At 36.5% G+C, this 140966-nt stretch overlaps 14 protein-coding genes and 4 non-coding genes across 22 annotated transcripts in view; 4 read left to right on the top strand and 14 right to left on the bottom strand.

Moving 5' to 3' along the window:
- LOC117619533 (vestitone reductase-like) overlaps positions 1 to 1964 on the bottom strand; it is a 2094-nt gene extending 130 nt beyond the window's left edge. Inside the window, exons 1-5 of the mRNA XM_034349513.1 lie at positions 1926 to 1964; positions 1601 to 1724; positions 866 to 1387; positions 336 to 531; positions 1 to 227 (exon numbers count right to left, since the gene is read on the bottom strand). The exon at positions 1 to 227 is cut by the window's left edge and continues 130 nt beyond it. Of these exons, the coding sequence (XP_034205404.1) occupies positions 86 to 227; positions 336 to 531; positions 866 to 1387; positions 1601 to 1715 (975 nt within the window). The 5' untranslated portion in view covers positions 1716 to 1724; positions 1926 to 1964 and the 3' untranslated portion in view covers positions 1 to 85. The remainder of the gene's footprint in view (positions 228 to 335; positions 532 to 865; positions 1388 to 1600; positions 1725 to 1925) is intronic.
- Positions 1965 to 4390: 2426 nt separating this feature from the next.
- LOC117619381 (probable protein S-acyltransferase 14) lies at positions 4391 to 10085 on the top strand. Its single transcript, XM_034349320.1, has 7 exons — positions 4391 to 4981; positions 5505 to 5724; positions 5853 to 5944; positions 7570 to 7693; positions 7779 to 7864; positions 8305 to 8370; positions 9487 to 10085. Exons 1-7 carry the CDS (start codon positions 4772 to 4774, stop codon positions 9610 to 9612), a joined length of 924 nt encoding a protein of 307 aa, XP_034205211.1. The 5' UTR covers positions 4391 to 4771; the 3' UTR covers positions 9613 to 10085.
- An 810-nt stretch (positions 10086 to 10895) lies between these two features.
- On the top strand, positions 10896 to 14325 carry LOC117620320 (myeloid leukemia factor 1). Of its 3 annotated transcripts, none has more exons than XM_034350484.1 (7): positions 10896 to 10955; positions 11551 to 11933; positions 12030 to 12196; positions 12274 to 12354; positions 12941 to 13016; positions 13107 to 13190; positions 13882 to 14325. In XM_034350484.1, exons 2-7 carry the CDS (start codon positions 11570 to 11572, stop codon positions 14040 to 14042), a joined length of 933 nt encoding a protein of 310 aa, XP_034206375.1. In that variant the 5' UTR covers positions 10896 to 10955; positions 11551 to 11569; the 3' UTR covers positions 14043 to 14325. The 3 variants fall into 3 exon arrangements, with proteins under 3 accessions (XP_034206375.1, XP_034206373.1, XP_034206374.1); XM_034350482.1 differs by having other exon boundaries at positions 13107 to 13199; XM_034350483.1 differs by having other exon boundaries at positions 12033 to 12196; positions 13107 to 13199; positions 13882 to 14318.
- Positions 14326 to 24565: 10240 nt separating this feature from the next.
- LOC117619604 (60S ribosomal protein L22-3) lies at positions 24566 to 26611 on the bottom strand. The gene is made up of 3 exons (XM_034349595.1): positions 26482 to 26611; positions 25670 to 25912; positions 24566 to 24917 (listed from the first exon to the last, which is right to left on the bottom strand). The coding sequence occupies exons 2-3, from the start codon at positions 25897 to 25899 to the stop codon at positions 24773 to 24775; spliced, it is 375 nt and encodes a 124-aa protein (XP_034205486.1). The 5' UTR covers positions 25900 to 25912; positions 26482 to 26611; the 3' UTR covers positions 24566 to 24772.
- Positions 26612 to 27401: 790 nt separating this feature from the next.
- Positions 27402 to 29961, bottom strand: LOC117620010 (40S ribosomal protein S13). Its single transcript, XM_034350099.1, has 5 exons — positions 29820 to 29961; positions 29622 to 29694; positions 28585 to 28723; positions 28300 to 28486; positions 27402 to 27749 (listed from the first exon to the last, which is right to left on the bottom strand). The coding sequence occupies exons 1-5, from the start codon at positions 29840 to 29842 to the stop codon at positions 27716 to 27718; spliced, it is 456 nt and encodes a 151-aa protein (XP_034205990.1). The 5' UTR covers positions 29843 to 29961; the 3' UTR covers positions 27402 to 27715.
- Positions 29962 to 38890: 8929 nt separating this feature from the next.
- Positions 38891 to 39773, bottom strand: LOC117620039. The gene is made up of 2 exons (XM_034350129.1): positions 39611 to 39773; positions 38891 to 39524 (listed from the first exon to the last, which is right to left on the bottom strand). Exons 1-2 carry the CDS (start codon positions 39668 to 39670, stop codon positions 38928 to 38930), a joined length of 657 nt encoding a protein of 218 aa, XP_034206020.1. The 5' UTR covers positions 39671 to 39773; the 3' UTR covers positions 38891 to 38927.
- Positions 39774 to 46877: 7104 nt separating this feature from the next.
- On the bottom strand, positions 46878 to 50867 carry LOC117620190 (protein NSP-INTERACTING KINASE 2). Its single transcript, XM_034350328.1, has 4 exons — positions 50016 to 50867; positions 49017 to 49277; positions 48030 to 48917; positions 46878 to 47810 (listed from the first exon to the last, which is right to left on the bottom strand). The coding sequence occupies exons 1-4, from the start codon at positions 50431 to 50433 to the stop codon at positions 47332 to 47334; spliced, it is 2046 nt and encodes a 681-aa protein (XP_034206219.1). The 5' UTR covers positions 50434 to 50867; the 3' UTR covers positions 46878 to 47331.
- A 6501-nt stretch (positions 50868 to 57368) lies between these two features.
- On the top strand, positions 57369 to 60901 carry LOC117618739 (tRNA 2'-phosphotransferase 1). Its single transcript, XM_034348448.1, has 8 exons — positions 57369 to 57607; positions 57911 to 58021; positions 58219 to 58366; positions 58450 to 58539; positions 59170 to 59224; positions 59363 to 59485; positions 60289 to 60345; positions 60480 to 60901. Exons 1-8 carry the CDS (start codon positions 57429 to 57431, stop codon positions 60602 to 60604), a joined length of 888 nt encoding a protein of 295 aa, XP_034204339.1. The 5' UTR covers positions 57369 to 57428; the 3' UTR covers positions 60605 to 60901.
- Positions 60902 to 61110: 209 nt separating this feature from the next.
- On the bottom strand, positions 61111 to 61227 carry LOC117620407. The gene has a single exon (XR_004584747.1). It is a non-coding gene; the product is annotated as a U5 spliceosomal RNA (small nuclear RNA).
- A 3867-nt stretch (positions 61228 to 65094) lies between these two features.
- On the bottom strand, positions 65095 to 65213 carry LOC117620413. The gene has a single exon (XR_004584752.1). It is a non-coding gene; the product is annotated as a U5 spliceosomal RNA (small nuclear RNA).
- Positions 65214 to 66499: 1286 nt separating this feature from the next.
- LOC117620412 lies at positions 66500 to 66618 on the bottom strand. The gene has a single exon (XR_004584751.1). It is a non-coding gene; the product is annotated as a U5 spliceosomal RNA (small nuclear RNA).
- An 819-nt stretch (positions 66619 to 67437) lies between these two features.
- On the bottom strand, positions 67438 to 67557 carry LOC117620405. Its single transcript, XR_004584746.1, has one exon. It is a non-coding gene; the product is annotated as a U5 spliceosomal RNA (small nuclear RNA).
- A 2884-nt stretch (positions 67558 to 70441) lies between these two features.
- LOC117617219 (UDP-glucuronate 4-epimerase 3) lies at positions 70442 to 72815 on the bottom strand. Its single transcript, XM_034346510.1, has one exon. The coding sequence runs from the start codon at positions 72134 to 72136 to the stop codon at positions 70829 to 70831; it is 1308 nt and encodes a 435-aa protein (XP_034202401.1). The 5' UTR covers positions 72137 to 72815; the 3' UTR covers positions 70442 to 70828.
- Positions 72816 to 76191: 3376 nt separating this feature from the next.
- Positions 76192 to 80744, bottom strand: LOC117617218 (3-phosphoshikimate 1-carboxyvinyltransferase 2). Its single transcript, XM_034346508.1, has 8 exons — positions 80228 to 80744; positions 79471 to 79715; positions 79105 to 79258; positions 78262 to 78476; positions 78063 to 78180; positions 77642 to 77849; positions 76774 to 76835; positions 76192 to 76668 (listed from the first exon to the last, which is right to left on the bottom strand). The coding sequence occupies exons 1-8, from the start codon at positions 80579 to 80581 to the stop codon at positions 76450 to 76452; spliced, it is 1575 nt and encodes a 524-aa protein (XP_034202399.1). The 5' UTR covers positions 80582 to 80744; the 3' UTR covers positions 76192 to 76449.
- A 2543-nt stretch (positions 80745 to 83287) lies between these two features.
- Positions 83288 to 87505, bottom strand: LOC117617441 (transketolase, chloroplastic). Its single transcript, XM_034346817.1, has 7 exons — positions 86836 to 87505; positions 86224 to 86314; positions 85978 to 86083; positions 85606 to 85888; positions 85124 to 85272; positions 84886 to 85039; positions 83288 to 84599 (listed from the first exon to the last, which is right to left on the bottom strand). Exons 1-7 carry the CDS (start codon positions 87349 to 87351, stop codon positions 83640 to 83642), a joined length of 2259 nt encoding a protein of 752 aa, XP_034202708.1. The 5' UTR covers positions 87352 to 87505; the 3' UTR covers positions 83288 to 83639.
- Positions 87506 to 88901: 1396 nt separating this feature from the next.
- Positions 88902 to 92857, bottom strand: LOC117619443 (DNA repair protein RAD51 homolog 3). 2 transcript variants are annotated; one of them, XM_034349403.1, is made up of 9 exons: positions 92714 to 92857; positions 92041 to 92139; positions 91002 to 91124; positions 90846 to 90879; positions 90692 to 90762; positions 90366 to 90592; positions 89939 to 90070; positions 89355 to 89421; positions 88902 to 89226 (listed from the first exon to the last, which is right to left on the bottom strand). In XM_034349403.1, exons 1-9 carry the CDS (start codon positions 92823 to 92825, stop codon positions 89051 to 89053), a joined length of 1041 nt encoding a protein of 346 aa, XP_034205294.1. In that variant the 5' UTR covers positions 92826 to 92857; the 3' UTR covers positions 88902 to 89050. The 2 variants fall into 2 exon arrangements, with proteins under 2 accessions (XP_034205294.1, XP_034205295.1); XM_034349404.1 differs by having other exon boundaries at positions 92041 to 92124.
- Positions 92858 to 93707: 850 nt separating this feature from the next.
- On the bottom strand, positions 93708 to 100231 carry LOC117620090 (probable tRNA N6-adenosine threonylcarbamoyltransferase, mitochondrial). 2 transcript variants are annotated; one of them, XM_034350192.1, is made up of 13 exons: positions 99877 to 100231; positions 99721 to 99765; positions 98455 to 98529; positions 98103 to 98199; positions 97695 to 97785; positions 97446 to 97495; positions 96704 to 96894; positions 96465 to 96550; positions 95927 to 96002; positions 95726 to 95809; positions 95500 to 95614; positions 95097 to 95185; positions 93708 to 94278 (listed from the first exon to the last, which is right to left on the bottom strand). In XM_034350192.1, the coding sequence occupies exons 1-13, from the start codon at positions 100153 to 100155 to the stop codon at positions 94144 to 94146; spliced, it is 1413 nt and encodes a 470-aa protein (XP_034206083.1). In that variant the 5' UTR covers positions 100156 to 100231; the 3' UTR covers positions 93708 to 94143. The 2 variants fall into 2 exon arrangements, with proteins under 2 accessions (XP_034206083.1, XP_034206084.1); XM_034350193.1 differs by lacking the exon at positions 95097 to 95185 and having other exon boundaries at positions 94167 to 94278.
- Positions 100232 to 101385: 1154 nt separating this feature from the next.
- On the top strand, positions 101386 to 104611 carry LOC117620145 (protein NRT1/ PTR FAMILY 7.3-like). Its single transcript, XM_034350270.1, has 5 exons — positions 101386 to 101492; positions 102285 to 102423; positions 102590 to 102807; positions 102922 to 103484; positions 103672 to 104611. Exons 1-5 carry the CDS (start codon positions 101436 to 101438, stop codon positions 104522 to 104524), a joined length of 1830 nt encoding a protein of 609 aa, XP_034206161.1. The 5' UTR covers positions 101386 to 101435; the 3' UTR covers positions 104525 to 104611.
- The last annotated feature ends 36355 nt before the right edge of the window (positions 104612 to 140966 follow it).

Raw genomic sequence — 140966 nt, 5'->3', positions numbered from 1 at the left:
ATTGATATTTAAAACTTTTATTAGATTTTCAAAGGGAGATTATCTTAACCCTAATCAAAGGGTCATGCTAATTAGCGAATTCGATTTAAAGAAAACCCTTTCCTCTGCAAGATTGAATTGCATCACCAAACATGTCATCGAGTCCATGCTTAAACTTGAATCCAGAACTCATGAGCTTTTGTGATGAGAAGCCACACGATTTGTAACCTTCAATGCCCTTCAAGAAACTGTGTAGGTCAAGGGGTAAGAGGTCAAAAACAGATAGTTTAATTTTTATAATCTGAGATTAAAATGACAGAAGAATTAAGGAGTTGTATTAGAATGGAATTACTCACTCAGTTGTGGGTATGGGAAAATCGGGGTATTTTGCAGACAAAAATTGGGACATTTCATCTATGGGTACCTGATCTGATGAACAAATGTACCTCCCTTTTGCATCAGAATTTTCAAAAAGAAAGATATGGGCACTAACCAAATCATCTACATGTACCAAACTTGGCCTGATAAGATATCTATAGTGATCTTGATTTCCTGCATACAAGAAATATGTAGATTTGGTTTAGGTCACAAATTTTTTTGAAATTGGGAAATGCAATGATCCTGTTTTTTTTTCTAGGCCAAATCAACAGCACATTTTGATTTTTTGGAATAAATAAATAAATAAAACTTACTACTTTTCCTTTTTTATAGAAAAAAAAAAGGGGCGTGGCATTTTGCATAAATTTTCAAGCTTGGTTAGATGGCCTAATGACTGTTTGGAAATTGATTTCAGAAAACTAGCTTGAAATTCATTATTTAAAAATAATAATTATTTTTAAAAAAAAAGAAAAAAAGAAAAGAAAAAGGAAGTGCACTCAATACATACCTAAAATCATGGCCAGGGCCAAGTAAACTGAGCTAGGGAAGTTTTTGCAGATAAATCCACCAACAACTAATGGAGGGATCAAAGTGACAACTTCCAATCCACTTTTTTCTGCAAATTCCAGGATAGCTTGCTCTGTTTTGGTCTTGGCAGCAACATATGAAGTCCCAAATATTTTAAGAGACCTATGAAATTCAATATCACTCCATGAGCTCTCATCCACCAAGTCCTGGCTGCCGCCACTGTAAGCCACAGTTGATGCACTGGAAGTGTACACAACCCTCTTCACAGTCTTGGAGTTTAGGCAGGCTTTCAATATGCCTAGGGCTCCTTGGACAGCTTTTTTGGTCACTACTTCTTCATCAAGTTCTTTGGTAGGCATGGGGTGAGCAACATGGAAGACCCCTATGCATCCTTCAATTGCTTCATTGAAGCTGTCTGGTTTGTTGAGATCTGCATTGAAGATTTGGAGATTCTCTGATGCTCTTGGCAGGCTTGTGAGGAAGCTGAGGTCTCTCTTGCATTCTATGCCCAATACCAAACATCAAATGCATGTTAATGTACATTGGATGAATTTAAACCATGACCTATCGTAATCCTAATTAACTCATTTTATCACTCTAACAACTCATACCTATGGTTTTATTTAGAACCTCGGTTATTTCTAACAAGTAAGAAACTCGTATATTGTGGGTCGCATGTTTCAGTAACTAAAATTTAGAAAGGGTAATATTTTACCTGGGTCAGGTCTAACCGTAGTTCGAACAGTGTAACCATGTTGCAGAAGCCTCATAACAAGCCACGAGGCAACAAATCCAGTTCCACCTGTTACACAAACCGGACCCTTCTCCATTTTTCTCTCCTGCAAACACAATGACACAAAGTGTGCCTTACTTGAGGGTGAGGCGGCTTTTAAATATGCATCTGGGGCCAAGATAAAAACAATGCGGTGTAACATATCATATTGGCTTATGAAAATGATACAAAATTTTTATATGAATTATTCTTTGCGCAAAGTTGTCTAGAATAGAAGACAAAGGCACAGTAGTGGACAGAAGATTACTCAGCATCTGTGACCTCACCAAAGCCGGTTCAAAACTTGGGGGATCTAACTCACTGTTGGGGCGGCCAATGGGCTCCGTTCTTTGCTTTTAATGGGCCATGGGCTTTGATGCATATCTGTGAGACATAAAAAATAATTACTATGATTTATTCACTATTTATGAATAAATAGACCACACCCACCATTGTGGAAAAAAAAAACATGGGAAGTGATAGCTGCCTTTGTTTTTTGCCTTTTCTATCTCTCTATTCTACAATGTGGTTTGATGATCACAATTGTATATCTTTTAGGCAATCCTTCAAAGATCATCTCTGTAAAATTTAACCAAATTAGAAGTCCTTTAGTCAACTAACTGTTATCAAATAAATATGAATTCAATTGAACATGGATTGTTAAAGAAATGGCTAAATAATTTTTTTATTTGGATGATTTTTTAATACATTACAAATCCTTATAGGATGACCTCGAAAATGAACGGTTTTGATCAATTAAACAATATTGAAGAGGAAATGAGGAGAGGGAAGGTAGAAAGGAAAGGTAAACTGAAGGTGTTAGGGAAAGGGAAAAAAAAAGAAAAAGGAATACTAATACACCAAGAATGTATAGTATTTTTTTGGACAATAAAGATTTTAGCCTTCCATGCATTCCAATTTCCCAATGTGACCAAGGGCATTAATTCAAGAATAGAGGATATATAATTGCCACATTCAAGGTTGCTTCAATGTTTTTTTAATTAATAAATAAAAATAAAAATTCAAGAGAAGGAGACGTCAAGACTAAATCCTTGCCGTCGGTGTGGGGATAAAATATTTTATCATTAGAGGAGTTCAAGCAAGTTGTTTGTTTCTATTGGATTTAAAAAGTGAAAATGTATAATATTAATATGAGAGATGCATAACATTCTTACCCGTTCAACTTGGTCCAACCAAGTCTCCAAGCTACAGAGAAGCTGATCTGATCTAGTCTTTCCTTGTAAGAGGGCCGAATGCTGAATCAGATCATCCCAGCTTGATTGATTGGATTGATTGGATTGATTGATTGATTGATTGGGTCATCCATGTATTGACCTGACCTTCTCAACTGAACTCTACTGGTTTATCTTTATTTGAAGACAACCTATAAAAACACTAAAATAAGAGAATGACAATTACATCCCAGTTTGATATTAAAAATAGATATAAGTTATATAACGCTCCTGCCGGCCTGCAACGACACTATATAGGTAGTTAAGAGTATTTATCTCTATATAAAAGATTGTACATCGAGTCTCAATTATCTTAATACAAAATATATATATTTCCTCTCCGGAAAATCAAGAACTAAACTGTAATACCTCATTGATCTCAAAGGGATAGTACTTTTTTTTCTTCTTCTTGGTGGTAAGGGATGGTACTTGAAATAACTTAATTCCTCATATGCTATGACCATAAAAGAAAATTAGCTAAAAAGTTTATGGAATGAGAAGCAAATCACTTCATTCGTAGTTTATGCACCCTTTCCGGTTAGAGCGAGGTTTTGGAATGAAGTTCTTCTTTCAACTTAAAAAAAAGAAGAAAAAAAGAGAGAGAAGCAAATCAATGTGTAGTGTAGGCTGGTTATGGACAAATACAGTCAGGCTTTCAAAGCTGTTAAATTCCAAAGAAATATGGTGGGCAAGATTGATATTATTGTAGAAGGTATCAAAGAGCGTGTTGAGCTTTGCAAATATTCATGAAGTGACTTTCAGACCCGTGAGTGCAATCAAGTGACTCATTTGCTTGTTCAATACATTTTGTGCTTCTTTTTCGTGTGAGATTTGATTGGCTTATGAATTGTACTGCGGGTGCGGCCATGCTTTCAGACCCGTCATAGGCATTGAGATGCTTTATTGAGTCTCCACTGTAGGAACTACTTCCATTTCTTCTAAACTGGTTTTTTCGTGATTACTTGGGCAAACATATTCTATGAAAGCAATATCGTTACGAAATATCCAAGAAAATCATGTATGCTAGTGCTACAACAAAAGTTTGGAAATAAATCCTGGTCAACTCCCAAAGTAAATCCTCTTAGTCTAGAATGATGACCACCACCTTCTAGATTTATGAACCTTGCTCAAAATACAAAACTAGTTTTTATTTTTATTTTTATGCTGAACTAGTTTTTTTTCTTTAATAACTACAAAGTTGTTGCTAGAATAACTTGCAACTTAGTTTAAACTATTTTTTTTTTTAGAAACATAAGTGGTAGTCTAAATGATAAAGAATGAGAATTTCTCACACACACACAACTATCATGTTATGGGGATTCGAACTTTGAATTTTTGGTATGCAAATCAAATATCTTTTTCACTAAATTAGACCTGTTAGCCAACTTAGCCGAACTTTTTAAATAATAAGTAAAACTATGCCCAAAAAAAAAAAATCATAAAATCCAACCCATCCCATAATTAAAGAATAAGAGAAAATTATGACAAAAGGTCTTATTTTCTTGTTGGTTTCGTCAAAACTCATCTCGTCTCACCCAAATGAAAATAAAAAATAAAACAAACAAAAGAGAGGAAAAAAAAACTCATCTTCTCTCTAACAACATGGATTCCAATTTCACAGCTCACCTGGAATCCCTTTTAAACCCTTCCTTTCCATAAATTTCGCTTCCAAAAATATAAAACAGCGCAAACAAAAATTGAGAAAATATTTTCTCTGTTTTTCAAATTACTGTTTCCCACTCTGCTTTACATTATCTGTGGGCTTGAACCTCCAAACTACCCAGCTGAATCATTAACCCTAGATCACACTCAGCTCTGAGAAATCAAACAGAGAAAAAGAAAGAATTTTCTTTATGGTTTTTTTGTGTATTTGAGAAATATTATGCATAGATCTGGTGTGACCATGGCTTGGAACGTGTTCAAGTTCTGCACAGCTTTGCGAGGTTTGGGGTCCGTCATGATCCTCCTGGTGCTTGGGGTCGTAGGTGTCACCTATTACACTGTCGTTTTGACTAATTATGGCCCGGCTTTGTACAACGGTGGCCTTGACTCTCTCATTGCTCTTGTCGTATTGATCTTGTTCCATTGCTTGGTAAACCATCGAAAACTATTAAATTTTGAGTTTTTTCTTAACATTTTTCTTGGGGTGTTGATGGGTTTTCTGTGTAGAGTTTTTGGGTTTTAGAATCTGTGTCTTTCGGTTGTATAAATTGGCATTTTTCCTCTTGAAGTATATTACAAAAATCTGCCAACTTTGTTTTTTCAATAATTTCTTCAGTCAGGTCCTTTTTTATTTTATTTTTTATTTTTATGTTGGTGGAGGTTGAACTTATTCAATGAAGTTTGAAATTACTTGGAGTCTCTTTGGCAGTGGTTTCTAGAAATCTTATTATTAGAATTTTATTTTTGTTGTTTTTGATCATTTTCTTAAAGCTAACTGCTTGTTTCTATCCCCCCCTTTTGATCCTGTTAGTTCAGACAGAAATAGCGTTTGGTGTGGTAAATAGGGTAATTTGTTAGTTTATTGTTAGCTTAAAGGAATCAAAATTTGGTGTCTGATTAAGGGTATTAGAGAAAATAAAGCTAAAAGTGGAAGACTTGTTATAATTGTGCAGTTGGTGATGCTCTTATGGAGCTACTTTTCTGTTGTTTTGACGGATCCCGGTTGCGTGCCACCTAACTGGAGGCCTGCTGTTGATGAAGAGAGAGGGGAGGCTGACCCCTTGACTGGGTCGGATTTTAGTGGTTTGCAGACTGACCCATCTAATCAAAGAATCCGGTATTGCCGGAAGTGCAACCAGCTGAAACCACCTCGTTGCCATCATTGCTCAGTTTGTGAGTCACAATATGTGAAGTTTTTTCATAATCTCTTTTAGCAATATTTTGTTTTGTTTTGCGTTGTTATGTTCTTATGTCTTTAAATCAGAGCTTGATGTTGGATGATTCTTTGTTTCAACTTTCAGGTGGGCGGTGTGTACTGAAAATGGATCACCATTGTGTATGGGTTGTAAATTGTGTTGGGGCCTTAAATTACAAGTATTTTCTACTTTTCTTGGTAAGTTTGTTTCACTGTGTAAGGTGAAATACTTTTCACAGGAGATTATGTATGAATGAGTTGGCACGGTTCTATCTACTGAGGATTCCATTTTCATTTTCTTCTACTATGCTTAACTTGTTTTCTCCATACCTGGCCTGTGAATACTGATCTGATGATTTGAAGACATTCTTCCAAGGACTTGAGTTAATTTTAACTTTAGTTTCTCAGATTTTATGATACCGTACATGATTACGAGTAGTGATAATCATGCAGGTACTGTAAAGATACCTGCATATAGGTCGTGAGCATTTGAAAGAAAGGTATCTTGATTAGAAGTTAGGTATTGGGGCAAGTTTTCATTGTTCCCAAAGAAAAAGCTTAAATATGTTACATTTCCATCCTTTTTAAACAATTTTTAAGCTCAACTCTGGTGTACATTCCCTGGAATGCCAATAGGCCGCAGACACAGGCCACAGACAATGATCTAGATTGACTTTGCCTTTATATCTTTGTCACGTAGCGTGACCACTTAGGGTCTCTTGAATGTACCACTCAGCGTATTTTTCCATGGTGGTGGTATCACTTTAACAGAATTGTTCCATAGTTCTCATAGGGTAAATTGATGTTTTTCCTTCTGGTAGATAACTGAACAATAGGTCATCTCACCTTCTAGATCATATTCTTCAAACGGAACTCCATAATTTAACTTTGGAATAATTGCTGGATTTCAAGGAGTATAACCTTGCAGAGATTGTTTCATCAATTAGGCTCATGGACTGTATATAATGTGATTAGTGGATTATATATAAAGCAAAAACAAAGCTTTTGTAATGAGTTTTTCCTAGCATTTAGTAAAATGGTCCTGGACTGCATGTTCTAAGCTGATAGTTGCAAATTTGAAGAGGTGGAGAGCATAATTTTTTGTTGGTATTGGCTGGGACTTGCAACTCAATTCACATTTAATTATGAACTTGGTTACCTCTCACACAAACACTATAATTCTTCTACTTTACTATCTTATGCTATGTCAGTATGGCAATTATATTATTTAAAAATCTCAAAATCTCAGCTTACGATTTGATGCATGGCAATGATAAATACTCAATATACTGTAAATATGTAATTTAGTAAAGCAGGAACATTACAGTATGTGTCGAGCATTATAGTATGCTTAGTGCTGGATATTCAGGGGAGTTGATTGCTGTTAAATATCTGTAAGTACACTTGGTGAAAAGCTTTAGGTTGGTAGAAATCATGAGTTTTAAGGTAATTCAAGGGACTCTTATGGTGCTGTTAAAGAATGCAGTCACTCTTTGTTTCAATGAGTTATTTTTCCTCAGTCTGGTTTGTACTGGCAGTGGTTGCTTGTTATATACTGATACTAAAGTGGAGTTCCATGTATAATTTGGAAAATCTGCTTTTAATAGTGTTTGTGGCTGCATAGTTAATCAATTGGAGATGAATTGTATTGTACTGTCCTGTCAGACTATGATGGAGAAGTTCTTGTGTATGCTCTACTTGATTTGTATTATCTTGTAAAAGTTTCTATTCTTGGATATTATGATCTTTTAAGTCATGAATACATATAAAATGAACTTTATATATTTATACTGATTTCATTCTTTTGTTAAATCTCAATGCAGTTTTACACATTTCTGGAGACAAGTGTTGTAACTTTATCCTTGCTGCCACATTTTATTTCATTCTTTAGTGAAGGAGAAATACCTGGAACACCTAGCACCCTTGCAACTACCTTTCTTGCTTTTGGTATTATCTAATTTTACCTATATTCCTACTTACTGAGGTGGTTGGATATCTGTCTAACTAATTAACATTGCTGCTTTATTTACAGTGTTAAATCTTGCATTTGCATTAAGCGTTTTGGGGTTTCTGATCATGCATATATCGTTAGTGGCTGCAAATACCACAACCATTGAGGTAAAGTCTTTTGCTTCAATCCATTAACAATATCTCCGGTTTTTGCATTCTTCCTTTTAACTGGGCATTGCCTTATGCTTACATCTTAAAGGTGTCAAAAGCGCGAGGCTCATATAGCAAAGATTAGATATTTGGTATGGTAGTTCAGTCCCCTTGGGAGACCTCTGTTATATGGCTTTCCTTGGATTGCACTATGACATTTTACTGGAGGTCCCTAGATTGACAGGCATTGACTTCTAAATATTTAACTTTGGTTTTCAATGTTTGGGCAACTAGCGATGTGGAAAATCTTAGTTGCACTATATTAGTAATCACGGATTAGGGTTTGTCATACCAACATATAAGTAATTCCAATAGTTTTGCAGTATCTTGCCCTTCCTTATGGGCAAAGGAGTCTCAGTGTGGAATTAGATGCTGATGGGGTTATTCTTTGTGATCAGGCATATGAGAAGAAAACCTCTCCTAAATGGCGCTATGACCTTGGTCGAAAGAAGAATTTTGAACAGGTTGGTTCAATTTCCAATGTATCAATGTATTTCATTTACTTTATTCAGTGCATCTTTTAATTTTATTCAAAATTCTGCATTTCAAGAGTAAGTTCTAATTGGGTTTCACAATTCCAAAATTAGCGTCTACATCAGGAGGAATAAAAGTTTTGATGTTTGATAATAATATAGGGATCAGTAAGTCCTGAATGTAATTTGGCATTTGCTGGAAGCCTTGAAGCACAAGGATCTTTTCTGCAGCAGACAGCTAAATGCATAAATTCATTAGGTTGCCCTTAGTTTTCAGATTATCTATACTCTTAGAAGAACATTATAATGATGGTTTTCTTGGTATGTGATATATCATGAGTGTGGCACTGATAGTCACATGGCATACGCACTACAAAGTTAAATTGTTCTTTGATTAATTTACTCTCTTTCTTCCAATTAAAACAAAGGTCATCAAGGTCTTTTGCAAACAATTGTTATGTAGTACATTATGGTAGGTTGAGGTCCAATAATGGGCAAGCAAGACTAATTTCTATTTTCCTAGATTTGAATGCCTGCAGGAACATTTTTCCTAGACAATACTGTTTGACCTGAAATTCTTGTTAATCTGTGTAATGATAGTTGTAATAGTTGTAACTTTCATATGTGGCGTATAGAAATTGGACCCCTTGCATTGATATTTCTGATTCAGAGGCTTGACCTGATCTTCATGTTCAGACAAGAACCTTGTCTATACAATATTTGAAACAAAATGCACATGATCATCAGAATCTGGTATTAAGTTTATTCAATACCTTGCACTTGTTCAATACCAGACCGTGTATACCATGAACAATGCATAACTGTAAGTGATCAGTTTCTTAGGTTTCTGGAAGCATGGATCTGGACTCTGTAATGCAGTTTGTTTGACACTGTACACTGGAACAAGTTAAATTTGAAAGTGTTTAAGCTTTGAATATACATTACCTTGTTTTTCATAAGTTTATTGGATGTCTTGTCTTTTAATCTTAAAATGATGTGGGTAGTATACTTATGATGGGCCTGGATGTGCGTCTGTTCACCCGTGTTTAAGGTGTTAGATCTTTTACCATTACTCTTACAGCTGGAATTCTGCTATTTGCACATCAGGTTTTTGGTATGGACAAACGATACTGGTTCATCCCTGCTTATTCCGAAGAAGATTTGCGACGCATACCAGCGCTGCAGGGTCTTGAGTATCCGTCGAGGCCTGAGTTTAACTCCCAAGAGTTCTGATACCATTTGTTTTGACATGTCAGTGATACAGAAATTTTCGTTGTAACAATAGATGTGGAACATCCACAAAAAGTTGCCTTTGCAGTCGTAACTCTCATCAAATCACAAGCGACTAATTCAGGCTCACAATTTTTCATTCCTATGGGCATCTTCTTGTAAACACGATGATTGAGATGCAGATGAAGAAGAGCAATTTATGGGTCGCAGTGTTTTACGGTAGTGGGACTGGCATGACTGATTGGTGTTTATTTTTGTTAAATATGTGTTGGGAAATTTGGGAACTGTAACAGTAACATATGGAAAATGAAACTTTCATGTGGTGGCATGAAATGATGATGTTGTTCCTTTAGGTTTGTTGTACCATTCATTGAAATTACCGGATCAATCTCATGGCCTTGCCAATCAAGTGTAATGTATGCTATGTATCCAAGAAATAATCTAATTTCACACTGAATTTTATGCTTCTTCTGTCACGTGGAACTGTTTTGTTATTGTCATTCTACTTAACCAATACATTTTTTTAATAGGGTAAGGCCTTCAAATTGACAACTACGTTATTTGTTTTAACATTTCATTTCAACTGAAAAAAAATGCTCAGCTAATTTTCTGTGTCTCTACTGGAATGACTTTTATCCCTTGCTAATTTTCTTCTCTCCTACATGAATTGTTGTACATTCTAAATTAAGCGCGATCGGCCAACTCAAGGTGTCGATCACTTTGCCAACTAACGTTTTGTCTAATGATTTTTCTCTTTTCTATGTTACAAGATGTCTCAAGTTCTAATTTCACCTTCCAGTTGATTCTAATGAAAAATTTGCCACCTCAGCACCAACAAAAAATTTCAGCAAAAGAGGGGAAGAGAAGAATGGTGGTTTTTTTTTCCTTCCTAGTTTTGTGTATTTTGATCTTGTGACAGTAAAACAAGAATTAAAAACTTAAAAAAGAAAAAACGTAAACTATGGGTTCTTTTTCTCTGTCAGAAAGGAAAAATGCGACCCAAGAGTTTTCTTTTTATCTTTTTTGGCGGACACTTTTCTCCTCCTTACAAAACAAAGCATTGTGGAGGATGAGGGTAATTTGGTAATTCTAGACATTTGAATATTCAAACCTTTTCTTTGCTAGAATGTGATACCTGTCCAAGCCATGTAGTCATGGACTCGTGGTTGCATCCAGAATGTCGTAGACCAATGGAGGTGGACACGTGTCACGCCGTGGCGCGCGCTCTTTCTGAAACGTACAAGTATATAAAGCCAGCCAACCAAACCAAAAGAAGCACTTGGGACATTCCGGATTTTTCTCTTTCACTCTCTCTCTCAAACGTTCGTCTCATTTCCTTCTATAAGGTACGACGAACTAAGATCACCTAGATTTGATCTTTTGTTTTTCTCGCATTTTCTTGGCTTCCAAACAGGCCTTAACGAATTTCTAATTCCTCTGTTTGATTAATTCTCTCTGTAGAATCTGCTATCCATAACCTGTTGAGCTCGTTTGCTGCGAAATTTATTAATTTCTATTTGAATTTCACGATCATTCAACTTAAATTGCAATAAATCATAAAGCAATAGTCCTCGGAAATAATTTGCTACATTCAATTTTCATTAATGACTCATTAGATGTTAATGTATCATAGTAAATGCAGAGTTTGATAATAATTAATTAGTATTTATGTGATCAAGTGAGATACTATATCTGCCAGATTGAAGTGTATTTTTTTGAATTATCTGAAACACTTGAGGAGATTTTTTGAGGAGCTCTTGGTTTCTAGGATTGGACAATTCATCTTTTATGAATTTTATGAATTTTATTTTCTTCATTCTAAAGAATTTATCTTTTAGTGGAACATATTTTCTTAATTCATTCGTTTTTCATTTTTTTAATTTTTAATTTGGTTGATAATAGATATAGAGAATAAATTATGCTGGGATTTTCTGTTTCCAGAAGGATAAACACAACCAATATGCAGAGTGAAAGAGACATTAGAGATGGGGTTTCTCGGTCACGTGACTTGTTAGATAGTTTTCAGGGCTTTGGGTCCCGTAGAAGTATGTTTCCTAGCCTCTTTGGTGGAAGGGATCCATTTGACGATCCCTTCTTCAGTCGCCCGCTTGGTAGCATGTTCGAATCTAGCATTTTCGGTCCAAGTGCCGCTTCTAGTGGTACACCACAGAGTGGTAGAGCCAATGAATTACTAGTAGAAGAACTGAATTCTGATGATGAGGGAGGGGAACATAAAGTTACTGAGGATGGGAGAGATAACTGTGGAAAGCAATATGTTTCAAGCAAAGAACCAACTATTGAGCATCCGGATGATGTTGTGGATGGTAATTAATCTTCTATGTCCGCCTTAATTAGAAAGTTGAAGGTTAATATAATTGAAGTTTCCGAAATGAAAATAATGGTTGCCATGTTGAATCTAGCAGATAGGAAAAGCAATGATGTGACTTGTAGAAATGACCGCAACAAGGTGGAAGGTGAACGGTCCCAGGGTCGTAGTTTCTCTGCCCAGACTTGCAGAGTCACATATGGTGGTGTAGATGGAGCATATTACACTTCTACAAGAACCAGAAGGGCAGGCGGTGATGGTGTAAGTAATGTGTTTCTTGGATTTGATATGTCATTTGCATTCTTTTTTGTTTAACTTTGATTGTGATTGAACAACAGGTAGTGCTTGAGGAGAGCAAAGAAGCAGATAGAACAACTGGTCAAGCAACACACAGAATCTCGAGAGGACTTCATGATAAGGTATAGTATTTTCTTGTTGTTATGCAGCCTGTATAAAAAACAATGGCTGTAACACCTGCAACAATGAATTGTAGTTTTAGGCATTAGTCATGTTTTGGAAAAGAGATTAAATATTGATGCACGGGGTGACCATCTGTGGCAAAAACTCAGAGTCACTCTTTGTTGTATTCTTACGGTCAAGTCTGGAGTGAGTGTATGCAGCGAGTTGCCCTTTAGTCTCCCTTCCATTTCATGGGTGTGCTCAATATATTTCTTGAGAGATTAAATCCATGTAGATTTTCATCTTAAATATTTGTTAACCATTTTACTATCCTTGTTCAAGTTTTATGGGACTGGACTGTAAGTTATTGTTTCCTCATATAGTCATTCAGTTGAGAGCCCATGTTGTTTTGTTACCATTCCAGATTTTTGGCGTTTTTATCAATCCGTTTCCACATGTGATTTTGACAGTATTGAATAGATCAGTTTGTGGCTTTTTTTAATTCAATCCCTTTTCTGAGTAAGCGTAGGGAAGGATGGTAGAAAGAAAATCTAATTATGTATATGCTACCTTTTATTGGAATTGATATATGTATTGCTTATGTAGGGTCATTCTGTTACAAGGAAGCTTAAGCCAGATGGAAAGGTGGATATGTTGCAAACTTTACACAATTTGAATGAAGGTTGGTTCCTGCAGCCGTACGTGGTTCGTTAATACGTATTATTTTTCACATTTGTGAACATCAAAACTGATACTGCGAGTCTTTTTGCAGATGAGCTTCCTGGCTTTGAAGAAGCATGGACCGGTAATGTTAAAGGACGCTTACCTGGTTGGAGAGGTGAATTTAATATGCATGGTAATGCTGGTAAGCACTACTTGGTTCTTTCCTGTTGGACTTTCTTTCATTTTCCTTTATGTTTGTTTCTTCATTTTATTCTATTTATTTTACGATTAGATGGTTAAGGGCGTATGCATTCACCAAGCCTTCCTTAGGGTCCTAGTTAGCTTTTCAGAGTGAAATCTTGAGTAAATGTGTCTGTATATCCTGATCTTTAATATCTTGACACACCTTGATATTAAGCGAGTTCCCTAATGGCCAAAATTATTACAGAGGAGTGTAAAACAGGAAAATAAAATTATGTGTGTTGCAATAACTAGTGAAAGTTGGGGATTCGATCTTTAGTGGACTGGGATAAGGAGTTCCTATGGCTTGCCATTTAAATGGTTATGTTTGATAGAACAGTGGTAATGCTTATGTTGTGCTTAGTGACAAATGTGGAATGTTGCACATTGCCAGATGTATGACTTAGGAAAGACAAGTATCCATCAAACCTGTGAGTCTGTACTAGTAATTTAAGTGTTTTTGTTCTTCGGTTCCTTTCCCCTTGCCTCCTCTCTCTTTGCTGGCACTGGACGAAACTTCTTTTATGTCACCTGTTAGTTTGTATATGAGATATCGTAGGCAATGTCATGGTTCAGAATCCAGTCACTCCCTTTTGATTCACACTTCGTGTCGTAACTTAGTTATGAATGGCATGACAATGTAGGTTCAGGTAGCAGACAACAGAAGGGAAATGCAATTTGGGGAGCTGGGCTGCTTCCATCTGTAGAGCCAGCACAAAGCGTCAGAGGAAATGGATCAGACAATGCAACCAGAGCTACCTCTGATGGGAGAACCAAAAGGGTTGTTAGAATCAACATAGACTAAGGCCGGATGCTAGTCCATACATAAATTGGAGACAAAAAGATGGAAAACATTAATTAACATGCTCTGCCCATGTGTTTCATCTGGAATTCGAGCCGTTTCGAGTAATTTTTGGGCTGTTCATTCTTCATCGGGGAGCCAATAGTGTTTGCAAGTCGATGTGTAACAAGAAAATTAGGGGATGTAGGTTGGTTTTGGTTGTTTGAGTGGCTTATTGCTGTCCAATAATTATTAATTTCAACATCTTTACTTAAATGGTCATTTTTGTTCATTATGTTTTGTTAAACCTTTCAACCTCCATTGAATCATGCTAATCCGAACCCATTGTGTGGATACTCCATGCATCACTAACCAAATAGACACATATGTAGATACACTAACAAACAAGTACCAATTGAAGTGTGCTCAGGGAAGAGATTTATCGAAAATCAGCTTTATCAACACATTGCGAATTGTCTAATTCTCAAGAATCAACACATTACAATCACTGATTTCCAATTAAATCAAAAACGCTAACATTTAATAACACCATGATAAGCAACAGTTTTCCCATTACTTTTAAACGACTCGATAGAATTTCAAAACAACTCACTTGACAGAATTTCAAAGGGGAATGATAGATGGATGATTAGCCAGTGAGGATGACTGATAAGACACTAATCTCAATAGATAAAATCTCCCGCTAGACAATCCTTTTTTTCGCTTGAATGAACACTCATACGCAAATCCCGACAAGTCGAATTTTAGCTCCATCCAGCTTGAGGTAGCCATTGCAACTATTTACTGGGTTGCAAGCTTAAGGATGTCATCTAGAATGAGAATTAAGATTAAAAATAATTTTTTTTGAGTTTACTCCAACATCTCAAATGCATTATAAGAGAAAATATCAAATGAATAACAAAATCTTGATTAGATGCTGAAAGGTAGATAAACATGGATATGGTTCAATGAAGTTCTACTCATCGCAAATTTTAAATTGGGACAAACTGAGTGACAGACTTATTAGCATTCGAGATGGATGAGACAAAATTAGAAAAATCATGCTTTAGTTAGGCCACCAATTAACCCGCTTAGAATTTGCACAAGTTATGTGATCCTAAAATGCATGCGTCTGGGGCTGTGGTAGTTACAAATACCATGTCAAATTAAAATGACTTGGAATTTTTTGTTTTTTCTCAAAATTTACATTATTGACTTTGTTGAGGTCTAAAAAGTCACGACAAACCCAAAAGCATTTAAAGTTCAATATGATGTACGAAATAGGGGATAAATTGGTCACGTATTAATTCAAATTATATTTTTGGGAATTAATTCGACAAAATAAATATGTACGCAAGCTTTTATACAAATTCCAGTAGCATTCATATCATGCCAAAAATCTATTCCTTTAATTCTGATATGTCACTAAGCTCGATCACAAAAGCCCAAGTCATTGTAACAAATGCCCAAACATTTCAAGCACATGCCAAATAACTTCATGCCACGCTAATACATTTTTTTCTATATCAATCACCTACCAAACTCACATGAACCCAAGTCATGTGGTTTACGAGACTTGCACGAGAGATTGTGGTGTGGAACTTGGATAATGGAGACTTTGGGCTAGCTACTTGGGAGCACCAAAGTACAAGCTCATTACTTGGAGTTCTCCAATGTGGGTGAGCAAATGAGATATTCTTCAAGCACTCCCTATTACCCGCTGGAAACAAGCCAATTCCGACACTTACTTTTACCCATAGGAAAGTCATTTTCTAATGCCTAGCTTTACCTGCTGGAAATAAGAATGACATGACCCGCCCCGAATTCCTCGGAATCTGTGACTGATCCTGTGGTTTTGGATGTCGGCCCATTTGCTAACATCATAACATCTCTTCCAAATCAAAGGAGGAGAGGGTCGATACTTTCTGCCGAAATTTCTGCAGAGTCTCCCCTAAAAAACAAACTTAACCAAAATTCCAACCTGTTAAAACGCAGTTTAAAATTCCCAAACCTCAGCATGCATAGTCATAAGTAGTTATAAAGACTCAACCCACAATCATTCATCAATCTAAACAGGTTTCCGCTCCGTCACAACCACAAACCAAATTAAAGTCCAAAAATATGGTTTATCTTGCGACTGCACCTAGGTGAGACCCCAGGCTATCAACGTACCCTTACTGAGGGATCAAGTCACACGTAGTTCTTCGATCAATAGTCACGAATCAGATAACATACAATTATTTTTAGTAATATCAACAAGTTAATTTTAGGATAATCTTTTCCTTCTTAATAAAATCACAATATGCTAAGCCTAATTCTTTAAACATTACTCTTTTTTCCCGATATAATATAATAATCCCTTTTCCTCTCCCCGTTACTTTACTACACGTCGGAGAGTCCAACGCCACGTGTTGTAAAGTAACAGTAATCAATATATCCGAATCCTTTACCACACGCCAGAATAATTCAATGCCATGTGTAGGTATAGTGGCCAGGGCAAGTACATACGAGGGTGAGGTTTATAACCCTTATATAAATATTATAAAAATAATATTCCCTTCCTTAATTCAATTTTCCCAAACATTTATTCATAATATAGAAAATAAACTCTCAAGCATATATTCCATAAAGACCTAAAAATAATTCAAATAATAATCAAAACTTGTTTACAAATAATTTCTATAAAATACTATATTCCACAATTATAATAATAGACTTTCGTAAATACCATGATATCACCCAATCCATATACTTTAATAATAATCATAATAATATTAAAATAATGATAAATATTAACCCTTAGAGATCCCATATCCTCACTAACCCAAGTTAAATCAATTTTCAATCAAAACTCATTATGCAAGAAATTCCATATTAGAAGAACAAAATACACTTTAAAAAAACAAAACAAAAACGCCCACTCATTTTCTAATAATCATAGCCAAGACCCAAGACTTGCTTTCACAACCCATCAATCAAGTATCCCATGCTCATCCATTCCATAACTTCAATTATCAAAATAATATCCAGGAATTCCATAAGATACTATAAAACAATCTCATAATCCCAACATAATCAACATAACTCATATAACAATCAAGACTCGTTAATAAGGTCATTCTAGTACTTCTCGAAGGGTGAAACTACCTCGGAAGACTCACAGTCAACCCAAGGATCAAACTGCCCAAACTTGGTCCACTGGGCCCATGGGGCCCACGACCTCCGATTTTCGATTCGAAAGTTACCACGGGTTCAACAAACTTTACTAAACATGTCCTATAACTTTGGTCCAGATCGAGTGGTCGGATCGCTCACGATCGCACAATCGGACAATCACCGTTTTACACAAATTTTGAGTCCCTAAATCGGAGCATCCGAGACTCCAATTCTCGATCCGCGAATTCCTGCACGGTACTAGTGGTACTTAGATCAACATATTTAGAAATGGAGTTTATCCAACGGTCCGAAAATATCAAACCCGGATAACGCCTAATATGCCTAAATCTGATCAACCGTCAAACGATAACCAATATCAAATCCGAGCATACCGTGGTGCTCGGGACAACATAGGGAACATTTTAGGAACAAATGGGGCACCCAACCATGGCCCACGCGTCGCCACAAGCGCTGGCAGTGCGTGAGTGTCTTGAGAAAATTCCAGCGACCGAAACATTCTCGAAACACCCGACAATACCTATACCTACGTGATCGGGACAACTAGGGAAGCAACTTTTGTTTTTGGATCACGACCAAAAATGGGTTTAAGAATCGATTTGTAAAACCTCAAAATTAACCTAAACCAATCACATAAACAGGTAAAGCACGAAGAGTAGATGAAGTTTCATTGGTTCGACAATTTCGGCCGTCGAAATGCCGGAAATTGCACGAACAGCTCCAGCGACGAACTAGGTTTTTGGCTTGGTTTCAGTCAAATCGTGACCAATCTTGGAGTTTCGAAGGTGGAAATGGGTAGGGACGTGTAGAGGAGGAAGAGACGAAGATTTTGCAAGTTGTTTCGTTGGAAACGATAGCTGGAATCGGCGTCGGAAAATGTGGCTGTACGATAGAGAGAGTGTGTGTGACAGGACCCACCCCGAATTCCTCTGAACCCAGAACGAAGCCTGTGGAATTTCTGACATCTTACCGATGCCGGGCTCGCTTACTAATAATTGAGACTTTCTGCCAAAATTTCGACAAAGCCCCCCTGTAAATTTGACTTTTCCCAAAATTTCAAGCTGTTAAAATCACAGTTTATATCCCAACTGGCAGCATGCATTCAAAAACAATTCAATAGTTTACAATAAAGGCCCCTGGCCGTCAATAATTTCAAACAGAAACACATTTTAACAACATTCACTTAGTCCAAAGGGAAAATGAATATTCATTCAAACAAGCCTCATTTACAATCGAGCTTTAAAACAACTGACAACGGCACTAAACTTAACCAAAAACCAACAGCAGTGAGACTAGATCCAACCGACTAAATTAAAGTTCCAAAAATATCTTAGTTTGCGGCTGCACCTGGGTGTGACCCAGGCTACCTACGTACCCTTAACAAGGGATTAAGCCACACGTAGTTCAAACAACAACAAAAATCACAGTTCCTTAAATATAATAAAATGTTAAAATAATCTTACGTTTGTAACCCGACTCTTAAATTCTTTAATTTAATATTACAGCACAAGCTACATCTAAAATTCATAACTATCGAATCAAACCTTCTACATAAAACCGTACATGTAACCACTCGCATAGTAAATATCCTGCTATCACCTACCAAGGGTATATGGAACACATAGTTTCATCCAAAGGTAACCTTTATATTTTCCGAAGGCAACAACATAATCTTTTCCGAAGGCAACCGGGGAATGGGAAAACTAGCCAACCACCTGTGTAGACAAATCGGGCAGGTGGCTTGGGAAAATCCTGGTCGGACACCTGCAAAGTGATCTCAATGCAGGTACAGGCAAATCACTGGCAAAACACCTACAGAGTAATCTCGATGTAGGTACAAGCAATACAATGAGGGCAACCGAGGAATGGGAAAAACTGATCAACCACCTGTGTAGACAATCGGGCAGGTGGAGGGGGAAAATCCTGGCCGGACACCCACATAAGCGAGTACAGGCAATATCCATTGGCCGGACATAGTAACATCCATGGATCAGCTCCGCCGTAGCACAATATTGTGCCCTTTGAGCCCCCTCTCTGCCCTCATGGTTTTGTTTCTGGGAACTCACGAGTAACTTCCCAGTGGGTCACCCATCCTTGGATTGCTTTAGCCCCAACTCACTTAACTCTGAAGTTCCCATGACTCCGAAACCAGTGAACTCCCAAAAGGTCTCGTTGCTAGATGAAGGCGGGCATGTACATATAAGGCACATCACCCTATCTTCGTTGGTAGATGTGGGATGTTACAATCCATCCCCCTTATGGGCCCGACGTCCTCATCGGCACACTCGCACCACACAGCAGAGTGGCTCTTATACCGAATTGTCACATCCCGGGTCTGCCGTAGCACGATATTGTCCACTTTGGGACCCCTCTCTGCCCTCACGGTTTTGTTTCTAGGAACTCACGAGCAACTTCCCAATGGGTCACCCGTCCTGTGATTGCTCTAGCCCTAACTCACTTAACTTCGAAGTTCCCATGACTCCGAAGCTAGTAAACTCCCAAAAGGCCTCGTTGCTAGATGGACGCGGGCTTGTACATATAAGGCACATCACCCTCTCTCCGTTGGTAGATGTGGGATGTTACACAGAGAGAGAGAGAGAGAGAGAGAGAGAGAGAGAGGAATTTGGTGGGTTTTTAAAAATCCAACTTCGAAATATTTACAATTGTGCCATTGCACTTCCGTTGATCATAACTTCTTCGTTACAACTCCGATTTGAGCCACTACGTGTCTATGAACTCATATCGACGCGCTCTACACAACGATGCAATTCATTTCCCCAAAATCTTACCGGATTAAAAGTGACCAAAATGACCGTACCCCCGAGGGCAAAATTGTAATTTCACATTTAAATAAATTAAATAGATTAAATAAATGTTTAAAATCAGGTTGGGGTGCCACAAAGAATGTCCCAATGCTCTATTTTATTCATTGAAAATAGACTAGCTTCAACACTTCCTTTTACCTATTGGAAACCAAAAAGAGCCTTCTCCTTCTATAAATTGGGAGGCATTACCCAAGAAAAACCACTTCTCTTAGTTGTTGCAAGCTTCTCAGCAAGCATGAGAACTCACCTTTCTCTTAGTTGCTGCAAGCATCAAGTGACCATTAACCCATTCTCTTGGCTGCTGCAAGCTCCTAGCAGCCATCACAACCATGTCTCCTACTTTCTCGTCCTTGAACTCCTTAATCTTCTCTTTAAAGCCTCACCTCAGGCATAAGACCAAGCTACTCCTTCATCCTCCTACCTCTAGAACTCATAAATCTATCTAGAATCACAGTCACAAACATCATAGCCTTCAAAGTCTTAAACTTTTCTTTCCTTAGCCTTGCTCTTTGAACCCTATTCATTTGACTGTTATAAGCATCCCAACAACCATCACAGCCAAACAATCAAACCACCATAGCTATAGCTTCAAACAATAAATTCTCAACACCAAAACTCAAGTATATCAAACACAAGCCAAGCATAAGCATTCTCATTTGCTAAACTTGTGGTTCTTTAGGTCCCACACTCCAAGCTCTCATGCCAAGCTCATATAATCTCAATTCAACATCAGTAAATCATCTTCACCCATTTTCAGGGCTGCCGAAAACGTCAACACACAACACGCAACCGCTGGAAGAACAACAGAATACTCCCCTAGGACTTACTTCTCCTACGGGATGCTTTGGGCCTAGTTCTCACTAACTCATAAAAAGAGGCAACGAAGGCCTGATTCACTACTCTATGGCGGTACAAGAATGAATAAGCCTGGACTAGCCTTCTGACGGAAAAAGACCCCAACATACTTATGCCAGAATTTTTTCGATCCTGCATGATCGTTGTGGAGGTGCACCATATTATCTTAATTTTGATGTTAGATCGCTTCGCTATTGTAATGGCCCTTTGTGGCTAATGATTTTTTTAGCTGAATTATGAATGCAATCGAAGAATTTCTCGAAACAGAAGAAAAACAAAACAAACTTTAAGTTAATTGTTCAGTCTCAGCTTGAAGCTATTCGACTATGGTTGTGCCATAATAATAAGCAAACTGGTTTGAAAAGAAATGAAGTTAAAACATTATAGTAGTTCTCACCAACAAAAAAATAATACAAATAAACCCATTAAAACATGATATATTGTACAAAAACTCATATAAAGCCTAGTTGAGGAGAAAACCCCAAAATTAGCCACTTGTTATTATAACATTTTAACACACTAAGAACCAATTAGAAAATGACAAGTGTCTAATTTTGTGTTTTGCTATCCAAATATGCTCTATAAGAGTTTTTGTATAAGATATCATGTTAGAATGGGCATATTTGTGAAAAGCCCAAAAAATAAAATGCATATATATATTTATACTTTTTTTTTTTTTTCTATTGTGAACTCTATAGTAAGATAATACTTTCCTGTATATATGAAAATGAATTTTCATAGGACATGTAATTATTAGTGTAAGATCCCACATCAACCAACGGAGAGGGGGTGATGTGCCTTATATGTGCACACCCACATCCATCTAGCACGAGGCCTTTTGGGAGCTCACTGGCTTCAGAATTGTAGGAACTCCAAAGTTAAGCGAGTTAGGGGCTAGAGCAATCCCAGGATGGGTGATCCACTGGGAAGTTGCTCGTGAGTTCCCAGAAACAAAACCGTGAGGGCAGAGAGGGAGGCCCAAAGCGGACAATATCGTATTACGGCAGAGCAGATCCCGGGGTGTGACAATTTGGTATCAGAGCCACTCTGCCGTGTGGTGCGAGTGTGCCGACGGGGACGTCGGGCCCTTAAGGGGGGTGGATTGTAAGATCCCACATCAACCAACGGAGAGGGGGTGATGTGCCTTATATGTGCACACCAGCATCCATCTAGCACGAGGCCTTTTGGGAGCTCACTGGCTTCGGAGTCGTAGGAACTCCGAAGTTAAGCGAGTTAGGGGCTAGAGCAATCCCAGGATGGGTGACCCACTGGGAAGTTGCTCGTGAGCTCCCAGAAATAAAACCGTGCAGACAAAGAGGGAGGCCCAAAACGGACAATATCGTGTTACGGCGGAGTTGATCCCGGAATGTGATAATTAGAAATAGTAATACTTGGTTTAATAGTAACACTCAAGTGAAATAGACTAGCATTGATTTTTCATTTGGGTTGGCTCGACAAAAAAGAAACCTGCCACACACAAAAAAACACTTTATAAGAGGAAAATAATTGTATTTTGTTTGGGGTAATACAAGAGACTTCTCCAACAAAAAGAAAAATAATTGTAGTTATAAAGCAAATTGAAGCACACAACACAAACAGCATTTGTGTTTGGGTGATTTTTGACGGTGGGGACCTGGCAACTGAAAGGATTTGTTCGGTTGGTTTAATTCATCATGTCTAATAAAAATTTAAAAGTACTTTATAATTAATCAGAATAAAATATTGGTTTTCCCAATGACATTAGGAAACAGAAAACTATAAATACATATGTAGCCTGAGCCTTTTGTATGCACTAGCTACTGTGATTTAGGGTTTCCAAAATTCCCTATAATCTTTTCTCTTTCAAACGATCGAGACCCTTCACTTCACTAGCTACTTTCTCTTTCAGACAAGATGAAGGCTTTGAAGGAACAACGATGCGAGCGAGAGCCTCCTGTTGACGTTCACGTTGACGTTGACGATGACGACTTTGCTGGACTCGCTTGCCCTCTCGACGACCTTGAAGCTGTCGTCATCCTTGAAAGTGAAACCACGACTTTCGATCCCTTCTTGTTCGACAACGTCAAACTTGATGACCACAACATGGCAATTCAAGAGAAGCCCAAGAAACCACCATCCCACGGCAAAGGGAAGAAGTTGGAGACCCTCCGCTTGGTGCTATGCACACCACCTCCATCTTCTTGTCAACAAAACCCTACGGGGCCAACAAAATCTGATGCTCACCATCAACGGCAACACTGGGATGATGAAGAGAAATTGGAGAATAGCAAGCGAAAGCTTCACCAAGGCTATCAAGAGTTCCAAAACAAGAGAAAGAAAATTCAACGTCTTGACGTCAAGAACTTGCCTTTGCCGTCTAAGCCTCAGCGAGGCCGGGTTTTGAGCGAGAACAAGCCGTTGATCAGTTCGAGGAAGCGCCCAGAGCCTCTGATTTTTCGAAGAGCCAACAAAACCCTAAGGAGCTCACAAAATCCACTTATCATGATCTCCATCATCGGCAAGATTGGGATGATGAAGAGAAGTTGGAGACTAGTGTTCGAAAGCTTCACCAAGGCTATCAAGAGTTCCAAAACAAGCGAAAGAAAATTCAAGTTATCGACATCAAGAACTTGCCTTTGCCGTCTAAGCCTGGACGAGGTCGGGTTTTGACAAAGAACAAGTTTCTGAGTCTGACCAGCTCCAGGAATTGCCGAGCCTTCTGATTTCTTGGAGAACACGTTTCTTATTGTCTAGTTTATTCTTTAATTGATATCAGATGTAAGTACAAGGTTTTGAACCACAAAACGATTATAAGTACATGGTTTTTTAGGAGAGGAGAGCTAGCACATTTTTTATTCAATTCATTCTGTAATTGTGATCAGTTTATGTACAATTGTAATTCAAGTTTCTCGACTCCAACTTCTCTTGATCAGTTTTGATTATAAAGCAAACTGAAACACACAAAACACACGAGTGGTTCAAGTTGAGCGATTTTTTCCTGTTGATTTTCTCTCTGCTTTGATCATTTTCAAGTTTTTCTCACTTCTCTTCACAGCCTCTCTATCTCTCTGATTTCTTAACCACAAAATGATAATAAGTACACGGGTTTTTGTGACAGCAATGCCAACCAGTATTCCAAGTACTTTGATAGACAAGGGTCAGAGCCGAGTTGTAGATGTTCCTAGTGCTAAAGGTACCTATTTTCTTAACTGATAATATTTGCACCTTTTTTCCTTGCATTCAAAGACTATAATCTTTATAACTTAACACATATAGTTAATGATTCTCAAGTATAAACTTCCACAAGAGCTTTGCCGTTAGCAAAAGTATCACTTTTTTCTGTTGGCCTCTGTCAAGAGAACAAGGAAAACGATTTGGTGTTGAGCAGTATGAAATGCAAACCTTTTCAAGAGATCGTCATTTTTTAGGAAAACCTGGTCTCTATCTATCACTCTCTGTTTCTCTCTTCTGTTCCTCCTTACTTTCCTACGCATATCCATCACTATTTGTGCGTCTTATCATTATGACAAGAGCAAATCATGAAACCATACAATCAAGGTCTCATAATTGCATAGCATCCGTATTGTGTGACAGAAATTAAGGGAAGGTGTGAAGGACGTGTACATCTAAAGTCGAATTAAAAACTTATCAAATTATGCGGGGTTAAAACAAAAGAATCGTGGACAAGTAATGGCAGTGCCAAAAATTTGAGAATAGTGCCTGATCCATTCGTTCAACATGATTAATTAAGACTTCCTAAAAATCCAGATCTTCTATATTCTGATGTACTAATAGCAAAATTCGATAATCACCAAATTAAAAGAACAAAACTTCAAAACAGCATTCATTTCAGCAAAGTACCGCACAAAAAACAGTAAATAAATAAACAAGGTCCTTAGATGACTAAAATCATTCAGCATCTCAATCTTCCTCCTCCCCTTCATTCTCGGCAATGTTGAAGTACCTCAGTTCATAAACATTCCGATCCTTGTTGGAAGCGATCACTCTAAGCCAATCTCGCACATTGTGCTTCTTAAGATACTTCTTTGTCAAGTACTTCAGATACCTGAACCCCAGGAAAACAACAAATATACTTGTAAAACAATGCAACAACAAAACAAGGACCTACTCCGATTTAAAAATAAATGAATGTTTAAAAAAAACCTTAACTGAGGTGTAATGGCAAAACAGCTATAACACCCCTCCGCATACTAAAATTTCAAAAGTGTTGGAACACCATACGTGTCACAATCACCGAACTAAAAGTACCGAGCAAAAATCATGGTGTGCTTTGTCAGAGTTTATCATTTCAGTATTTCAACCACAAAATAGCTCAATGTAATACTTGAGTTCTGTAAAAATATTACATCTAACATATTTAACAATCTTTTTTGCCTCTACAAACGGTAGATAAAATTATTAAGAGTAACACAAAGTATCAAACATTTAATATTTGTAAACAATGTGGATTTCAGTTAAAAGTTATGATGCTTTCGAGCAAATGAACTTAATGAAGCTTTAACATTCGGACGGGTATGCAGTTTAATGTCCTCTGATATCTATAAGAGCCTGACAGTTAAAAGCAACGTGACTATCATCACCAGGATGACCAGTTATCAGTGCAAAATACAACTGATCCTCTATACATAGGTGCAACATTACATAAATAAAGCATTCTAAACAGAAATCAGAACTAAATAAAATTCAATGTCTGATATCAATCTCACCAACGATATAAATGAACTCATGAACTCTATAAACTAACCAGACATCCAATTAGTCGTACAAGTAGCAATCACAAAAGATCAATCAAATTACCTCTTAGAGAAGTTACTGTCAGAAGTGACAGTGATCTTGCTCTTCTCCCGGGTCACACTGACGGCGTCACCAAGTGCACCGGCCTTGCCTCCAACCTTGATCCTCTCCTGAAGAAACTTCTCCAGGGATGCAATGTCCATGATCTTGTCCTCCACTGGCTTTCCACAATCAATGGTGAAAGTCACTCCCTTCTTTTTCCCCTTGGGACCTGCTGCAGCTCCTCGACTCATTGTCGATTATCTTCTGCAACCCACATAAATCAAATCAATGCCTAAGATCAACTAGAGAAATATGTCATCTACATACAAATTTGATGAAGGTCAAAATGTGTGTATTATATACCACACAAAGCATAACAACACAAAATATGTAACAGCTAACAGATTTATACACAAATATATGAAACCCTTTTCCTACAGGGCTAGGTTCCAACTGCATCTCTAGAAAATAAAGTGGAACAATCAGCTATTTGATTGTAAAACTTGATAATTACATCACTGAACACAAAATTCCATAAGCTGAACACAAAATTCCATAAGCTGAAGACGGAGCAGATAGAGATATGCATATTCCATATTTTCATCTTTGAACTCAATCTAAAAACACCATCAATTAAATTTCAATACCACAATCACCTATGAGTTCACAAATCTAGAAATTTTGAATCCCAAAACAACAGCAACTGAAATTCTGAAGTAAACCCAAAAAGAAACTAGAAATAAAAAATACAATATTATCACCAAAAAAGTTCACATCCGTAGTGCGCATCGGAACCAAACAAAAAGACAACGAGGGGAAAATATAGAGCGTACCAAGAGTCAAGCGAGAAAGAGAGAGAGGGGTGATGAGTTCTGTGAGACAATGAAGAAGACGGCCAAGAAGAAAAGAGCTTCGCGGCGGCAGTATGCTAATATAAAGAGAAGAAATGTGTTAGGGTTTACTAACGTGCTGAGTCTTGTATCCCGTGTGCGCAGGTGTATGGTAATGCAAAGTTTCAACCACTAACAAAATGACACGAGGCACTGTACAAGGCCGAAGCTGCAATCACGATTTCTCTACACACGAACATATATTTTTTTCCCAAAACACAAGCGAATTTCTTTTTTCTTGGGTAAATATAACATGTAAATTATCTAATTTGCGAGGAGATGCAACGAACGTGGGAGTAAGGGGCGCGAGTTCACTACCCGAGTCAACTGGTCCAACCCACCTATACTTGTATTGAATTAATAATTACATAATTGGGTTGATTCACATAACTTAATTCAAGGCCGGAAACCTGACCCCAAAAAAAATATTCAAGGCTGAACCCCAAAATATCTTAAATATTTGAAAGGCGAAATTTAATTTTGGTTCCTATAGTTGTTGCAGTTCTTGGACAATAACTCTTTTCCTTTTTCTTTTTATTCTTTTTTGACAAAATTAGTAGTTGATGGCAATGTAAGAGCTAAAACTTTAACTACGAAGGGCATGTGGAATATTCGAAATAGATTTTGAAAAACTTGGATGCTAATATAAATTGATATAGTTTATGAGTGTCTGACCAGACGCAGACGCAGACGCATTTGTTATCTGTACTGTACATAAGATGTAATACTGATAAATTGATTGGAGGGTTATGCAATGAATTACAGATTTATATTACATAAAATTCATTAAACTGAAACAATACTTGACTGGAACAACAATGTCAAACTCAAATTCTGTGAACATTCAGTTGTGTGAAGTATACTTATGTCAAGATCGCATTGCTATAGGTTAAGCCAAAACCAGCCTACAATGACTCCCAAGCTTCTTCCGAAACATGTTCCAGACAAAGGATCCAGATGATGCAATGATATTCAAATTATCCAATTGAAAAATTAAAGATAAATCTGCCCCAAAAAAATTGTAAGCACTTGAAAATCCAAACAAAATCAACTACCAAGGAGTTCCACAATGAATATTTTCATAAAGTTCCAAACTTGAAGCAAACAAGTAACAAACTAAAAACTAGTCCTGATTTTTCAATGTGAGCACCTAGAATTGGTGCCGATCATATCCGACCTATGCCACAAGGGTGCTGGCGGTGGTAGACTCACTGCAAAAAGAGATCAACGGATATAAGCAATTAAGGAACAACTAGTTGACACAAAACAAGATTTAATTTGAATTGAGCAAGCAGTAGAAGCAATGCTCTTCAATGTGCAAATTTGTATAAGCAGACTTGAAAAGAAGATAATTTCATATAGAGAACCCACTCCAGCCTCACTGTCACAGATGCCACCCTGTAACTAGAATGTTTATGGAAATGGGGGGGAACCAAACACTAACATTAGACATATCTCACATCGATTTCATTTCTGAGGGGAAAGCATTCTACCAATGTACAAGTTTCTTGAGGACAGCATATAAGAAAATTAGCTTCCCACATATAATGGGTTCTTCAGATTGTGAATGTCTGGGGAAAGGCAAAATCATTCACAGAAAGCAATAGAATCCTAAATTACAGATCTAATTTCCACATATGATAACACACTCTAGCTAGTGTTTGAGAGAACAATCCCATTAGGTGTCTTCAAGTGAGGTTAAGAAAACCCCTATTACAGTCACATGAATAAGACAAAAGTAAACGGAAAAAAGATACTTACTATTTCCATACTGGTGGAAGCTTCTTTGTCTTCTTATAGTAACGAGCAAGGCGATGGATTCTGCTCTCAACCAAAATCAGTCTAAATTTAGAATCCTTGTCCTTCCTGTTCCTTTCCAAATGTTTTCTAATTGAGACGGCTTTCTTGATGAGGTGGTATAAATCCTCAGGTATTTCAGGGGCAAGACCTAACCCAACAAAGAAAAAAAAGGATAACAAAATCATTTACAAATTTGTCTTCAAATATAAAACAAAATATGGAAATAGAAATTAAAAAAAGACGCACCATGCGCCTTCAGTATACGCAATATCTTGCTTCCAGTAACACTCTTCACCTGAGCAATCCCATGAGAATCACGTAGAATAACACCAATTTGAGAGGGTGTTAGACCTTTCTTGGCAAACTTGCAGATGTTCTCCTCAACCTTAATGATAAAAACAACTTGATAAGTATAATACACAAAATTGAAATTTGTGTTAGTTCCTTTGCATTGTAAGTCAATTCTCTTGGAAATTTCAGTAGTTAACAGACAATCAAATATGCTCTCATTCATTCAATAAAGAGGACTGGGTTTGCAGCATTTGCCATTGCGACAAAGGTATGTGGTCATTCATTTTAGATATAAAGACATAATAAAATTGATTAAATGAACATGGAACGCAAAACAAACTTGAAGTTTTGCTTATTCTAAAATGCCAAAACCACTCAACTAGAACCAAACAAAAGAAACAGTCATTATGTTTTTCAATGATAGAATTGTAAAGATCCCAACTACAATCGCAAGGCATTAACAGACTTGCAAGTACGAAAACTCGATGCTACTTAGAACATCATGAGTATGTATGACACAACAATCAGACTCGAGCTTTAATTTGGTGCAGACAGCAAGGAAAGATGTGCCCAAATGAAATTAAAATAATCTGTTACTTCATAGAATAGACACCCAATAATTCCAAATCCAAACGAGAGGAAAACTCAATCAGATACCAAAAGATCGTCTTTTGCTTCTCTCACTATGTATCTCATAAATCAATCCATTCACAGAAGATAAAAGACAGACCGAGAGAGGTGAACTAATAAGGCTCTGTTCGGTTGCTAATTGACTAAAGAAGACCCACAAAACGTAATTACCAGATAAAAAATGATCCTTTACTGTCTGATACCAAATGGATAAGAACAGCTTCTTCTTTTTTGTTCATTTTCGCAAAAGTGCGGAATGAAATTGAGCAAAATATTCAAAACTTACTTAAATTTCTCATTTACCAAACAAATCAGAACATAACCCAATTACTTATTCAAGAGTTAGAGTTCGGGTTTCTCACATCCTGAGTAGAGATCTTCAGCCAGCTCGGGGGGGTCCTCTTGTATGGAAGAGCTGAAGCCGATATACCCTTACTGCAAAAAGGGCACAAAATAAAACCACCAAAAAATGGGTCAAATGTCAAACAGATCAACTGAATGCGAGAAGGATTCACGGAGCTTATTTACAGAGCTTGTTCAGATAACAAGAAAAAACCAACCCTCTGCTATGCATACGCCCCATGGCGACTGGTTTGTCGTCTCTGTGCCGTTTCTGGTCACTCTAGTTTTGCCTCTCTGTGTTACCCGCCGAGAAACCCTAAAATAAAGAGAGAGGTGGCTAAGGTAATTCAGTAACTCAATTTGTCAACTTCAGAAAAAATGCAAAAAATATATAAAACACATAAAAATAAAATTACGATTTTGGTAACGTGTATGAGGGTTTTGAGACCGAAAATAATTTTGCCGACAAAAAGTACCAAGACATTCAGAAAATAATATGAATTAATCTTTTAGAATTTGTAAGTTTATGTAATTAAACTAAACAGTATGATGGAATTAGACAGACAATTAGAAATTTAGAGCACTTCTACTAATTTGTCCTTTGTCATGGCAAAGGGGTTAGGGCAGCTACTATTCACGTAAATAGTGGTTGTCTTTGCAAAAGGTTGTGGTGTTTCCACCCATTGTCATGACAACAACTATTCACAGGAGATATGAGGAGAGAAATTTGTATAGAGTTTGGTGTGGGAAGTGAAAACTATGACCAAGTATTTATTTATTTATTTTTTAAATGTGTTATAAAACTATAATGAGAAAATGTAGAGAGAAGTGATATGCTAAAGATAAAGTTTCACCATGTCTATTCTTCTTTTAATCTTTGGTAGAACCGCTTATTTATAGGCTTACAAGATAGGAGATTGAATATCATCATTTACAATATACCTATAGGTTACAAGCACTAATTACAAATACTTAGTGCATAGGTTACATAAAATCCAACGGTAGAATACTAAGAGGTATGGTGGTCATCCACCAACCCATGCATTTACAACACTCCCCCTTGGATGTCCACCATACAATGACATAGTTCCCTCATTAAAAACCTTGCTTGGAAAACCCAATGGGACAAAACCGAAGTGAAGGGAAAAAGAGTGAAACTTTCTTCTGGATCATTGATATGGTGTTGGATGCGCTTATGTTGCCTCGTTAAAACCTTGCTAGGAAAACCCCAGTGGGACAAAAACCTAGTCGAAGGGAAAAAGAGTACAACGCGCATATGTCCTACATGTAGTAGAATTGGGATGCTCCCCCTGATTGATATCTCCCCCTGATTAATATCTCCCCTTCTCTGATTTGAGCAATACAAGTAACATTGTCTTCATACATGATCGTCTATCACACTATTCGACATGTTTTTCACTTTTCAAATGATTGAAATATTTAGGAGCATCAACAACAAATTTAATAGTTAGAATATGTTACAATAATATCAAATTTGAATTCAAAATACTCAAACTTTTAGTGATAACTCTTAATTAAGAATATTTTGGTACTTTATATCCTTCAAGAGGTTGCTTCATCCGATATATCTCAAATATTTCATGAGCTTTGAGGATTTCCATGTACCATATAGTCTTAATAAATATGCATTTAACATATGCTATAAGTTTCACGTTAAAGTAACAACTGCACTTATAGAAATGTGGATGCATCTATGATGAGATGGGAGACTAAAACCATGTCTCTCCCAGGAAACCTTATGTCATATTAGTGATCTTATTTCACTTCATAAGCACCAATTCATAACCTTCATACTTAGAATTTGTAATTCGGTGTTTGAGCTATAGGTTCAATATCCCACACTTCATATTTAGTGATAAATGGAATTGCCTATTTCCATTTTTGGCCAATCACTTAACTTGTCGACATTCATGAAACGTGATTTAATATAATCATAGCCCTTGATGATTGTAGTAGCTACTAATAAACCAAATGTATCATCAATTTGTGATCCCACAATTCTCATGTGCATGCGCATGCATAATTTATAAGCATCTCATTGCTTTGGGGTACCAATGCCTATTCAGGGGCTTATGTTGTCATTTGTTAGACAAACATCTCTTTTACAATGAATTATTTAGAATATGTGGATCATAACCTCCTATAGAGCGTTATTTTTTATAGGGCTTGAATTTTTCAAATAATCTCCACTTATGAGGAGTTAAGTCTTTAGAACCTATATTTCTGTCATGCTTCAGGCATACATTATATATATAGTCACCATGTTAATGGATTGTGATATGAGAATATCAATCCATGTTAGCATATGTACAACTTTTATATGCATTATCTTGATGAGACAAAAGCGGATTGATTCAACACTATTTCACGACGTTCTTCAGGAACTGCCATTTCTTCCCCTAATGGCGGGAAAATTGTCTCAAAATTTAGGAAAATAAACTCATCATCATTATCAAGTCAAATTGACTGGATTGGATAATGTGGGAGTTGTGCTCGTAAACGTCTTGACAAGAGACAAATATGTGACCATTTTAGTAGGCACAATTAATAAAACTGGTGAAGTGATCCATAATTAAATGTTATATAAGCTCACAAATATCCCCTTGAATTATTTAAGGAAAGAGGGCTCAAAGTCAATTTTTGACTTTGATGATCTCATGACAACTTTTATTTGTGAGGATTCTTTGTAATGATATTTGTTGGACAAGACAATATTTTGAGTCTTTAAATGATGAGCATTCTTTGTAATGATATTTGTTGGACAAGACAATATTTTGAGTCTTTAAACAATGTCCTTACAAATTTATAAAACTCTTATGTATCATTGTGGAATATGGATTGCCAAGATAATCATACCACAACATAAAAGTTATCCGGTCAATGAACTTCTGGTTCATGATATTATAATCTTCAACTACTTTAATAGTTGTGTAATATTGGGGCCTCATGAACTTTTGGTTCATGACATCATAAACTTCAACTACTTTAATAGTTGTGTAATATTGGGGCCTCATGAACTTTTGGTTCATGACATCATAAATTTCCTACCCACAAAAGAAAGTAGGAAGTTTCTCCAATAGACACCTCTGACTGTCAATATTGGGGCTGTAATACAAAACATTATCATCGTAAAATAAAATTAACTAATAAACCAACATAAATAAAATAAAAAGAGTAAAGTGGTATAAATGAGGAATAAATTAAATAAATTAAAGACTATTAAATTCCAAGATAATCCAATATTAATGTGTATTCAATATGTAGATAAAACTACAGGTTTAAGAATTGGGTTTCCAACCAATTCAGGTTCATATAGGCACAAATAAGTAATGAACTTCAAGTTCATATATAGTATTAAGATCCACAAAAACTATGAACTTCAGGTTCATATCAATATATATTTGAAACTTCAAGTTCGAATACGTAGATATAAATAAATTGAATTAATAGTTGTGCTTTGAACTTCATACTCAAATCCATGTATATGCACTCGAAACTTATGGTTCGGGTTTTTGACATATGTAGGCCTCATGGAATTCTGATTTTGATTAATACAAAATCGAGGAGTTTCATGTCCTTATGTGCTCTTTAAATTCGAGAAACTTCACGCCCTCAATTATTTGGAATCAAAGAACTTCAGGTTATGATTCAATCAAAAGAACTCTAGGTCCTAATCTAGTTATATGATGAGGATCGAGGAACTTCGGGCCCTAATCTTTTGTATAATACAAACTCATCATAATAATTAAGATCATACTTAAAATTAAATAAACAAACAAATAAAAAAAATATGGCATTATATTCATGTGTAATAAGAATAAGAATTTTTTTCCTTAAACGAGCATGATGAAGTCTGATGGTGAGTACAAAGAAACTCTATACCATGTGATGACTCTAGCTCATATAAGAAGAAAGAAAATTCAAAGAAAGAAAACATACCAAGAGCAATGTCGTGCTGATAACGTGTTATAAAACTAAAGGAAGAAAATGTAGAGAGAAGTGATATGCTAAAGATAAAGTTTCACCTTATTTATTCTTCTCTTAATCTTTAGTAGAACCGCCTATTTATAGGCTTACAAGATAGGAGATTGAATATCATCATTTACAATATACCTATGGGTTACAAGCACTAATTACAATTTGTTGCTGACGTTAGCAAATCTGGGCTTGAACTCAGGCTCATCTTGCCTGAGGGCTGGCCTGGTTTCGTGGGCCCCACCTCCTGCCCAGGCCAGCCCTTGCTGCTGGAAACAAGTTTTGGGATTTAAACATATTATTAAGTTTAACCTTTCAAAGGGCATGAACTTATAAATGAGAGGTGATGTGATGATAGTGGTAGTGGGAGAAGTTCTGAGGATGGTATTAGGCAATTGGTGACGGCAAAAGTGGTTTTGACAATGATGGTTGAGGTGGTGGTGGATGTGTGATTGCAATGGCAAACTAGTGGTAATGGTGGCAATAGTGGTTGAAATGGCAGTGATGATGATTGGGCTGGTTGTGGTAACGATGATAAAGATGATGCTCGTGACAACCATAAAAAGATAGTTGTGTACGTTAGTGGTGGTGGCACAATTTAATAAGTGACATAAAATATTAATACTTCAACCATAATACATGTTCACTCGTTCATTCATACAATTCATTCATACAACTTCATGGTCATGACCTTAACTTCATATCTCCTGTACCCAAATTGCTAGTGCCCTCACTGTCCCTTTGCCTAATTTTTTGACACGTCCTTTACTTAACATACCCAAACGTTGTTAACTCCTGTTAGATAACAAAAAAGACCGACTTTTCTTCTTCGATTCATGGAGTCATACTCTCAAATCTCACCACTCTCCAATTGAACATGCTCTCAAATACTTAATACTTTTTTTTTGGTTTCATTTGCTCTTTTTTTCTCTATTGCTTTCAATTTCACTGCTTGAGTAGATTTGATTTTTTCTCTATATTTCGTATATTTTGTATATATTCTGAGTGGATTATTCATCCATCTCGTTGTTCATTCATCTATCAACACTTCTTAAGAAATTTGTTTTAGTTTTTAGGTTTTTGAAATCGGTAATAAGATATGGAGGAAAAGCAAATAATTACAAGACCAATTAGCAATCCCAAAAACAATGTATTCATAAATTCAGAGAAACCAAATGGAAATGCGTTTAGATGTAAGAACTTGTTTTTTTTTTTTGTCAAATACGAATTTATGAGAAACAAGATTTGATGGTTGAGGCTTGTTTGTCTCTGGTGAATGGTGAGATCGTGAAAAAGGAGAGAAGGTGAAGAAGATAGAGTGTTCAAAGAAATTTGAAAACGTTTGATGCAAGTCAAGAGCCACATGTTAACAAATTAGGCAAAGAGATAGGAGGGTTCATGCAATTTAATTTACTCCAATATCTCAAAAATATTAATACCAACTAATATGTCCAGATTACAAAATAATGCTTGAGAACCCTAAATAGTTACTCAACAAATGCTATTAAATAAGATTAGACAAACTACGTATAACTTACTCAGCATGCAATGCAAGATGTGAGACCAAATTAGAAGATCATACCTACAATATGTGTTGGTTTATAGGCGACCAATAAAAATCTATTGCCCAAATTATAAGATCATACTTTATATATTCTGCATATATAAAGTATGTCCTCACAGTTTGCATGCGTTTTGGGTTATGGCTGTACTTGCCCTTAAATTCATATAAAACAAATAGGTGGCATAGTAATTTTTATTTTCACACGACAATACTAGTAAATACTGAGTGGCCAGGTATGTTGTGTAAGAAACTTACATATTATTATCTGTCATATAAATTTGTAATTTATAATTTACTAGGGTTTGTAATAACTCCTCATGCATACCAAATTTCTTGTTTTTTTTTTTTTTTTTTTCCAGAAAATACCAATTTCCAATACAAATTTTCACGTTTATATTTGAACTTAATAGTCGAAATTTAGCTAATAACAGTGGGCCCAATTGTTGAAAATTCATTTTAAAAATGGGCCTATTTGTAAACTCTATTTATTGAACATGGTGCCATGGCTATGGTCAGTCCGCAACCCATATGGCTATGACGAGGACGTTTTTTTATTATGCCTTTCTTCGTTTATGGTTTGCAAACTTTGCATTTGACCAAAATGTTACGTAAACTTCTAATGAAATTTCGACAGAGTTCATTTTGTTTTTATGACATTTCTCAATTTGTATATAACATATTAAATACTTTTATTATTTATTAATACATCTTCTACTACATTTTCAAGAACTTCCCCAATTATACATAAAATAAAACTCAACAGTATGAGTGAATTTCATTAACAAGAATAAAAACATGCACATAGTTTCTAATAACTTAATAACACACCTTCCTTAAAAATAAAAATAAAAACTTACACAATAACACCCATAAATTTCTAAATTACACATCAGTAGCAAAAACAAAAAAACCTCATAATTTCTAAATCTCTAAATCAAAATTTTGAAATAGTTTTATAATTAAATCACAAGAAAAAGTAGTGCAAGAAGAAGATTGAGTGTATAGGATATAAGTTGGACTAATATTTTTATTTTTATTTTTCAAAGAAGGTTGGGGAAGTTTTACAAAAGTTTGGGTTGGGCTTTAGTTCTACCTAAAACGGGGTTGGGCATTGCCGAAATCAATTCTTCTGTTGCAATATCCGTTTGCAGCTGATTGAACCACATCATTACTATGTGATTTTGAAGAACCAACCAATCTTTTTTCAACTATTTAATTCAAGTTCTTTGATGTCTCAAAAAACACTTGAATCATAGAAGACAATACATCACTAATATGATTTCTCCTTTTACTAGTTTTCTTGTAATGTGGATGCGTTTCAGTTTCATCCTTCTCATTAGTATCACCGTCACCTCTAGTTTTATATCTGCTTCTATATGTTGAATTTGAGAAAGATTTGGTTGAGGATGGGCATGTCTTCTGATTATTGTTGTATCCCCAAATAATTTAATCAACTTTTCATCATGGTTTGTCAACTAGTTTGAGAAAAAGTTTCTGTTGCACCTTGAGATCTCCTCATCATTCAATCAATAAATAGATCCTCACTGTTTTCAGGCCATGGTCCATCTTTCCCCTTATCCTCAACTTCCACAACATCATCATCATCATCAGAAATGTTCCACGACCCTTTTCACATCTAGAACAAAGCATAACATGAAAACGAACGCCCAAAAAGCATAGCATAGCATACTTAAAGCAGTAAAAACAACAACCTTATTCATATCCCTCTAGCTCAGACAAGACAACAACATCCACTACCACAATGTCTTGTGGACAGAGTGCAATTACAACAATTCAATTATTCTGGGGAAATATGGTTGTGCCTCTTCTAGGTAAGCTTGCTCTACTGACGGAGCCGCCAACAAAGGAACTAATGGAAAAGTCACTGGTTAGACAAATTGACTGTCTCCTTAGCAATGTGGAGAAACACAGTCAGTCAAGCCTTATATCAGACTGCCATCTTGGTCTGCATCTAATCTAGAGCTCCCACTCATTATATCCCATCTAGTTTTTGTATTATTTTTTTCCGTGTCATGTTCTACTTGTTGGAAGATATTGATTGATTTATTACTTTGACTGTTTGGTCTTGTGATTGCTTCCTAATTAGTCTGTACATTCCTCCAAGATGGAGAAGAATAGAACAAAGACGAGTTCTTCTTAAATACTAAGAGATTGTTCAGGCCTATAGATTACTATTGCATGCATTCTACTCAAGCAAAACTTATAAGAAAATTCAATATGGAGAGATATTATTACTCACCCCATTCTAAGAATAACTTCTAAGATATTTTGCTCTCATAATATACTACATATAGTCTCAAGTTTTTTTAGCTACCGACTCGCTCAATTTGATTTGAATTGCATAATTAGTTCCAATGAATGAATTGGTTTGATTTGTTATGTACAAAATCACATACGACTCAAGCTGAAAAAAAGCAAAACCAAATGAAAAAAGATAAGTGAGGTTTGTCACTTTTTCTTTCAAATTACACAGATGCTTTAACACAACAATGCCAAATCCAAAAGCAGTCTAAATATCAATTTCCAGCAATTTAAAGCAGATGAAAGAAACAAAATAACAAATAAAGCGAAATTTAGAAATGTGCATACCTTTGATGGATAGCTAGAGACAGCGAGATCTAAAGAGGGGAGGAGGTGAGTGAGATAGAGAACTGAGGCTGTGAGATCGAGAGAGGAGGGAGGAGACGGAGCAAGAGGGCAGAGAGATGAAGATGAGAGAGCATAGAAAAGAGAGCAACAAATAGAGTAGAGAGTGAATAGTGAGTGAGCAAAGAGTGATAGTTGAAACAAGAGAGACACGTGAAAAAAAATAAAAATGAAAAATGAAAACTAAAAAATGAAATCAATTCTTGATTTTCAAATGAAATTTCTCTTTTTTAAAAAATAAAATTTTAAATTAGTTATCAAATAAGTTTTTAATTTTCAGTTTTTTTAAAAAGTAAAAATAAAAACTGAAAATTGAAATTGAAATTGTTATTTGATAAATTAAAATTGGAATTATTATCAAATAAATTGAAATTGTTATCAAACAATCCCTTAGTTTACCCCAATATCTCAATAGCATTGACCACATAATAATTCAAAGTAACATGTTACAAAATTTTGGTTCAGAGAGAAAAAAAAAACTGTTACGAAGGAAGTTATCAATTAACATGCTGAAAGGTGTGGTATATAGTGCACATAGGTTGCACCTCAGTCAAAATCTCCACCAACTTGTAAATTGGTACAAACTGTATGACTTGAGCAACATGCGAGATGGATGAGACAAAATTAGAAGATCATGCCTGGATTTATTTATTTATTGCTAAAGTCAGAAAGAAGGAGAGAGATTTTTCACACGTTGCTAATATGTCATGGAAATTTGAATTTGAGACCACTAGTCTACAAGTCAAGACTATTTTCCGCTACACTACTAAAACCCGTTAGCATTTTTATTATTTCAATAGCGAGTTCGAGTTTGGGAATTGGGAGGCTTGTATATGTTAATATATCTGGCATATACAGTACATATATACATATGACTTTGATATTAAAAGTAGCCTTATAAAAGTATGTACAACATATTATACATACATATAGCGATCTCTCTTTCAAAATCTTCATTGGAATATCCTAAATCCCAATAACAGTGACTCTTGAAAATAATAGAAAAGTAAATTGTTAAGCTGCTTGAAGATTATTTATTTGTCAAGCACTTAACAATTCATTTCTATATTGGCCGCCTTAAGTTCTTCAGAATCAGAACTCACTCCCGAAACAAGTGCTCCTCCCCTGATTTTTGATCAATATGCTTGATCCAACGGCTGGGACCCTTCTTGATTGATGATCCTACACTAGCGCTTCCACCACCATACCCTAGATGAGCAATATCCAACCCTTTTCCAACAGGCAAAAACACTGACCTCACGACACGTGTCCCCCTCTCAACCACACCGTGCCATCTGAATCCAGAAAAGTTTCTTTGGCATGCGTTCTTGCATGCAAAAACCGCCCCTCTAGGGCTCACCTTAGCCCTCCTCAAAACCCTAGTGAAGTCCTTCCGCTTGCAATCCACCACCAGAAAATCCACACCCGCCAACACCGCCACCGTGGCCTCCTCCCCAACTACCACTTCGGGCATAACCCCGGCATTTCTCGTTGCCTTTATGTACTCCAATCTCGACCTTTCATCCGGGACTATGCAAACATGTCGTCCGCCCGTGTGGCGTGCTGCCATGGCAAGGCCGAGACTTGTGGCTATTGGAGTGCCGTGGGACCAAGATTCCACAATCAGCTTCGCGTCCCAGCCGGCCGCCATGGCAGAGAGAAGCTCGGGAACCCCGGATTCTCTAAGTTTCTCACACTGCAAAATTAGTAAACAATAAATTAATTAATTGTAAAATAAGCTCATAATAACATCATAACCAAGAGATCTGATCAATTACTCACTGATTTCACAGTGTCTATGTAAGCTTTTGAGGCAGTTTCTGGCGACCAAATGAGCTTCATAACGTCTCTTTTCTCTGTGTGTGTGGATGGTTTGAGAGAGAGCGAGAGAGAGAAAGGAGAGAGGATGATGATGATGAAGAAGAGGAACTAAATTCAAATGGAGTATACGAGCAAGGTGTTTGATATATTTATTTGGTTTTAAATATGGTTTGGGAGAAAGAGAAAGAATTGTCGCCTAGCTATATCTTTTGGTACAAACAACAAAGCTAGAGTTGACATTTGGGAACACATGCAGTTAGGAGGCTTTAGGACGTGTGCAATTTTGGCATTAAATAACATATATATATATATATATATATATATATATATATGCGTCATCTGGAAATTCATTGATCATCAGTTTGCAAGTTGAGGGCTCTTATCTTTTTCTCCTCTCCCTGCATATCCTCTATGTGCTATGTACCACCATGAGTTGACAATTGTACGTATGTTATTATAATTTTGACTCTTAAATTAATTATAATTTAAGATGCCTAAACCAGAAGGCGTACTAGTTCTAAATCGGGGATAAGGTTAAGTTAACAACGGCTAGATTGCTTTGGGCGGCATAAACATGCATTAATTTACTTTTTGATGAGGATCCAAGATGCAACAACTGAGAATTAAGAAATTTTTTGTTAGATTTTGTCCATAAGCACGTTGAATATTAATTAAGATAAAGGTAATACTACACTTACCACATTTTTATATGAAAAATGCTTGGCTCCTTAAGATTGATGAGCAATTCCTCCATACGACCAATGTGGTTTTGACACGTGTTAAATTATTGTTGTTGAAACTTTGTTAATGTTGCTAAAATTTGACAAATATCAAAATCCCATTGGTTTTAAGGAGGTGATCCTTCTCAATTTTAAGGAGCCGAATCATGCGCTTCAAATATCATATTGCGTACCACCTTTTTAATAGAGGTGGAACCTGCCAATACAATAGGGCCCATCTCCATCAGAGAGATGTACACAATGCGGTAAGCCTAACATTTTCCTTAAAGTAATAATATATCTATCGATGTTTTCAAGGGAAAAACTTAGTTCCGTAAGATTGTGGAGGAGCTCATCCTTACAACCAATGTAATTTTGACATGTGTTAAATTATTTTAATCAATAGGTGAAAACATACATATCCACACGTTTGTTTAGGTCATCGATGGAATTAGTCGTGGAAATGAATTTATTTACATATAATTCTAGCTAGTAGGTATGGTAGAACGAATAAACAAGCTAAGACTATAGTGTCGCCATTTCTACAGAATCCATCTATATAAAATGTTTTTACCCTATTTTTGAGCAGGATTGGTGAAGGCATCTTTCTGATTGCGTAGGTAGGTAGGTAGGGTGAGCTGAATTCAAGTATTTTTGTGGGCATATGTCTTCATGTCTGATGAGATAATGATGGTTGTTATATTTGTAGTCAACATGATCATAAATCCCAATGATTCGTTGTAGCACTCTCGAAAAATATCACCTTTAGTATTGTACCTTCAAGGACTACAATACCTTAACAAAATCTTCCAAGCACATCATGCATATTTAGTTAATTAACTATATAGTCCGGGAGACATAAAAAATAAAAATAAAAAATTCATGTATTAATGAAGTAATAACAAAGTTATTTGTATTATTTTGATGATCACATCTTAAACAAGTGGCCTACCCATGTATGTAGATTATATCAAATATATACGGTATAAATAACATCACTCATCAAATAATAAAATTACCATATTTTCTGATTATATTTCTTAATGAATACTGCTTACTTCATTGCTTGGGATGCTTGGGAATGGGATATTTTTTAACGGATGCTACTTGCCTAATTGCACAATTAAATAGAGAAATAGCTTACTTTTATATGAGGGTGTGATATTACTATCCCTTAATTATATAACTGGCATATATTATCATTATGTTAAATTTTAGAGAGACGGGCATGCGGCCTATTACTAACAATATTGATATTGTCCCCAACTTATTAACCACATATCCAGTAGGTGTGGGGTTTCAAGTTCAACATGTGAATACCACATATTTGGTAAAAGGTAAGGGTAAAGACCCAGTAATTGAGGTCCAATCAATCAACCCACTCTGATACCATGTTAAATTTCAGAGAAACGGGCATGCAGCCCACTACTAACAACATTGATATTCTCCCCAACTTAACCACATACAAATCCTAATAAGTGTGAAATTTTATCACAAAAAATCTCAATGTTATTAATCATAGAACCATTCATTATATTTTATATTTTATTTAATTAAATTTATGATGTTGCACTCATATTCTTCAACACACTAGAGTACACATGACTAAGTCTTAGTTATTTTAGATTAATTTGGATCAAAGTGGTATATTAATAATATACAGTCCCGATCTCTTGGACCACAGGGGTCCAAGAGATTTATGGTCACTCACCGTTGGATGTAAATTCAACGGTTGACTTGAATCGGGTAATAATCATTTATGTCATATTGCATTTATATGTATCATTTTGAATCATTGGATTAATATCCAACGGTGGGTGACCACAATCTCTTGGACTCCTGTGGTCCAAGAGATCAGGACTGTAATAATATATATATATAACACAAAGGCAACTTGCATAACTAATGTCGAGGGGGTGGGACAGATAATGACAATATATTGTACTGAGTCAATATACTCTCAACTTGCCATAGAAATATTATATATCTAATCAACAACAAGGTTGTACAAATAAACATTAATTGGTGATGCAAAAATGATAAGATCGCATCGTTATTACTATTTGATTTAAGCCAAGTAGACGTATATCTATATATATATATATGTATATTATATATGCACCATTCTAAGCGTACGGCCATCATGATTCCAGGTCTGGGTATATATATAGACTAAACTGAAGTCAACCTTATATTATTATTAGAAATTAATTAAATCCCTGCACGCCTAAGAAAACCCTATAATTTAAATTACTATTAAAAAAACCATATAAACAACTAGAATTAAGCTTATAAAAGTGACTTCTACAAATGTTGTATTGTCTATTTGTCCCCACGTAAACGTAATTAGTTTGTTAGCTCAACACATAGAATAACTTTTGAGAAGGTATGAGATATTTTCCTATGTAATCAACAATCCTTCTAATCAGTGGCAGATCCAGGAGGTTTTCAAGGAAGGGGCAATAACAATTTGATAGGACGGAATTAAAAAAAATTAAAGAATATATTAAAATTATTATTATTATAATATATATATATATATATATATTACAATAGCTATAATTAAGTAATTGAAGCAAAATAATCAATCTTAAAACTATTTTTATCTAGACTAACTTGCTAAAGAAATAAGAACAAGCTAGGGGAGGTTTGTGGAATTATACATACATATATGTTGTAGTGATAACGATTTGGTTTCAACAGAGTGGTCAAGATTCAACATTTCACTTTAACTAGTTGGGCTGTAAGTAAGGTTTTTATTCATTTATTGTTTATTTATTAATTTTGTCAAAGTTTGGGCAGAAAAAGGAGTTCCATTTCACCAAAAACAGTAGAGGTTGACTTTAAAAAACTTCAATGAAACGTGCGTTTCATTAAACAAAACTAAAGGACGACGTTGTTTGTGAAAAAGAAAATTAGGGTATAGATTTATCTTCCTCCTTCGTGAACCATCTCCTCAGTCTCCATTAGAGATGCCCCAGCCTCCATTAGAGACACCTCTACAACACATCGTGCACCTCGCATCGCCTTGGCCAGAGCTTTTTATGAATAAAAAAAAGATTGTGCTGTGCGTTGTTGGCACAGCAAACTGAGAAAACATCTTTGAGGCATTATGACGAGCACATGGCAGGCACACCAGCAGAGGGGCAGTTTCCAGCTTCTTCCATGGCTTTCCGGCAAGGGGAGGTGCAGCTGCACCTCCTTGCGCCTCTGTGGATCCGCCACTGCTTCTAATGCACAATTGATCAATCTAACGTGTGTTAAATGCCAAAATATAAATATAATATAGGGTATATTAGTGATTTGCCTCTTAAATTTCTATCTAACTTTCGATTGACCCCCTATCCTCTTTTTATAGAAAATTAAGGATATGAACTTCTTTTTTTGGCCAATTTTCTCCTTGCCATCTAAATTTACAACATTTCATCCAATTTGCCATTAAATATGAGGGCAAAATGGTCATTTTGTACATTAAAAATAAATAAAAAATGAAATAGAGTAAAAACTAGAAAATTCAAATAATACTCTCTCTCTCTCTCTCTCTCTCTCTCTCTCTCTCTCTCTCTTTGTGCAGGTGTAGACGAAGAAACCCCAAGGGGGAGGGGGTAAAAAAACATAAGGGAGAAGGTGAGGGCAGGGGTCTGTGGGGTAGGGGATTGGTTTGGGAGTGCAAGGTGGTGGTCATGGGGGAATGGGAGGAGGGGGTGGAGGGGGGAGGGGGAGAAAGGGAGGGAGGGGAAGGGGAGGAAGGGTCTGTGGGGATGGGGAATTGGTCTGGGAGTAAAGGATGGTGGTCATGGGAGGAGATGGAAGGGGTTGGCATTAGGTTTACTCTTTTTCTTCAAATTTTTTTTAAAATAATTTTTTTAAATGATTTAACCGAAAATTGGATGAAATATTGAGCATTTAGACGGTAGGGGGAAATTGGCGAAAAAAAGAAGTTCATATCCTTAATTTTTTTAAAAAAAAATAAAGGATAGGGGGTCAATCGAAAGTTAAGTACAAGTTCAGGGGCAAATCACTAGTATACCCATTTAATATGTTCTACCATGGAAGCCGATGAGTCCTAACCCTCTTCACGAGAAAACTTGACTATCACGGATTCATAACCCATGTGCTTATCTCTCTCATCACCATACAATGAGAGACATATATATATATATATATATATATATATATGGATAACACGAATCCATTTTATGTAAGTTTTTCTCCGTACATAATAAAACCACAAAGCTCTTCTGTAATTTGTTGTAAACATTATTAGGTCTTGGAAAAATATTGGTTTGTTCGTCATCACAGAGACAAACTAGAAATAGTAAGTAAATTGGAAAAAAGAGCTTTCACCTACCTCATGTTTGAAAGCAACAGGATGACAACAACCCCAAAAGGATCAAATCCCTGTTTTTCTATTTGTTTTGCATAAATATCTAAACCACCTGACGACCCTAATCTTAAATGGCATCTAATCCCTTTTTAAGAAACTTTGTAATTCAGATTAATTGACCATGTCAATGTCAACGATCAAAAAATGTTTTTCATTCTAGCTGCTTTTGGGTAGTTAGTCAGATTGGGCTCTGGATGGATCATGGGCAAAGCAAGGCACGTCTTATTTATTCTTTAGGCCCGTTATATTTTACCAAGCCAGCTTCAACTTGTACAACTTACGTACCACATCTAAGCCCAACCGAGTGATTTCCTTTACCAAGTACCGATTGTGATTTCCAAGACTTTAATTGAACAATTGATGATGAGATTCGATTGATTAATTAACTAAAACAATGAATAAAAGCAAGCGTAGAAAAATAAAGTAGTGAGATTCAAGTTATGAGAGCACTAAAGTTTCCGATTTCACCATAGCCAATTCTACCCAATTCCTTTAGCACGTTAATCCTAATTATTCTTCATGTTGACAGTTGATTTTCCCTACTTTATTCGATACTCCATCCCTGGTTATACCAAAAGTATTCTTATTACCAACCCACTCTATCCCTAGTAATGGAATTAAGATAATAAGAACCCATTAAATTCCTTGGAAAACCTACAAAACAACCACATAAGTCATGACAAACATCCCTGTCTAATCATGTAACTCATGGCATCTATTACAAGAAGCAACCCCAAATTGGATATTCCTATCGTCAATTTAGCATCAAAACAATTAAATGTTGGCCAAACATTCAAAGCATTAAGCATGGTAATAGATACTCAACATGGAAAAATACTTGGAATTAACATTGACTAAAGTAATTGAGTATTCATGGCTAGGCTACATCGTAGCCCTAGCAAGAAGAAATTAGATCATGACAACTTCAATAAAAACCATGACAAATGGTATCATAGGAAAGAAAAAACCAATTGAAGATTTGATCTCTGCACAACAGCAACTCTAGCTCCAGGTTGTCTTCTTTGTCTCTCTAAAACTCTCTCTCTCCTTTGATTGTTTCGGCTATGAGTATGAATGTGTAGGAATTTTAGGGTAGATGATGGAGGGTGGATGATGGGTAATTGCATCCTTGAACAATGACCTAAACTCCCTATTTATAAAACTCGTAGAAATTCTACCTAAGGAATAATTACAATTGTTATAAAAATAGAATTCCTTCTAATATAAGGTCTTCTTTATTCCTCCTTGTTTGACTTGATAAGACTTGAACCATCTTGAACTAGGAAATTTGACAACATTCCTTGCAACAAAAAGAATGACTTGACTTCTTTTTAATTGATCTCCAATCTTCATCTTCTTGCCTTTTTTAGCACACTTTCTCTTATTTCACAATTCCTCCACAAATCTCACAAAATCAATTAAAAACAACCAATTTAATCCAAAAAATTAATAAATAAATAAGCAAATGAGGCATAAAATATATGTAAAATATAGACTTATCAGCACTCCAAAAGAGTCATCATGCAATCCCTGTCGTAATAACACAAGGGATAAATTGCACGAGGGATGTATGATGAGTCTTTTAGAGTCGTCAATAGTAGAAGCTCCTTTTTATATTTGTAATCAGAAATATCCCTGGAGTAAGAGCTAGTTGATTTTAACTCTCGTAATCAAGTCCTTTTCAAGGAACTTCATGGTATGTCATGTCAGTTAGAATTTATTGCTGAACCTATGCATCAGGCCTTTTCCTCAGTAGAAGGACCTGGGTGGATTGAACTCTTTCTGTACTGTGTACTACAGCATTCACAGGCACCCTTAATTCTCTCTCTTTTTTCTTCTTGGAAGAAAAATGATAAGGAAAGGAACAAAGCCAGGTAGGTTAAAAACGACAAGAAGGCTTCACACGCAACCTTAGCTAAAGCATTCAGACCAAAAAAAAAAAAAAACCTTAGCTAAAGCAATGAAATTGGACCCATGTGTGTCCAAGTTCAAATGAAAGAAATCTATTAAAAAAATTAGTTGAAAGTTGGGCATGCTTTGTAGACTGGAACCATTTTGTCCATTTCCTAGCCAGCCATTTCTGATCCAAAACATTTTCCATTTCACAAGTGATGGTTGCAACTTGTTTAGAATTCCAACAATGGCAGTTCATAAATATCAAAGGTAACGTACAATACTAGGAAGCTGAGTTTGCTTCCATCTACAATTTTACATCTGAGTTTAAAGGAAGTTCACAGTTTAGTTCATACTTTACATGCACTAGCAACCGAATGACATTGTTGGAACACAACAGCTTCTACATGTTGAACATAAAAACTACAAATAATGTCTTGCTAATTGAACCAACTTGCCTCTCTCAACAAAGACAAATAATCAAAGGGTGCTTCCTCCCACCAAAATCACTTCTGCCATAAATTACAGCAAACCAGTACATACCATTCACGAACACTTCAGTGATCAAGAACCGGACACGATAATTAGAAGAAAACACAGCTTCAGCCATCAGTCAGCAGTTAATTGCTTCATCTAAACCTCTCTAGTGATTTGAAAATTGTGGCAATAACAACATATGAAAATCAAGTGCAGATAAACCCACTTAGCTCTTTCACCACATTTTCTATGGACGGCCTGTAACTGGGAGACTCCTGCGTGCAAAGAAGAGCAAGTCTTCCAAGTTTGGTTGCCTCTGATTCTGAAAAGTTTCCCTCAAGGTTTGCATCAATGAAATCTTCAAATCTGCCTGCCTCAGCCCCTTGGCGATTCACCTGGGTGATTTTACGTTTTCCAGACAGGATTTGAAAAACAATCATACCAAATGCATAAATGTCGCTCTTTGCAGTGAAGCGACCAGTAATTGTGTACTCAGGAGCCAGGTATCCCATGGCAGCACTGGCTTTGAGCATTGAGAAGACAATATCATCTGCAAGGAGTTTGTGCAAGCCCGAATCTGAGAGTAAGGGGTTATAGTGGGAGTCAATAAGCACCTTCTCAGCTGATATGGTCTGGTGAACTATGGCAGGTTTATTGCCCATACTTCCATGCAAATATCCAATACCTGCCGCCAAAATATGTCAAACATTCAGTATACACCAAGTATTAGGAGTTATATTATGTCAAATTTTAGTACCAAGTAATAGAAGGGAATAATATGTCAAATTTTCCTATGGAGTTCTTGTTGCTTTATCGAGCAAGAGATACACTGATGGTAAGAAGAACAAAAAGACAACAACCAAAAACAATGATGGTAACTTTATTGAGCAAGAGATACACTGACCTTTAGCAATGCCAGTAATTATAGATACCCTGGTTGACCACTCAAGAACCTCCCCACTGCCAACCTTAATGTCGAGATACTGTAACAGACTTTCATTGGGGACAAAATCATAGATAAGAAACCACTCCCCCCTGCCTTTTGAACAACAAAAGCCTCTCAACCTAACAAGATTTTCATGTTTTAATGAGGGCAATATCTTCAATCCCTTCAAAAATTCAGCTTCATCAGGCTTACAGCTTGTCTTGCTGATGCAGTTTATAGCAACAACTGATCCATCCCTTAGGATTCCCTTGTAGATGGCAGAAAAATTACTCTTCCTCAACAGATTTCCTTCTGAGAAGCTCTGAGTTGCACGCTCCACTTCTTCTAAATTGAACATAAAACTCTCAAGAACTTCTTGAGAGTACCCAGCGCTACCTTTAGCCAACGGGTCCCACCCGTTAGAATACTCCAGATTGATGAGAGGAGATGCATTCTTCTTGTAAACTTCCTTTGCCTGGTCAGTACTAAGCCTGCTATCCGAAGTGTCCAAAGTACTCCCAATTTTCTGTTTTTGGCGACGATACCATGAGAAGATAAAGAGACCAGATACAGCTAAAGCAGCAATAACTCCAATCACCCCAAAAACTATACCAATTTGTTGGGATTTTGATGCTCTTGAACAGTGGGTTTGGCTGCAATTGGACTCTAAATTTGCAGACTCAGGGATTTCTTTTGCAGTAGGTGAGTCTGGAAGATTTTTTGCAGAAAAGTTACCAGGTTCAAATGGTTGTGGCTTGTTTGGGTTCCGAGTAGTAGTAGCTGTGCAAACTTTTAAGCCAGAAAACCCAACCCCACATAGGCTTGGGTTGTTTTCATATTGAAATCCTCCATTCAGTCTCTTTAGAGCTGTATTTACATCCACAAATGCAAATGGTCAACTTAAAATTCTTACAAAGAAAATTAAACATAAGTTTTTAACTGGTTGAGAGCATCACACCACATTACCTAGAGGGATATTTCCTGAGAGACTATTGCTTCGAACATCAAGGACTTGAAGCATAGGAGCATGAGCCAATCTTGCAGGAATAGGACCAAAAAAGCTATTAAAGCTCAAATCCAGCCTTGTTAGCGTCCCCAACTCACCCAGGCTTGCTGGAATTGCCCCGGTTAACTGATTGGATTGCACTGCAAGAACACTGAGCCTTTTAAGATCTCCCAATTGTGTCGGTAGGCCCCCAGTCAACTTGTTGTAGCACAGCTGCAAAACTGCACACTCCAAACAAAGAAAACTCGGTTAAACTAATATGTTTAATCACTGGTTTTACAAATAACTCTGAAAAGTTTATGCTATTCAAACTATAAGAACCAATTTTGAATACCTAATGATTCAAAACTGTTAGATTACCACTCCTTTCTTCCTTCCTCCATTCTTAGCTAGATTACCAAAACTATTTTAAATTCATTTCTTGAACAGACCATAAAAATTAAATATAGAGCTAAGGACCTTTGAAGCTCATTCCACATGAAATAATTTTGCAAAAAATATAATTGCTCTAGTTTTAATCTCAAGAAAGCTGGTAAATGCAAATGACAACACCACTTCAAACCTAATCTAGTAGAGAAAACAAGAATATGAATTAAGAAAAAGAAATAGGGAAGATATAATACAACAAGGCTTTTCAAGTTTCAGTGCACCCATTTCAACCTCTAAATTTCAGAAATTTAAAATTAAAAAAATTAAAAAATAAAAACCCCGAAATCCATTTGCAATCTTTCTGTGAGCAAAAGTTTTCAATGCACCCACTTTTCTCCATGTAAGATGTAAAGCAGAAAACTTTTCACTGCCTCTATATTCATTAACCAAAAAGTAAAAACTTTTTATTTTCACCAAGAAAACAAGAAATTCTAAGACATTTAAAAGAAAAAAAATCTGAACATTCAATCTAACATAAGCACAAAATTGCAACTCTTAACAAAAATGAAAATTTTTTTTTAAAAACCCACCTTGCAAATTAGGCATGTTGCCAATCTCACGAGGAATTCCTCCAGAAAGATTATTGACATTGAGGTACAAGTCACTGAGCTGGTTCAAACGAGCAATCTCCTTTGGTATTTTCCCACTCAAAGCATTGAAGTGAAGATACAGACCAGTCAAGCTCTTCAGGCCACCAACAGCTGGGGGTATTTGGCCCCAGAGACCCTTCCCTTGAAGAGAGATATTGGTCACAAGGCCCTGCTCATTGCAAGCCACGCCTTCAAAAGCTCCACTACATGGCTCAGAGTGAGGCGTCCATGAAGTCAAGAACTGGTTTTGTGGGTCCAGTGAGGCCTTCATGGCCATAAGAGCAGGGAGCTCAGTAAGTGAGGAGAAACAGAGGGAGGGGAAGAGGAGGAGGAGGAGAATGGAGAAGGTGAAATGCATGTTTGGTTTGAGGGATAATGTGAGGAATTTTTGTGGGTTGGTGGGAAATTTTGGATCTTTTTCAACTTTTGCTTTCTGGGTTGTGCTGGCTTTTTGAGGTTTTGAAGTGAAACGGGTGGTCTAAAGACTCTGCATAACGTCTGAGAAGATAAACAGGGGTGTTTGGTTTGAGGGAAAATGGTAGAAAATAGGTAGGAAAATGTGGAAATTGCTTTGCTTTTGTTTTGACTGTGTGGAAAAATGTGGGATTTTATAAGTTCGAGGAGAGAGTGTCCGAGTGAGTTTTGATCTTTTGCTTATTTTCTATTTTGGATTCAGACAGAGAGTGAAGTTAGGTTTTGAAAGTGAGAGGTTTCTAATCTCAGTGGACTTTGCAGGTGAAAACAGAGTTGCACCGTCATACATGAATCATGATATGCCTGCTTCATGTAAATGTGATAGTTTGAGAGTGTTTTATGTAACGTAGTTCTTTTGGAAGCTAAAGCATATCAAAATTATGGGGCCCTCCACCTAAATTTGAATCAATGGGTCCTACAACTGTATATATATGGCCCCTATGAACACCTTTTGTTCAACCAGTTCATTAAATGAGACAAGAAAATCTTATTCATCAAAAGAAAATGCATGAAGTTATCAGTGAATTCATCATCCATGATTCAGAATTATTGAAGAACTTTATATGGTCTCATTTCGTTTGCCTGCATTTGAAATATAGGCCACACATGTAATGTTCTATCCATCCATAAGCATTTGGATCCCATTGAAAAACAATATTTTCGTGAGCACTGAAAAATAAAATTTATCTAACATTCATTGTATAGGTATTAGCTAGGAGTGGACACTGGAACCGAAAAATCGGGAAACCAAACCGAATACTTATTAGAAGTTAGCACAGTTTGGCTGCCCATGTTTGACATTGGCAAACTAGCAGTGGCAAATAGGAACATCAATCTGCATCTGATTACTAAATTGTTTATGGTCGTAAGAATTGCTATGATTTTGTTTACTACGAAAATTATGAAAAGCTAAAGCAGCAATGAACTATTTGATTACTCTTGCAAAAGCAGCAAAATATATACTTGAGGAACATATAAATTTTACATTAACAGCAGTTTAACTTGATCCACAATTGAACATTATGAACTCAAACTGTAATTTTTTAATTTTCATAATGAAAACAACTGTAGTTAGTGGAAACTGGAAATAATAATTGGGAATCAGAAAAGCCATGCCATTGTTTTTGAAATGGACCATGGGTGCTTTAGTGAGACCACTTTAAGGATGGGAAGGCAAAAAGCCTAAAAGCATAGGTAAAAACAATGGCACAAACATGGATGGCAGTACTTTGGATTCATTGGTGTCGAGTGTCTCTATCAATTAAGAAGGATGTGTGAGCAAGCAAATCCCATTCTTCTTTTCTCTGCTGACTCACCATGCTCTACTGTCTCCGTTATTAGTCTTCTCTTTTAATTATTTTTTGGGTAATTTTGTCTTTTCCCATACTTGTTGAATTGTCTTGTCAAACTTTTAATTTTGACTAAACCAGGAAAGTATAATTCACGATTCATATTGAGAGTTTAATAACATATCATTAGATTGTGACTAATTGTTTTCACTCTATAAAAGCTACCATAGGCCTAGGATTGTAAAGGGAAATGATGACCATCAAACTTTCATTAGTATTAGAAAAGAAAAAAAAAAAAAGAAAAAGATTACTCGTTTTATTAGTTTCTAAATTTAGACTCGATTTGTATTTGAGTATTGTAATTTTTAAAATGATTCACGTGATCCTTTAATTTTAGTTTCATTATGACAAATAGTCTTATTGTCAATTTTGTTAACTTTTCTGTTAAATACAGGAGCAAAATGATATTTTTGTATCAAAATTGATTAAAATATGAATAAAAAATTAAAATTAAACTCTCTCTCTCTCTCCCCCCTCTATCCCAATTTCTACTCCCCCCTAAACTTGTTTTTTTTTTTTTGTTGGTTTTTAATTTGATTTTCTTTTATTGTTTTTTTAAAATATAATTTTTTATTCATTTTTTTTGTTTTAATGTAAAAATATCATTTTACTCCTGCATTTAACATAAAAAATTAACAAAATTGATGGCATGACTATTTATCCAAACGAAACTAAAGCAAAAAGACCACGGGAACTATTTTGAAAATTGAGATACTCAAATGCAAATTGGGTCACAATTGAAGGACTAATAAAACAATTAACCTAAAAAAAAAAAAAAAGAGATGTCAGAAAAACATGAAATATATCGAACTTACACTATTGATTTGTGTAAACTCAGCATGCACATGTAGAGTCAAACCAAAAAAAAAAAAAAAAAAAAAACAGAAACGGGAATTGAGTTCATGATCGAGTTATTAAGAAGACTTTGATATCATGTCAGACAATTATTAACTCAAAAAATTTATATGTGTAAAAAAATAAAAAATAAAAGGATTAACAATGTATATTAAACTTACAAAATAACCGAGAAACGCAAAATTATAATTTGCACTTATATATACTCAATGAGTCAGTAAACCATGGAGTGCATCTATGATGAATATTTTTCGAGTATGAATAACAACATCCTTATTTTGTAGTTTGAATTCTTGAGCTGTGAGATGCTGCCTGCCCTACTAAGGAACAAAAAAATGGATTCACATTAAAGTAAAAATTATTGTGTTTAATTTAGGGCTCGTGACAATGTTCCTCCTCCTGTCAAACTCAAGTACGTAGAACCTTGTATTCCATTCTTCCATATGCTGCTTCAAAAAAGACTTGTATATACGTATAAAAACACAGAAGCTGCTTCGACAGCTTGATCTTGACCCCTCAAGAGAGAGAGAGAGAGAGAGAGAGAGCATTAATTATAATTTGTAAATATGGAGTGGAGTGGACCCATTAATTGTCGAGCTTCATGTGAACTCCTTTTTTTCACTCTGTATAGCCCAATATTATTCATGTCATGTGAACTTGTACATTATGAAACCTTGTCTTTTATCTCCGTAGGCATTGCTTTTTCCCCAGCTTGTGATGTTTATATGCTCATGGAAAACAGAACACGACAGTTTTTACTCACGGCTCACTCTCACCACTCTGTTGGACTTTACAATATGGTAAGACAGACATATCACACACACATATATATATATATATATATATGGGTTTTGGTAGGGTTAGGGTACAACTAATTGCAAGTCTGCAATAACCAGAACCAGCCAGCTAGCTTTTCCACCACAAATTCCACAAAATTTATAAATACATCACTAATATCTTCCATATATATTATAATGTGACATATCTAGCTATATATATGTCATTTGAGCTAGCTCGTGACAAGCTTCCTCGCTAGTCCAACCTGCTTCGTAGCCTCACCTAAAAGTTCCCAATACTACGAAAGAAACAAGAATGACTTATGATTATCGTATCGATGTTATTATTATATCCTATAAAAATAGATGGTTTGAATTGTCGAAATACAATACGGAGTGAGTCGTATAAAAATGTTCCTAAAATAAAGTTATTTAAAGTCTCACACACAAAAATTTATGATATACAACTTTGCACAAAACTTCTTTCTTTATTGTGTGACCTCCTTTGGCCAAATATTTTAATATAACACCTACAACAGTAATTCACATTAATGGTACATATCGACATGCTAAATATCTACCTTATTTTTTTATTGAAAAGTTGATAGAGGTTCAAAAATCCAACCAGTAGTTGGGCTTAGTTTTCGAATTATTAATTGTTTGTTGATATAAGTTTTTTGACTAATTTGTCATGTAGATTACATTCCAATTTTGACATATTGATTCAAACTTTTGTATTTAACTTATTTATATTTAAATTTTTTGTTCCTATTATATCCCTATTGTCTAAAAGTATAAATTTAGGTTTTAGCCACAAAAAAACTTTTATTTTTGAGAAAAAGCCAAAACTTTTCCGAAAAAGACAGAAAAACCTATAAACTTTCAAACCAAAGACAGGCAACTATAAATGATTCCTTAAGAAATTCAAAAATAAATAAGGGCATTTTTGTTCATTTTGGCTTCTTTTAAAAATATTTCTCTCCTTTGACCTTTTACAAAATGTCTTTTGTCTAAAACGGGTAAGATGCGGATTTAGACCTCTCTTTCTCTCTTTCTCTAACAAAGTCGCAGGAAAATGATTAGCATATAGGAAGGGTTTGATTCTCTTCCACAACAATCGGACAAACTGGATAAGCAAAATATACCCAGAGTTCACTTTGGAATCTGATATGCACCAAACCAAGTAACTTTGTTAAAGCGTATAATGTTAAATAAGAGTAAGACACATCTTTCACTTCACTTTTCATTGACAATTATATACACACTTGTCCCTTTATGTCTTTGCGTTTGCGTGTCTCATGATTCTCCTTTTTCATACTGTATAAGCATGAATGAACAGAGACTGCTATCCCAACCTAAAAGCCACAATCACTCTGAAACTCACTTAACAAAATAAAGGAAGAAAAAAGAAATTGCATGATCTCCTTTCATGTTTCCTGTTAGCGCGAAAGCGTTCCTACAAGATTTTATAAACTAAACTCATTGGTAACTTTCTAGTGCATATCAATATCATGGTTCATGCGGACAAAAGGAAGAGTGAATCATCTTTGATCATCGCATAAAAAATTAATGAGTTCATGATAAAAATATTTAAAGACATTCACAACTTAGCTTAGAAGGAGGAGTGATGACTTGCCACAGGAGGAGGAGCAGGTGGAGGGAAAGCTTGTGCAATCGGTTTGGGTGGGACATGGTTGCTTGGGAACTGTAGGGTCTTAATTTCTCACTTTACACCTTGAAACAGAAATTTTCTCACTTAATCCTCTAGAATTGAAAATATTTAAATATAAATTATTTTTATTTAATAATATGTAAAAATTATGTGTATAATACGTGAATTTTGTGTGTATGATTGAAAATTTTATAAAAAAACACGTGTATTAAACTTGAAAAATATGTACGTACGTGTATTGTATGTTTGCTTTTTCAAAAAACGTGTATTTTAACGAGTCTTTAAGAAATGTATGGAAAATGGAAAAATTATTGAAAAATACGTAGGTACGTGTATAATGCGAGTATTGAACGGGAAAATGCTAAATTCTTTATACAGGTAATAACTTTGAAAAAAGTAAAAAATCAAAAGGGGACAATAGAAACTCAGGTATGACCAAATAGTAATGGATAATGCTCTAAACTACTCTTATTGATGAACTAAAATTAGGAAGAAAAAAAACTTATAAAAAAAAAGAAGAAAAGATACCAATATATATTTAAAGAGTATACTCGCTGCTATACTATTTATTAAAAATAAAAATAAACCCTAGTATATATCCAATAATATGTGCAAATTATGTGTATAGTACGTGAATCTTGCATGTATTATTGAAAATTTTGTAAAAAACACGTGTATTAAACATGAAAAACTATGTACGTATGTGTATTGTATGTTTGCTTTTAAAAAAAACGTGTATTTTACCGAGTCTTTAAGACGTGTACGGAAAACAGAAGTATTATTAAAAAATATGTACATACATGTATAATACGAGTATTAAACTGAAAAATGCTAAATTCTTGTGTAATAACTATGGAAAAGTAAAAAATCAAAAGGGGATAATAGAGACTCCGGTAATGGCCAAATAGTAATGGAAAATGATCTAAACTACTCTTATTGATAAACAAAAATTAGAAAGAAAAAAAAAACTTTTAAACCAAAAGGGGACCAATATATATTTAACGAGTATAATTGCGCGGCTATTCCATTTATTAAAAAAATTAAAAAAAAGGACCCCAGTATATATTCAATTTATAATATGTGAAAAATACATGTATAATACGTGAATTTTGTGAAACATTCAAAATACTAGAAAATGCCCTTGGTTAATGCAAACATTAAGAATTGAAATTATTAATTAAATGAGGATAATATGGTAAATTCACACTTTTTCATATTAAAAAATTAAAATTAAGATTAAAAGAAAAATAAGATAATGGATCATATTTTTATGGAACAAAAACTACTCATGATCTTTTTTAATTCTAAAATAAATTTTAAATTTTTTAAAAAAGCCTCTTGCAGAGGTGAGGTGGAAGCGCATCTAGCGAGGCTAGTTAATATTAAATATTTTAATAAACTTCATGAATTATATTACTTAATAAACAGTAATTCAATTTTCTATTTTTTTCTTAAATAAAATATTTAAATACTATTTATTAACTAAGTAAATAATAACTAAAACATAACTACTAATTAAAGTAATTAAAAAAAGAAATCCAATATTATGCAACTTAAAGGGTATAGTATACGGTAAAGATATTATATTCATCGTTTATAGTCGTGTGGCTGGACTTTTAAAATATTATATTCATCGAGTATAGCCGATGAGCTATACTTTAAAAAAATTTCTATTTTGGAGTATAGCTACTCAGCTATACGTCTAAGATATTATATGGCAAATTTGCGCTGGGATACACCTGTGCCGACGCAATATCGTCGTGAGACGTTTTTTTAATAAATAGTATAGCCGGTCGGCTATATGATTTTTTTAATAAAAAAACCGTAGTATAGCCAGGAGGCTATAATCTTTCTATTAAAAAACACCAAGTATAGCCGCGCAGCTATATAAAAAAGAAAAAGAGGACCCACCTGGCGCCTAGTGCCGCTTCACCACCTGTCAAAAACGATATAGCCAATCGGCTATACTATTTTGATTCTATAAAAATCTGAGTATAGCCGCCTTATATATAAAAAATAAGAGAGTATAGCCGGTCGGCTATACTATGTTTTAAATAATAAAAACCGTAGTATACAAAGACCGAGTATAGCCGCGCGGCTATACTAGTTATGAAAAATAATGACCAACCGCCTGTGGCAGAGAGAGTTTCTGAGCAGTCTCCTCTCTCTCTCTCTCTCCGTATCCTTCCTCGTCATCCTCTCGGCTTTGCAAATTCTTGTAATATTCATGCGGGGGTCTGTTACCATTAACAAAATTCCAGTTCTACGTTACTATCGTGTTTCCCTTCCACGTAGCCCTAAATCTCATCCTCTTCTCCTTCCCACCTATCCTGCTCGGGTTCTCATGGATAACAATAGCAGCAGCAGCGGGTCTTCTTTTGCATCTTTTGCTCGTAACTCCAGAAGGTATCTTTTTGTTCATTCTCTTTCTTCTCCTTTTCGCTTCTGCGAACGAGTTCAGACAGAAGAAAAAAAAAAAAAAGAATTTTGAATTTCCATTGTTTTTCTGAGAGAATGTTTGGGTTTAGCAAAAACGAGATTGCCCTTATTGCATTATCAGTTTTATTGTACTTTATTATCGTTGCAGTATACCAATTTTTTCGGGCATTTCTCGGCAACCAATTAGAAGTTTGAAATTTTTGGCAGAGAAAAATTGTAGTGTGTTATATAATTATACTGTGAATATGTGATTATGTATTTTGTGTTCAGTGGTGGTAGAGGAGGAGATTGGGATGATAGAGAAAGATCAAGGGGCCGTGGTGGTGGTGGTCGAGGGAGTGGCTCTGGCAAAGATAAAATTGACGCCCTTGGTAGATTGTTGTAAGTACTACAATACCCACTTGTCATTTTGTTTGTTTTGTAGCTTCTAATTTTAATTAGAGTATTCAATGTGGGCGAGATAGTTTAAACCTTTTTGTTACATTAATGCATACATATAATTATATATAAATATTGGTAATGTAGCGCAGCTGAATGGTGTAGTTTGTTTAAATTCAGCCCCTCTGTTATCCTTTCAGGACACGTATATTGCGCCATATGGCACCTGAGTTGAATTTGAATATGCGAAGTGATGGATATGTGAAGGTTCAGGATCTGTTAAAGCTGAACATACAGACATTTGCTAATATTCCATTGAGATCACATACTGTTGATGAAATTAAGGAGGTTAGTGAGCAGTCTTTTAGTAGTTAATTATTTTTAGTTAACTTCCTAAGGAGGATTTTTAATTATTTGCTGTTTCTTACCAGGCTGTCAGAAAGGATAATAAGCAGCGCTTCGGCCTCTTGGAAGAAAATGGGGAGCTTTTGATACGTGCAAACCAAGGCCACACAACAATGGTAACATATCCTCATTTATATTTAATATTTGAGTTTGAGTTATTAGGCTCATTTTGTGGAGACGCCTAACCATTTTTAATTGCTTGAATTTGGAACTGCTTTCTTGGATTTTACTGTTTCTGTGTGTCTTGTGAAAGCAGAGCCAGGGATTAACTAGTTTCTCTCTGCATAATCTTTTCAAAGCACTGTCAGGTCCGAGTCTCGCTAGAAGTAGAATCTCCAGTTAAGACTTGTAAAATTGTTGAAGCTAGAGACTTGGTCATTACACTCTAAGACTAGATGTCTTTCATTATTTTCTCTTGTACTCTTAGTTTCAGACCATTATGTAGTAAATTATGAAGTTCTTGTTTTCATTTTCAATAGCGTAAAACTGATATTTGTACTTTTCAACATTTTGTTCTTCAACATGAATACAAGTAGTGTTGTTCATCCTGAACTCTGTAAAATGTTAGCCTAAGGATGAGGATCCACTATATTTGTTTGCACCAACGTTATTTTGAACTTTATAAAATTCTAGACAATTTTCTTCACCAATTTATTCGTGACGCGTGTTTTTGGGTTGAACATCCATCTATACTTGCTGGCTTTGGACATTGAATATTTATATCTACTGTATGCGCATGTTGGCAGATAGTTGAATCTGAAAGATTGTTGAAGCCCATCCTTACATCTGAAGAAGTTCCAGGTTTATCTTTTAGTGTGCAATTGTCTTGTGTTCTCAGTACATAACTTGTTCGTGTAGAGAATAAAAAGAGTCATTAGTGTTTTCTGTTGAAACGGTACCTTTTCATTTGATTCACTGTTTTTCCCCCTCGATGTGCAGTGTGCGTGCATGGGACCTATCGGAAGAATTTGGAATCAATATTAGAGTCTGGTCTAAAGAGCATTAAACGATTGCATGTTCACTTCTCACGCGGCTTGCCAACTGATGGGCAAGTGATTAGTGGTAACGTTTTTAATTAGGGGTATTTATCTGTGTGGATTTTTTATATGAATGAACGTGTCTCTGATCAATCAGCATTGTTTCTGTAGTCTGTAGCATATTTTCTACATTGCACCTGCTTCCTATAAAAAGGGTCAATAAATGATGAACGAGGAAAAGAATGGAACGGGTATGGGGGACAATTCACACAACATTAGAGTTTTGTATATGGTGATGATGAACTCTATTGACTTCTAATCACACATATGAATACAAACGCTTATTTGGGGAGAGCCATTTGTGGACTCCACTTGCCAAAAGTTTCCAATTATCTATGCACTTTCTGTGCATACTGGTCAGATTGAAAAAGGGTAGATGGTCCACAATTTTCTAGTGGAAGAGACCTGAATTTGCTTTTCTTTGGCCCTTGCAAATGTGCCAATTGAAAGGTGGACTTGATCGAACTTTTCTCATGGTTCATCAACTCTTGAGAGAGTTGCAGACAAGTTAGTAAGGAATCTGATGAAATAATGTTGTTCCTAGGTGTTTGTGATGACAATACTCCACATTGTTTATCTGTGACCCTTTTGAGGTCTAAGTTCAGTGCATTTAAGGTCACCAATTATTTCAGAATTCTTGTTTTCTTGGAAGCTTTTGGGCTTATAGTATTGTTCACTGGGATACCACTTGTAATGACTTATTCTTTCTCTATACTTTTAAACAGTAATGACTATCATGCCGTAATGAGCTATACTGGTAATGATGAATTCAAGACAATAACATTATTCAGCTTATGTGGGTAATTGATTTGATTTGTATTCTTTTAGGGATGAGACGGGATGTTAATGTTTTGATCTATCTCGATGTTAGAAAAGCTCTAGAAGGTATGGTTTTGCAAACCTTTTCTTTATCAAAGTTCAAAATTTTCTTTTAAGTTTGCCATGAGTCCAGCATCTTTTATTCTTTATCATGGAGGACTTCTTATGCCTGTTTTGTTTCTTTTGATTTTTTGTTGCAGAGGGAATGAAATTTTACATTTCAGAGAACAAGGTAATTTTGACTGAAGGTTTTGATGGTGTTGTGCCAGTCAAGTACTTTGAGAAAATAGAATCGTGGCCCGATAGAAAGCCGATACTTTTCTGAACCTGGATCAGTTGGGGTGCAATCATTCCATTTCTCCTTTACATTTTTGATCCGTTGGCTGATCATCTCAGCATAATGAGATGCAACAGTTCGCTTTGTAGCACATGTTAAGCTGGTCGTAGTTAGCAATTCCCTTATCAATGGAAGTGAGACTGGCGCTTTTGATGTTCAGCTTGAATTGATGTTGTATATTTATATCTACATTCCTAGAGGAGTACTTTTCTTGTGTATAATGAAAGTACAATGTGAAATAACCAAGTCAATTTTAATGGAAGAAAGGTCTTGCAAGTCGATGTTTGTTATTGCCTTGTTTAAGATACTAATCCATAGTAAATTGCAAAATGTCATGATTTTTGGGTTTTTGCCAATACTGTGTCTAAAAGCATTTTGTAATTCTACTTCTGTGTTGAACTTGGTTTCAAAATTGTCTTAAATCCTCTGTTGAAAAAAACTGCTAGATGAGAAAAAATTACAGAAGAAAAACTTTGAAAACTAACTTGTAGGAGCTTCTCTGTTGAAAAAAACTCCTCCAAAAATTGGCGTATGCCACCAATTGCGGCGAGCACACGGTATTCTTTAGTAAAAGGCGAAAGAATAGTTCGCTCTGTGCCCACCGCGTGGCTGCGTGGTTTTAAATGTCCCATTTCTTCTATTTTTATAGCCGCTCTCATTCTGATGCTTTTGCTTCTTTTTCTATGTGGGATTTTTGAGAAACAGGAAAAAGGCTTTTTCCCATTTTCATAGATTGCCCTCCAACAAGTTAATTCATGAAGCTGGAAAATACTCCAACAAAAATTAAATGTTTCAAAATGTTATGTAGGCTGTGTCTTATTCTTACATAAAACTTGGGTTTAGAGGGCTAGTAATTGACCCAAAAAAAACAGAAAAGGAAGATGCTAAGCAAGCTTGGATGTCATTTCTCATTTGTTCTAGCTAGTGATTGAAAAATGATAAATAATTAGCAAACTCTAGACTTTAACGTGAATTAAAACTCTAGACTTTGTTTTTGAGAAACAAAAAAAAAGGCTTCCCCATTTTCATAGATTGCCCTCCAACAAATTAAAAGCTTCTTAACAAAATATGGCTGAGAAAAATACAAAGATGCTTCATGATAGATAGATAGATATATATATATATATATATATATATATAATATAATAAAAAGAAACCAGGTGTAGCCGCGCGGCTATACAATTTGTAAAAAATGAAAAACTAGCACCGGCTTCGGCAGGATTATAAAAATCCGAATATGGCCGCGCGGCTATATTATTTGCAAAAAACAGAAAAAAAGGACCCGCTGGCGCTAACGCCGGCTTTACCACGTGTAAAAACGGTATAGCCGTGCGGCTATACTATTTTTTATTATTAAAAATCCATGTATAGCCGCGCGGCTGTACTATTTATATAAAAAAGAGGCCCCGCCTGTCACCAGAGCTCATTTGTCACGTGTCAAAATAGTATAGCCGCACGGCCATACTATTTTTAAATAAAAACCGTAGTATAGCCGTACGGCTACTCTTTTTATTTAAAAAAAGAACCGCTCCTAGAGCCCATTTCGCTACGTGTCAAAAATAGAATAGCCGTTTGGCGATACTATTTTTATAATAAAAACCCGTAGTATAGCCGCCTGGCTATGCGATTTTTATTTTTTTTTAAAACCCCGAGTATAGCCGAACGGCTGTCTATTTATAATTAAAAAAAGCCCACCCACACGCCTGTATTGTTTTAGGTATGAGACGGGATGTTAATGTTTTGATCTATCTCTGTGGAAGCAAATTTTCTTACGAGAATATTCGCCTAAGATTCCTTCGTCTTCTCCGCCTCTCTTTCTCCCTGCAAAACAGATCGAAGTAAAAGTACCACACCCGGAGGCAGAGGCAGATCCATTAAGGCGCAAGGAGGTGCAGCTGAACCCTAAGTAAATGTCTTTGTCCTTTTACTTTAATTTATTTTTATATTACTCCATTTACTTAAGTTTACAATGTAAATAAGGAAGTACCCTCCATTTGGATTCAAATAAAAATAAATACTAGAAAATCAAATTCCTACCAAATCAAAATATGAAAAATCGATTTTAGTGCAAAATACGATTTAGGCTAAAAATAATGGCTCATTAAGTCAATATATACTTCATACTAAAATCCCATAAAATCAAGTTTTCTTATTTGATGTGTAAGGAATAAAAGCCTCCAAAAATTATCTTGAGAAAAAGATTATTCTGAAAAACCATTTTTCATACTTAATCAATTTTGCACCTCCGCTAAAAAAATTTTGGGTCCACCACTGCCGGAGGGTGTTGGCCAAAGGCCCTCTGATGCCTAGGTTAGATAGGGTGTTTCAAGGGAGCATTTTTGCTCACCACTTTAACTCAAGGTATATTCTCACCACCCTTCCCAAAAAGTGACACATGTCCATGGATTTAACTATAGTTAACTCTTTATTTTTTATTTGTTTGATGACATTATTATGAGAGAGAAACGATGATTTAATAAGATTTTTCCTAATTTAGCCTTATTCTATTAATTAACCCAACAAACTTTCCACTTTTCTTGATTAATTTAATTTAAAAAATAAATCAAAACAATGGAAACTGAAAAGGCATACGTTACTATTCCAAAAAAAAACATAGAAGTCCCTTGAATTGAGAATTTCTAGTTTCTTGATTATCCACAATTTGGGTGCTTATATGTGAACTCTGCTCAATAGACTTCTTTCCTTTGTTCAAGCAAAAGATAGGTATCGTTTATGTTGTTACTTGTTTTTTTAGTACTATGTATTGTTTTTTTTTTTTAAAAAAAAATTATAATTTTTTTTATACTTTGGTGATTGCTTTGTTTTATTTAGTTTTCTGAGTATCAAGGCCAAATTCGAATTTAACAATTCATGTCCTTCGTTAAGATTGGGATGCCAACAGATTCATGGGAAGTAGAAGACTGTTAATTTTTATTTATTTAAGTAATGACTGTTCTACTGTTGCTAATTATTCGGGTTGTTATTAGCTTAATTGGTAATTAATATAAAAGTGGAAAGTTTGTTGAGTTAATTAATAGAATAATGGTAAAGCGGTAAAATCTTATTAAAGCATTGTTTCTCTCTCATAATAATGTCATCAAACATAATAAAAATTAAAAATTAACTATAGTTAAACCCATGGACATGTGTCACCTTCTGGGAAGGGTAGTGAGAGTACACCTTAGGTTAAAGTGGTGAGCAAAAATGCTCCCAGTGTTTCAAGGAAAACCGAGTGGCCGGAGCCTTGTGTGAGAGATAGAAAGAGAGGAGGTGGCTAGGATTTTTGAGAAATAATTTCTGCAGAGTTTTAATAGGAATATAGACGTACCTCAACCTTTGTGTGTAGCCATCCTTTTACAGTGGTCTCGAAGGCTAGGGTTTTAGAGGAATAATTCCGTAGATGGAAATGAATTATTCCTCCCCAATTTGGAATTGATTTGATTAATTAGGGATTTGATTTATTTTGATTTATTAGGGTAAATCAAATCCCTAATTATAGTAGGTATCAAATCAATTCCTAATTTAATTAGGTAACTCTTCACTTAATTGGGAATTGGGGTAGGAATCAAATCAATTCTCAATTTAATTAGGTAATTCTCAATTTAATATTGGGTAACTTCCAATTAAATTGAGTAACTCCCAATTAAGTTGAGTAATTCCCAATTTGGTCAAATAATCCCCAAATGAAAGGAATTATTTGACCTATGATGTGATTTAATTCTGTTCCCACAATCTCGACGTCAGAAAAGCTTTAGAAGGTATGGTTTTGCAAACCTTTCATTATCGAAGTGTAAAGTTTTCTAAGTTTGTCATGAGCACGCCACCTTTTATTCTTTATTCAGGTAGTTGAGGAAACATAGAGGACTTCTTATGCCTGAAGTTTTGTTTATTTTCAATTTTTGTTGCAGAGGGAATGAAGTTTTACATTTCAGAGAACAAGGTAATCTTGACTGAAGGTTTTGATGGTGCTGTGCCAGTCAATTACTTCGAGAAAATAGAATCGTGGCCCGATAGAAAGCCGATTACCTTTCTGAACCAGGATCGGTTGCGACACAATCATTCCATTTCTCCTTTTCGTTTTTGACCCGTTGGCTGGCTGCCCCAGCTTAATGAGATGTAACAGTGATCCTTTTTGTAACACATGCGAAGCTGATCATAGTAGTTAGCAATTCCCTTATCAAATGGAAATGAGATTGGGGCTTTCAGTGTTCAGCTTGAATTGATTTTGTTGTGATATAATTATATCTACATTGCTAGATAGAAGAGTACTTATCTTATGTATATAATGAAAGTACCAAATCAATTTTAATGGAAGAAAGGTCTTGAAAGTCCATCTTTCTTGTTAATGATGTTATGATTTTGGGTTTTTGCCAGCACAACGTTTGAGCTCTTACCAACTGTGAAGCCAAAAAAGAGTCGAAACTTTTTGGTTTAGACAACTACAATTAAAAAGAAATGCTTGGAAACTAAATTGTAAGAGCTCCTCTGTTCAGAGAAACTCCTCAAAAAACTGGCGTATGCCACTAATTGCTGCGGGCACACGGTATTCTTTAGTAAAAGGCGAAAGAATAGTTCGCTCTGTGTCCACCGCGTGGCTGCGTGCTTTGCTCAGGTTGATTATGTCTCCTTTTAGCCGCATTCAGGCAAGGACTATTTTTCTATCTTCCAATGTGGGATAACTTTTGATAATGGATGATGATTTTCATTTGAGATTTGAGGTAGTCCCAATTCTCCATTAATCACATACTAAGGTCATCAAGCACAAGTTTCAATCAAAACATTGGTATAAACACTTCTTTTACTCCTGAAGTCGATGTGAACTTGGATTGTTAACGATAATGATCTAGCGGTTTTTCTCTCAGACTTGTGACATACAGAAATGACTTGTTAATCAAATTGACTAGCAATGCTGAATTGCCAAATCTATATGATTCTCTCTCTTTCAGATGTTGAAGGGTTTCTTGCGGATATCAAACCTGCACTGCTTGGGTGGTGCACTGGAAAAGGAAGTATGTACAGAATCTCTTTGAGGTACTCCTAGTTCCCGGTCTGGAAAGAATCAAAAGAAACAGAATCTACTTTATGTGTCTGCTATTTGGAGAGGCCTTGCCTTTATTGGAAGGTCTGGTTCTTGTGCTTTGTCAGTTTATTATTCTTTGCAGTTTGTCATTTCTTCATCATGGTAGTGCAAGAAACACAGGGGACTTCTTATGCCTACTTCGTTTCTGCTTGATGCTGTAGTTATGTGTATAATGAAAGTTCTTTATAGTCTGATGATCGAATCGAAACTAACAGAAGTATTCTTGATTATGAAAGTCCCATCCCAGCCTTCTGCATATAGCTGCCTTTCATTATCAAACTGAACATTTTTCCTTTAAGTTTGTCATGGGCACTGCACCTTTTATTCTTTATTGAGGAAGTTGAGGAAACATAGAGGACTTCCTATGCCTGAAGTTTTGTTTTTTTTTCCGAGAACAAGGTAATCTTGACTGAAGGACTTGATGGTGTTGTGCCAGTCAAGTAGTTCGAGAAAATAGAATCGTGGCCCGATAGAAAGCCGATTACCTTTCTGAACCAGGATCATTCCATTTCTCCTTTTCGTTTTTGACCCGTTGGCTGGCTGCCCCAGCTTAATGAGATGTAACAGTGATCCTTTTTGTAACACATGTTAAGCTGGTGGTAGTAGTTAGCCATTCCCCTTACCAATGGAAATGAGATTGGGGCTTTCAGTGTTCAGCTTGACTTGATGTTGTGGTGATATCCTTATATCGAATGAAAGTATTATTGAGAATCTGAAATGACCAAATCAATTTTATTGGAAGAAAGGTCTTGCAAGTCCATCTTTCTTGTTATAACTACCATGCTTGGAAACTAAATTGTAAGAGCTCCTCTGTTCAGAGAAACTCCTCAAAAAAATGGCGTATGCCACTAATTGCGGCGGGCACACGGTATTCTTTAGTAAAAGGCGAAAGAATAGTTCTCTCTGTATCCACCGCGTGGCTGCGTGATTTGCAATGTTGATGATGTCTCCTTTTAGCCGCATACTGGCAAGGACTCTTTACCTATCTTCCGATGTGGGATAACTTTCGCTAATGGATGATGATTTTCATTTGAGGTTTGAGGTAGTCGCACATACTAAGGCCATCAAGCACAAGTTTCAATCAAAACATTGCATTGTTAACGACAATGAACTAGCGGTTTTTCTCTCAAACTTTTGTGACATACAGAAATTACTAGTTAATCAATTTGACTAGCAATGCTGAATTGCCTAATCTATAAGACTCTCTCTCTCTCTCTCTCTCTAATATGTTGAAGGGTTTCTTGCGGATGCCAAACCTGCACTGCTTGGTTGGTGCACTGGAAAAGGAAGTATGCACTGAATCTCTTTGAGGTACTACGAGTTGCTGGTCTAAAAATCGAAAGGAAATAGAATCTACTTCCGGTGTCTGCTACTTGAAGAGGACTTCCCTTGATTGGAAGGTCTGGTTATTGTGCTTTGTCATTTCATTATTCTGTAAAGTTTGTCATTTCTTCGTCATGGTAGTGCAAGAAACAGACTTCTTATGCCTACCTCGTTTCTGCTTGATGCTTTAGTCATAGCTTTATATCTAAAAGTTGCCAGAAAAGTACTTATGTGTATAATGAAAGTTCTTTATAATCCGATCGAATCGAAACTAACGGAAAGTCCCAGCCTTCTCTGCATATAGCCTTTATTGAAATGACTTCAAAAATAATTTTGAAAAATATTCAGATTTAAGGTGGATGAGAGATGAGAAAGAAAAAAAACCGTTGATATAAAAACTTCGAAACTACATTGTAGGAGCTTCTCTGTGAAGAGAAACTCTTTTAAAAAATTGGCGTATGCCGCTAATTGCGGCGAGCACACGGTATTCTTTAGTAAAAGGCGAAAGAATAGTTCGCTCTGTGCTCAGCGCGCGGCTGCGTGCTTTTACAAAGCTGATGGCGTTTCGTCTTGTATGCCACTGTCGCCAGGTCTCCTTTTGCTCCTTTTCGATGTGGGACGCCCCAACAATGCATGCACATCCTTAATACCTCACTAGTCCGCCCAATCATAAGTGAGCATCTAATTTTTAAAGAGTAGTTTAAGTTGCCAATAACAATTTTATGTTTTATTTTTGGACTCTATAAAATGTTTAGTTGCTATATGGGTTTGCTTGATGTTTATTGTTCTTTTAAATTATCATTTTTGGTTGAGTAGAACGTCGTATGGTGCTTTCTCCAAGTCATTTGTGTTTAACAATTATGTCGCATGTATATCAAATTCCATATGCATTTTCCACAATGGTTGTACAATGTCATAGATTTGTGAGGACATGGTGTATAACACATGAGATTCATGTAATAAGCCCATTAAAAAAATATGTTACACGCTTGAGACTTGAGAGTATGGTAGGTCAACTTGCCGCCTATTCTTCCCTCCAACAAAAAGTACATAATCTTTTGAGATTCATGTAATAAGTTGCATCTCATTCTGAGAAACAAGCAAGGAAATCATGGCAAATGCAGTAATGAAGTTTGGTAGGCGACCATTTGAGAAGGTACAAATGCAGTAATAGCTGCATAGCTTCTTGGCCTTTTATTTGGGGCCATGCATATAACTAAAACTGCCTGCCTCCACTTATTTGCTTTTGTTTTCCAACTCATTGTTGGGGGGCCAGGAACCAATAGTTTTGAGCTGCACAACCGCCCACTTGGGAGGTTATTAGCACCGGAGTTTGAGCTTAGCGATAATGAGATTGAAGATGAGATTACCATTGTGTTTGATTCTTGATGAAGCAAACAATGCTGTAAGTTTTAAACTACGCTAATGTCATGTCAAAATGTATGTTAGCATCAGTTGTTCACGCACTCAGTTAGTTGAGGCTCTCACAAAGAATCTCATAACAATCGGCTACGTATGCGACTGACTCAATTTAGCAAAATCCAAATGATGTCAGTTCAAGCAATCCATGTGGAGCCAAATCATTGGATTCTTGACATGTTACCAGGCTTGCTGACAAGTTAAAGCAGGCATCAAAATAATTCAGTTCTCAGAAGTGTCCAAATGGGAAGCCAAGATTCAGGCCATCAAAATAATTCAATTGTTAATGGGGGGCGGCCTCCAACCAAAGCACATAAAGACGGACAAAACGAAACAACCACAACCACACAAATAAACTTGATGTTAAACAGATAAGCAGAAAACTCCTTACACTTGAAGCTTTCCCAATTTGTTCCATTCTACATGTCAAATGTCAGGGACAAGGAGGAAGACAACCTTTAGAAATCAGCAGGCTTGACACATAAAGGAGGCAATGTGTATACTCTGGCCTCATAGTCCTGAAGAAATAAGCATCATTTTTCTGCATGTTCTGCCAAAACTTAATATTTTCTTTCTTTTACCCAACACATGTTATATGTTACACAACTAGATGGTTTCTTGTTGAATTTAGCTCCAGATTAACAGCTTTGATAACATAATACGCCAGATATCTGACAAAAGAATATTACCCTTTCTCGAACTTCTTGAAGCATCATTTACTGCCTAAAGCAAAATAATCTCAATGATTCAATGTTCCTGCAACTTATCAGCCTTTAAATACAAACTAATATAGAAAGCATTTGCAAAAAGTTTAACAAAGCCAAGAGAATCCTTGCCTTCTGGATCTAAAATTTGCAGAGCATGAGAATGATTATAGGAAATAAATAAATTGTAATGAAATTCAAAGGAACTCTTTTCTTCCAGGGACTGCTATTATACATACTGCTGCTTATGCAAAACCTTTCAATCTTTAATTACCCTACTTGCATACTGGAAAAGTCCAACCGGGTGTTTGAACTATGTAATTATCATCCTTATCATAACTCACTACTAAACGAAGATAATAGACAACACTATCCCATGCACTAATAAGGAAACATGACTCAGAAAAGAATGACAAAGTTACTTGTGGTAGTTTTAGGATACTTATAATGCCGAAAAGGTCTTTCAAAATCAGAGGAAGAAGCAAAGAAAAAGGTCAAGTCGCAAAGTTTTAACAAAGGAAATTGAAGATAAAAAGGAAGATATATAAACAAATTTTTATATTCCCAAAATTATCATTTCAGAATGGATGTGTACATATCAAATTGAGTATATCCGAAATCGGAAATTGCTACATTGGTGGTGAATTGTAGGTACTCTGATTGGGAAGTTTTTCACTTTCCACTTTTGAAGTACTTCCATACTATTTGCCTTTCATCAAAAGATCAGAAAAAAAGTTAATAAGAACCCTTAAATTGGGAGAGAACAAAATGATAGAGAGATCCATATACTAATCAGAGTAATGATTAGAAGTTCTTTGGCTTCTTATTTCATTCAGGGGAATACGCTAAAACACTCCTCTATGTAGAAACTAGAAAGAAACAAAAAAATGAGTTTTATTCCATCTATAACTTACCAAACTCTAGTAATGAATTTTCAGATATTCCTAGAAGATTCAAACGAGGAATAAACATCCTAGAAGAACATATAATTTGAGCATATCCCACATGCCATCTGTATTAGTGACAATATAAACCAGGAAGCAAAAGAAAACTGAAGTGCAAACCTGACATACAAGAATGATCTGTCCTTAAGTCTAAGCCAACAAAGGGGCATGCAGGCTTAGTCTTGCAGATGAGCGACATGACACACTTAAGCTGGCTCTAAAAGGTCAGAGTGCAGGGCAACAAAGTCAGCTGCAAGATTATCCATAAAAATGCAGCAAAGGAATCGATGGACATCGATTATACAAAACAAATTTTGTGATAAACAAATAAGGTATTACACAAAAGTAACTGTGATTCACTTCATATGGTAGTAAGGAAGGAACCAAACTATCGTGTGCTATTTTATTGAATTGCATGACAATGATACATGTCCACCAATTAGCATATGCTCTATCAGTCATTAATTCTACAACGCCGTAGCTCCAACAATTACATTCCAAGAAAAAAAAAAAAGAGATGGTCCTCGTATTCTCTTAATACAGCATGGGAGTGCTCAGAAAACAATGTCTCCCAACCACAAAACTTCTTCACTGTAGGTCACAAGGTTCCTCCTCATATGGCATTACATCATTAAGATATGGAAAACTGATACCCGGGGCAATGACGGAAATGTTAAAAACAATCATAAGAATTATAATGAACAAGAATTCAAAGGATCTACCACACAATCAAAAGAATTTATCACCCAGAAGCCTTCTTCCCACCAGAATAGTAGCTGACGTACCACCTAACGAATTTCTTCAACCCTGTCTGCAGATCTGTTGTGGGCTTATACCCAAGTTCCCTCTGAGCCGAACTGATGTTTGCGTGCGTGAACGGAACATCCCCATTACGAGGCAACTTCATTATATTTCTCTTGGCCTTCACCTTCAAAAGCCTCTCCAAAATGGTCACAAGATCTGAAACTGGCACAGGTGATGTATTCCCTAAATTGAAAACCCGCAATTGAGCAGGCCCCTTCTTCTTTCCCCCACTCCCAGTACTCTTCTCAGCAGTATCCAATGACGCCAAGCAGCCTTTCACAATATCATCAATGTAGGTAAAATCCCTTGCAACTGTGCCATGATTAGCTGCCTCAAAGATTGGAATGGTCTTCCCCTTCAATATATCCCTCGTGAAAAAGAAATAGGCCATGTCAGGCCTTCCCCAGGGACCATAAACCGTAAAGAATCTCAACCCAGTAAGGGAAAGGCCATAGATGTGATTATAAGTGTGTGCAATTTCTTCACCAGCCTTCTTGGTAGCAGCATACAGACTAGCAGGCTGGTCAGTCCGGTCTCTCTCAGAAAAGGGTACCTTAGTATTAAGTCCATAAACAGAACTAGAACTAGCCCAAACAATAGCAGGTTGTGGATTGGCATTTTTACAAACTTCAAGAAGATTAACAAGACCAGCTATATTACTATGCACATATGAGCCAGGGTTTTCCATGGCATACCTCACACCAGCTTGAGCAGCCAAATGCATCACATGGGTAAACGCCACAACCTCGAAAAGCTTGCTCAACAAAACAGAGTCATTGATGTCGCCTTCCACAATGAACACCCCAGACCGCTCCAAAAGCGCTTGGCGAGCTCTCTTCAATGAAGGGTCATAGTAGTCATTGAAACAGTCCAGACCAAGCACGCCGTCTCCTCGGCGTTTGAGCGCCGCAGAGACGTGGGTCCCGACAAACCCGGCCGCCCCGGTGACCAGAACCGACATTCCGTGGCGGGACCGAACTCGGGCCGAGGACCTGACCCGTTTTTCCCAGGCGGGTCCACCCCAATTGTAGGTTCTGAGAGAACGGCGAGAGGGATCGGACGGTAGAGAATTGGACGACGGTGACCGGAAGAAGAAGATCAAGATCAAGCCCAAGAAGATAAAAGACCAAAATGTGAGCTTGGCAAGAGAGCCGTGCCAACGAAGCCTGTGAATGTAAGGAGACTTGTCCATCTTGAACTTTCCTGGAGTTGGAGGACTGTTGTCAAGGTGCTTGAGCTGGGACATTTTCTATGGAAAATGTGGACAAAACCCAGTTCTTGGTTCGGTGAATTCTGACTGGGAAGTTTGGGATTTGGTTCAGGTTTAGGGTTTGAGGAACTGGGTACCTTGAAATTTCCTGTGGTGGGGATGGTGGTGGTGGTGGTGGTGTTGAAGATAAGAAAAGTGAGGGGCTTTGGTTGGTGTTCTTCTTTTTATCTTTTTAGCTCTTTTTCATGTTCTGATTGATAATGGGAATCTTCTGGTTTCTTGGAGAGATGGGTTGTTGTTGGTGGCAGTGGCGTCTCTCCTTTTGGGTTTATAGGTCTATGCAGAAAGAGTAAAAAAGAAAGTTCAAAGCTTTTATTTTGGTTAATCACTGTTTAGAGAGAGAGAGAGAGAGGAGAGAGGAAGAAATAGTGATGGAGATGGAGAAGACAAAGAACTGTAATATTTATTGAAATGGGGGCAGTAAAGAAGATCAAGAAGACAAATAACTGTACAACTTAATTAAATCTGTTAAATTGATGGTAGTTTTAAGCATCAAAGAAAAGCTAATTTTGGTGTCATTTTTTTGTTGATAACTTTTGGTTTCATTTCTGCTTTGAACAGGAAAACAATCAAAGCTTGTTTGTTTGATAAAAAAAAAGTAAATTCAAATATTGTTTTTTGTTGTGGCTGTTAAATTCAAACAGTGTTTTTAATGGAGATGCAGGAATGCAAGGAGGAAGTAATGGTTTACCCAATTTCAAGCTATAAGATTTTCATTTGATTGGTTGTGAACACCTCTAAATTTTTGCCCCATTTATTTTGGGATATTTATTTTTGGATATTTTGTGTGAGAGAGTTCTCTATATTTGGGTTGGAGTTATAATTAAGTTTGGGATTTGAGGAGGCGTAGGGATGTGGTTTGTTGGAGATGGTGTGGATGACATTTTTGACTCTTTTTTTTTTTTTTGCTTACTTGAGATTTTGACTTTTTTTTCAAATTTATTACCGTCGAAATATGTGAGAAGAGAAATATTAGCAACATTCTCCTTCTCGAGAGAAGTTTGCTAGCATTTCCTATGTGAGAAATGTAGGGATTGAGAATTGCAATTATCTCATAATAGAGATTTAGAATACATTAATTGCTATAATTGTAGTTTTATAAATAATAACATATTATAGTTTATATATATATATGATAAATCAAAGAAGAACATGTTATGTTACATCAATTAGTACTAAAAAAAGTTCGAAAAACTTGAACAGCTCGATTGTTTGAACTTTGACATTGAACATCTCAATTTGAACATCAAAAAATAACATGTTATGTGTCAATTTTTTGAGCTTTTACATTTCATTGATCAAATCAAACTATCTACATGCCTCACATATTTCATATTTCACATTACATTCAATGACTAAGATGAAATGATCGATTCCCCATTTTTTTATATATAAAAAAATGAGTTGATTGAATTATATCATAAATACACTGCACTATTATGCGATTACAAGTGTCGAAAACTTTTGAGTATTTTATATTTTCTATTAGTGAAAGCTATTATTAAGGTCTGCATACCATTTCGTCTACAAAATTGTCCAAGACTATAATTAATGTCTTTTTTCCCCCCCTTAGATGAATAAGCTGATCATGATTATGTTGACAAATGCAACGCATAATGATCATAATGATTGGAATTTGTATTTCAATTTTGGCTTTACATTTGTTTTCTTAATTTTTTATTAGGTGGTAGGTGAGCTTACAATTCCATCATAAGCAGACCGTGATTGTCATCTGTGATTGTTCAACCTTATTACATGCAATTACATCTTGATCTGGCAAGAAGCCTTTCTATATAAAGGTTGATCATTTTCATCCTTCTGTCATCATGTTTAGCTGAGACTGTACCATCAGCTCCGTGATGTAATTAATCCACTCATATTACAACACTTGTATATTTATTGATATCATATCTTAAAGTTAAAATTCATCGACCACCAATATTTTACATAATCCGTCAATTAGTAATACTACGTTTTTGTGTTACAGTATGTATGTCACAATAATTTCCTCTTTTTAACTATACAACCATGATTTAAAGGCTATGGGAGACAGTACTTATAATGCAAAACTTACTTGAAATGAAGGCAAAAGCATCTTTCCAAGAAGTCTTATTTGGTATCTTATACTGCAATTTATTGGCAGACTAGGATCATGTGGGTAGTTGCAAATGTAATATAATTGCAGGATAAGAAGCCCAAACTGCATTACTTCATTAAAAAGCTAATTGGCAATTGCCCCCTCAACTCAAAATGAAGAGTAATGCTGAAGAAATCACACCTACACCTGTGGCCCACGTTCCCTACAACATACTCCAATACATTTATGATATACATCAACTGGTGCAGCCATCTATAATGCTCTTACATTTTGGAATTCTGACCATAAAGATTAAAACTAATTTTGGTCTTTCCAACCCCTTTTTATCTGCCTTTTATCTTGGCTACTGCCACTAGGAATAAGATTATCCCATTTTTTAAATTCATCTTTTACTCCTCATTAGAATAAAGCCTTCCCCCCTTTCCCAATTTACTCAACTTTTCATTGTTTAGTTCATTTTCAATAAGAAGTCATTCTTTCTCACTTATAAATTATAGTTTGACACATGCATCGTGTTTCAATTTCACACGATAATTTATTCCTTACGAGGTATGAGCGGACTATTTTCCATTTAATAGAACAAGTTGATTATAATGTAGCAGATACCAAGAATACTGCATTTTTAAGTACAGTTGATCCTGAAGATGCATTGGCTGTTATGTATGTTATTGAAAACATAAATTTTACTCTGCTATCACCATCTCCATGTGAATCTGATACAAAAAAGACAGGGGAACATGTCTTGGTAGCCTTTTATTTAATATCCTGGCATCATGTTCCATGCCCTGCAAGTTAATCTAAGCTGGACATGGACACGTGATTAAATCTACACAACTTGTAGTTTACTAATAAAGTATATAGCACTCATGGCTATTCTCATAGTATAGTAGATCCAGGACGGTGCTGCTAGAAACCAATGCAATGACAAACAAAAAGTGCTTTTGGGATGAACTAATAGTTTAGAGTTTCATAACATATGTGATGGAATTTGTCCCATAGAAAGGTACAAAGAAAAAAGGGTCTGCAGATCCAAGAACCAAATCACCAATTTTCACTATTGTTGAGTAGAATAAGATCACAATCTTAGAAACAATAATGAGCTCAACTTGCAAAAGTAGTGATCCAAAATTACAAGCCAATACAGAGAATAAAAAAGTGTTGCTTCCATCTGCATTGCTTTGGTTATAAATGTCTATATAATAGCTGTTCAATACTTGGTAAACCTCCCAAGAACTTCAACGTAGTCAGGGAATGTTTTACTGGGACAACCAGGATCCTTAACTGGAACATCTCCACAGGCAGCACGAGAGAAAGCCATGGCCATTCTGTGGTCATCGTACGTGTCTATCGTTGTCACGTTTAGTTTCTCTGGCGGTGTGATTACACAGTAACCTGGTCCTTCTGCAGCTGTTGCTCCCATCTGAAATATTATGCCCGCACATGTTAGAGAAGGCATATGTATTAAGGTGTAGGAATATCAAGTGCAAGGAAAGGCAGTAGAGACTATGTTCTGTGCAAAAGCAAGTGGCAATCATCCTTTCTTTCTCCTTCACTCTCCAGCTTGACACTAAAGAATACAAACTCAAGAAAAATTTCACTTGTGGTTTTTGAAACATGCAGGATTAATAAAATCACGAGCACTTTGTTCAGACAAGCAAAAGATTAATAGTTGAATTATATCAAGGGCTTCAAGCTGGAAAACATTCAACCTAACTTCTAACAACTATTTGAAAAATAAAATTCTCTCGCCAAGATCGGTAGATTGCTTTGTTCATTTTATAGGAAGAAAGATGTGAGCCCACATTAAGGTGATCACTGATCACTACTAGTTTCAGTTTTAGTTGTTAATTAGAAGAAGATCCCAGAACCAAATCACTAATTCACTACTCTTGAGTAGACAAATAGTTCAGAGTTACATAAACAAATGTGAGAGTTTGTCCAAAAGAAAGGTACAAAGAAGATCCAAGAACCAAATCACTAATACACTATTATTGAGTAAAATAAGATCACAATATTTGGAACAATAGTGAGCTCAACTTGCAAATATAATCATCCAAAATTACAAGGCAATAAAGAGAATAAAAATGGGTGGCTTCCATCTGCACTTGCTTGGTTGTAGAGGCACAAGGATGATTCCTCTCTCTCTCTCTCTCTCTCTCCCTATCTACATATGAGTACTTATAGTAGCTGTTCAATGCTTGGTAAACTTCCCAAGGACTTCAAAGTAATCAGGGAAAGTTTTTCTGGTACAACCCGGATCATTGATAGTGACTGGAACATCTCCACATGCAGCAAGAGAGAAAGCCATGGCCATTCTATGGTCATCATAGGTGTCAATTGCTGTCACATTTAATCTTTCTGGCGGTGTGATTACACAGTAATCTGGTCCTTCTTCGACAGTTGCTCCCAGCTGAAATATAATGTTTACAAATTACAAGCATGTTAGAGGAGGCATACTTAACAAGGTGTAGGAATATGATAATATCAAGTAAAAGGAAAGCCACTAACAACTGACCTTTCTGAGTTCAGTGCAAATGGCAATCATCCTTTCTGTCTCCTTCACTCTCCAGCTTGCCACTGAAGAATACAAACTCAAGAAGTCAAGGCAGGTGTTTTCACAAGTAATTTTTGAATAACATGCAGTAGTTTTAAAACCATGAGCATTCTGTTTTGATAAGAAAAATGATTAATCTCGAATTATATACTTATCAACAAGGGCTTCGACCTGTAAAAAAAAAAAAAAAAAAAAAAATCATTCTCGCTTCTTGAACAACTATATGAAAAATATATATATATTTTTTTTCCCTCAATCTTCTTCTCTCCAAGGGGCCTCCATCTGTTAACAGGGATCCCATCTACCAAGAAATTTATTTGTTAATTTTAAAGGAAGAAAGATGTCACCCCCAATGTAGCGACTGCTGGTAGTTTTTCAGTGTTAGCGTGCTTGTACCAGCTGTTAAGTGGAAGGCCGAAGAAATGGGAATTCCAATATCTAGGACTCTATTAGCATTACATACACTGCTGTTTTCCAGAACAAAAAGGGATAGCTGATCCTCCACCATGTAAAATTGCTAAGGTTTTATTCATTGAACTCACTAAATAACTAAATAAGGTCGCTAAAAGCTTTCCCCAAAAAAAAATAATTTGTTGTATAGTGCCAATGAACCTTATATTTCAGTATACAATAATGCTTCCATTACTGCTGCATAAGTTTTAGATTCTTTATTTTCGTTTCACTAAGTTATTTTTTTCTATTTTGCTTATTTACTTCGAAACATGAAAATCTGAGACCTATATGGACTCCACCCATGCCTTACCTTTACTGTCTACATAAAACTAAAATGTTAAGCACAAGCGATTAAACAAACTAAAATACACCATACCATCTCTTATGGCAGTTGGACCATCAGCAAAAAGAGCAACTACAGCAAGAGTCATCGCAACATCTGGCATTTTGTTCATGTTGACATCAACAGCTTTCAAGTGTTTTCTGGAAGAATTTCGCTGTGGTCCTGTAACAGTGACACTATTCTCTCTCCAGGTAACTTTAGCACCCATCTTTTCAAGAACCTCAGCAAATTTTACATCTCCCTTGATTAATGAAAGACCAAAAAAATGTAAGATTGTTAGAATTTTCTAGATGTAATTCATAATTACTTTTCAAAAATCACCGAGACATAGTTGTAACTATGAATTGAAAAATAGAGTGCCCCAAGAATACTAAAGATTGTACCAATCTGAAATCATGCATACAGTGGGGAAGTAACCAGAAGTAAATAAAATATCTTGGTCTCTGTGAAATACCTGTAAACTGCTTGTTCCGCAGCCTTCAACTGTGACTGTCCCACCCGTGACAGCAGCACCTGCTAGAAAGTAACTTGCACTTGAAGCATCGCCTTCTACAAAAGCATTTCCAGTTGACCTGATAGATTTTTTCATTTTGTTACACACAACACAACCATATTGCACAAACTGGTCCAGCTATATAATAAATAAGACGTACTTGTACTTTTGACCTCCTCGGATAAAAAACTGATCCCAGCTATCACTGTGTTCCACTGTGACTCCAAATCGTTCCATCAACTTCAAAGTCATCTCCACATAAGGAATGGAAATCAGTTTATCAATGATCTCAACTTCAACATCTCCAAGAGCCAAAGGCGCTGCCATAAGCAAAGCAGTCAAGTATTGACTACTAATTGCTCCAGAGAGCTTCACCTGAAAACAACACATAAATATAGATTAAAATGATGACCTTCATCAACACTGCAGGAATTACCACTACAAAGGCTTAGTTCAAAAGAAGGAAACTATTGCAAAATATTTATTGATTTATTAATTAGCATGAGATAACATCTGCAAAGAGTTTATATATCAAATATAACAAATGACTAAATTATGTCCCCTTTTTTCTTTTTCTTTTTTGAAACCGCCAAGTGCAAGAAATCAAAATGGGTTCTCTTCCCTAGAAAAAGCCAATGAATAATTGGGCAACTAAAACATTATATATTGCATATGTTCTCTGTTTTTTTTTTTAACTAAAGAGCTTCAGCTTCCCAAGAACTTAAGAGCTTCAGCAAATTCAAAAAAGAAAACATAAGAGACTCAGGAAGAAGAAATCATATTTTGACACATACAAGAGTGATATTTTATTCTCCAATAATGCGGACATTAAACTCAGAGACTATTATTCTCAAATAACACGGATATTTTATTCTCAAATAACACAATAAAATTCAGAGACTATAATTGATCAGACTTTCATAGTATCTTATTGTTTACAATGAATTTGATCAAGAACAAAACATTAAACAACCATTACTGTAAAAGATGATGCAAAACATACCTTTCCCCCTGGAAGGCCTCCCTTTCCAATTACACGGACAGGAGGGCAGTTTGTTCCGAGAAAACAATCAACATCTGCACCAAGCTGCTTAAGACCAGCAACCAAATCTCCAATTGGTCTCTCCCTCATTCGGGGCACCCCATCCAGCACATACCTGACCATTTTTAATAGTACACGAAAGTCATTTAAAATATGATACTAGTTTGTAGCGAATTACTATAAAAACAGATTTCAAGGATGCTGAATTACAATAAATATGTAAGTATTTAACAGAAAATTGTTCTGTCATGTAAAATGTTGGGGGGAAAAATATCCATCCAAGGGGTCAGGATCACAATTTTAGTTTAATATGGAAATCAGACGAACCTAGAATGTCCACCAGCAGCAACAACTGCAGCCGTCAATGGCCTCATTGCTGTACCAGCATTTCCTAGGAAAAGTTGCACCTCATCTCCTGATTCATTACCCAAAGGAAACTGACCACCACAACCCTCCACAACTGCTCGCTTGTTTGCCTTGTCCTCTTCCACATTGAGCCCAAGGGTTTTCAATGCACCAAGCATATAATGAATATCATCACTATCTAACAAGTTGTCTACAACAGTTGTTCCCTGAATAATAGCATGAAAACAAGAGTTATGTAAAGAAATCTTGAAAATAAAATGTATGAAGCAAAAGGAAGTATCATCAATCACTCTATGGAACAACAGAATTTGTTCTCTCTAATAGGATAACTTGGATAATACTGTTCCAACAAATCAATTTGCTTTCAAGAGTTTCCGATCCACCAAACAGAACCACATTCTAATACAATTAATTAGTCGACAGAAACATATCTGATCTCATTCCAGTTTTATTAGTTACCCCAAGTACATTTCAGATTCCAAACCACAAAATATTCAATCTACTTATCAACAAGACAGAATCCTTTTCTAATCCGTAATGTAATTGAAAACTAAATTAGTGAAAGAATGGATAAACCCAATTATCAAAATCTACAAAAATTGCTTTAATTTCTTTCCCACATCTTTTCAACAACCAAACAAAGCTTACCAATCCCAAGCACACTTTATCAGGCTTATATCAAATTCAAATCAGCTAATAAAGACAATCTTTTTTATACCTCAGATAGAGCAGCAAGAAGCAGAATCCGATTCGACAACGACTTGGAACCCGGCAACTTTATGGTGCCCGAGATTTCTTTGATGGGCTGCAACACAATCTCTGGAACTGTCGACGGCTTCTCTGTTTTGGCAACTGAAGCTGAAACTCTAAGCGGACCAACACTGACTTTGTCGACCGTACAAGTACCCACAAACCCATTTTTCAGCTTCATACTCAAAGAATTTGAGGATCCCGAAAACTGTGACTTCAATGAGAGTAAATTTGAAGATTTGGGTATTTGGGGTTTGGAAACGTTGGGCAAAAGATTGATGCTTTGAGCTCCATTGCTACAGATTTTGCTCACTTGGGCCATCTCGCTCTCTCTCTCTCTCTCTCTCTCTCTCTCTCTCTCTCTCTCAAACTCTCTTTTAAGAGTTGTCTCACTTTCTCTCTCTCTATAATGGGTGCTTGGCGGAATGGAAAGTTGGGTTTTTGGTGGGAGCGGTGGTAGGTGGGGATTGATGGACTCTCTCTCTACCATTTACCAATCAATTCTGACACCAGAAATTTGAAATATAAATGAGGAAGTTCTATTTTCCCATGTGGGGAAATTTGTATATTCAAAATGTTAGCTACTTGCCTTTGTGCTTTGAAGGGTTGTACCTTGTGCTTTGAAATGGTGTACTCTGTCTTTTCTAGGAAGAAAAAGATTTAGAGGGGTTTTTGGAGTATTTGTTCACTAATTGGGTTGGTAGGGCTTGCTCACGTTTTGCTGCGAATGGGAAATATAGAGTGAGTGTCACTATCTCCCACCAACCCCCTTATCAGGAGATCCACGTCATTATTCATTTTCTATAGTCAGGAAAAAAAAAAATTTCTAAAAGAGTTGGAGCTCTAATTAGCCATCATGTGACCATACCAACCACTTGATGATCCAACAACAGAAATTCATTAATCACTCTCCATTCCATATATCATTTTTTTCCTTTTTGTTGCCTTTAAAAAGTTAAAATTTACGGGCAAAGAATTTGTAATTTTGTAAATTAAGTATTTAACAGTATTTATCCATATAGACGAAAGTCATATATTCAATTAATTTAGAGGCACAAACTAGAGCACATATCATGCTAAGTATGGTTAATACTTAATAGATGCGAACCAAAGAGATTGGACTATATTTGTTTGGCTCATGCCTTATCTTGATATGGACTATTTTGACCTAAGAAGTAAACTCGAACAATGCCCTATTCATGAGGTCCTATAAAAAGGGAAAATATTTGCCTCATTCCCCTGAAAAGTAGAAATCCCTAACTTTCTACCAATCATAATTTGACACACATACACATTTTTATATATATTTTAAATGAATTATTTTGTGATTTGCATGAAGCAACCCAGCAGTGTGACAATGTCCAAAATAAAACACAAGCATACAGAGACTTAAGTCATTCTTTTCATCCCCTTTTCCCGGGGCTATCCTTTCCATCTTGTCCCACATTTGCTAAGAAACTCTAACCCTAAAATTGTTTTTGCCTTATTTCACAAATTTTTTTTTTTTGCTTTCCTTTTGCTTTCCTTCATCTGGATCCCACGAGTCATCACCTCTCTCTTTCAGTTCTTCTCTATACAGAATCGCATTGGATCTACAAGTTCTAACCCTAAATATGAGAACTTGCTGTACTTCTCTCCCCTATATTAGAAGAGGTTCTCAAACTCTAAATTTAAATTACTAATTTTAAAGGAGAAAAAAAAAAAAAAAACTCCCGTTACATGAAAAAGTGGGCCTTGAGAATCGAGGAAGTAGATATGGGCCACTATTTAGAAGATGGGTCGTCTCACATGTGAGCCTGCACACTGCTCATTAAATTCGTCTGCAACATGTTGTTGCACATGAAAAACAACAACAAAACAAACAAACAAAAAAGAGCATGTTTACACAGGAGTAATTGAAAAACCAACACATGTACACATGTTTTATCGCTTAAGCATGTGGAAAACAACCTTTCAATTGCTCTCTTATTGGAAAATATTAAACAAAGATTAACTCATTGAAAACTAACAAAGTTCATTAAACCTTTTCCTCCTTGTACTAATTTCTCTGGTGTGCTCAAGAACTTCTGTTGTTTCCATGTTCTTCCCAAATCTGAAAAAATGGGCTTTCCCCAGAGTCATTTTGGGTTGGCCTGTGTTGATCCTTTCTGTGACTATTTTATTTTCCACCCTCCCTTCAAAAACAATCACATTGAATCAAAATGATGTGTGTTGGTCAATTGGTAGATAAGAGATTTAGGTGACAAATCTCATGCATGCACATGTGCATCTTACTCTAATGGTACTTTTCATTTGTCAGTGTTGTGGGGAGATGCCTGGTTGAAAAGGAATATAATACATTGTGCATAGTATATTCCAAAACTCACCAAATTAATTCTCACTTTCAAAATAATGATATGGAAATTTGAGGTCATTATTTTCCTTTTTGTAAATTGGGATATAATATGCTCAAAACAAATCAAAGTAGAGAGATATAATAAAAGAATATGCTCAGTATGCTGAATATGCTGTAATTCTCTAAACAATATTTTAGGTTAAATTATAATTATAATATTTTTGTAAATTGGGTCCCATTACCAGCACCAAACTTCACTGTCAATTCCAAAGAAAGATATTTGAGGGAAGGAAATACCAACCTCTGTTCTGCTAACATCCAGCCATACTTGCATATCATTATATCATATCAATGAATTTTTGGTGGTAGAAGACAACAATATGGATAGGTGAGGGTGAGGACAGCAGCTTCAACAACCACAAACTTAAGGGTCAGCATTTGCCCTTCATTACCCACATGTGGACCCCATGGCTATGGCATGCCAAATTTCTTACACATAAGGTGGTTGCCATAACCTGGAAGGTCATCACACAAATGGATTGCCCTACTCTCTTTTGAATGGCTTGAAATCAATGTCCATTATCCAAATCCAATTCATTTTAGAAATTAGAATACATACAAAACCACTTTTATGGAGGGAACACACAAATGGATTGCCCTACTTTATTTATCTGAAAAATAACAGTTACAATATTTATTCCAAGTGTAAAGCTGCCCTTCTTATTACAAAATAGACAATCCCAAATAGTTTCTGTGTTACAAAGTGAAGAAAATGATGGAGAAAGTGAAACTCATTGATTAACCAGAGAGCATTAGCATTACAAAACTCAAGACAGGTCCAAGAGTTGTTACAAAATACAAGAAGAGCATTCTCATACCCTACCCTCTCTTTTGATCCATGTTGCTTCCCTGAAGAATTATAAGCAACAAACGGAAAATAATATTTTATTAAAACAAAAGAGACCATACTGTGAAACAAATCACAAGAATATGGCCTCTTACCTTGATCTCCAACCAAAACCAAATTTGCTAAATAACAAGTTGCCTAGCTAACTTCTTTTGCTGCTGCAATAACTGCCTCGACGGTAAGGCCAAACTCCTTGTATATTTTTCCAGCTGGTGCACTTGCCCCAAAATGATCAATTCCAATAGCCTTTCCTTTGCTTCCAACAAGCTTTTGCCACCCAAATGTTGATCCAGCTTCAATGCTAACTCTTGCTGTTACTGCAGCCGGCAAAACACTTTCCTTGTAGGCATCTGATTGGTCATCAAAGAGTTCCCAAGAAACAAAGGAGACAACTCTAACAGCCTTCCCTTCCTTTCTGAGTTCCTCACCAGCTTTGAAAACAATTTCCAACTCGGAGCCAGTTGCAATCAAAATGACATCTGGCTTGTTACCTGAAGAGTTGTCTGATATAATGTAACCACCCTTCTCGACTCCCTCAATGGAAGTCCCAGGAAGATTGGGCAGCTTTTGGCGAGAGAGGGCGAGGATAGATGGCCTCTTCCTGTTAAGGACTGCAACCCTGTATGCCCCAGCAGTCTCATTCCCATCAGCTGGGCGGAGCATCAAAATGTTGGGCATTGCCCGGAAACTTGCCAAGTGCTCTACTGGTTGATGGGTTGGTCCATCTTCTCCAAGCCCAATTGAATCATGGGTCATAACATAGATAACTCCAGCCTCTGACAAGGCAGAGATCCTTATGGCAGCTCTCATGTAGTCCGTGAAAACAAAGAAAGTGGCACAGTATGGAATGAGGCCAGGGCTGTGAAGGGCAATCCCATTGCAGATGGCTCCCATCCCATGCTCCCTAACACCAAACCTAACATTGCGTTCTTCCGGGGTAGTCTTCTGGAAGTCTCCAAAACTTTTTAGCAAAGTCATGTTGGAAGAAGCAAGGTCTGCACTTCCACCAAGAAGACCAGGGAGAACCTTCGCAAGGGCATTTAGGTTTGCTTGAGATAAATTTCGGGTAGCATCAGCTGGGCTCTCTGGAGTGTAAGTCTGGAAAATTGCAAACAGTAGACCTCATAAGATGACTTTCATATCCACTCCTAACTAGCTACATTAATATACAAAATGGTTTATCACAGAATCTGCAAAGTAGGCCTGGCCAATTCTGAGACTAAGTTAAGGTGCAGGGACCCAAAAGAAGCCAAGACATGATACCAATGCCATTCAGAATGCTTGCGCCAATGTTTTTGCGCTCATTGCCAAGTAGCCCGCATGTTAAATAACTAAATAGGTTCTTAAAGATAAAAAGAGCAATTAAAGGTAGAGCTCTACTCACCGGAAGTGCTTTTTCCCAACCAGCTGGTAGCTCACCCGAAATGATGGACTTCAGCTCTGCAGCTTCCTCCTTGTACTTCTTCTCATATTCAGCAAACTTGGCATTCCATTCAGCTTCAAGAGCAGAACCCTCAGCGGTATGGCGACTCCAATGACTAAGATAGAAACAAACAAGATGATCTGTAATTAATGCTAGTGGACTGATTAAAACAATAGAAATTTACTGGGGTGGTCCTTACCTTTTAACATCCTCTGGTACATGGAAAGGCTCATATGGCCATCCAAGGTTCTTCCGGGTAGCATCCACTTCCTTGGCACCCAATGCAGCACCATGAACACTGTATGAGTTTGCTTTGTTTGGAGATCCAAAACCAATGGTTGTTGTCACCTGCAAAGATGCAAAAGTTCAATATGACATTGACTAATATCAAATCAAAATGAACTAAGAAAAAAAGACATGTTGTGGAAATGTCATATCAAATTCCCTTTGAACTCCAAAAATAGGCATTTATACCAAAAAATTATGTAGCTTGCCCTCTTACTAAGATTTAACGACAAAGCTGTTTGAGCTATTATACAATTACCACAACTATTAGACCTTTTCCAATAAATAAGTGACAAATATAAAAGTTCATAGATAATGGTTTTTTTCTTCAAATCACATCTAAGTGTACTATATTCAACATTCAACAATCTGAAAAGAATGCAGCACATATCTGACCTTTATCAAAGTGGGTCTATCTGTGACAGCCTTTGCTTCCTTGATGGCAGCTCGAATCTCATCATACCCAGTGTTTCCATTCTTCACCCAGATAACGTGCCACCCAAGACCCTCAAAACGGGTATCAACACTCTCAGTGAATGCAATCTCAGTGTCTCCATCAATGGAAATATGGTTATCATCATAGAAGGCTATCAGCTTCCCAAGTCCCCAATGCCCCGCAAGAGAAGCAGCTTCGTTTGAAATACCCTCCATTTGACAACCATCACCCAATATAACATATCTGCAGTGAAACAACACCTATACCGCTAAGCAAAAATCAAAGAGTGGAAGGGATAAAAACGAGTTCAAACGTCAAGGTAGTTATTTTACGTGTAGTGGTCAACGATCTCACTGTCTGGCTTGTTGTAACGTGCAGCCAAGTGCTTCTCAGCAAGGGCCAAACCAACAGCATTTGCAATGCCTTGCCCCAAAGGACCTGCATAAAATGATGAAAATGTTAAGAAAACCATCTAAAGCTAATGATTTTTTTTTTTCCCTTCTAAAAAGAGTAATCAATTAACCTACAAACTCATAAGTACTTCAATAAGTAAGAGAAAATCGAAGAGAGAATCTAACCAGTTGTGACTTCAACACCAGGTGTCTCAAAGTTCTCAGGATGTCCAGGGGTCTTGCTTCCCCATTGACGGAAGCCTTTCAAGTCTTCTTCCTACTCATTTATCCAAATTCAAATCATAAGGTCATACCCAATGTTCAGTCAATTATATGAGAACGAATGAATCATTAGCAAAGTTAACAATAGTGATAGATTAATTTATAAGTGGATTACTGGGTTAATAAAACAAAAGGCACCCATATCCCAAAAGTACAAACAGAAGTAAATGCCACTTCAAAATTTGGTTAAGAACAATTGAACAAACCAATGAGCAAGTGTCTTTACACCTGTTTTCATAAAAACAGAAAAGCAACGTAATCATAAAACCTCACCAGACAAACATGCATATGTTCAAACACATGAATTTACCAAATAAACAGCCGAATCAAATCTAGTGTGTGTTGAGAGAGAACAAAAAGAAAAGGATATCAGAAAATTAAGCTCAAACCTAAAACATTTTTCCACCAATGTCCTAATTCTCCACCAAAACACCAAAATACAATCCGCATACATAAAACCCAAATTCATTTTCAACTCAAACAAACAACAGACATACAACCCAGAAAAAAACCCACCTTGACACTGTCATATCCAGCAAGGTGAAGCAAAGCGTATTGCAACATACACCCGTGTCCAGCAGACAACACGAACCGGTCACGGTTGAACCAGTACGGGTTCTTGGGGTTGTACCTCATGATCTCATCGTACAAAATATGACCCATTGGAGCACAGCCCATGGGCAAACCGGGGTGACCCGAATTGGCCTTCTCTACAGCATCAATGGCCAAGAATCGGATCGTGTTGACCGACTTCTCGACCAAAGAGGTCTCTGTGGTCTTGTCCAGAGTCTCGACGGCGGCGGCCCGGACCGGCCTGTTCGCGCCTAGACGGCGGCGCTGGAACCGAGAGAGCTTGGATGACGTCGAAGACGACGATGATGGCGACGATGAAGTGGATTTGAGACCGGAGAAAGTTGGTAGAGTGAGGGCTGCAGAGAGAGAGACCCGGTCTGAGGTTGAGCTCGAGCCATGGTGAGAAATGGCGCGAGCCAAAAGGGCTTGAGACAGAGTCACAGATGTAGACGAGGTCATGGCTTTTACTCTGTGGTTCTGGCTATGGCTGAGAGAGAGAGAGACAGAGAGACAGAGAGTGAGAGAGAGAGAGACTTTGTGAGAGCCTGTGATACCGTTTGAGGCTCTTTGGTTTTATCGCATGGGAGAGCTGGGCTTTGAGCCTCTCGTCTGCACAAGAGGACAGGTAGAGAGATGAGCTGACCGTTAGATTCAGCACATATCCAATCTCGGCCGTTGACTGAGGGTAGGAATTAGGAAACGCTCTGCCTTCCATTTTTTCCCACTATCTAAACAAAAATTGAGACCATATTTGTTTATTTATTTTTGTTTTTTTTTTCCTTCTAACTTTTGGTGGGGTGAAATTATTTGTATTTTTTGAGTTTTGCTTTGTGTATTTATTTATTTATTTGTTGATGATTGCTCCCACCTTAGTACATTCATGTACCACCTTGGTTTGTTCGATGGCTATCTCTTTTGTAACACTTTTTATGTACAAGAATTGTGTAAGTAGGTTAAATATTTCACGGGATGATGAATCGTATTTTTCGTGAACCCTTGCGTAGTAAAAATATAAATTTTTGTATATTTTCAGTTTTGGAAGCTTTTTCAAGTTTCAATTCTCCCTCTTTTTTTTGGTAAAAAAAATGGTATGAAAGCAAGGTTATTATATATAACCACTTCCAAATTTGAAACTCCTACCTTATTTCCTAATTTAAAAAATCTTTCTTAAAAAGAAAAAGAAAATCGTCAGTAGCCAATGATTGCCTTTGTCCAGTGTTGTATCAATTTTGGTGGGTTGGTGGAAAGGAAAGAAGATGAAAGAGTTTGGTGGAGAGACGGTCTATGAGATCTATGTCGGTACGTTATTTTTTTTATTTCCTTTGTGTTGAAGATTTGTTCAATAAACACTAAAAAAGTTGGTCAGGGAAGATATATTAACCCCTCACATAAAAAAAGAAGATAATATTAACTTCAAGTCGGCCACGCAAAGTTCAAAATATGCTGCAATTTCAGCACCAGATGTTTGACAAATGCAACTTTTATTTATATTATCTTATCTTTTTTATTTTTGCTGACCTATTACTATTATTATTATTATTATTATTATTATTATTATTATTATTATTAACGTCTCCGCATGGTGGTGCATACGACATTCAGTAGGAGAAGAATATAATAGTCTAAGGAAAAATAAAGCAATTGGCTGATATTCTCCCTGCTAAAGTGAGTCTATTTAAACCTAAAATAGTAATTTAAGTCTCATTCATTTCTAATATAAATATCAACAACCCCCATTCATTTTCAAAGAATTCAAAAAAAAGAAAAAAAAATTAACAAAACAATAATTACAAAAAAGTAAATAAATAAAAACCTTGGCTAGCCATTGGTGCTCGTGCTCATGCCATGACGTTCAGAATCGATGGGCAATGGTCATCATTAGGTGGGTGTTTTTTTTTTCTTTCAATGTTTTTATAAGTATAAAAAGAAAAGAATACAAACGATATTCTATTTTATATTCCCTTACCAAAAAAAAAAAAAAGAAAAAAAAGAATAAGATGATAATTCCCAAGAAGCATAATAAAATGGGAGCATAAATTTAGTCTAAGCAATGTTTCTTATAGTTCCCTTACAACACAGAAGGTACACTTGGAATAGGCATGCTGCATACAATATAAATAATATGAAACATTGCTTAGACTTGATCTAATTCAAAATCTTACATCAATTTGATTCGCTTATGGTTTGAAGCAGAATTCCTAATCCCTTTCCTGGTCACAGAAAATGGAGCTGATGCTGATTTCAGAGAAGGCGACTTGTCTATGTGTGCATTTCGTTCATCACCGTTCCAATACAGTATGACTCGGTTTGTGCAACAATGTGACCAGCTATCACCTAGACAGTATAATGAAACAGGAAACTGTCAAGGACTCTCAGGGATGCAAAGTGATTACGGAAAGTACCATATTAACCTTCCAACCACTTGGAATTGGTGGTGGGTTCTAACTGAGAGCAGAACTTACCCAATGCAAGACTTAATTGGAATGAACCTTCTTTATGCTTAGTGGTCACTTGATTGAATATGACAACCTGCCACAGAGAATAAGAGGCAATCACTGGAACCCAGCAAGATGAAATAAAACAAGACTAACAGAGGTTCATTAAGAAGGAGATTTCAATTGTAGGAGCCGATTTCACATATCACCACGGGCTGCTAATTGCACAATAAAGTTAACGCGAAAAACATTAAGGGCAACACATGTCCATATCACACACACACAAACACAAACTATGGCAATCTAATAAGTAGAAGTAACTAACTCTGAAAAACATCAAACATAATACAAGCAATAGCCTATACTAATTTGAAAATATCAACCATGCTTTGGTTGGGCACAGTAAATCTGTCCTAGATCTTGCTAAGAAACCTGTCAAATGATAGTGGGATATTCCAATGAAGCCATTCAACCTTGGCAAGGGAAATCAAGTATTGAAATTTGGGACTCTTTCCTTGCATTCAAATTACATCAACTTATCTGGCATCACAACATATATGATTAGCCCACTAGTCTAGAGTTCTTTTCAAGAAATGAAAACTATTGCTTACCGCCAGATTATATTTATTTGCAAGGTTCATCAATTTTAAAGCCATTCCGCCAAGTAACCGTGTCCTGAGAGCCAAGTCCTCAAAATCTTGGCGGAAGTGAAAAGTAACACTATCAATAATCACAATCTTAACCTGAAAATTGTTTGGAAGAAAGTTTAGTACTTCCAGTGATGAAAATTATATATAGTGCATGCAATGATAATCGAAAGGAGATCCAGTTTCAGTTTACAAATGAGCTGTTCATCAGCTAAAAGAAATATTAATAAAACTAAGCAAGGCTTAAAAGTACATATAAAAATAAGCCAGATGATCAGCAAACAAAACAAATGAAGACATGCTCATAGAAAAATGACGACTTCCTTGCATATATGATTCTATGAGAAGCATTAAGTTCCAATTCAAATCAATATGTTAATGCTATACCTACATCTTTATGCTCCAAGATGAATTTGTCTAAGTGATTTATCAGGGCAATCTGCTCCGTATAACTGCAGATGCGGAAATAAAAAATGTTTTTCAAGATATCAGTAGGCTGAATTTCAACTTGGCAAGTTCGAAGTTCCTTCCGCAGAAGCTCATTGTAATGTGACATGTCCACTACAGAAGCTTCGGCAATTTGTAGAGCCCGCTCCACCATAAAGCTGCCTTCCGTATCTAAGTATCATGCAAGAACCATGTTCTAAACATCAGATGCAACTGGAAACCTTTGTCAAAAACAGAATAAGACAGAAAAAAAAAAGTTGACACACTGACCAATATATACTGCCTTTCCACCTAGGCCACCAAAATCAACTGGAATTTGCACGTTCACTGAAAGTTGAATGCTGCAAAGCAAACTATGCATTTGATGCCCTTGAAAACAAATGAAAGAAAAGATAGAAAATAATAGATTGCGGAAAATACATACCCCAGCTGTGTTTTACCGATGCCCGGTACTCCACCTATTTTGATAATAAAAAAGGAGAGAAGTCCAATAAAATCATCTGGACAACTGAAAGCTTGCTACAATTTTGTGCTCATACATAAACAATGCAGACAAAAGCATACAAATGGAATAACTAACCAATTTCGGTAACTTCTTTGCAATTAATTCCCCCACCAAGGATGTTATCTAGATCAGCACAAGATGTCGTGATGCATGGAAATGATTGCTCCTCATGGAGCATTTCCCAAGCAGTTTGTGCACCTAAAGGAGACAGGAAAAATTTTTACTCTTTGAACTTCAGTTTTCAAAATATACCAAAAATGGTGGCATAAACTACAGCTTGAGAAAATCTTTCAACAATTAAGACACAAGAACGAAAGGCTTTAATATAAATAAAATGATTGAGGTTATGGAAACAAACACAAATCAACTCTAATAGCACAAAACAGTTACAGAAAGACTACGCTCAAAGTGATGATTAATCTGTTTGTGATCAATGACAATGCATGACAACCAACAAAGAGGTAACTTCAGTTCAAAAGTTATTACAAAATGGAGAAGAAATGACATATAATCAAAGTATTATATGAATTAATGATCGAATGCAAGAAGGAAGCCAGTACATATCAGACTTTTCTTAACGGAGGGTTAATCCGTATGCAAGAAGTTCAAAGATAAGTTACACTTGTTGTTGGGTTAAGAACAAGTATCAACATTAGGAAACAAAGGGGCTTTCACCTGACATAGATTTAATAAGTGCATATATGACGTGTTGTATCCACTGGCACTACCAGCAAGGAAATTATACAGGCCAAACCACATTATTGTCCAACATTGATGGAAAATGATGATGCTATGGGGCTTAAGGCATGTTTACAAGGGAATATAAAGTGTGGCCAACTACACTGTTAGCTGGGTACTTAATGATGCAATTATATTTGGCTCTTGTGAGCTTGCTAGTGAAGGCACAACACCAGTAAAGAAGGACACTAAAAGGAGAAAGACATTTCATATATTATAATAAAAAAACTACTCAGTTAAAGAATATTTTCAAATGGTCAATATGGACCATGGATTGGATAAACCTTTCTAGATGTATGTCCCCACTTAACAATCTGACAAGAGAACATTTTTTTCTACTTAAGCACTCGCATATATGGGTCAAAGAGATAATTACCACTGAAAATGCCATTACTTTTATCTGGTTGGTCCAACCTACAGTCGTGTGATGCAACCTTCAGGATTTCAAAAGCTTCACTCTCTGGAATTTTTAGATCTGTTAAACAATAAAGAATGCTAGAAAACTTCAACCATCACATCTCAAAATTTTATCAAAATCAATATGGATTTCCTTAAATAAATGGACCAAAAACATGACATACAGAACTTATTGGAAAAGTAACATAGAAGCCATTGTCAAAAGAAGATTTATAACACCATTAAAGAGAAAAATAACTGCACAAATACATTACTACTTTTATTGCTGCAGTATCATCCAAAACTATCTTATTAAAAGGTACACTGGAAACTCAGGCCACATGGGTTATCTCTCCCGAATTCAGACAGCATCGAAAATACTTCAAATTTTAATTTTACCAGTTCAAAAGGTTAAATTACTATTAGTAGGATTTAGGACCATCATGCACCTACCACAACCCAATTAATTCCATATTGCATAATTTTTTTTTCTCTTCAAAATTTATATGGGAACTTGAAAGTATGAAGCAGTATTGCGTTAAGAGCTCAAAGAGAAATTACATCAAACATTTGGCGAGCACGCCCATAAGCTGTCAATTTGACACAAACCCAACTGTCAAATTAGAAAAATTCAACGGCAGAGAGAAGATTACCTCGAGCAAGGTCGGAGGGAGAGAGAGATGAGAGCGAAGCAAGAGTGGTATAGCCTGCTGATATCAGTTTGCCTCTCTGTGATGCTGAGATTGGTAACCTTCCCACTTCCATTGTGTAGATTCTAGAGAAAGAAAGAAGTAGGTTTTTCAACGTATAACGTGGTGGGAAAGTGGAGGGAAATTTTGGTGCACGTGTGTTTAAAGTTACTGCAAGTTATGAGAGGTGAGAAAAAAAGGCAGGGTAATTATGGAAGGCAAAAATTTGTGGTAAGATTGATAACCACAGTCCTGATTTCTTGAACTACAGGGGTCCAAGAAATTTGTAGTCACTCACCGTTGGATATAAATTCAACGGTTTATTCACTCTTGTACTCCTTTTAAGAAATTTTTTTACACCATTGGATTAATATCCAACAGTAGATGACCACAATCTTTTGGACTCTTGTGGTCCAAGAGATTGAGACTGTTGATAACCATACTAGTTTTAATTTCTAAATTTGTTATTGAACTTGTTCAATTCAGGAAAAAGATAAGATTGACATTTCATTATATTTGGATCTTTGGTTGACAAAGAGAGTTCTTAAATAAAAAAACACAAATAAATTTTCATTACATTTCTTTTTGCAATATTAAAAATGTTCGGAAATAGTAAAAATGTTGGCAATGGCAATGAAGCTATTTGGTGATTGAATTTGTAATTTTGGAAAACTACTTGTTCATATAACTTGTTCTTTTTAATTTTTAATTTGTGCACAAATGAATTTGGATATTACCTTTCATTTTAACAAGTTTTTACAAGCAAGGGACCTGCTAGTATAGTAATTTGGAGCAATTGCTCCCCCAGGGAAGGTCATGGGTTCGAGTCCTAACATCAATGTAACATGTATGAGTTTAGTATACTATTGCTCCTCTCAATAGAAAAGGTACTAAAAAAAAAAAAAAAAAGTTTTTACAATAATTTCAATAAAAAGAAAATTTTTTACTTGGAAGGAAATTGAAGACCAGATAAGATATTTATTTACTGTATGATTTATTTTCTTTCTCATCTCCAATTCTAAGTATGGTGGTTGGCCGGAGTGATTCTGATATCAACATCATACAACTCGATGAATAATGTGCTATACAAAACGCACAAGAATAAATAGTTTTAACACAATCCAAGGTGTAGCATATGTTACATGGGGAAAGTATGAAGTTGCTGCAAGGTGTAGCATATGTTAAGGTGCATCACATGCATTAACATAAGATTTGCTTCATGCCAATGCTCGGTCTTTTACCCTGTGCCACACTTGTGATCAATCTTCCGTTCATCATTAGAAAGGTGGCTCAAACCGAGTCAACCATCCCAACATATAAAAATCAATTTGACTCATCGAATGGCTCCGACCGTTGAACAGCATGAAGTGGTTGCCGGATTTAGGAGATGCAGACTATGGTTGCTGTTGTGAAGATGCTTGGATCATAGATGTCAGAGAGGGATGAATGCGGGCTGTTTTCATTGAGCGAGCTTCACTTCTTCCATCTGCGTATTCCTCTCCCAATGGCCACCTTGGCCGCAGATCATACTGATTCATACGGGAAAAAAACTGATAAATAAGGCTCCGGTGAATAATATAATAGACGGACAAGGAATATCTGATTAAGCAGCCAAGAGCCTTGGCCGAAATGGTAACTCAACACAAACACAAACAGGAATGCTGAACACATGCGGTTACTGGCATGGTTATATGTACATAATATAGACGCATGCTTATGAAGGCCAACAATTTGATAGTTGGAGTACTCTCTGAAACATAGTTCATCCAAAGATTCACAATCAATTTAATTGTTAGAGAAAAAGTTCAGAGCAGAAAACCTGTTTTATTATAAAGGGGACAAAACAGTACCTTGTTCTGACGCATGAAACATCAACTCAAAAAAAAAAATTCAGTACGAGCATGGCTTATTGGTAATAACAAGGGCCAACACTAGGAAAGGTTTCCTATATCTTATTCATATTTATTACTTCCTTTTATTTTATGGCAAAAAGCAAGGTGTTAAGAATACTTAGCCAGCGCTACATCTTAAGAAGTGAGGCAAAAATCAATGGAAAAGAGATCCAGATTAAAGAAATGACTAAACATGAAAATAAGAAATTGAATGAACAAAGCAACAGGCCCCTTAAGGGGGATCACACTCCAGCTACAGTGGAGCAGGATCCATACTGACAGCTGTATAATTGAAGTATCGATAGTATCACCAATATGCACGACATATTGATAGTCGTTAACGTGTTGAGATGGATGTTGATATGGATCCTGCTCCAGCTACAGTGGAGCGGGATTCTCCTTGAGCAGGGCCATGTGAAAAAGCAATCATATGTAAAAATAGTTTTCAAACAAACCACAATATCTTCAGGTTCATCCGCAGGTGGTGGTGGATCAAATCTTCCCATACGAAAGTTCTCAATGCCAGTCCAAGCCACCATGACACCTGTTCATGTTAAACTCCAGACATTAGTCTTCAGGTCAGTAATGACCACCTTGTCCGACAAGCAATAAATATATGGAACGTGCCAAAAGGAAATTTTGTGTAAAGATAAGGAAAACTAGGTTTCAAACTAGGCATTAGTCTTCGTCCAGAAGTCTTTTCCACATATGTTAATGGCCAAGTACGGGTACATTAGCTTTTAATTCTCAGAATTAAGTCACATCAGCTAATGATGGTAAACATGCTAAGATTCTTCTTTATCAAGGGAAAGCTCATCTCATCCACAAGTTGAGCCAAAACTAGATAAAAGGAATTACCATTGTCAGTACAAAGGCTGGGAGGTGGGCACACAAGTCGTAAGCTGTTTCTCTGGACAACCTGATCAAGCCGAGCCCGAACATACTGATTTGATGCAACACCTCCGGAGACAACCTGCATAGGATGAATATATAGAGGGATTCAAGTTCTATATTCAGGAATACTATCATAAAGAAGAGATGCCCATCATAACGAGGTGGGTTAAAGAATACAAAACTGACACACCAAATATTTTACAGAAGGTTCAATGTTCAGAGCCCATTCAATTGCTCGCTCACACCTTTCCTCCAGATGTAATACTGCGACTCGCTGCATAAGAAACAATCTTATTGTGAAAAAGAAATAGAAGAAAAAAGAGTCAAGACCTAAAAATTCAAAATCTGATCAAACTAGGATAAAGACTGAAACAAATACACATTTAGTAACCTGAAAAGAGGCAGCAATATCAGCTCGAGTCCTTCTATCTTCGCTGCTCGCTGAAGAAATAGGAATTGCAGCATTACTGCACAACACAGGAAATATGGCGACAAAAAGAAAATAGCTAAGCTTGCTGACATGAATAATTGCACAGAACAATATAGTAGTACTGGAAACAACCAACAACAATTTACAATATAGCAGTACTGGAAACAACCAACAACAATTTTTTGTGATTTAACAGTCTTATCAGTTCCATAAGCTGCTTGGTCAACATCTGTAAATGGCCAGATTTCCTTATCTTCAGTAAAAGTTTTAAAAAACATATAAAACCGAAGTCTCAGCTTGCAAAATTATCATATATTCTATATAACCTACATGCATATCTCCGGATTCAATTGCAAGCCTCACTTGAGTCTTCAGGCCAGTGTATGAGAAGTCACAATTGTTTCATTGGACATGCGTGATATAAGTAAAGTTCAGGACAAACATAAAATAGAAGTTTCAACATGCAAAATATTGTAAAGTATCTACAGAATATACATACATATTCTTAGATTCAATTGCCAGCCTCACTTGAGTCTTCAGACCAGCATACGAGAAGTTGCAATCTTTATGTTGTTTCATTGGAGTCTAGAAAACAAATGAGTATCAAACTTAGGATACGACTTCATGTTGCAGGAATCTAGGTCATATATAACAGACTTCGTATGTAGAACCAAACAATACATATTCAGCCAAAGGAAACCACACTAGATAAAGAGAATGTCTTGGAAGATAACTTACTGAGAATTTGATTGATTTTGCATCACCCTGTCGAGCAAGCTCTTCTATAGCTGGCCCACCACTTCTCCTCAAGTCAAGACCAAGCCATTTTGCAGTCTTGTCATATGCCTCACCAATCGCATCGTCTATTGTGGTACCAAGTTGTATGTATTGGCCAAGATCACGAGCAAGAATGAGTAGATTATGTCCTCCTGATGACAGACAACAAGAATAGAAAGGAAGCTTTACTAAACCTGCTGAATCTGCTCTAATTTAGATTAAAACATCTATCTGTTTTGAATGTTGACTAATAAACCGAGCCACACCACTGAAACTGAACAACCTCTCCTCCGAAAAAATATATATATACAGAAATTCTCCTATGCAGACATCTGGATGTTATCACCGTCTGCATAGGAGAGTTTCTGTAGATATATATATATATATACATATAAATTTCCTCAACTAAATCAATAACACACAGCAAAATCACCCACTTTTCTTGCTAAAAACAGACATTTTAGTGGTTTTAGATTTTGAAAATAACAAATAAGGGAAAAAAATTAGGTGTGACTTGTGCAAATTTAGTTTGCAACATATGACCGTACCGTATACATCAGAGGAGTAACCCATGGACTTGAATGTGGTCGTGTAGTTTCTCATTTTTCTGATTATAGTACTGTCATGTAGTCTAAAAATGTAGATCGAATTTGAGTGAAATTAGTAAAATAGACCTGATGTAGGAAAGGTGTAGAGTTTCTACCTGAAATAAGCAGAGCCATGAAAGGGAATTGCAACTCTCTTTCGTTTAACCTAGAACGAGAGAAGGAGATTTATCATATGTATAAGTAACTCACATCAGTATTTCAAATACAAAGCTAATGACAGATTAAGCAAATTTAAAGATACAATATTCCCCTAAGAGAGAGAGAGAGAGAGAGAGAGAGAGAGAGAGAGAGAGAGAGATTTTGTGCACCCCATTCTCCATTGGATAGATAGTTGGCATCTCTACCTGGCTACAAGAGCATGAGCCTCCATGTGATGTACGCCAATGATTGGTAAGTTAAAGCTACCAGCAATCTTACGAGCTTTCCGCACACCAACTGCACAACAATTGAATGAAACATTAGTGCTAATAAACTCCTTAGCAGTAACAAAGAATTCAAATCTGGTCAGTTCAGGGCACAAGAAAGAAAATGTGACCCAATTCCTTGTAGTTTGAACAGAAAATCGATGCTCGAAAGATAAAATTAAGTTTACTACTTTCCTCACGATGATCCCCAGCTGCTATATTAAGGCCAGGTTTCCCGGCACAAACTCAACCATAAGGCATCAGTGGTAAGAAAATTTTCAAATAAACATACAACACTGGAAAATTAAGAAGAAGAGGAAAGAGAACAAAAAGTGATAGTAACTTTACCACGAAGACAGAGGCCTAAACCAGGACCAATAGTAACCGCTATTGCAGACAAATTCCTCTCAGTTAATTTAGCTTTGTCAAGCGCTTCTTGCACAACCTGCAATAAAAAATCACAAATTCAGCCCCAAGTTATCATTAAATTATTTTAAAATCACCAAGAAACAAAAGAAGATAGCCTTGAAAGCCATCCAAAAGTGACTGACAGTGACATGGCAAGTTTTCAAAACAACTAGGATATAAGTGTGATGTAGGTGCCAACACAAGTATCAAAATCTGGCTCAAGTACCACATGTATAAACAAGAAATGAAACATCAAACGGAACTTGAAGGGATCGTACTGAAGAAACTTTACCTGATCAATCACTTGCAAGTGCGCTTCCTCTGCCATTTTTGGAGCAACACCTCCATATTGAGCAAGCAAATCTGCCTTGATGCGGTCAAGGCTCAAAATTAGTAACCAGTATAAGTAGAATAAAGAAATTATATAAATTAATAGCTCATTCTTGCTAATTAAAAGAACACACTACATAGCACAGTTACAGGACCATATTGTTTCTACCATACACTTGATTCTAACAAGTAGATATTTGAAGAGAAACACACAAAAAGCCACCACCTTTTTCAGCCCAATTCACCAATGGCAATGGAAGTGGAAGGGGGGAGAATTACTACAAGAAAGATGAGCAATATAGTATTCATGGAAACCATATAGTAGTAGAATTCATGGCTAATGGAAGAAACAGAGGGCTAGCTTTCTCAATGGTTAACTTTTTTTTTTTAATGGAAGAAACAAAAGGAAAAAGGTTGGATTTTTTTCAAGGCATCGGTCAACCAAGGGCTTGTAGAAAAGGTAAACATGACAGGGACGCAGACCCAGCAAGATTCTTCTTAGTTTTGTTTCTTTTGGCAACTTAAAAATGAAAGCTTTATACAAGAATCATTGTTGTTGTGTACTTGAAATGTTTTGAGTGTGCCAAGAGGGAAAGGGGTCTACTGTGGTCTCTTCTATCTACACCACTTATTTCAGTTGGCTTTTCAAGGAGCAATGATATATCTCCATAAAATGTTTCACATATCTCAGTCTAAAATAAGAAATGCTAAGATTGTGGGCGACTTTCAGGTTTCAGCTGCGTGAAAGTCGTACGCATGGATGACATTTCAGCAGTTGACAGACACAACTCTTGAGATTTTTCAAGTCTTACAAGGATGGACTAATTGATCATCAGTTTCACTAGTGAAGTTGTGATAGATGCCATAAGGTCATGCAATTATTATCTCCGTAGTATTTTCTGGAAATATGAGATAATTCAATCACCCTTCTCGAGCTTTATTCATGACCAGCAGTTGTAAATTTTTGAAGATCAAACATATGATTACTGATGTGAAATGTGGATTATACTAGTACATTTTGTTTCTATTATGGTATGAATGAGTTTTGCAGTCTTCCATAAGTAAGCCTTAGCCCCCAACTACTAGGCCTCAGTAAGAACAATCCTCTTTGAGCTTCTTATGCCCAATCAAGAAAACATAGCAAAATTCTTCAACTTTCCTTTATTAATTCATTAACACTCTCCAGGTTTACTGCCAAAACTAAATCCAAGAAACAAAATATACATACCTGAGAAGACACAACTTGGCTGAGGATTTCACCATTGCCTCTTACCTATACTCAAAAAACCCAAACAAAAAAAACAAAACTCAGTCCAGAAAAACACAAAATTGACAAATTCAAAGTACAAAAGAAGCATCAAAGGAAGCAAAATCAGTATCATACGACAGCGGCAGCGGTGTCGTCACAGCTGGTTTCAATGCCCAGAACAACGAGATCATCTTGGGGACATGCAGTTGGATTTTGAGGTTCTGAAAAAGTGGGATTTTTTGATACGGAGAGGTGGGAGTTCAAGGGATTCAAAGAAGAAGAAGACATGGGAAGTGAACATATGGGACTTAGTTTTTGTTTGAGAGGTTTCAGAGCTTTGAGAGTGGTCTGTAGGTGTGAAAGTGAAGGTTTTGGGAGGAGATTTAGGCGCCAAAATCTGAAAGAGAGTGCCATTCAGAGAGACAGAGAGATGATGAAGAAGATGTCGCACACAGTAACTTCAAAGAGACAACGTATTTGTCATTCCTCGAACCGCTTCTTTTGGACAAGAACAAAACGTTTTTCGCTTTTTTCATATGGGTTCAGCCCAAAACATCAGTTGGGCCAAATTCTTTTGGTTTTAATCGTTCAAATTGGGCTCATCTCAAGTTTGTGTTAAGCCAATGTGATCCAACATTCAGCCCTCAAATATTTCTGTGTGAGACTTGCTACTTGACAGTAGTTTTTGTTGCAATTTGTTAATAGAAATACCTTATATTTTTCATTGGAAATCATTTTTGACTATTTGCTTTGGTGGCACCCAATCTCCACCAAAAGAGGTCATTCAAATTTCATGAACGACATTTATTGAATAATAAACAAAATATACCAGAATTTTGAATGGGAAACAGAAAGATTATGAATGAAAGGAAGTGGTTAAGTGAAGTCTTGTTGTAGATTATCTGATTCTAGTATTTTTCGCCCATCCCTTACATTTTTTTTTCTTAATTTTTGGTTTGCCCTTAACTTTTATGATCGCCTCCTTCGAAAGTTCATAAATTGAAAAAAAAAAACATATACAAAAAGTCTAGAATCGTGATTACCTAACTTTTTTTTTTTTTTTTTTTAATTTTTACAAATGTTGATTGGTATGTAGTAAGGGGGTTTGTAACTCAAATGGTTAAGAGCAACTACTCATACCTCCAAGGTCCTGTAAAAGAGAGCTTATCCTTATTATATAAACTCTTTTTTTTTTTTTTTTTCTCTAGTGTCAATGCAAATAAGAATATAAGTATAACTTTGTCACAATTGCTTGTCAAGGCGTGTTTTCTATTAGATAATAATATATTTAAGATAGTAATAAGTATAAGGAGATATTATTTGATAAATAAGTATGGTGAATAACTGAGTTATGAGAGGTTTTTTAGCGCATAAGTAAAGCTCCCCAATGTGCTATAAATATGACAAAAGGACATGAATCCTTGCAGAAAAACTATGACGTCTGTAGTCACAATAGGGTGTTAAAATGCCATGCTTCTGTTTTGACTTAATCTGAAGTCCCTACTGCAGGTCTACATGTGGACTATGTTCTCAGGACACATGTCGTTCTCTTAGATTATCAGAGCAATCTTCTGTGCTCAAGTTTGTAGATTTTCTATAAGTAAATGTGTCCTTCGTCATCTTAAATTAACCCACCATTCACCAACCAACCTCTGTTATCACAGAAAGTGTGTTGGAGAGGCTTAGAGCTAGCTATGGATCCAGAATCAGAACCTTCTGCAACTTCAGCACTTAGTGATAATAACTTCAAGGTATCTTCTAACTCAGAGCAATGATATGGTTTATAAAATTATAATGCTTGGCCAGTTTACTTTTCTTCTCTTTTCTGTATAGATTTCCATATATATATATATATATATATGTATGTATGTATGTATGTATGTATATGTATGTATGTATGTATGTATGTATGTATGTTATCTCTTTGCCCAGTTATATAATTCGAGAACATGGTTCTAATCCTTCACAATTTTTCTTCTTTTTCTGTAGTTTAGTTTCAATGTTGTTTCATATCCATCATCCCTTGCCCCTAGCTATTAACATTTAAAACTTCTTCTCTGTACATTGCGTTGTGCAGACACAATCTGTCATCCCTTGCCTTATTTAATTTTCTTTTTGGGGTTGCATAAAGCTAATTAATAAAAGTATTAGAAGTGCAAATCTTCATAACTAAGCAAATATTGGAAATTTCATTTATAATCTTGATGCTACAATATATCCTATTTGCCACAGCTGTAGACAGCACTGAATTCCCATAGTTTGAAAGCAAACTGTGATTACTTAAATCTGATTTTGAATTTGATATGATAACTGAAAGAAGTCTGAAGCACCTAGGGAGGCCTCTGGGAACAAATGTCCTATTTCCATTCCATAGCACAAGCACTCATAATCTATGTTATGTTTTTCCAAGATTTTCTTGGTTGAAATAACAACATCAAATGTTCATCTTTGGCGTATATACGGATGATTAACACTTAGAATTTTATATTCTATATAAGGCCTGGCTGGATATGTTTAATATGTCGATAATTTTCATTTGGAAGGTGTTTGAGGTCGATCAATCGAAAGGTGGCGAGAAGAGACTTTTGAATGCATGCACAAGAGATGGCTCAGTTGATTGGTATGGAAAACCAGCCGTAAAAGGGAGCACTGGTGGGTGGAGATGTGGAATGTTGTTATTAGGTATGTGTTCTTATAGTTCACACATCATCATTGAGGTTATTAATGGTAATTCCTATCATTTCTGGTTTTGGTATTGTTCTAATAGGTTTCCTTTAGTATCAGAAACACAAAAATGTTAATATCTATTTCTTAATATACTGGTTTTTTTTTTCTTTTACTGTGACAGTCAATCAAGGACTAGTTTCACTGGCATTTGCTGGAGTTGAAGTAAATATGGTTCTTTTCGCCAAATCAGTACTGAGGCAGACCAATGCAGAGGCAGCAAACACATTCAGCAGATGGATGGGAACGTTCTATTTCTGCTCTCTAATTGGTGCTCTTCTTAGTGACTCCTACTTGGGAAGATACCTTACTTGCGTCACATTTCAAATTGTCCACATCATTGTAAGTTTGCCTTCCAACGTTCACGACCATCTCCCCCTTATGGCATGTCAGCCATATGAATGCTCACTCTTCTCCAGAATTTTGTATTATCTTAACCTCCTTTGATTTTTGCAGGGGTTGATAGCATTATCCTTGTCAACCAACTTATTTCTGCTCAGACCTCCTGGTTGTGGTGAAATAGGCCAGTTATGTGAGCCTCATAGACCAATGGAAGTTGCTATGTTCTACATATCAATTTATCTTATTGCTCTTGGAAATGGAGCCCCTGAACCCGCATTGGCTGCCTTTGGTGCAGACCAATTTGATGAGGAAGATTCAGAAGAAAGGCAAGCCAAGACTTCATTCTACAGCTATTTTTATGTGGCATTAAATCTTGGATGCTTGGTTGCCGAGACAGTATTGGTTTACATGGAGAGCATGGGGCATTGGGTGCCGGCCTTTTGGATATGTACTGGTTCTTCTGTTGTTGGGTCTGTATTGTTTTTAGGTGGTAGTTTTCGGTACAGACACTTCAAGGCTTCTGGAAATCCCATTTCTAGGTTCTCCCAAGTGATAGTGGCTTCCACGAGGAAGATAAATCATGAGCTGCCCTCAAATGGAGAAGGACTTTATGAGACCATTGGAAGGGGGAGTGAAACAAATGGTTCGAGAAGAATCCTTCACACGAAAGGCTTCAAGTAAGCATTTTCAATTAAATGGCTTTTCTATGAAATTAATTATAATTCAATTACTTTTTATTCAAAATTATAAGACCAGTGTCCTGTAAAGAAAATTTCATGACAGAATTGGCCCCTGCATTAGTCACACTCAGAGGTTTCTAATGAGTATCATTCTGTAATTCTTTGTTCATCTTTCGATTTACAGGTTTTTTGATCGAGCGGCCTTTATTACCTGTGATGATATCTCGCTGATGTCAAACCAAGGACAAACTCCAAATCCATGGCATCTTTGCACTGTGACACAGGTTGAAGAGGTGAAATGCATACTGAGACTATTGCCAGTATGGCTTTGCACCGTCCCCTCCTCTATGGTGTTCATTCAAGTGCTTTCTCTTTTTGTCGAGCAGGGAGCCGCCATGGATAGGAGGGTCTCAAACTTTCATATACCTCCAGCCAGCATGACTGCATTTGACATTGTTAGCACCTCCCTCTTCATCATATTATATGACAAACTCATTGTTCCTTTGTACACCAAGGTAACAAAAAGAGAACCGAAGCCTCCAAGCGCGCTACAAAGAATTGGAATTGGCCTTACAATTGGAATTGTAGGATTGATAATTGCTGGCTTTGTTGAGAGAAAGAGACTAAAATATGCTAGCAACAGCGGAGAAGAGACGAGTTCTTTGAGTATCTTCTGGCAGACTCCACAGTATGTGCTTGTGGGAGTGTCGGAGGCATTTGTATATGTTTCACAAATGGAGTTTTATTCTTCACAAACACCAGATGGACTGAAGAGCTTGGGGATAGCTTTGTGGATGACTTCATCAGCAATGGGTAGTTATGTTGCAAGCATGATTTTAACGGTGGTGATGGAGATCACGACGAAGAATGGACAGCCCGGTTGGGTTCCTCCGAATCTGAATGATGGTCATTTGGACAGGTTTTTCTTCCTGTCAGCTGGTTTAACTGCACTCAACTTGGCATTGTATATTGTATGTGCCAAGCGATATAAGTCTATATCATTGGAGAAAAGAGAAAGTATAAACTGTGCCTTATAGTACTTGCTGAGAACATGTTTAGTAAAAGTTGTGTTTGTACCATATTTGGAAAATGGGCCAAAAATAGTCTATCTCTCAAAAAAAGAATTGAAGCCCAGGCCCAATATCTTTCATTTTCTTTTCTTTGGAAAAACCAAAGGAACTCTTTTAATAATGGGCCGACAAATGGATAAAAATTAATAGAAGCCCAAAACTTTGAGCCACACTAAAGTTAAAAAAATCGGTAACCATTACACAGACCCAGATTAGGTCTGAAGAAGGATTGTCACCATTAATGACGACTTGACCACCTTCCCGCCCAACAAGAAAAGCAAGCTGGATAAAAGCGACCAGGACTGGAAGGAGCTGATTGCCAACTAGATTTCCAGATGCAGAGAACTCAAGTTAGAGAAACACCTCATATAATCAACGGTTTTGTCAGAGACATTCCATCCTTTCACCTATGAACTGGTCCAGATCAACAGCTGACTTTGGATAGTAGCCAAATACCCTTTTTCAGCTTTCATCATTAAGCCTTCTCGCCTATAAATATAGAGCCTCCACAATAGAAGAAGGGGACTCTCTCTCCAAAACTAGACGCTACGTCTCAAAAGCACTTGAAAAACTCATGACCTTTTCAAACAAACCTGCTTGATATTCAGATAACCAGTTGAAATCTCCTGCATTCATCTTTTGTTGCTCTGCCATCCTTTTAGTATGATTTCTTTTCAATGATCAGTTTAAATTCATGTATCGCTCAAATTGGATAGAGAAATCTCCAATCTTTCTTACATTGTAATCGATATTCTGAATTAGTTAAATAGATAAATTTATAACTCTTGCGTTTCTTTATTATCAAGTTAAAATCGGATAAAGAAATCTTGGAATTTATCTTGACTATTTCTTTAAATATATGCTATTTAACTGCTTATATATATATCCCGCTTTCATATTGCTTAAATCAGCCAATTCGGACCTAAAACAGAGGTTTATTACCCGCAAGAGGGCTTCGTCAGTCTGAAAGTAAAGGTTAATTCAGGCTTGAACTATATCATTGGGCCTGAATTGACCAAAATCTTGGCCCAATCTAAGGGCTCATTGGATTTAAGTTAGGTTTCTAAACCCAGATAGGGTAACATTGACCACAACTTTGTTTTCTCCCTTGTTTGATTACGTATTATGAAAGAATATTAAAGTCCTCTTAATTGAGGCATTGAAAAGAACTTATCCAGACTAGTACCTCCTTTGGAGCATGATGGCTTGAGTAGAATTCTAGAATAAGCGCAAATACAACAAACCAACATCCTACGCCACCTATACCAGGTCTATTGGGCTGGTCGCATATCCAATAGTGGCACACCTAAGCAACGCATGACCAGGATAGAAGAAACGGGCCAATAAGGCCCAACCCGAGCTCGCTCGTTCTTGTCAACCTATTCCAACTTTCAATTTTGTTCAGAAGTTGAAAAAATCTTTTTCGCCAGCCAGAAATCCAATTAAGGCATTGGTGTTGCTCCAATCCAACGACCTCCTCACTCTACGAAGCAGCTCGACCCAAGAGCAAACCACAAAAAGAGTGTCTGCGGAAAAAGGGACCAACAAGTTGTAAAGGAACAATCTGAAAGTTGGAGAATATAGTGAAGTTGGTACCCAAATTGATAATAAAACATGCAAAACATCAATGAATAATGCATGAGGAGCAAGAAAGAATATAAGAAAAGCAAACAGAGAGGCTAAGGTAAAACACAAAAACAATATAAGAGAAGCAAACAGAGAGACTAAATAAGGTAAAAATTAGGCAAATCTATCTAACAGAGAAGCAAAAAACAATATAAGAGAGCCAGACAACAATAATCCCCCCACTGCTGTTAAGCTAATGTGATATCAAAGGTGGTTTTTGGAATCAGTAGAACATAAATTCAGCCACTATTTTTGAGTTCATATATATTTTATTGACTCTCTTCTTCAAAGTTAGTATTATATTATATTGCATGTTTTATTTTATTTTTTTGGCAGCATGGCAGGAGTATAAATCGTATACCTTTGATGCCTATGATTTATTTATTTATATCTTTTAGTCCCATCACTGAATTAACTTGCCGACCTCTTAAGTTGTAACTATGCCTGGATTTGTTTTCCGTGATTCTGATGGTCATATTTTGCTGGCTGGGGCTAAGAATATTGGTGAGAATACCATCTCTGTTGCAGAATGTATCGCCTTACGGGATGGCCTTGCCTATGCGGCTCATAGAGGATGGCGTAAAATTCTGGCTGAAGGTGATTCTAAACTCATCATTGACTGTGTTAACAAGAAAGCTATGGCTCCATGGAGTATCAATCTCTTGATTAAAGATATTACGATTCTCATCTCCTTCTTCGACTCTTGCTCTTTTAGTCATGTTTTCCGGGAGGCAAATTTCACGGCTGATGCTGTGACTAGTTTGGGGCATGGGCTTACCCCTTCCAAGCTTTGGGAGGCTGGTTTGCCTCTGAACTGCTCGATCCCTTTCTTTTTTGACTTGTTGGGGCCTGCGTGTCCTCGAGGCTTTTGTTTGTAGTGTTTTATTTTTCCAATTAAAAAAAAACAAAAAACTATGCCTTGTATTGGGGCCCACCGTGGACTTTCTGAATTAGGACCAGCCAGATTGTGACGCAGTCTCGTCCTCTATATATGAGAATTGTGTAGACGAGCTCGTATTTCTAAAGTACACATTGCATGCTGGGACCATGAAATTATTATCTTGAGACTTATTCAGTACAACTTGTACTTGCTGGGTCCGCGCACACATAGAAAAATGCTTGAACAAGGACGTGAAAGTGATATCGCTAATTTTCAAAACAAAAGGACGTGAAAGTGACATCAAAATTAAATGCGCACGTTAGAGTGACAACCATGAGGTTTGCTATTGCATAATGATCTCAGCCTCCCCCTCTCTCCGTGTCGGCCTAAAACCCACACAGCTAGGAGGAGCGTAGAAATTAAAATGGCGATGCCTAACCAAAATCTCTTCTGCACCCACCCTTTACTCATGAGCTTATGATGTCTAGCGTCATCGCCTATTCCATAGCCTTCAGTCTCGAGCTACTCTTCGCACTGTCAATGGTCCTCCTCATGATGACGAACGCCCTCGCAATTGGTCGCTTCCGTCTGGTTCAGTCTCCCTTGCTTTACTCTTTGGGGCTTCTGTTTTCTCCACCCTCCTCCTGGGCCTGGCTCTCAGTGCTTTTGTGTTTTTTGCTGGTCCCGCTGCTGGCTTTTGCCTCGAAACTGGGTGAACTCCTTTATCGGTTTGGCAGGGGACGAAACCGCCTGAGGAGGACAAGCTCACCACCGTTGCCACTCAGCACCAACATCATATGGACTTCTGGTAAAGAGCAACGGCAATGACTTATCCATTTCGTATTTCCATCATAGTAGAGTTGTTAATTTTGTTTCTTAAATAATCAGCGGCTATGACTAGCCCTTACACAAAGTATGTGGTGCAGTTGCATAGACTACACCATTTTTGTCTTTATGGACGTAGATGTATAAACCATATATATATTTCTTAAGAATTGGAATTGGACTAGTCTAAGTTTCATTCAGACATCAATGCTACTGTTGGTTTGGTAACCTCATGTAAAAGGTTGTAGCTAATTAGGAAGCAGAGATGTTATAAGAAAACTTGGCAAGTCACAATGTCACAAGGTGATTACCATACTAAATCACAATTAAGGGCAAATTGAGTTCAAATACCAAATAAATACATGGAAAAAGTTTTGTTGACAAGGTTATTTTTGTGGGTGGCTCAGCTTCCATCTTGACCTAGTAGAAACCAGCATCTCCCACCCACACATTTGCTCCAGCTTGCAATGCCTCCATTTATTCCTTAGTTCCTTGCAATTGTTCCCAAGTTGTTCACCAAATCCACAAATATCAATTGCAATTAAATTGGCTATCCATTAGCTAAATAATAAGATTAAAAAAAACATCACACTTTCATATTATTATAATCAATCTCATGAATTAATTGGATAGTCTTCTCAGATAGAGATAGTAACAAGAAACTGATTTGGAATACGTAATCCAAGTGTTCTCTTAGATTTCTAGAAGTGAGAGTAACAAGAAACTGATTTGGATAATATTTTCTAGCAGTGAATTAATCAGTGGCCTCCCTCCCATTGTGACATTGACCTGTACGGCTATAGATTGCATTAAATCAGGGAGGGCTTTCCTGGAAGCCGCAATGAAATGAGCCATGAACAGAAGTAACAGATATTCCTCAGTGGAATTCGCAATTTAAGGTGGACGACCATATGAGAATTCTGAGAAGCAATACAATGCACGTGTGGACGAGCTCGTATTTCTAATGTACATAATGCATGCTGGGACCACAAGGGACAAATATATCCCCAAACGTTAAACGTTTGGTGAAGCACGTTTTGAAGAAAAAACAGTAATAAACTTATATCTATATAGCCCACAACAAGAAGTCTAAAGCCAAAATATTCTGCTTTTTTCATCGCAAAATATTCTGCTTTTTTTTTTTTTTTTTTTAATAAATATTTTATTATATATATATATATATGTGAAATTATCTTCTGAGACTTATTCAGTAGAACAACTTGTACTTGCTATGATTTTTTTTGGTCTTGAATTGTGTATTGAATTTTATCTTTATAACGTCCACACATAGAAAAAATCATGCATCCTCGTTAAGAACAAGGACGTTAAAGTGACAATCAAAATTAAATGCACGGGTTAGTGGTTAAAGTGACAATCATGAGTTCTGCTACTAAAGTGAGTGTGGCTCAATAGCCTACTAAAGTGAACGAGAGTGAATGATTAATTTTAATTTGTTTAGATTAAATAATTAATTGAGCTTGACACTTATATATGATTAACTGTCCTGGTTTTCAGCTTGTGGTTTGTAATTAATGGGAGATTGGATTAGAATTGTGAAAGCTTTTAAATAGGTTCTATGATTATGTATGAACTAGACTGTCGAATCAGTTTTATCTTTTTATTTTTATTTTTGTCAAAATTCAATAGAAAACCGGACTAAACCATTAATTAAGTCCGGACTAAACCATTGGAGAAAAGAGAAGTTAAGGTACTGGACCTAGCTTCATAGAACTTAAAAACTTATTAAGTAAAATTTGTATAGGAACAATCTGAAAGTTGAGTGTAGTGATCATGGTACCCAATTCATAGTTGTTTTTCCCTTTTCCAGTTATCATAATTACATGGTTTATTTTATTTTATTTTTTTAAAACAAAATTGGCAAATTCCACATCACTTGGAACTTTCAGAGGTTTCGAAGGGGACAAATTCGTGGCTCACACTAGGGATGGCAACGGGTCGGATAGGGGCCGGGTATGACAATACCATCCCTATCCCTACTCTCCATCCCCGAACCCATCCCCCGTTTATTAGGTTTCGGGGAATCCCCGTCCCCGTCCCCGTCGGGGGACTATCCCCCATACCAGCCCCGAATCCCCGCTTTTTTGCATAAAAAAATATTTATCATACATTTTAACATTAAGTTTCATATTAACTTATCATTCAACACATCCAAATTAACTATAAAGTTCAACTCAACTATTTAAAATCACACAATATGAAATTCCATAGAAAATTAAGAAGAATTAGGAAAGGGAAGTTAACTTAGGGTTAAACATAAATATTATAATTATATATATATTTATTTAAATATAAACATATATATTTTCGGGCCGGGTTCGGTGATGGGGACGCCAATACCATCCCCTCCCCATACCCGCCGGGAATTTTTCAAGTTCGGAGATCCCCGTACTCGATATCCATTTAGACCCGAAATCTCTCCCCATTAAAGTCGGGGACTCGACGGAGACTCGGCCCTACGAGAATTTTTGCCATCCCTAACTCACACTCTGTACCTCCAGTTGACTACGCCCATTTGTGATCTATGTTTCCCACCACATACGCGCCCTTTTGTTATTAAAAAACAAAACGTGCCCTTTTGTTTGATTATAAAAAAACCGTGCCCTTTTGACTATTAAAAAAAGCTCCAAAAAAAAAAAAGCTCGACGTGCCCATTGGATTTGCATTCATATGATCGAAACAAAGATTCTCACTACAAACACACACAAAAAAAAAATAAAAAATAAAAAATAAAATCAGCAATAGTCATCGTTTTTTTTTTTTTTTTTTTCAGAACTTTTGAAAGCATTGGTCACTTTTATTGATGACTAAAGGCTTTAATAACAATGCAACTACAAATTTTGAGTTGGTAAGATTTGTGACCGTTATTATTGGCCTTTGTCACTATTAATAAAGAAAGTGACAAACAAAATGTTGATTTTTTAGTTACTTTTACACTTATATATATATTTTTCATCTTTAATTAATTTAATAATTTTTTGAATTATATATGTTTTAAATAATTATAATTTCCTTTTTGATATACTTTAATGACATAATAACAGTAATTTTTCTTTTTTCCTGATAAGATAATAATAATAATTCCTTGGTAATGCACTTCATGTGTAAAAGAGGCCTCTAATATTATTATTTAATTAAATATAAATATTCAATTAATGGTAATTAAGTAGTACAATATTTTCCTAATGAATAAAAAATTTGTACAGTCCTATACAAACAATAATACGTACACGCCTAAGAAGACCTATAACTAGTACTTTCTAATCCAAGCACATCCTCCGATCCGAACATACAAATGAATGATGCAACTGAAGTGTCCTTTATTGTAAGATCCCACATCAACCAACGGAGAGGGGGTGATGTGCCTTATATGTGCACACCCGCATCCATCTAGCACGAGGCCTTTTGGGAGCTCACTGGCTTTGGAGTCGTAGGAACTCCGAAGTTAAGCAAGTTAGGGGCCAGAGCAATCCCAGGATGGGTGACCCACTGGGAAGTTGCTCGTGAGCTCCCAGAAACAAAACCGTGCGGGCACAGAGGGGGGCCCAAAGCGGACAATATCGTGCTACGGCGGAGTTGATCCCGGGATGTGACAATTTGGTATCAGAGCCACTCTGCCGTGTGGTGCGAGTATGCCGACGGGGACGTCGGGCCCTTAAGGGGGGTGGATTGTAAGATCCCACATCAACCAACGGAGAGGGGGTGATGTGCCTTATATGTGCACACCCGCATCTATCTAGCACGAGGCATTTTGGGAGATCACTGGCTTCGGAGTCGTAGGAACTCTGAAGTTAAGCAAGTTGGGGGCTAGAGCAATCCCAGGATGAGAGATCTACTGGAAGTTGCTTGTGAGTTCTCAGAAACAAAACCGTGAGGGCAGAGAGGGGTGCCCAAAGTGGACAATATCATGCTACGGCGGAGTTGATCCCGGGATGTGACATTTATCCCTGCAATTGTCCACTATCCTTGTAAGTAAATCGAAATGACAAAGAAAGAAAGAAAAGATTCTCAAATACTAGAAGTTAGTAGATATCCAAGCTTAAGGAATTACAACCTCACCCTCTTCTTTTGTAGTTGGTAGCATCAACCGTTCATTTGTCTATGGTGAAGGGATCTGATCATTGTTTGTAGTGAACTAATAGTAGTTCACAGATCATAGTTCAAGAAGTTAGAGGTAGAACACGGGCATAGTTCAAATAGGGAAAGAAAGAAAAAAGGGCAGATCAAGATAAAATAAAATCTAAGAAAATAGAAATCTTGTACTCATCTAAATGAATAACCCCAACTAACCAATGTTCAAGGGAAGAGAAACCCATATAAAACAACATCTTTAGAACTCAGAAATAGAAAAAGGCTAATTACAAAAGAGTATATTAATAAAATAAAGTAAATTTAAAAAAAACCTGGGAATAGAGGCGCCTGTAGCAATTCCACCACTCTTGCAGAACTTGATCTTCCTACATCACAAAATATCAAAGAATATATTAATATATAAAAAAGTAGAGAAAAAAAGCTTATACAGAAAACTATACAGAAAGCTTATACAAAAAACTTAATACAGAAAACTATATTAATAGCTTTCTAGCTATTTTAGCTAGAATTTGGCTAAAATTTGGCATGTGAGGGGTGGTGGTACGAATTTACCACTTTCACATGCAAACTTGTAAGAATCACAAAGTCTCACAAGCCCAAGCCCACCTAGTCCACTGCACTGTCAAGCATTACCTAGCACAAAGCCCAAGCCACTGCAATACAACATATCCCAAGCACAAGCTCGTGATAAAATGTGATGCCAAGTAACTCTCTGTTGGTGTCAAATCTCGGAACAAACTTAAGTGGGCCCAAACCACTTAATTACATGCCTAGGACTTACTGATCGATTTGTGGTGTGGATGGTTACAAGTTCCACAAAGCCCATTAGAGGCTCAAAAGATGGAGGTTTTGGGCTGGGCACCAAAACCAATCCCATTTTCTTGAGTCATTAAATGGGTAAGGAGAGAGAAGAGTTGTCTTATATATCCCGCACCCAACACCTACCCATATCCCGCGTGAAGTACCCATACGGCAGCAAAACAAACATACGGCAGCAAAAAAAAACTATATGGTAGCAAATCAAACATATGGCAGCAAAATAAGCTATAAGGCAGCAAAACAAAGTATCCTATTTTTCTCGTAGAAACCAACTACCCGGCACCTAAAATAACTCCTTACCCGGCACCTACATAGAATGAAGAAATCATGTCATCTCAATGGGAGGCAAAATGACCAAAAGGAAACGACCACCTCAAAACCGGAGGAGCAGACCAAAACAGCTTGATACCGGAGTGCACGAGTGTGGGAAAGTGAGCTCGCAAAGCGTATAAAAGGGCGAGAGAAGCTACAACCAAAGAGACGCAGAGAAATACCAGACTTAACCTTTTTCCTATGATTATATCCTTCCAAACCTCAAATATCATCCCATCATCCATATTTTCCAGCAAGGTCTTTTGTTCCAACCCAAGCAGCAGAATCCCTCACTCTCTCTCTCTTGCTAAACTCGTGGAAACTTAGCTCCCACATTACAAGCCTTTCAAAGCCAAGCATAACTCTCTAGTTCTTTTACCACAGTCATCACTTTTTTTGGTGGGAAGAACCAGAGAATCCCTGAGAATCCACATTTTCTCGGAGTGTAGTTTTGGAGCTTGTTTTTCAAACTCAGACAAAGGGGCATCACAATTAGCTCTTTACAAGGGCCCAAGTCCGTATTGAGCTACGTAACCAAAAGAGACCCCTACATAAATTGGGGACTCAGTTGGGGACTTAGGTTGCTATTCTCACCAATGCCTCCAAGAAAGAATACCAGAAGCAACACTGTGGCCTCCCAAGAAGAACTAAACCATGGTGACTCGGAGTCACAGAGGCAATAGCTCCCGTGAAGAGGAGAGACCAGCAAATGGAGAAGATTATACGCTCCCAGACCTCATCACAGCCATCCATGCAATGGGGAAATCCCAGAGAGAGATTATTGAAACAATCAAAGATTTAAAAAACTCTGTTGCCAATCAAAATCACAAAAATGAAGCGCAACGTGAAAAAACGCAGTTAGAAAACTCAGCTGTTGCCGGAAGAGGGTCCGAGCACAAGGAGACATCTTTTGTCACCCATGAAGATTACTTGATATGGAAAATTAATGACGCACTAGATTACTTGGTTTTTTTATATTTATCATCCACATCCTGATCAAAGGAGCAAAGAAGCACTAGAAAGATATGGTATTATTAGAGAAGAAATTAAAATATGATTATTGCCTCGACAAAATTGAGTGTAGTTGTAAAATACAACAAAATCTTGGAATATGCAAATAGTAAAATCCAAGTGTTCTCTTAGATTTCTAGAAGTGATAGTAATAAGAAACTGATTTGGACAATATTTTCTAGCGGTGAATTAATCAGTGGCCTCGCTCCCTCCAATTGTTAACTTGACCTATACGGCTATAGATTGCATATAAATCAGGGAGGGCCTTCCTGGAAGCTGCAATGAAATGAACCATGAAGAGCACTACTGTTTAAAGTAACAGACATTCCTTAGTGGAATTCGCAATTTAAGGTGAACGACCATATGAGAATTGTGAGAAGCAATACAATGCATGAGAATTTCTAAATTACACAATGCACGCTGGGACCACAAGGGACATATATATCCCCATAACTTTGAACGTTTGGTAAAGTACACAATGCATTCTGGGACCACATAAAGAGTGTCGTTACTCTCTGTGGGTTTGTTTTGTTTTTAACTCTCTGTGGGTTTGTCCACACAAAGTCTCACCATTTGTTTTTCTTCTTGGATCGAGGGGGACCCCCATGCACCAATGTGCTTTCGAGACGTTTGCCCCTTCAAAGCTTAAATTGTTGGCTTGCTGGTTAAATTGTTGGTGAGTACTTATTTAGTTAGGTTTTTGATTCTTTATTTATTTAAGATTTTGGTTATTTATTATTTATTTAGTCCTATTATAAATTAAATTTATTTTTTATTGTAATTTAGATATATTTCATATTTTATTTAGAGTTAATACATATTTGTACTTATATAAATATCTCTATATTATAGAAGAATAATAATACGAGCATAATTTAAAATTGCCTTACTTTATTTGACTATAACATTTTTCCTTCAACGCTTAAATAAAATTGGTGCATGGGTCCATGTTTCTCCTAGAATTGAGTATATCATTTACTCGTTTCGAACATATATCCATATGAATAGAAAGAAAAACTCAACTAATTAAACTATATTTCACTCACTATTTAATCTATTCCCAACTTAATTACATGTAAAATTTAATAATTGTGGTTTACATATGCAGATTCCAAGAAGGACGAAAGGAACAAAAAATTTATTTTTTAAAAAGAAGGAAGAAGCAAACGAATCTTTAGAATAATAGTTCACAAAAGTTAAATTGATTCATATGTATATAGTTATGTGTCACAAACGGTGCTTGTCATCCTCCCCATTCACTGAACATGAGAAGATCTGGGCCGTACTTGCTGGGGTAAGTGGGATCCATGGATAACTTTATCTACCTTCCCCAACGGGCTTGATTTAATATGACTTCCATGTTGGTCACATTAGTTGAATTTCTACTTCCGTTTAATCAGCACGCATTTGACTCATTTGGCTAATAAAAGGCTGAGTGCCGTACTGTCTCAGCAACAACGCAATTCATCATTTTTTATTTCTTATGTTGGGGATGATGATTTGAAATTGGTACTTAGGTAAATGGTAAATTAAAACTTTAATAGACATATCTAAGATAACAATGATAATTGTTCCTAATAATAATATAATTAGTTAATTACTAGTCATAGATTTATGAACAAACAAGTCCAGCACAGACTTATCACAAATCAAATGTTAAAACATGCAAGCCTAAAAAAGAACTATATAACAACCTAGACACTCAGAAGGACATGTCAATTTAGGCATCCTATGTGCTAGCAATAACTAGAATGAAATGTGTGTGAACATTCATCAGCATTTTAGAGATAACAGATATATGACTAATCATAAAATCAAGAACAAACAAGAAATGTTCACTTAGAAACTCACCACTAGAAAAAAATTAAGAGCCATCACTCCGACCAGGCAATCTACTAAGTCAAAAAGATTCTTATAGAAAAAGTAATCACAAGCTCAAACAATCCTAGGTCTATTTAGGAAATGAGCACTATCTCCCTATGCAATTTCTTCAAGAAATCATCCTCTTGAAGAAACCCAGAGAATTTGATGTGTTTAAACTAAACCCTAAATATAGATTTTCAAAATTAATTTTCAAAATCTCATAATGAAAATCCAAACCTCACCAAATAGAGAATGAAAAGTAAAAGTTTCTCTTAAAAATTCTCAATGGGTGAAGTGAATTTCAAAAATAGAAACAGATTTCAGAAGCAAAATTGGTTACTCTTGAACCCATGTGGCATGACATTGCAAATTCCACATCACTTGGGGACTTTTCAGAGGTTTCGAAGGGGACAAATTCCAGGCGCACGCTCTGTTACCTCCAGTTGACTGGGCCCATTTGTGATCTCTTTCCCACATCTAAGCTCGACGTGCCCATTGGATTTGCCATATTCTTATGATCGAACCAAAAGTTCTGCCTGCACCGAACGAATCCAGGAGTGAGTGGGGCCATGCATGAGGCAACTACGTCGAATGTTTCCTTTGCGCTGTGAAGACTTTCTGCACTTCCTTCCTGGGCCGAGTGGAGGAACTATATAAATAATTAGCAATTTATTACAAGTCATAGGAACAAAGCTTCTCTCTCTTCATAATATTATGTTGTTAAGTCTCTGATCAACACCAAAATAGCTAAGCTAGTAGCCTATTATATATATATATATATATATATTATGGCTTTTACATTGGGATGATTAATCCCACGACTACGAACAATAAGAAATTTTTGTATATTTCGAGTACACTATGTGGTTAGTGTACCATTCAATACGTATAAGATATGTGTAAATATTTTATTTTTTATGTCCTATGTGTATTGGATGATACACCAAACACGTGATACACCTGGAACATGCTAGAATCACTCACAACAAGAACCAAACCGACAAAAGTCACTTAAGCTTCGTTAATGCCTTAAATAAAAGTGTTCGTAATTAACCTATTCTAATGTAGTTTCTCCAATCAAAGGCACGCATTAGGAAAATTAAAGAAATGTGTTTCTTTCTCACAATTCTCATATGGTTCACCTTAAATTGCAAAGCCATGACCATGAAGGAACGTCTGTTACTTCGCAGTGTTCTTCATGGTTCATTTCCAAATAGCAGCTTCCAGGAATTCTCCCCCTCCCCCCCGCGGAATTAAGCCAACCAAGATTTTTCTTTTTCAATAATAAAAAAAACAAGGAATAATCACTTACAGCCGTACTTATAGGTCAATGTCACGACTGGTGTGCTTATGTCAATGTTATCGCATGATCCAATTGCAACCTTTTCGACCTTTATTTATTTATTTGAAACATATAGAAGAGAGCGAATGGGATCCATGCACAAGTAATTACTGCCCAACGTTCTTGATCTACACTCTACCACTCTGGTCCCTACATGGCTTGAGGTTCCCTCCCCACCCGTCTGCTTCAGCTGCCTCTATTTTAATATGACTATTACTTTGTCGGTCGTTTTCTCTTTTGGTCAAACTTATTACAAGTCGGTTTTTATTATTACTATTTTTGGAAATTAGATGTCGGTCTAAAGATATTCCTTAGTGGAACTTGTGAATCACATTTTGTGAAATTTCATATAAACGGGTCAGTGGCTCACTATTAGTAACATCGATATTTGTTCTCAACTTAATCACCCATAAAGTTCAGTAGTTGTGAGATTTTATCACAAAAAGTCTCGGTGTTATTAATAGTAGAATCATTCATTATATTTTATATTTTATTTAGTTAAATTTCTGATGTAGGACTCATATTCTTCAACATATTTGAGTAATAAAAAGCCGAGTACCAAACTTAATTTCTCACTAGCAATATCTAAAGTTTCAGCAGGAACGCAATTCATCATTTTAAGTCAGGTATGATGATCAATCCTGATCATCCCAATGTCACCTACTTTATCAACAATCAGCCCACTACTTAACGAACTATTTAGTTGTGCTACAAATTTATTCAGTATCGTAACAAAAATAAAATAGTGGGGGTTCGCATGTTGAGTCCCTATTTTCAAGAAAAAAGTGGGTTAAATTTTTTTAACAGTTGATGACTATAAGGTTTTTGGCTAACTCACTTTAACTCCGTGAGATCGAGAAAAACTTATCTACCAAGAACAACAGGTCAATTTGCACTAGGAATGGCAAAATTTCTCATAAGGTCTCTGCCCCCTAACGGGGGTACATTGTTGGGGTTTTTTACCTGAATGAAATGTTCAAATCGAAGCCAATAAAATGACTATTTTGGAAAAGAAACCGACCCTTTTTTGTATGAAAAAGTACAATTCAACCCACTAATAAGGGTTCTCAGTAAAGGAAATTGGTTTTCTGGTTTTTGGATAAATGAGTCATTTTGGATAAGAATTTTCACAAAACCATTCATTTGCTACGCAAAATTAATGAAGCACCAGATTACTGGGCTTTGCTTGAAGCAAATAGGCATTGATGTTTCAATTGCTTGTCGATCACACCAAAGCCAATGTTCAATTTTCCTTTATCATCCACATCCTACGTGTTGTTGTCTTATATGTACATACATTGTATATAATCCTTTTTTTTTTCTTTTTTTCTTTTTTTTTCCAAGAATGTGATCGTATGTCATACGGGTTATCACGCCGCTTGACTTCGTGCCATCAATTTTTTTGACTTTGATTCCTCGCCTCCCTTTATTCATACGTCGTCCACGTATTTTTTCCACTAATATGTTTCATGCTGCCACATCCCAACTTCCTATATATAGCTTACGTTTATCACTCACTTCGACTCATATTCCCAGTCTCCTTTATTTATCATACGTCGTCATCTTCTTTTTTGTACTTGTTTTTCCAGTTGATCTTGCGTGGAAATAATCATTTTAATGTGGGGATGATGAATATTAGTCCTCGTAATAGTTCTAGTGCTGTCATATGTTATATCAACCACCAGCAGCTGTTCATCAACTTTGCAGCACAACAACAACAAACATCTAACCGCCGTCATGGCAACAAAAGCATCCTTCCGTTCACCATTTCGATGATCCTGACGTTGGTCCAGATGCGATATGGACAAGAAGATCTGTTTGAAACGCACCATTTCCTTATGGTGGTGGTTCTGTCTAGCGTCCTCACATACTGCTTGGCCAGCTTACTCGGTCGACTACTGCTACTTATGAGGCCTAGTGTTAGTGCTGGTACGGCTAGCGATGAACATGATTGTCATGCATTCATGTGTAAATGGTGTCACATCATCATGCTGCTGTTTGGCTCATTCTCAGTTGCTTCACTCTTGTGGCTTCTGATTTTTCCATACTACTCTTTCTGGCCGCCTGTGCTCTACCTAGTTTTGATCTTCTTGTTTTCGCTGGTGGTGGGGTTAGCCTTGAAACTCGTGCCGGTCGTCTGCAAATTCCTTTCTCCGGTATGCCGAGGACAAAACGGTGTCAGGAGGACACGTCCACTTTTGCCCCTAAGCACAGTGGATTTGTCCCAAAGATAATCAATTATAGGTCCCATTATATTATTTAGGGCTTGTCTATATCATGTAATTGGTTTGTAACAATTATATGTCTATATCATGTAATTGGATTGTATGCTGTCGAGACCCAAAAAATTTATGGTTGGACTCGAATAAATTATCAGCTCAAAACGACACTCTATTAAGAAAAGGTGTAAAACGGAGTACACGAAAACTTGCCACATGCAAATTGCAGTTCACGTGCCATGCTAAATAAATAATTCATCATGCTAGAATATACCGGCTCTACAAGCCCATGCCAAAATTAAACATCGCAGCCCTTCCCAAGGGAGATAAAATTAAAACATGCCGAGCGACATGCCATGCCAAGCACGAAATCGTTATTTCACACCCAACCACACTACAAGCCTAAGTGGGCCCAAGCCACTCAAATGTTGGGGGCTTGCTTGAGTGGGTTATGGTATGGATGGTAATAAATTGACATGAGGCCCATTGATGGGCCGAGAAATGAAAGTATCGGGTTGCTTGGGAGCCTCGAGAGCCCATTTCTTAGGCTCAAACACATGGGTAAGCACAAAAGAGGAAAAAATAGCCCAATCAAAGAATAGCCCAACCAAAAAGCCCAACGTTTAATAAAAATAGCCCATTTACTTAGTGAACCTTGGCCCATACAATTGCCGTAAATGAGCTACAAGGCTCCAAGTACCTGGCTGGAATAGAAGCCACGAAAGGGAGGTTTGAAGGTTCATTGAATAAAGCTGCTGGGAAGTTCCAGCACATGGGAAAAGCAAGTTTCAAAGCAAGGAGCCAAGGGATATTAGCAAGCAAGCTGTCAGGAGGAGGAGCACTATTCAAACCAGCATGTATATCCATTTGCTATCCTTCCCCAGATCTAGCCAAAGAAGGAGAAAGAAAAGAAAAAGAAAAAGAGCTAAGGATGGAAGTCTCCCACTAAAGCAGCTGCGGGAAAGAAGGCTTAAGCTCACAAAATTCCTGATTTTGTGCAAATAGGCAGATGAAATTTCACTAAGATAAGAAAAGTCAAGAGAAGAGAAGAGAAAGGAAAGGAAAAGCTTGGCTAAATGGGGTGAAAACCATTAGGGTTTCTTAGGGAATGAAGGTTTCCTGCAGCTATAAAAGGAGGTCTCTTCCACCCAACAAAACCAACCCACATTTCAGAGAGCAAACTTCCTCTCTCACGTGCAAAACCCAGCAATTTCGTGCGCTATTCACTCTTATTCTCCATTTTCCTCTTCTGGCAAACAACTTTCAGAATTTGTCACGCTGTCGAAAGAACATTGCTCTTCCTTAACCTCTTCTCAGCCAAATTTTCTTGCAAACCTCTCCTTTCTTACCTTAACACTTCCCTCTTTCCCCCAAAAAAGCCTAAACTTCCCCTCTGCTAAACTCATGTTGATTTTGCTTCCATGCCACATGCCTCTCATGCCAAGCTCAAAAGTTTATCTGTAAGCGTTAAGAAATCACCTGTAAGTTGTTATTTTAGTTGGTGAAGATAACCAAAATACTTCTTAAGGCTCTGCTGCCCTTTCGAAGCATTTTTGGGGATTAATTTTCAAGCTTAGACAAATGGGACAATTCCATCAGTCTACCCTTTACGGTAGCCCAGCTCATTTACAGTTGCAATTTTTTTCACAGAAAATGGATGCACAAGAATCAAATGTACAAGAAGAAACATAGTGCTATGGCTCTCAAAGAAATTAATCAAAAGGCTACATACTTCCTTCATCTCAATAGCTTGTTCTTGAAAATGGGTCGTTGAGGCTTAGGCTGAGGTTTCCGCAAAGGGGAATGCTAGCAACTTTAACCTTCTCTTTTGGACGTTCTCCATTTTCTTTATGACATGTGTTACTTTTTCTACACTTAAAATAATGTAATTAATATATTAGACAATTTATCTTTTGTTTTTCAAATTTACCCTTATTAAATGCATTAGACGAACTAACTTTTGTTTCCATATTGTTAAAAAATTAAAAGAGAAATCTAACATTGTTGAGGCCCAAATATATTTATAGCCCAGTACGACACCTAATTTGGGAAGAAACATAAACTTGGGTACGCAAGAGTTTATCATATGCTCTTACACACGTGTCACGCTAAATAAATAAGCAACACGTCATGCTACAAGCTTGAGTGGGCCCAAGCCATGTGAATGACTGGGGCTTGCTGAACAAGTTATGGTATGAATGGTAACGAGCATTTATGAGGCCCATGAGCCAAGAAATGGAAGTTTTGAGCTTCTTAGGAGCCCTAAAACTCGAGCCCATTTCTTGAGTCCAAATATGTGGGTAAGTATAAAGGAAAGAAAAAGAGAGCCCACCACTTTAGAAAATTGACCCATCACCTTAATAAAAATAGTCCATCACTTTGTGAAGTTGGCCCATTCCCTAGTAGACAAACCTATTACCCTAGGAAGGCCCAAGTGAACAAGAAAAATATCTGAAAGTCTCCAGCACATGATTGGAGACATAACCACGACAAAAACCAAGGAATGACTCACATATGCAGGCTACTGGGAGGCTCTAGCATGTGACTAAAGGCAAACCTCAAGACAAACCATTCAAAAGACCAAAGGGTATTAGCGTGCGTAGGTTGCTAGGAAAAAATGCATCCTTCAGACCAACGCTGCTATCTATTTCCTTCCCATAGCAACTCTTTCCCTAAAATAGGGGAGGAAAGAAGGAGAAGTGATAACCAAAGATGGGAGGTTACCACTGGAGCGGCTGCAGAAAGATTTTTGAGCTCCCAAAAATCTTGTCTCTGTGTCTTTGGACAAATGGTCATTTCACAAATTAGGATGAATCAAATGAAGGGAAGAGAAATGAAAGGGAAGACTTGGCAAAATTGGAGAGAACCCGTTAAGGTTTCTTGGGAAGAAGGAGCTTCCAGCGCTAAAAAAAAAGAGGGGGTAGAGGGAGAGGATTATCTGAACACATATCCAGAAAGAGCAAGCATCACCTCTCATCCTTGGAACCCTTCAATTTCGAGCCCTATTCCTCCACCTCTTCTCATCTTCTCTTTTGGCAAGCCATTCCAGAGCCTGACAAAGCTTTTGTCAAGCTGTCGGAAAATTACCCAAAGCACCCATTCTTCCACCCTAATCTTTGTCTCTGTCTCTCTCTTCTCAGCAAATTCTTACGAAATCCTTTACTTTAAACCTCTGTTTCGTGTAGAAAATCTGGTTTCTCTCTCTCTCTCTCACGCTAAACTCATGAATGCTTAGCTTCCATGACACAAGCTTCTCAAGCCAAACCAAGAATTTATCTGTAAGCAACTGTTGATTTCATTGGTGAAGAAGACCAAGGTGTTTCCTAAGGCTCAGCTACCATTTCGAAACACTCTTGGAGTCTGATTCTTAAACTTAGATCCAAGGGCAATTTCATATATTTGACTTTTACAACAGCCCAGGGCCATTTGTAGCTGTCGAAATGAAAAATCCCCTACAAACATCTTTCATAAAATTAACGTCAGCTTAAAAAATATATATATATATTTATTTATTTATGTTTACTCTTTTTTGGTGAGGGAAGGGGGGATGGGTTTTTGGGCATGGAATCGAAGGAGCAAAGGGAGCGAGAGGTACAGTGCACGGTGGGGATTTTGGATTAGAGAGGAATGGTGATGATTGGGTAGGGATGAGGGCAGTTGTTTTGGCTAAGGAAAAGGTTTGGGTTTAACAGTTTTATTGTAAAACTTATTTTTAGAACCAAAAAAGGGTTTTTTTAAATTTTATTTTTTTATAGGGAAGTATACTACATTTTTATTTTCAAATGTTTATTTAATTGAACTTTTAGTGTTTATTTTTTAAAATTTACATTGTTTAAGTTGTAAATTGAAGGAAATATAAAGTTAATACATTTAATAAGGGTAAATTTGGAAACAAAATATATATTGTCTAATGCTTAATGTCATTATTTTAAGCGTAGAAAAAGTGACACATGTCATAAAGAGAAGGAAGAAGGTCCAAAAGAGAATGTTAGAGAGAAGATTGTTAGCATTCTCCTTCGGAAATCCTTGATGTGAAGAACTATTTGAGTTTTCCTTTTCTTGCTTTGATCTTCTTGGTAAGCTTGACGAAGCTTTTGGTTACTAGACTCCATCTTCAGTTCATCATTCCAATCCAATTTTACTGATGATTGTCACGCTTGGTGGGCTCCTTATTAGGGTTTGCTGATGATGATCAGAAGGTGGGGGACTACTTAGCTTGAGGACTGTTTCCACATCCTTCCATTTACCAAAGATGGGTGCTTCAGTTGGCCTGGGGATACTAGGTGCCAAACTCCTCTCTTGTCCTATAGCTTTAACTCATCCTTTCTTTTAGCTTGATTAATTGCTGCAAGCTGAAGCTTGAGGGATTAAGCACGTTTTTCGTGCACAGAACTGCGTTGCAGATGTTCTAGTTAACATGAGTCATGAACCCTAGTCCTCATTGTTTTGAATTAACCCCTCCTTGTGCCTGTAATACCCTCTTTGCTGATACCTAACANNNGCTAGGCCTAGATTTATTTCTGTGTAGTTCTCTTTGCGTCTTGGCCTTTTGTCACCAAAAAGAAAAGGATAGATTATAGAAAAAGTTGGCAAGTCACAATGTCATAAGATGATTACAATATAATTAAGGGCAAATTGAGTTCAAATTCCAAATAAATACATGGAAAAAGTTTTTTGACAAGGTAATTTTTATGGGTGACTCGGCTGCTACTGGACTTGCTCAGGACACTGATGACGTGGTGACCGCGATGGATATGCCACTAGGAAATTCGTCAATATTGGGCCCCCACTATATCGTTCCGGTCAATTGCCTATCGTTTTTCGCAGGTGAACCAACCATTAAACGTTGAAAAGTCAGTTATTTATTTATTACAAGCATCATCAAGTCTCTCTCACCAACCATTATTTTACTTTGTTAGTTTTCTGATTTTTGTGCAAATGAGTCATTTTGGGTAAGAAATTTCTTTGTTAGGCCCCGTTTGGGATTGTTTTTTTTGGCCAAAAACCTGCTTCACTTTAAAGTTAAGCAGTTTAAAGTTTTTTTAGTAAAAATTAAATATCCCGATTATTTTAAAAGCAGTGTCCTTTTGACAGCAGCTTTTAAAAACAGGTTCTGAGTTACTTTTTAAAGCTGCTTTCAAAAGAAGCAAAGATGAACCTTTAATAAAAAAATTAATTCCCAAAATACCATCATTCATTTTTAAAAATGGCACCACCTCCACTTCCACATCCAACTCCACACTTGCACCACCATATTCACTACCTCCACAACCACCGTCATCGCCGCCACCACTACCACATCCTCCTCCTCCTCCTCCTCATCCTCCGCCACCACCACCACAACCACCACTTCCTCCACCACCACCACCACCACCACGCTGCCACTGCCACTACCACCACTACCTCCACAACGGCCATCCCCACCACCACCACCACCACTACCACAACCACCAACTCCACCTTTATCACCACCACCACCTCCATTCCATCACCATCCCTAGCACCACATGATTAGTACATAACACTTTCAACATCATGTTTATTTTAGTCATTATTCACAGTTACAACAATTTTATATTAAAATTTACCAAACGGTTTTGACAATTCTTTTTGTACTAATTAACACCACTTTAAAAATATTGTTTACCAAAAATGGAGCTGCTTTACTTTACAGCTAATTATTTTCAAATCACAGCAGAAGCAACTTTTTTTAAAAGTAACAGCAATCCCAAACTGGGCCTTAGTCATTTAACAGACAAAACCATTATTAGCACACAAAAAAAAACATACACACACACAACTATTAATTTGCTACACAAAATTAATGAAGCACTATATTATGGCTCATTGATGTTTCAATTGCTATATAATTAACGACTCAAAATCTCATGTATAAAATTTTCCTTTCTCATCGACATCCTAATCAGAGGAGAAAAGAATCACTACAAAGATATGGTTAGAGTAAAGACCCCGTCACAATTGAGTTTGCTAAAGGATTCTTGAAAAATCACTTTTCAAATACAACAAATCTTGGAATGTGCAGATAATAGTGAAATCGTAGTATTATCTTATAATTCTAGAACGAAATTGTATGATCAAAATTGGGAGAGAAGTGAGAGTAAGAAACTGAACAATTTATGATGTACACAGGTATTGTTTGTGCAAATAATCACGAGGGAGAATATTCGCTTCGAGATCCTTCAATCTTTGATCTTCCTTCTCTCTCTTCCTCGATTCCTGTAAAAAAGATTGGAGTAAAAAAGATTGGAGTATTGTCCAAAGGCTCTCGGATGCCTAAGTTAGTTCGAGTGTTTGTAGGAAAACAATAGCTAAGCAAAGGGTACGGAGTTGTATGTAGGGTGTAAACCGGGTGGCCGGAGCCGTGTGTGGTGGCTGGAGCCGTGTGGAGAAAATATGGAGAGTGGAGAGGGAGAGAGAGCTTCGGGTATTTTTCTCGGGTATTAGGAGTAGGTTTAGATGTACCTTGAATGATGAATGAGGTCGTCTATTTATAGGAGCCTCGGGGCTAGGGTTTCGTAGGGATCGAGTCGGACTTGATAATATCCGAATTAATGATATTATCTTTTAAGAAGATAATATCTGAATTAAATGATATTATCTTCTCTTTATTAGGATAATATCTGAATTAATGATATTATCTCTTTAAATAAAGATAATACCATATTAATTAAGATATTTATTCCAATTAATTAATTAGTCAGATAAACTGGTTTAATTAATTAATTTAAGAGATATTCTTCTTTTTCACGTGGCGTGCCCTGATTGGAGACGAAAATATATGCTCCCACAGGTATGGCAACGTTGGGTTTCATAACATATATACGAATCTCATGCTAATAGAGGTAGGACAAAAATGGATATATGTATGGACTAATGGTACATATACATAGCAGTAGACTCTTTAAAACACAATATAGTAGGATCACAATACAAGCACTAGGCACTAACTTTTTGAGAGATTCACTATTATATTCAATATAGGGGCCTAAATTATGAAAATACCTCATATAAAATGGACTTTAGAAACACACCAAAAGCCCATTTACAATATAACAAATAAGCTTTTAACTTCTTATAAATTACAAAACTGCCATCAATTTCTTAAAACAAGCTCAACCCCAAAATCTCATAAAAATACCAAAAACACTTAATAGGGCATCAAAGTAATTTAATAATTAATTTTAAATTCAATAAGGCCAGCTGTCATTTTTTGGGTTTGTTTATAGAAATTCAGTTGTGTAGAGTTTATTTATAATATTAGTGCTAGAAATGGGTATATCACTAAATATATCTTAATAAATTAATATGGTCCAAATTAACGGAGATGCTTCGAAGTCAGAAATGTATGTTTCCATGTGAATGTCCGTCAACAAACATTCACGTTGAGTCCATCTCTCTTGGTGTGTTGGTTCCGGTTAGGGTTTCACATTGCTTTCATTTTGGTCCAGTGGGACCTCCATTTCTGTATAAAAATGATGATTAGATTTCTCAAGACACGTCTCAGAAACAACGCAATTCATCATATTTATGTTTGGGTTCGGATGATGATCAATCCTATTCACAGTTGCAATGTCACGTACTTCATCAACAATCAGCCGCAGTACTTCATGAACTACTCAGTTGTGCTACAAATAATGCCCGCTGCTTCGAATTCGACGACGTCGTATTCTGTTGGTTACTATCACCATGAAATTTTTGCCTTCATGATTCCAACACTCCTGACGTTGGTCCAGATGAGATTTCCAGCCTTAGATCTGTTTCAAACACACCCTACGGCCGTCACAGTTTTGCTCTCTAGTTTACTTGCATATTGCTTCGCCTTTGGTTTTGGTGTTCATGCATATATGAATGGAGCCGCATGGCCATGCTTCTCAGTTGCTTCACTCTTGTGGCTTCTATTTGAAAGACATAGTGAAACATGATTAACTATCTTTGTGACAAATCCATTAAGGTCAACGCCAAAAGAGGGCATGTCCTTCTGCCACGGTTTTGTGCAGTTCGGATGTCCTACCTAAATTTCCGAAACTAAGCGGTTCAAGCCCAGCAAGTCACGTGCCTGTGGACATTATTATTTGTAGATTCTGTTTGCTTTGCTCCTTCCTAAAACATTGGCATATCTGACTTGAACTAGATGCAGCCAGCTGCAGCAGATAGTGTACAAGGTAGAGTGTAGATCAAGACCGTTGGAATGTAGTTACTTATGCATGGGTCCCACTCACTCCCAAAAATAAATGGTGCAGATCTTCGTATGTAGAGTGACTGGGGAAAATGCGGAGCAGTGAATTAACCCGCGACTTCATGTTCTTCAAATAAATAAATCAAGACCGGTGAAAGCGATGAGATTGTAGATCATGTGCCGTTACATTGACCATAAGCACACCAAGCATGAGTCGTGACATTGACGTATACACGGCTATAAATCAGGGGGGGCGCCCTTTCCCGGAAGCTATATAAATTCATAAATGAACCATGCAGAGTAGTGAGAAGTAGCAGATATTATTCCTTCATGGAATTTTCAATTTAAGGGGAACCATATGAGAATTGTGACAAGGATCTCCACATAATCTTGTATAACATGCACCTTGGTTTGCTTGTAAGTAGCACCGTGTCTGGATTTATTTATTTAATAATTTTTTTTATACAAGTAATATTGGAGGAGATTTTTTTCACATGCATTGCTAATGTGCCATGTGGGTTCGAACTTAAGACCACTAGTCTGCAAGTCAATGCTCTTTTTCACTAAGCTAGACCGCATTGGGACATTTTACGTGTTGAGGAGGGGAGTAGCCCAACTCCTTATAAATCATTGTAAGGTTTTCTAACTTTCTAATGTGGGACATTGTACCTTCACATTTTCACACCCTCCCGCATGTGTGGCAAATTTTCAAACCAAACACGTGGACAACACATATTAGGTGACATAGAGCACATGTGACCATTAGGCTTTCACACGGGCACAAACTTGCTCTGATACCATGCAGGAAGTTGAGGTTCCACCCCACAACCAATTGTCACTGGGGGGGGACTAGTCCAACTTCTTATAAACTCTTGCAAAGTTTTCTAACTTTCCAATGTGGGATATTTTACCATAACCTTCTCTCAATCTCTCATGCTACCTCTTTTTTCCTCTCTAAGTTGAGTTTTCAATATTGTCGTAGGCATCGACGCCATTACCCTAGTCGTCTCATTTTATGTGCTACTGACAGTGTCTAACCTACTTTAGATTACATGTGATGCACGTTTTCTTTTAAGTAATAGGAATATAGATGAAAGGATATGATTTCCATACCCGACTTCTCATTCGTTTACTTACATATAAAGAATCATTTAATAGTGTGTCCAACACCTTAAAATCTTTAATAAATACCCAAACACCAATAATCATATCAACTAAAAGAGGTTGATCCGATTCTCATTCCTTATTTATCGCATTTGCTTTATTCTTATTCAATGTCTATTATAAGTAAAACCAAATTTATTATATATACAAACCTTGTGACTATTAAAAAAAGATTCAAAATCATGGTTGCGACATGACTGGTAAATCTATTTACAACAAGGGCACTCACATGTGCCCACTCAATATGGTGTGAGTGCTTCTTAAGTACACATGCACACGATCGGAATTGGAATTTACTACGGCTTAATCATATGGTGTGAGTGCTTCTTAAGTACACATGCACACGATCGGGTCTAAATTAATTCTGTCACTTGCTATGTAACAATAAGTTTTGTTTTATTTGTCAATGTCATGGTATGAACATCTTGAAGCAAACAAGAGGAAGAGAACACGAGCACACAATAATCTAACTATTTAGTAACTTGCCCAACAAATAATAAATTATGAGACAAAACAGAAAAACAAACAAAGTTTTATGTAAAGAGAGAATAAGAGTTGAGAGTGATGAAACTAGCCCCAGTGACCGAGTTAGATTCTCTGTTAGAAATAACCACACTTGTTACATTTTAGTAACAATGCCACGTTTAGTAAATTAATGCCAAGTTTAATAAATTAATTCACCAAATCGTTACATTTTAGGTACTTAATTAGGAAAAGAAAATTGATGGCTCCAATATAATTGCTTAGCTGTTTGCACCTATTCAGTTTCATGGGAAGGGAGAAAACACACGAGCTTTCCTCACATGTTAATATTTTGATCCCCGAGAGAAAATTCCTGGATCCACTGCTTATGAGTAGGAATTTTCTCCAATCAACCAGTCTGTACATTTATACGATCGAAGCAAAGATTGCGCACCGAACTATTCCAGGAGTGGATGGGGCCATGCATGAGAGGCAATTTCGTCTCCATGTCCTTCCCTTTTTGGGTTCAACAGGAAGTAAATAAATAATTTGCAATTTATTACAGGTCTGGGGAACAAAGCTTCTTTCTCCTTATAATATTATGTTGTTGAGTCTGACAACACCGAAGTATAAGCTAAGCTGTTCTTATATAGTTTCTCCAGTCAAAGGCACACGCTACGAAAATAAAATATGTGTTTTCCTTCTCACAATTCTAATATGGTTCTCCTTAAATTGCGAATCCATAAAGGGAATATCTGTTACTTCTCACGGCTCTTCATGGTTCATTTCCAAATAGCAGCTTCCAGGAAGGCCCCCTTGCGGAATTAAGCCAAGGAAATTTAGAAAGCAACATGGTTTTAGAATAATCACGTGTAGGTCCGGTGTGCTTATGTCAATGTTATCGCATGATCTCCAATCTCTTCATCTTGAACTTTTACTTATATTTATTTATTTGAAGCAGATTATACAGGATTCATTTACTGCTTTTCACCCTCCCCAATCACTCTGCATATACCCTGATCTGCACCATCTGTTTTTGGGATCGAGGGGACCCATGGATAAGCAATTACTACCCAACGGTCTTGATCTACACTACTATCTGCTGCAGCCTGCAGATGCCTCTATTTTAATATGACTTAGTTTGTCGGTTCTTCTTTTCTTTTTGTCAACTTACACGTGAGCCGGCATGCATTTGGCTAATAAAAAGGCTGAGTACCGAACTTCAAGCCAGCAACAACACAATTCATCTTTTTTATGTTTGGGTTGGGATGATGATTAATCCTCCTGACCACAGTTGCAATGTCACCTACTTCATCAACAATCAGCCGCAGCAGTTCATGAACTATTCAGTTGTGCTACAAATAATGCCTGCTGCTGCATCGAATTGGACGAGGTCGTACTCTAATAATTCCAATCATCACCATGAAATTTTTGCCTTCGTAATTCCAACACTCCTGACGTTGGTCCAGATGAGATATCCAGCCGTAGATCTCTTCCAAACACACCCTACGGCAGTCGCAATTTTGCTCTCTAGTTTACTTGCATATTGCTTCGCCTTCAGCCTTGGGGATCATTCATTGGGATATTGGTGCCGCATGGCCATGCTTGTGTTTGGTTCACTCTCGGTTGCTTCACTCTTGTGGCTTCTGTTTCTTCCACACTCCTCCTCCTACCTAATTTTGTGCATCTTGTTGTTGTCGCTAGTGGTGGTGCTGAGCTTGAACCGCTTGGTCAATCGGAAACTGTGGCAGCGCATCCGCCAAGAATTACGAGCAGCCCAAAATCGCATTAGCCGGAGGGCATGCCCACTTTTGCCAGTGACCTCAATGAATGTGTCACACTCACACAGACCAACTATTTTCTCAAATGTTATCGTCTCTCACATAGAATAGGCTTTTTTCCCTAAACCAAATAGTCCTACCTCAAGATGGTCACAAATGCTCACTACCTACTCATAGTTTTATTCTATTCCAATGAAATGAAAAATGATGCAGGATTGATGAATGGTTTTGTGACCTGTGTGGATGGAATGCTCAAAGCCACTGTGGTCTTACAATAAAATGAGTTCGCAAAATTTATTCAGTGCCGTAAATGAGTTCAGATTTTGAAGAAAAAAAAGTGGGTTCAAATTTGAACAAGTGTTGTTACATTCTGTGATGAAACAGATTGATAACTATAAACTGTCCCATTAGTGTTCTACAATTAATTTCATTTTGTTGTCCCTCCAGTTACATTAATTAATTATTTGGAATGGGGATTATTTTGGGGTTTGAATTGTTTGCTGTGTATTCTTCTCTGAGGAGGTGAATATAAAATCTACAAGTTGACTTACAATACAAGGAGGAAATAAATACATTCTAAATTAGGATTCCCTATTAAACAAGAAATATATCTCATACTCTAGTTTAGTCTTGACTCACGCCAACACTTATAATAGTACTACGATACATAGAAAAATACTTGGAATGGAAGGCAAGGCCTCTAAGTCTATAAAAAAAGCATACGAAAGAATTCAGGTAGAGGAGTACTTAGCTTGAGGACTATTTCCAAGTCCTTCCCTTTACCAAAGAATGGTTCGGGCTCATGTGGCTTAGGCTTAGGCAAGTTTTTGACAAGAGCTTGAAGTTTCCTTCTCTTGTTTGATCTTCTTGATAAGCTCTTGATGAAGCTTTTGGTTACTACACTCCATCTTTTCTTCATCATTCCAATCTTGCTGATGATGCACATGCTTGGTGCGCTCCCTATTAGGGTTTTGTTGATGATGATGATCATGGGTGGAGGACTACGTAGCTAGAGGACTGTCTCCATGTCCTTCCCTATACCAAAGAATATTTGATTCGGTTGTGGCTGATCTTCCGGCTTCTTCTTCTTCTTGAGAGTTGCCATGGGTTTGTTCATCAACGTCGATGTCATCGAAGAAGTGAGAGAGATCGAAACTCAAGGTCGAGAGGCGAGAATGCAAGTCCATCAAAGTCATCTTCAAGAACCTCATATTCATGTTCCTTAAAGTGCAAGTAATCCATCTCGTTGAGAAAGAAAAGTATGATTACAAAGCTAAAGTAGTGAATACAAAGTAATTCACCGGTATACGAATTTGGAAACCACGCAGTTCAATTACAAAGCTAAAGCTACCGTCACAGTTCATACATGACATAGACATATAAAATGAAACTTGTAACACAGCAAGTGACAGACGCTCGTAAATGAAACTAAATTTCGTCTAGATTCATTTAGACCTAATCCCAACAACAATTTATTATGATACTTGGCAAGTCACAAATGTTTTTTTTTCCTTTACCAAGCAGTAGAGTCAAAAGAGTTTGGACCCAATGAGAAGGATAAATTATTACATACAACCATCGTATAAAACTTTTCTTTCACAAAACATATCATGTAATTGGTTTGCAACCATTGTATGCTATAATACTTGTATAAAAATAAAAATTCGTTCCAATGGATTGTTGCTATCAAAATTTTAAGGGGTAGTAAGATTTGCACCATTTGATAAGATTGGTTTTTTTCATTAAATATTGTAATTAAACCAATTCAATTAGTTAATGACTGGTTTAGTTCAATTTATTGTTATTTTCACACAAGAGGAAACAACGGCTACTAGTACTGGAGAGAATGGAGAGGAGATTGAAATGGACAAGTGATGATAACGATAAAGTGTAAAGGGTGAGTTTATAGCTTTACATAATTTTGTTGACGTTCATTGTTAAGATCCATTAGAATAATTCAATGACTAAATGTACCCATTCTAAATGCATAATTTTCTAACATTTAAAAAAAAAAAAAAGCATATAAATATGGATTTTGAGCTTAATACATCACAAAGTAAAGCTAGCTTTTGACCAAAAACAAAAGTTACAAAGCTTATATATGGCATCAAAAGTTACCAGGGATATAGACTTAAAGATATTATTCCTCGGGGAGGGACACAACATTTTGTCAATAGGGGGGCTTGTAACATGTGTGTGTGTGTGGGGGAGAGAGAGAGAGAGAAATAAATAAAGGAAATTAAGATATGAGAGGAACGTGGGCGCTGTTTCCGTGTCTCCCATTCTCTACTATAAACTATTCTTGCTCATCTCCTTGGCCGCCGAGCCCTAATGCTAAACTATTCTTGAAGGAGCTGCCTCTCTGCCTCAAAAACTTTATATTCAAAGCTACTTTCAAGTCTCAAAAGCCAGCTTCTTTCTCCACATTACATACTATATATGTATTTTGTCTGATCAACACCAAAATAGCGTATATGGCAACTTATTACATTGGGGTGAATAATATCATCAATCCTCACAGTTCTAATGTTGTCGTCGTGCAGCACTTGATCAACAATCAGCACTTCTTCTTCGTCAACTTTGCAGCAAGACCACCAACATTGCCTGAAGCTTCAACGACATCTAAACGTCACCATGGCATAAACCACAATATTCTTGGCTTCAACGACATCTGCTGGCCCAAGCAGAAAGTGCCATTAATTAGTATGAATGTTGGGCTAGGTCATCTTATCACATCAAAATATTTATCAATTTCAATTTCAATTTCAGTTTCCCTCACACCTCACCTCGCTTTCTCCTCCATCCACACACAACACAATGGACCTACGCCACCTTCAAGCTGAGCATCATGTAGTTAACTTCTGATAGATTCATTGTATAATAGCAATGTGGATTTGTTTCCCTCATATACAATTTTCATGTACGATGAGTTTGATCTTGTAAACATTGGGATTTTAGCTGTCTAGCTATGTCAAACTGGTATAAATAGAATAATATGTTAATACTAATATGAACATGCAAGATTTTACTCTCAATTTGAAATTTTATACTCATGTAAGTTGTTTTAAAATAATTAAATAATTAAATTTACAGTAATTCTATGCCACTAACATTATCAAGTATATGAACCCAACAACAACGATAATGCCAGTATTGCTGTTTAGTCAATGTGGTTAAAGGTGGTGCTTACAGGTTTACACAAATATTTACTGCTGTTTGGGGATTTCGAACCTCTGTCCACATGGGTGGAGATGGAAGATACCCAACTGGCACTAGCTTTAATCTTAGTTAATATGTAAATATGACATGGTTCGTGTAAAATCTGGTATCGGAATTCTGTATACCATTGTATTTACATACAATATTTGCGGGTACATATATAGGGATTGATACAGCAATATAGATCCCACAATTATGCAGTTAGTCTCTAAACTAGGAAAAAATCAATTACAATAATTCCCAAATATCAATTGGAATAAACCCATATCTCAACAGTTCAAAATTTATGTTATTGTATATAAAAATAATAGTGACACGTGCGCGGAACAATTTGCAGGATAGATTGAGTTCTAATTATATATCTCTTTTAGCTGTGTCTACTTGGCGACGGATCTTATGTTATTATAGTTGATTATAACAAAGGTTTCATGCTTAGTGTTGCCAAAAACAAAAGCAAAGGGGTTTAGGCAGCCAAAACCCAAATCTAAAGCAAAACGAAATTTCTTTAGGATACGAAAATGACAAAGGGATTTGAGTAATTAAAGTTGATAAACGTCAAATGATATAAACAGACAATTGGTTGTCTGGAATCTGCATGACACATCTTCAACTATTATTTAAAGAAGAGGAGGGAACCACGTGATTAACTCGCTATTTATTTAGTCAGCGATTCATTATGTGACGATTAGACCATTGCTGTGAATCTGTGATTGTGAGCGAGTGTGACACATGCATTGTCCAATAGTCTTGATCTACCCACCAGAGTTACAGTAAAATACAAGATAAGAAAAATATGAATAAAATACACAGTGACAAAATAGGATTTCATAATTATCATGAATTTTATATTTTAAATTGGTTAAATACTAATTTCATCATCTACACTATTAAAGACTTAAAAATTAATCATTTATATTCCAAGAGAGAAATGAAATAATAATAAATTAAAATAAATAGTTCATAAAGCGCTATATTAAGGTACTCAATTCATAAATAAAAAATGACAAAAATAAAAAATTCACAAAGATTTAAACAAAAGAGGAAGAGGAAGAGGAAGAAGAGGAAGAGAAAGAAAGGTTAATAGTTCATAAAGCGCTATCAAGTGGAAGCCACCTTCCCACGATTGGATGAAATTAAATTTTGAGGTTCGGTGCGTGAGCATATGGCTGCCACTGGTTTTGTCATCAGGGACTGGAATGGCAATGTCAGACTTGCTGCAGCAAAGAAGACTGGGCAGGCTACGATCACGGTGGCGGAATGTCTTGCCCTTCGTGATATCAATAATGGTTGGCGTAAAATTCTAATTGAAGGTGACTCCAAGCTTATCATCGACTGCTTAAACGAAAAAACTTTGGTTCCGTGGAGTATCTACCTCCTGGTGCAGGATATCAAACTGCTTAGTTCTTTTTGTGAAGAGGTTTCCTTCCTGCATGTCTTCCGTGAAGCTAACTTCACTGTTGATGCTTTAGCCAATTTAGGCCACAGTTTGAGCCCCTCCCACCTCTGGGATTGGAGTCTCCCTTTAAGTTACTCTATTCCTTTTTATTTTTATTTAGTAGGGCCTGCGTGACCCTGTAGTTTTCGGTTTTAATTTTCCTTTGTCTATAAAAAAATAATAATAATAATAAACAAATGATAATTGCTTTTGAAAAGAAAAAAAAAAACTAGAAAGCTGGCGTGCAAGAGTGTTTTTTTTGTTCTTCATATGTACAATGTAATATTACTTTGAGCCCATACATATACTCATTCCCAAAGCCCCAAGCAGTGTGTGGGAATGTTTTCTTATAAAGTGTGAGATCCCACATCGACCAAACGGAGAGGGGGTGATGTGCCTTATATGGCACACCTCGCATCCTCATAGCGTGAGGCCTTCTGGGAGCTCACTGGCTTTGGGTTCGTAGGAACTCCGAAGTTAAGCGAGTTGGAGGCTGGAGCAATCCCAGGATGGGTGACCACCCTGGGAAGTTGCTTCGTGAGCTCCCAAGAACAAAACCGTGCGGGCTGGTGTGAATGTAGCCAGGCCCAAAGCGGACAATATCGTGTTACGGCGGAGCCGGTCCGGGGTGTGACATAAAGATATTTAGTCATATACCTATTTTTAGCACTAAAACTATAAATAAATTTTACATCATTTAATTTCTATAAACAAACCCAAAAAAAATCCAAAAAAGACAATTGGCCCTATTGAATTTAATTTTGATTGTTAAAGTACTTTGATGCCCTATTGAGTGTTTTGGGTTTTTTTTTTTAATTTAAAAAAAATGAGGTTTTGAGGTTGAATTTGTTTTAAGAAATTAATGGCAGTTTTGTAATTTAAAAGAAGTTAAAAGCCTTTTTTATTTATTTATTTATATAAATGTTGTAAATAGGCTTTAGTGTGTTTCTAAAGTCCATTTCATATAGGTTTTTTATTTATTTATAATTTAGGCTCCTATATTGAGTATAATAGTGAATCTCCATTTTTTATATTCCCCATTTAATATTTAGAGGTAAAACATAGGTTCTTCTTCAGTTCACTCTTGCAAGCGCGGGTAAGGATCTGGATCCAGTCTTTCAACTGGGTTTTTATTTTTTTGAAAATTTTCAACTGGGTTATTTTTTATTTGGCTCAGCAAATCACTTGCGATAGATAATAGACTCTTGCTCTTGTAATTCCAAGTTTGAAGTTTTTTTTTTTTTTAATGACAGAAGTTTGAAGTTTCAAAGTGGAGAAAGGAGGCTCAAATTGAAGTTTGAAGTTTGGAGAAAGGATTTGGCGCACAAACTGTTTGAAGTTTCAAATCTAGGTTTTATTGTTCTCTGTCTGTTCTTTAGTTGTATTCTTATTACTTGTGTGCTTGTTAAAAAAAATGTTTCCTAAAAAACAACTTTATGGAAATCTCAAAAGATAAAGAAAGAAAAAAGAAGAAGGAGATTCTTGAGAGTTTAAGAGGATCTTTGAATAAATATTTTCTTGTAGGTACATATATGATGCTGGTTTGATTTGATTAATTGTGGAGGATATTGAAGCTGACACATATGGACACTTAGTTAATTTGTTGTTGAATATAATGTTTTTGATGTCAGGTACTCTTTTTCCTTTGTTTTAGGTTTTGTCCCACTAATTTTGCTTAAACAAGGTTTTAACGATGCCCCAAAGTATTCTCTATTATCTTTTGTAAACTCTTATAATTTGAATAAAAAAAAGTAAATTTAATAATTAATTTATCTATGGAGGGCAAACTCTGAAATTTTGTCATGGGCCTTAGATAACCCAAGACCGACCCTGATAACACAACACGCACTCTCCGCACTGGCGGACTCAGAAATTTTTTAATGGAGGTGCAAAATTGACTAAGTATGAAAAATGATTTTTCAGAATAATCATTTTTTGAAGATAATTTTTGGCAGCTTTTATTCCTTACACATCAAATAAGAAAACTTGATTTTATGGCATTTTAGTATGAAGTATATATTGACTTAATGAGCCATCATTTTTAGCCTAAATCGCATTTCGCACTAAAACCGATTTTTCATATTTTGATTTGGTGGGAATTTGATTTTATAGTATTTTTATTTGAATCCAAATGGGGGGTACTTCCTTATTTACATTGTAAACTTAAGTAAATAGAGAAATATAAAAATAAATTAAAGTAAAAGGACAAAGACATTTACTTAAATGTTGAAAATAGAAATAAGGTAATCTGTACACCAGTTAAGCAAAGGGGCAATTTGAAGTACTTACAATGGTTTTTCCGATGAACGGAAGTGCAGTTGCACCTCTTTAGGCCTTAATGGGTCCGCCTCTGTCCTCACATTGTGGAAAGTATTATTCCACAACAAGTAACTTATGCATAGTCGTAGGGTATTTTTCTTGTAGTGTTTGTGTTCTCGCTACGGCATCATGGTGCCTTTTCTAACAGGTAAGCAATAAAACTAGCTTTCCTCATGTCGCAGGCGACTATTCCAGGAGTGAATAGGGCCATGCATTCGGCAATTACGTCGAATGTTTTCTTTGGGCCCGTGCGAAGACTTTCTGCAGTTCCTGTTCCTGAGGCCTGAGTGGAACTGTTTGGGCAATTTTTGGCGTGAACATGAACCATATAAATAATTTGCAATTTATTACAAGTCTCAGGAACAAACAAAGATTCTTTCTCCTTAAAATATTATGTTGTTAAATCTCTGACCAACACCAAAATAGCTAAGCTAGTAGCCTATTATATATATTATGGCTTTTATATTGGGATGATTACCGTGCGGAATTAAGCCAACCATGTGTGTGTGTGTTTTTTTTTGTTTTTTGTTTTAAATTATAAATAAATAAAGGGAAGAAGGAAATTTAGAAAGCAACATGGTTTTGGAATAATCACGTATACAGCGGCGGATCCATGAATTTTTCAACGGAGGTGCAATATTTAAAAGCTAAGAGCTCAAAACCCCAAAAAAAAAAAAAAAAAAACCAAAAAAAAAAAAAAAAAAGACAACTAAACATCCTTACAATTTAAACAATACTAATATTATAGATGTCATTATTGGTAAAAGGACAAAACAATATTTTTGTGTTGGTTTAAATAATTGGTAAAAGGAGTTAAATTAAAAGGGAAACAAATGGGTAAAGGAGTTATCTTTTTGTCATTATGGTAAAGCTCTTTGATTTTCCCTCTTACCTCATCCTCCCGTAGACAACCCAACCCAACCCAACCTACCAAAATCTCCCTGCTTCTCTGAGGTTACTCTTGCTTGCTCTAAAACCACTGAACAAAACCCATGTTCGCTTCATTTCGAAACGCTTCCCAGCATCCAAACAAGGTACCATTTGTTATATTTGATTTCAATTTCATCACTTAGTTGTCCTTGTCTCGTTTTTGGTTTCAAATTTCTTAGTCGACCCCGAGTTGGGTTTCTGAGAACTCCCGGAAAAAGGAAACCACACGGTCCACACGGAGTTCTCGGCAGCAAGAAAGAGAATGGTTATCTGTGAGTTTTAAGCCAGAGAACTTTATTCCAGGAGTTGTCATTGGCTTCATTCTTGGGCATTTTGTCGAACAGGTGCTGTGCATCTCGTTTCTGAAGCAGAGGTGCAATTCCAGCTCTTGTAATGGACTTCTCTGGCGACCGGAGGTGCAGGTGCACCTCCTTGCGCCTGCACAGGTCCGCCGATCGGTGGTGTGCTTATGTCAATGTTGTCGCACATCCTTTGGGGTTGTAGTTGTAGACAAGGTGTACCAACCTCGTTTAAGCAATTACTGCCCAACTCTTTTGATCAAACTTAGCGGCACATTTGAATCACATTTCATAAGGGACATACAGACTTGACCTCTAGTATGTGACTGGCCAATAAATAGCCGAGTACCGAACTTAATTTCTCACTAGCGATTATTTCTCAAGTTTCAGCAGCAACGCAATTCATCATTTTAAGTTTGGTATGATGATCAATCCTGATCATGACACTTGTAATGTCACCTACTTCATCAACAATCAGCCCCACTACTTAATGAACTATTCAGTTGTGCAGCAAATAATGCCTGCTGCTACGAATTACAATCGTCATGCTCATGACATTTTTGCCTTCGTGATTCCAACACTCCTGACGTTGGTCCAGATGAGATATCCAGCCCAACTTCTGTTTCAAACACACCCTACGGCCATCACAGTTTTCATCTCTAGTTTACTTGCATTATGGATCCTTCATTTTCGAGAGCTTTAGGCAGCACCATGTAATAAATTAAGTGAAGAAGATTTGGCTGGATCTGTTCCACGAGCTTGTGGTGGCAGCACTAGGTGGTAAATGCGAAGAAGATGACCTAATGGAATACGCTGTACGCGTCGTTTTGTTGGGTGGGAGTTATTAAGCTATGCGTATCGTTTTGGTGGGTAGGAGTTATGGGCCCAACAAACAAAAACCCTTTCGGTCTATCCCCAAAAATTGCAATGTAATATTTTAAACTAAGTATGTTAATTGAATAATAGAGTATTATTATATGCTTCATGCTTAACTTGTTTCCCATATATCAATTATGGTACTTTCTAATTTAGGCCTCTAATTTTTATATAATTTTTTTTTTGCATGATATTGGTAAAAATTTATAATTTATAATACAAAAGAATTATAAATAATAATAATAATAAAATGAAACGTCTAGGCTCTAATTACTCCTATAGGCGCTAGGTCCCGGCCGCTACCGGCCTATCGCCTAGCGATTTTTCGAACATTGACATTTTCATGCTCTTTTTTCCTAGATGAAATGCATGTTGCTTTATCATACAACGCATTCCAGACAATAAGCTTACTTGCGTTAACAAGATACTCATCAGGCACCATAAGGAAGAAGAAATAGATGCAGCTTTCAACTCATTTTTGGTCATAAGACAGCAGAATCTGATAGCATCATTGAGAACACACAAAACCAACTGCAAAATTTGGAGTTGTGCCTATAAGATCTAGAAGAGTCACCTGAACACCTTTCAAGGCCTTTGATCAAAACCAGAGTTTCCTTCCTCAACATCCTCGACTACTAGCTTAGGATGTTAACTTAGTTCTGGATGATTCATCCAAAATTGTTTTGGCTCATGCTTGAAAAAATAATACCAATGTTTGAA

Source organism: Prunus dulcis, chromosome 2, assembly GCF_902201215.1.
Source record: "Prunus dulcis chromosome 2, ALMONDv2, whole genome shotgun sequence".
NCBI classification, from domain to species: domain Eukaryota; kingdom Viridiplantae; phylum Streptophyta; class Magnoliopsida; order Rosales; family Rosaceae; genus Prunus; species Prunus dulcis.
The sequence above is the reverse complement of the archived record's forward strand: the minus strand, read 5'-3'. Positions and strand labels throughout refer to the sequence as shown.

Excerpts from the sequence above, each read along its gene's own strand:
- LOC117619381 (XM_034349320.1), top strand. The coding sequence starts at position 4,772 with ATGCATAGATCTGGTGTGACCATGGCTTGGAACGTGTTCAAGTTCTGC. Across the intron at positions 5,725-5,852 it reads TTGCCATCATTGCTCAGTTT|GTGGGCGGTGTGTACTGAAA; the intron begins GTGAGTCACAAT and ends TTCAACTTTCAG. Across the intron at positions 7,865-8,304 it reads CAAATACCACAACCATTGAG|GCATATGAGAAGAAAACCTC; the intron begins GTAAAGTCTTTT and ends CTTTGTGATCAG.
- LOC117620320 (XM_034350482.1), top strand. The coding sequence starts at position 11,570 with ATGCAGAGTGAAAGAGACATTAGAGATGGGGTTTCTCGGTCACGTGAC. Across the intron at positions 11,934-12,029 it reads TCCGGATGATGTTGTGGATG|CAGATAGGAAAAGCAATGAT; the intron begins GTAATTAATCTT and ends TGTTGAATCTAG. Across the intron at positions 13,017-13,106 it reads TTTACACAATTTGAATGAAG|ATGAGCTTCCTGGCTTTGAA; the intron begins GTTGGTTCCTGC and ends GTCTTTTTGCAG.
- LOC117619604 (XM_034349595.1), bottom strand. The coding sequence starts at position 25,899 with ATGAGTCGAGGAGCTGCAGCAGGTCCCAAGGGGAAAAAGAAGGGAGTG. Across the intron at positions 24,918-25,669 it reads GACAGTAACTTCTCTAAGAG|GTATCTGAAGTACTTGACAA; the intron begins GTAATTTGATTG and ends CCTGGGGTTCAG.
- LOC117620010 (XM_034350099.1), bottom strand. The coding sequence starts at position 29,842 with ATGGGGCGTATGCATAGCAGAGG. Across the intron at positions 29,695-29,819 it reads GGGCGTATGCATAGCAGAGG|TAAGGGTATATCGGCTTCAG; the intron begins GTTGGTTTTTTC and ends CCCTTTTTGCAG. Across the intron at positions 28,487-28,584 it reads GCGTATACTGAAGGCGCATG|GTCTTGCCCCTGAAATACCT; the intron begins GTGCGTCTTTTT and ends TTGTTGGGTTAG.
- LOC117620039 (XM_034350129.1), bottom strand. The coding sequence starts at position 39,670 with ATGAAGCTCATTTGGTCGCCAGAAACTGCCTCAAAAGCTTACATAGAC. Across the intron at positions 39,525-39,610 it reads ACATAGACACTGTGAAATCA|TGTGAGAAACTTAGAGAATC; the intron begins GTGAGTAATTGA and ends CTAATTTTGCAG.
- LOC117620190 (XM_034350328.1), bottom strand. The coding sequence starts at position 50,433 with ATGCATTTCACCTTCTCCATTCTCCTCCTCCTCCTCTTCCCCTCCCTC. Across the intron at positions 48,918-49,016 it reads CTCAGGAAATATCCCTCTAG|CTCTAAAGAGACTGAATGGA; the intron begins GTAATGTGGTGT and ends ATGTAAATACAG. Across the intron at positions 47,811-48,029 it reads AATTACTGGCATTGCTAAAG|GTATTGGATATTTGCATGGA; the intron begins GTCAGTGTATCT and ends TTTTGGCGGCAG.
- LOC117618739 (XM_034348448.1), top strand. The coding sequence starts at position 57,429 with ATGCGGGGGTCTGTTACCATTAACAAAATTCCAGTTCTACGTTACTAT. Across the intron at positions 57,608-57,910 it reads TTTGCTCGTAACTCCAGAAG|TGGTGGTAGAGGAGGAGATT; the intron begins GTATCTTTTTGT and ends TTTTGTGTTCAG. Across the intron at positions 58,367-58,449 it reads CTGTTGATGAAATTAAGGAG|GCTGTCAGAAAGGATAATAA; the intron begins GTTAGTGAGCAG and ends GTTTCTTACCAG.
- LOC117617219 (XM_034346510.1), bottom strand. The coding sequence starts at position 72,136 with ATGTCCCAGCTCAAGCACCTTGACAACAGTCCTCCAACTCCAGGAAAG.
- LOC117617218 (XM_034346508.1), bottom strand. The coding sequence starts at position 80,581 with ATGGCCCAAGTGAGCAAAATCTGTAGCAATGGAGCTCAAAGCATCAAT. Across the intron at positions 79,259-79,470 it reads GCTGCTGGTGGACATTCTAG|GTATGTGCTGGATGGGGTGC; the intron begins GTTCGTCTGATT and ends AAAAATGGTCAG. Across the intron at positions 76,669-76,773 it reads TTTGCACTGAACTCAGAAAG|CTGGGAGCAACTGTCGAAGA; the intron begins GTCAGTTGTTAG and ends ATTATATTTCAG.
- LOC117617441 (XM_034346817.1), bottom strand. The coding sequence starts at position 87,351 with ATGACCTCGTCTACATCTGTGACTCTGTCTCAAGCCCTTTTGGCTCGC. Across the intron at positions 86,084-86,223 it reads TGGTGTTGAAGTCACAACTG|GTCCTTTGGGGCAAGGCATT; the intron begins GTTAGATTCTCT and ends CATTTTATGCAG. Across the intron at positions 85,273-85,605 it reads ATAGACCCACTTTGATAAAG|GTGACAACAACCATTGGTTT; the intron begins GTCAGATATGTG and ends GCATCTTTGCAG.
- LOC117619443 (XM_034349403.1), bottom strand. The coding sequence starts at position 92,825 with ATGGAAGTGGGAAGGTTACCAATCTCAGCATCACAGAGAGGCAAACTG. Across the intron at positions 90,880-91,001 it reads CAAAGAAGTTACCGAAATTG|GTGGAGTACCGGGCATCGGT; the intron begins GTTAGTTATTCC and ends TTATCAAAATAG. Across the intron at positions 90,071-90,365 it reads TCATCTTGGAGCATAAAGAT|GTTAAGATTGTGATTATTGA; the intron begins GTAGGTATAGCA and ends AACAATTTTCAG.
- LOC117620090 (XM_034350192.1), bottom strand. The coding sequence starts at position 100,155 with ATGGCACTCTCTTTCAGATTTTGGCGCCTAAATCTCCTCCCAAAACCT. Across the intron at positions 96,551-96,703 it reads CAAAATCAATCAAATTCTCA|ACTCCAATGAAACAACATAA; the intron begins GTAAGTTATCTT and ends TTTGTTTTCTAG. Across the intron at positions 95,810-95,926 it reads ATATTGCTGCCTCTTTTCAG|CGAGTCGCAGTATTACATCT; the intron begins GTTACTAAATGT and ends TTTCTTATGCAG.
- LOC117620145 (XM_034350270.1), top strand. The coding sequence starts at position 101,436 with ATGGATCCAGAATCAGAACCTTCTGCAACTTCAGCACTTAGTGATAAT. Across the intron at positions 102,424-102,589 it reads ATGTGGAATGTTGTTATTAG|TCAATCAAGGACTAGTTTCA; the intron begins GTATGTGTTCTT and ends TTACTGTGACAG. Across the intron at positions 103,485-103,671 it reads CTTCACACGAAAGGCTTCAA|GTTTTTTGATCGAGCGGCCT; the intron begins GTAAGCATTTTC and ends TTCGATTTACAG.